Source organism: Phoenix dactylifera, chromosome 9 (genome assembly GCF_009389715.1).
Source record: "Phoenix dactylifera cultivar Barhee BC4 chromosome 9, palm_55x_up_171113_PBpolish2nd_filt_p, whole genome shotgun sequence".
Taxonomy (NCBI): domain Eukaryota; kingdom Viridiplantae; phylum Streptophyta; class Magnoliopsida; order Arecales; family Arecaceae; genus Phoenix; species Phoenix dactylifera.
In genome coordinates, this window is record NC_052400.1 from 21,912,606 (window position 1) to 22,015,947 (window position 103,342).

The 103,342-nt window shown below is 39.2% G+C and overlaps 8 protein-coding genes and 1 non-coding gene across 57 annotated transcripts; 7 read left to right on the top strand and 2 right to left on the bottom strand.

Moving 5' to 3' along the window:
* Positions 1–7,297: 7,297 nt before the first annotated feature.
* LOC103704422 (palmitoyl-acyl carrier protein thioesterase, chloroplastic-like) lies at positions 7,298–13,317 on the top strand. Of its 2 annotated transcripts, none has more exons than XM_008787700.4 (7): positions 7,298–7,531; positions 8,184–8,809; positions 8,889–9,022; positions 10,430–10,543; positions 10,697–10,868; positions 10,985–11,053; positions 12,787–13,243. In XM_008787700.4, the coding sequence occupies exons 2-7, from the start codon at positions 8,297–8,299 to the stop codon at positions 13,054–13,056; spliced, it is 1,272 nt and encodes a 423-aa protein (XP_008785922.1). In that variant the 5' UTR covers positions 7,298–7,531; positions 8,184–8,296; the 3' UTR covers positions 13,057–13,243. The 2 variants fall into 2 exon arrangements, with proteins under 2 accessions (XP_008785922.1, XP_008785915.1); XM_008787693.4 differs by having other exon boundaries at positions 7,303–7,531; positions 8,223–8,809; positions 12,787–13,317.
* A 12,597-nt stretch (positions 13,318–25,914) lies between these two features.
* On the top strand, positions 25,915–30,020 carry LOC103704407 (auxin-responsive protein IAA1-like). Its single transcript, XM_008787678.4, has 5 exons — positions 25,915–26,222; positions 27,197–27,378; positions 27,479–27,578; positions 29,248–29,309; positions 29,735–30,020. The coding sequence occupies exons 1-5, from the start codon at positions 25,969–25,971 to the stop codon at positions 29,752–29,754; spliced, it is 618 nt and encodes a 205-aa protein (XP_008785900.1). The 5' UTR covers positions 25,915–25,968; the 3' UTR covers positions 29,755–30,020.
* Positions 30,021–33,055: 3,035 nt separating this feature from the next.
* Positions 33,056–43,417, top strand: LOC103704385 (serine/threonine protein phosphatase 2A 57 kDa regulatory subunit B' kappa isoform-like). 3 transcript variants are annotated; one of them, XM_008787652.3, is made up of 4 exons: positions 33,056–33,391; positions 33,554–33,622; positions 33,782–34,962; positions 42,303–43,417. In XM_008787652.3, the coding sequence occupies exons 2-4, from the start codon at positions 33,592–33,594 to the stop codon at positions 42,669–42,671; spliced, it is 1,581 nt and encodes a 526-aa protein (XP_008785874.1). In that variant the 5' UTR covers positions 33,056–33,391; positions 33,554–33,591; the 3' UTR covers positions 42,672–43,417. The 3 variants fall into 3 exon arrangements, with proteins under 3 accessions (XP_008785874.1, XP_008785883.1, XP_008785890.1); XM_008787661.3 differs by lacking the exon at positions 33,554–33,622 and having other exon boundaries at positions 33,057–33,391; positions 33,687–34,962; XM_008787668.3 differs by lacking the exon at positions 33,554–33,622 and having other exon boundaries at positions 33,057–33,391.
* Positions 43,418–45,841: 2,424 nt separating this feature from the next.
* On the top strand, positions 45,842–47,854 carry LOC103704363. The gene is made up of 2 exons (XR_003385224.2): positions 45,842–46,161; positions 47,559–47,854. It is a non-coding gene; the product is annotated as an uncharacterized LOC103704363 (transcript).
* Positions 47,747–52,470, bottom strand: LOC103704372 (protein PGR). 3 transcript variants are annotated; one of them, XR_003385223.2, is made up of 7 exons: positions 52,179–52,470; positions 51,967–52,080; positions 50,457–50,679; positions 48,996–49,244; positions 48,694–48,812; positions 48,246–48,435; positions 47,747–48,083 (listed from the first exon to the last, which is right to left on the bottom strand). XR_003385223.2 is itself a non-coding variant. In XM_008787631.4 (6 exons), exons 1-6 carry the CDS (start codon positions 52,322–52,324, stop codon positions 48,029–48,031), a joined length of 906 nt encoding a protein of 301 aa, XP_008785853.1. In that variant the 5' UTR covers positions 52,325–52,470; the 3' UTR covers positions 47,747–48,028. The 3 variants fall into 3 exon arrangements, 2 of the variants coding, with proteins under 2 accessions (XP_008785853.1, XP_008785862.1); XM_008787631.4 differs by lacking the exon at positions 48,246–48,435; XM_008787640.4 differs by lacking the exons at positions 47,747–48,083; positions 48,246–48,435 and having other exon boundaries at positions 48,601–48,812.
* Positions 52,471–58,593: 6,123 nt separating this feature from the next.
* LOC103704356 (protein FAR1-RELATED SEQUENCE 6-like) lies at positions 58,594–65,954 on the top strand. Its single transcript, XM_008787609.4, has 6 exons — positions 58,594–58,729; positions 59,121–61,292; positions 61,376–61,486; positions 61,595–61,711; positions 61,848–61,929; positions 65,639–65,954. Exons 2-5 carry the CDS (start codon positions 59,124–59,126, stop codon positions 61,890–61,892), a joined length of 2,442 nt encoding a protein of 813 aa, XP_008785831.2. The 5' UTR covers positions 58,594–58,729; positions 59,121–59,123; the 3' UTR covers positions 61,893–61,929; positions 65,639–65,954.
* A 4,234-nt stretch (positions 65,955–70,188) lies between these two features.
* Positions 70,189–75,484, bottom strand: LOC103704332 (recQ-mediated genome instability protein 1). Of its 12 annotated transcripts, XM_039130483.1 has the most exons (10): positions 75,091–75,484; positions 73,935–74,105; positions 73,425–73,671; positions 72,316–72,477; positions 71,952–72,223; positions 71,711–71,859; positions 71,557–71,615; positions 71,372–71,479; positions 70,656–70,720; positions 70,189–70,565 (listed from the first exon to the last, which is right to left on the bottom strand). In XM_039130483.1, the coding sequence occupies exons 1-6, from the start codon at positions 75,355–75,357 to the stop codon at positions 71,728–71,730; spliced, it is 1,251 nt and encodes a 416-aa protein (XP_038986411.1). In that variant the 5' UTR covers positions 75,358–75,484; the 3' UTR covers positions 70,189–70,565; positions 70,656–70,720; positions 71,372–71,479; positions 71,557–71,615; positions 71,711–71,727. The 12 variants fall into 12 exon arrangements, with proteins under 12 accessions (XP_038986411.1, XP_038986409.1, XP_038986407.1 ...); XM_039130481.1 differs by having other exon boundaries at positions 70,656–71,460; XM_039130479.1 differs by having other exon boundaries at positions 70,656–71,479.
* A 2,636-nt stretch (positions 75,485–78,120) lies between these two features.
* LOC103704225 lies at positions 78,121–88,312 on the top strand. 27 transcript variants are annotated; one of them, XR_003385167.2, is made up of 11 exons: positions 78,144–78,217; positions 82,629–82,726; positions 82,805–82,940; positions 83,016–83,179; positions 83,262–83,345; positions 83,463–83,597; positions 83,673–83,789; positions 84,248–84,346; positions 84,421–87,024; positions 87,598–87,761; positions 87,865–88,310. XR_003385167.2 is itself a non-coding variant. In XM_026803702.2 (8 exons), exons 3-8 carry the CDS (start codon positions 83,029–83,031, stop codon positions 86,888–86,890), a joined length of 2,124 nt encoding a protein of 707 aa, XP_026659503.1. In that variant the 5' UTR covers positions 78,443–82,726; positions 82,805–82,940; positions 83,016–83,028; the 3' UTR covers positions 86,891–87,151. The 27 variants fall into 27 exon arrangements, 3 of the variants coding, with proteins under 3 accessions (XP_026659503.1, XP_026659494.1, XP_026659487.1); XR_003385147.2 differs by having other exon boundaries at positions 78,121–78,217; positions 82,578–82,726; positions 83,016–83,345; XR_003385152.2 differs by having other exon boundaries at positions 78,143–78,217; positions 83,016–83,345.
* Positions 88,313–89,373: 1,061 nt separating this feature from the next.
* On the top strand, positions 89,374–100,982 carry LOC103704201 (aromatic aminotransferase ISS1). Of its 7 annotated transcripts, none has more exons than XM_039130488.1 (11): positions 89,374–89,835; positions 89,924–90,209; positions 90,292–90,391; positions 90,559–90,606; positions 91,246–91,374; positions 95,798–95,857; positions 97,068–97,224; positions 98,099–98,211; positions 98,301–98,359; positions 99,469–99,577; positions 100,216–100,674. In XM_039130488.1, the coding sequence occupies exons 3-11, from the start codon at positions 90,329–90,331 to the stop codon at positions 100,666–100,668; spliced, it is 1,191 nt and encodes a 396-aa protein (XP_038986416.1). In that variant the 5' UTR covers positions 89,374–89,835; positions 89,924–90,209; positions 90,292–90,328; the 3' UTR covers positions 100,669–100,674. The 7 variants fall into 7 exon arrangements, with proteins under 7 accessions (XP_038986416.1, XP_038986417.1, XP_038986418.1 ...); XM_039130489.1 differs by having other exon boundaries at positions 90,301–90,391; XM_039130490.1 differs by having other exon boundaries at positions 90,305–90,391.
* The last annotated feature ends 2,360 nt before the right edge of the window (positions 100,983–103,342 follow it).

Below are 103,342 nucleotides of genomic sequence, written 5' to 3' on the forward strand. Positions count from 1 at the left end.
CGTTCTTGATATATTTATGATAAATTCTGAGCATTCAAGAAAGACACGTTAGATATAGCTATGCCTATTCCATGTTTGCGGCATCTAATTCATGACAGGTTATATTAATCCTCTAAGTTGCACGGAGTAAAACTTGCTGGCGATATATACTCATTTAGCAAAATTATACATCTTGCATTCATATTTTTAATCATGGTTCGTTGTCTTAATTTTTTGCCCTATGATTTACATTTTCTATCAAAATAGGTTGGACATGAACAAATATTTTTATAACATAGAAACAAATTTTATGTAGAAGCTTGTCAATTCTCGATGGAGTAATATAGGGACAAAAGCAACCAGATGTATTGGAGTGTGAGCACATGCCTATCTAGCGAGCGAGATACAAGTCCAAGCAACTCTCGTAGATTGGGTGAACCAAGAGAAGCACTATTAAAGGAACCACCTGTCCATTGCGTGTGGGCCTGTGGCTGTAATGCATAGTAGTATGCATGATGTTGATGTAACTTTAAGCCTGGTCGTTCTTTTCGGTCCAGCGCTAAGCTTCTCTTTCTACCAAAAAAAACCTCAGATGTCGATTGCAAGTTGGTAAAGGGAGGAGTGAAGTTGCTTGGGTGTTTGGAAACACGTGGATCTCTCTCTATCTATCTACGATTCTACATATCTGTCTAGATTTCTCGTTCAACAACCTCACCTAAATCCCTGACCTACCTGAATAAGAGCTGGGGATAGCTTACTATTCTTTGTTAAAAGGACAGAAAGAAAGGCATCTTGAATCAATTCCACCTCAAACTCGGGATGGAGATTGGTTAAACTGGCAAGCCAAGCTTGCCGATCGAGGGCGAAAGAGATTATTCAGGCGTGTTTCTTGAGACAGCTATATACGTCCTATAAAGCTATCATTTTGATTTGTTATCAGTCTTTTCCACATAAATGCTTGCTCTATTGACGTAAAATCCAACGCAAGTTGCTTGATTTGTACCTGAAACTTCCACGTATAACTGTTCAACCAATGGTCTTATTAATGTACAAAATCAACTGGATGGACATGGGCTTGTTATGGTGAAGACGCAGTATGGTCTGCTTGTTAGCGAGCAACTTTATGAGAAAGAGAAATAAGCAAAAGGAGACATGATCGCACGTCAAACAAGAAGCGCCGTTAAGTACTTACTTTAAACTAGCAGAAAAGGGAACACTAGAAGCACACGATGAAACAAAACCTGCCACGGAGTGCGCTAAACTGCAGGCCACATCCCTATTACTTTTCAAGCGCTCATGTTGGACTTTAAATCGAACTCTACTCCTTCCAGGACCTTTCCAGAACTGATTTCCAGTGATAGCTCGAGAGAAGAATGATGTGACGTTGCGATGCCGGGCGGCGGTCTTCGAAAAGGTCTTTCTTGAGCTGGCTGGGAAGGCTGAATAAGATGGGCGTCTGCGATACGGCAATGACTGAGTAACCATTATAAATAGTATGTTGACTTGGGGCGGCGTTCTTTTTTAATTATTATTAAACAGGTGTCTTATTGCATTTTAGTATAAATACGGTCAGAAGAGTCGGAGTGCAAAATATCTCGGGGTTGAATAGAAACTGTAGATAAATTTCTACGTACGGCATGTCTGGCCACATAAAAAGCCGTCCAACCTGCAACAAAATTTATCTTTCTGAAGATATGAGTCATCCCGATTTTTATCAAATCATCAATCAATTCCTAAATATCCGTCAGAAGTGGATGGGCATGGACCAGACAATACTGCCTTGTTGCCCAACCCACCACCATGTTTAGTCTCCCTCCAAAACTATGCAGCTAGCCCCATACCATATCTGTCTCTATCCCAAACACTGTTATCAAAATTGATCTTCAAGTAATTTTGGGACGGAGGCTCCACAATGAGAAAGAACATCTATGGTAGCGTAGAACCTACGGAATATGAGTCCCGAGTTTCCCCAATAGCCATAGATCCTCCACCAACTAGTGCACATGCTCTCTAAAACTTGCATCAATGCTCTCATAAGAATGAGTCTCGGCCCCAGATTTTCTTTTCTAAAAATATAATCCTTCCGACTCAAATCAAATATGGTAAGCAATATAGACCACCTCAATCACTTTCCCCTTGGAGTGGTTCCTGTTCATGCCGCCTCTCAGCAACTCAAGAAAATCATTAACCGGGGAAGGGAAAGTGAAGAAATAGGAGGGAAATGTTTGACAATCGCCGTATGAAAAAAAGGACATGGCCAATAGTCTCCTCTATATCCGAACAGGTATCACAGAATGGAGCTAAATTCAATCCTCTCCTTGCCAAAATGCTTCCACGAGGGATCCGGTGCCAAGTCAACTTCCAAAAGAATTTAAGGCAACTCTGGAATGAGTCCCCAACTTCCACACCCATGCACCATTCCTCACTTCCACTGGACCTGGACTGTAGAGTTTATAAAGATTTCATGTTCTAGCTCTGAGTGAAAGAGATAGACCCCAAGCAACTTTGTCGAGAGTATCACACCTGGGAATAGGAGTGGAGTGCACTCGATCAGCGTTGTATAGTGCAGGTGTTCAGACTCTTCTCTCCTTCAATCATCAGATCAGACAACAAGGTTCTCTAATAAATCGACATTGAATATGCTATCGATGTGTATCTGAATCTCTATGGAAGGTTCGTCCTCGCCCTCCATCCTATACCTCTTCCAACGCTACCTAGGCCGAAGCTTAGGCTCCCGGACATGCCTAGAGTAAGAGATTTATATATATAGGGGTCGGAGCGAGCACCGGCATTTTTTTTTTCTGAAGCAGATGTATCATATATGTTGAGTATGAATACATTCAAAAAAGTCAAAAGATAACAAGTTCCAAAGTGCACTTGGTAATCCTCGCTCTTCTAGCCACAGAGTCTCTCCAGAATGGTTAGTCACATCTGAGACTATTCAATCTACTGCTTCATTGGCCTCACGATATACGTGATTCGCCTGTACGGCCATCCCATTAGTGATCATAGGCTATATGTCCCTGAGCAGCAGATGGCATACGCCCACCCTCCACACCCTACTGAATCCAACCAATAACTGTAACTGAATCACCCTCGAGCACGATAGCACGGGCTCGCAGCTTGTGCCACGCATAGCACACGCCAGACCATGTTGCTTGCAGTTCCGCCCCGAAAACTGAGATGTCAAAGATTTGGCAGCATTTGGCTGCAATCACCCTGGAGTTCGGACCTTTAATGATGAAGCCGGCCCCTCCCCTACTCCCTCCATCCGATACACATCCGTCGAAATTTACCTTGAGGAAGCTCGAGGGTGAAAGTTCCGAGGTGAAGAACATCATGCGAGATGCTCCACGAGCAACAGAGGGGGCCAGATATCCCAAGCTATCAAAGGTACGTCCGTTAGATGTGCCTGAAGGATCGCCTAGCATTTGGGCTCTCTCCACAACGAACCTTGGGGGGAGGGGGGCTAGCTCCCTCCAAATATCCAAGTGTCCTTAGATAGCTAGATCCGGTACGCTACATAAGTCACCATAGTGACCACCTGCTTGGAACGGAGGGTGATCTCCCACTGTCTGGTCACCTACAAGAAAAGACGCAGAGTCATGCCAGACCCCTAATGGGATATGGCCAGCTCCTAGATCCTCCTCGCACGCTGGCAGTGGAATAAGGCATGGTCCACAGACTCAACCACCTAGCACAAGGGGCACTGGGGATGGATATCTAGGCCTCTATCACTCAGGACGAGCCTCGTTAGGAGCTGTCCCCAGGCGACCTTTTAGAGAAATAAGGCCACCCTCGGATGTAGACCAAAACTCCAGACCCAAGCATACTCAACCTCCGAGCGACACGCACTCTGGAGGTGGCTGTAGAGGTCGCCTACCTTGACCCTAGATGTGCAGGTCGAGCTCCACACCCTCACATCCAGGCTTGCATACCCTGGAACTGGCATAGACCGTATCTTCTTAGCAAGCTGGTCTCCAAACATCTAGGCTAAGCGGGTAGTGTCCCATCCTATCCCTCCCGGCCGAAAAAGGTCACAAACCAGCAGACCTCCCGGGATGTCGACATTGACCATGGTCGTCCAGCACCTCACGAGAGCGAATCCACCTGGAGGTCTTCCACCGCATATACGCTCTGCCCATCGCCGATCAACTACCGCATCCACACCTTTCGAAATTGAATCCCTACTCTTTGCCACTTGGTTGTGCCAATTGAACCAAGGTTCGATGTCCTGTATTCAAATTTTTGACTCTCATCACACTATGCATATTGATTGTTTAGTTCGAGCCTAGTACATCGAATGTGTTTTGTTTTTCAGATAGTAGCATAACTGCTTGCTGCATGGCTGTGAACATATCTAATGACTTTCCTAAATTATGCTTTTTTAAAAAAAAAAAAATTCCTGTAGGAAAAATTGTTCACCAGTTGAGGGAGTATAATTATGTTGTTTTAGGTTTTTTTTTTTAATCTACTCAAGAGCCCTAGCAACCTGAATCTTGTGGTACCATTGTTTGCGAGGGTCTATGAGGTGAAAACCCTCGTCCCGCTACCTTAAGTATACTACTTGCTTGTAAAAGAGCCTTAATTTTAGATTTCGGTATCTAGATTGTCTTGTTATCTTTTCAGTAGATGTGCATTAGCTATAGATATGTTACCCCTTCCATTGTTGTGGGCATGCATCAACTTGACTCTCTCAAAACATAATGCCTTCTCATTCATATGCTTTGGTTACAAATGTAGCTTTATTATTTGTCCCCCCTACTCGGTTTAACCCGCTCTCCTGTTCTTTCCATGTTTATTTTAGTTTTAGGGTGGTTCGCAGTACCATGCTGAAATCCAAGTTAAAGGAATAATGCGAACTGAAATGAAGTAGCACTTTTACAAGGTACAACATATTTTAGAATTATATTAGTTAGCCAGTGTTTTTCCGTAAGTGAGACAGGTGTCTTAACAATCGAGTCGTATACACTATTTTAATATCAATTCAACCAAAAAAGGGACCCGTTACTTTCATAAAAGATAGAGCATAGATTTTCTGCAATCGGCAGTCTGCATCGCACAGATTTAATTGCTGCCATCATTATATATGGACGGTTGTCAAATAAGATGATTTTATCGTGTCCTCCTCGTTGTTTCTTATTCAACGACCATCCATGTTTTATAGCACGGTAACATGCAGCACTATGCTGTATGACCGGCGAACCGTGGCCAAAAGAAAATCGTTCATCGCCCATTCGATTGGTTGCGTGGGCCCAATGATGTGTTGAAATGCTGCTTTTAACTTTCTGAAAACAGAGGGTCTCTACTTAGGAGCTTTTCAAAAAAAATGCTTTTAGCCCCAATCAATAAAAAAATAAAAAATTAATTTACACTAATAATTATAATATTTTATATCTTTTTTATTATATTATACTATATATAATATTATATTATATTATATCATAATACATTAATATATTATATTAAATAATTTGATATAATATTAAATCATTATGCTATAGTATACAATATTAAATTACTATATATAATAATATTATATTACATTACAGTAATATTATACTATATTATATATTTATGTATTTATTGTTGTTCAAATCTGGCTTAAGAGCAACCACGCCTGAGGAGTTGAGGGAGCTGCCGGAGCATGGAAGAAAAGGACAGAAACAACTTTCTGCACGGCAGTGTACCTGCACAAAACCTCACCGGAAACCTCCAATGATCAAGTTAGGGTGGTATTCAATTGGTCCGGCCAAAAGTCCCTTAGATGTTACCTGACAGGGCTATTTATAGTTCATGTGAAGAGGCCCAGATGGCGGAGGTAATGCCCGTCCTCATCATGAGAGGGGATGGCTCTAAGTTGGATAGCGCGCAACTAGAGCTTGCTAGTGGCGTGTGGTACCGTCCGTTCTTGGGAACGGTAAGGTGTTGACAGTCGTTAGCAGGGTATGGCCGGAGTAGCATGGTGTTGTCCTTGGGTGTCGTGGGCCAGCAAGCAAAACATGGCGTGGCGACGTCGCTATGTACGACCACGTAGGAGGGTGTGGGCACGCATATGGGTGCGGCCATTGGCAGGGCCGAACTAGTTGAGAGGTCACATCATGTATTTGGTGAGGACGATCCGACGAGTGCTGAGGTTAGCCTAGCATCTCGGGTTCCGAGGTGTGCTCGTCGGAGCGCTTCAAGCTTAAAGGTCGGGGCGTATTATTGGAGAATGTGCCCCGAGCTCAGTCGGGGCGAGTCAGCGAATATAGGAGGCGAGTCGGCGATCGTAGAAAGCGCCCCAACCTTGGTCAGACGAGTCGGCGAATATAAAAGGCACCCCGAGCTTGGTCGGCCGAGTCGGCGAATACAGAAGGCGCCCCAAGCTGGGCCGGCCGAGTCGGTGAATACAGGAGGCGCCCCAAGCTGGGCCGGCCGAGTCGGTGAATACAGGAGGCGCCCTGAGCTTGGTCGGACAAGTCGGCGAATATTTGAGGTCGAAGGAGTTTTAGAAAGAGTCCGAGATCGGGCTGGTTCTGGGCCGGACCGAAGCTCCGTCTTGCTGGCGTTGGTGTCTATTGGGCCGAAATTAGGTGGCCCTTTTATTGTGGGCAGGACGATCTGTTTTGCCCCAATCAGTATTAATATATATTATATATTATTATGCTCTTTTGTATAATACTATACAATATTTTTATAGTTATTTTATTATACTAAAAATATTTTCTCAATTTATTTAACTAAATATCAATAATTTTTCATAAAATCTCTATTCGAGATGGCTCTATTTTTAAAAGTTCTACTCTCAAATTTAGGAGCAGAGTGCATACACCAGTCTATTTCCGGAATGCCCCCTCTTTCCCGTCCACGTCGCCGGCAATATTTGACGGAACTTGTTTAAAATTTAAATGACTCAACAAATGGGCGTCCGTGTTATATATGCGCCACTTCGGTCAAACTCAAACCGTTGAACGTTGAATAGCGTATCGTATTTCGAGCAAGTTTTTGGGACACACTATAAAACGTACCGTTCGGGTTACAAGAGAGCTCGAAACGATATAATTGTTATTTTACAACTCTTAACGATTTCTTGAACCGGATAATTTGTAAAAGAACACCAAATTTTTTTCAAGAGTTCTAAATGCACTCGGTATTATCGTAACTACGATTCCGGAATTACACTAAAAAAATGAAAAAGGTCAAATACCTTACCGTTAGTTTAGACGACGTTCGAACCGCCCTCCTAATTTGATGCGCACACCAAAGACATCTGTCCTCGGGCTCCATCTGGAACTTTGAAGCATCTCCGAAGCTGTTTAAAAGATGGGCGGAGGAGACGACAGCGGGGCAACGAATGTGTTATAAATACCGCCGGCCCAGGGACTCGCCTTCTTCAAATAACAGCTGTCCTGGGACCTACGCCTTTCCTAATCTTTCAGCTGGCTCGTGCGAAGGAGAACAGAACCCTAACCCTGGAAAGAAGGCCAGAGGAAGGAGAAGGAGAGGACGAGGAAGACTGATCGGGGCGCGCGAGTGAGCTAGCTCTTTCGCTGAGGAGGCTTGTGTAAAGGTTCGGAGGCGATCCATCCTCCTCTCTTTCTCATTCTCTCTCTTTCCCTGCCCGCCTTTTTGCTTTTTATGTGAATGGATCTGGGGTTGATTTGCGGGTGGAGGGACATTTTGGATCTAAAAGGTTTATCCCTTTTTGTGTTCTTGAACTTTTTGAATTAATTATTTTTTTTTATTTTTTATGTAAGAATAGAGGAGCTTGACAGCTGGATTTGGCGATTTTTGATTTTTTAGTATCAGTTTTTAGTCTTACCAACAGGAAAAAAGTTAGATTTTTGTAGTTTTCTCTTTTGGGCGAAAAGCTTGCGGATGGCTTTGTTTTGAGGTCTGTGCTTAATGGTGACGATGATTGGCAAGAATTTCTTCTCTTTGTTTCGTTCCCGTGGATGATGTTGTCCACGATTTTATTTTTTTTACCTGTTAAAACTACGATGAAATGTCGAGCCTTTTTTTTTTTTTTTTACTTTAACCAATTTAACTCAAGGGAATCTGTACCTTATTTTAATTTATGGAAGAAAATTGTAGAAAAAAGAGAGATGAAATTGTTTCATTTTTAAGAAAAAAAAAATTGATGAAGGGGTGGTCTTCTAGATGGATTAATCAATGAGATCTGTTGCGATGTGCTCCAACTTATATTTCCCAAATTTATGCAGTCTAACAAAATTAGGGGTTGCTCGTCTTCAACCCAACAGGTTAAAAGGAAATCGTGATCGACAAATCAGGCTGATCGAGGTAATTCGGCAAAGAGTGTGTCCATATCCCCACCATGGTTGCTTCAGTCGCCGCTTCGGCCTTTTTCCCCACACCATCTTTCTCCTCCGCGACGTCGGCAAAAGCTTCCAAGACCATCGGTGAAGGCGCCGAGAGTTTGGATGTTCGGGGTATCGTAGCCAAACCCACCTCTTCTTCAGCGGCTATGCAGGGTAAGGTGAAGGCCCAAGCCGTCCCCAAGATCAATGGCGCGAAGGTTGGCCTGAAAACTGAATCCCAAAAGGCTGAGGAAGATGCTGCCAGCTCCTCAGCCCCGAGGACATTCTATAATCAATTGCCTGACTGGAGCGTGCTCCTTGCCGCCGTAACAACGATCTTTTTGGCTGCGGAGAGGCAGTGGACCCTTCTTGATTGGAAGCCACGGCGTCCCGACATGCTTACTGATGCATTTGGCCTTGGGAAGATCGTGCAAGATGGACTAACTTTCAGGCAGAACTTTTCCATCAGGTCATATGAGATTGGGGCTGATCGGACGGCTTCTATAGAAACACTAATGAACCATTTACAGGTGAGCTGAAGTATAATCTAGTGTGTTCAATATCTGGCTCCTGTTGCATCTGATTTCTAACGATGCCGCATGTCAGCAGGAAACAGCACTTAATCATGTGAGGAGTGCTGGGCTCCTGGGCGATGGCTTTGGTGCCACACCAGAGATGAGTAAAAGAAATTTGATCTGGGTTGTCACCAAAATGCAGGTCCTGGTTGGGCACTATCCTTCCTGGTATTTTCCTTCTCCAGATGAATAAGCAAAACCGGGGCTAATGATTTTTTATTGCATTTTAGGAGTTCTTTGGGAATGCTTTGTTTTGTTGCCTGGTGCTTATGATAAAATGATTACAATCAATTTATAACAAACAAATGGCGTTTGAAAGCCTGTTGTCTCAACCAGTCTGTCCTGTTTGGCAACTGATGGCTGGAATAGTTTGAATATAGTTGAGATATTCTGTTATGTAAGATGATCGCTAGGATCAAATATATTGCCGTATCCATGAAACTATAAAACCAAGATTAATGATTATTTCAAGTCATTGATTTTCTGATGATAATTTAATATTCCATTGAAGATTGCAAAAGAAATCATTGCAAAATTTCAGATATGTTCATGAATACCAGCCAAAATGACAAGGACTAAGATTTATATGTACCGTGGCAGAGTGAATAATGATTCAAATTGATATCTTGACTGAGATGGAAACTTGGCATCCAACGTAACCCTCTTAAGCATTTTTTGTGCGTTGGATGCTTTGATTCATTGTGGCTTAAGCCTTCTGGGTAAATCAAGAGTAGATATAGGTCTGATGGGTTTTGAAAGTGAAACTTCATTCACAGTATACAACTGCTCAAACAATATGTTATTTCTTGCAGAAACTCTTTGTAGAGGTAGGCATTCATCACAATTTGTTTGAGTTGTTGAATTTCTAGCTCTTGAGTTCTCAATCTATGTATTCCTATTTCAATCTAAGTCTGCTTGTTCTGGTTCATTGCTCTTTTTCTTTTTGTTTATAGCATACACAGTCATTAATGGGATTCTGTGAATTCTTTTTGTCACCTCGGAAAGTCAAAGCAGAGATATGCAACATCGTACCATACAAAATTATGAAAATCCTGTAAATGCTCGTTGAAACTTTTCTTCTGTAGTACTTTGCTTGACTCCGTTTTGTTGAATCAATTGTTTCTTTCTTGCTACCATGGTTTTCTGCTTCATCTTCCTTTTAACTTTTCTAGTATTTCTTGTTCGAAGTATGACATAAATGGTCATGAAGTGGTTTGACTAATTCATCATTTATGGTGAAATTCTGAAAAGATATTTCTGAGGTCGATGCTTCTCGGTCCTCTATTATTTATACTGGACTAAGACCACTTTGACCTTGTTGATTTATCCATCAGTTGAGTCAAAACTTTAATCTTTTTACATGTATTGTTTTTCTTAGATTTCAAAAGACTACTTGATTGTATCTATGTTTTATTACCTGGATAGCCATGCAGGAGGTATGCTTTATATAGTGTTTGCTGTGATGGAGGAAAATGGATTATTCTTTTCTCTGGTTTCTTTGCAAATATAAACCACGAAAATGTCGAATCTTAACATATAATTTTGTTTAATAGTGTTTTTGATTTGATTTTACAGGGGGGATGTTGTTGAAGTAGATACATGGGTTGGTGCATCTGGTAAAAATGGGATGCGTCGTGATTGGCATGTTCGTGACTACCGAACAGGCCAAACTATATTAAGAGCCACCAGGTTGGAATTTGCTTGCTGAGTGTCTTGTGTCATTCTTTGATTTCATTTTTTTTTTTTATACTCAGAATCTATTTCTTGATTCTTTTGTGATTCTTATACCACTTATTTTGGTGCGCTGAGTAATGGTTTTTGGCTTTTCTTCTGGACATCCAGTGTGTGGGTGATGATGAATAAACACACTAGGAAGTTGTCTAAAATGCCCGAAGAAGTTAGAGCAGAGATAGGGCCTTACTTTCTGGAGCATGCTGCTATTGCGGATGAGGACAGCAGAAAGCTTCCAAAGCTTGATGGTGATACTGCAGATTATATTAAAGGGGGCCTGACTGTAAGTATGAGGTTGACATATAAAATGATCTTGATTTTCCTTTCATTTCATCATCTGTTTGTTTACATCTTATGTTACTTATGTATATATATATTTTTTTAACTTATATTATGCAGCCTCGATGGAGTGATCTAGATGTCAATCAGCATGTGAACAATGTCAAATATATTGGCTGGATTCTTGAGGTAATTTTGGAGAGCTGTCAACTATCTTAGCACTTACCTCTGCTTATATATGTTTTGCTATTGCAAGTGTACTCATTGGGCGAACTTTTCTATTTTGCCTACTTTTGGCATTACCCTGTTAGGAAAAGAAATCACTAGGATTGTGATTTACCAGTGGCTTATCCTCTGAAGTCAAGAAAATCCTTTGTGCTTGTAACATAACGGTTTCAACGTTTCTTTTGCACTATGTTTACTTGATATTATTTCATAATGTATGGTAAGGCTCAGTTACATGTACCTTATGGATGCACTTATATGTACAGTCTTGATAAATGGGGGCAAACTGTGATTGTGATTTACCAGTATCTCATCCTCTGAAGTTTAGGGAAGTCTTTATGCTGCTAACATTATGGTTTAAACATTTCTTTTCTACTATATTTAGTTGACATTATTTCATAATGTATGGTAAAACCAAGTTAGATGTATCATGTGGATGAATTTATATGCAGTCTTGAAAAAAAACTATGATTGCGATTCACCAGTATCTAATCCTCTGAAGTTAAGAAAATTCTTTGTGAAGGTAACGTAATGGTCTCAACATTTCTTTGGCACTATGTTTATTTGATATTATCTCATAATCTATAGCGAGTCTTAGTTACACGAAACCATATGAATGCACTTATATGCTAGTCTTGAAAAATTAGAACATGATTGCTTACTAAAATAAAGGACACAATATGATTGGACACAACTACAAGCAATATATAGTTTTGCATGTGTAGTTAGGCATATATGGAAAATAATAGAATATCACAATAACATCTTTTATGTTCCATACAAAGAACACCTACATTTACAAAGTCCATCTTTTAGTCGAAACTCAAATCCATAATACTCTAGTCCCTACTCCATAAATACTAAAATTACGATCCATCAGGTCTATCATCATAAAGGCTGACATTCATGAAGAAAATGATTAAAGATACTATAACCACACGGCAAAACATACCTAGGAAGCGTTTTAAAAGCAGGTTACAGAATAAATCTGACATGTATCCTTAGTGTTGTGCAATTTGAAATCTCTATATGCTGGCTGATGTGTTATTTCTCAAACGTGCAGCTGCCATACTTTTAGTTATAGGTTTGTTGAAGGTAGTCCATGGTTTGAAATATTTCTTTTTTATGGAAATGCTTGCAGCATGAATTTTTAAAATTTGCCCTGCAGCTTATACAAATAATTACATGGAAAAGCCATCCAGATTGAGATAATGTCACAACTCATATTTGCAAATATTTATCTGGTTGCCCATTAAAGTACATCCTGTGCATTCGTTCTCTGGATTTTTGTATTCATGCCCTACAATACCACAGATTTCGAGCCAGTAATCTCTTTATTTGAGCTACCTTTTCCTTGCGACAGTTCCACCTCGGTCACAAGCCATTATCTTATTACCTTTCAAGGAGACTCTTTTGGTGAGCTGTTAGATGCTCTTTGCATTTGCAAAGTGCAACATATCGATGGTGAATTTCACTTGGTTCTAGCTCATGGAATGCACTGAACATGGCTTGCTTTCTTCCTTTGTTTTTTTTGGATCTGAATATTCCTTGCGAGTGCTGCTACAGTTCCAAAGCTGAAGTCTACTTTCTTGTGTTTTCTTTGGTGGAACTTGTGGAACAATTTAATACTTGAATTTTTGTACGGTGCAACATGCGATCCAAGTAAATGCTTCATCTTTGTTATATTATGTGTGCAGAGCGCTCCAATTTCAATCCTGGAGAATCACGAGCTTGCAAGTATGACTCTGGAATATAGGAGGGAGTGTGGGAGGGACAGCGTGCTGCAATCCCTCACTGCTGTCTCTAATGACTGCACCGGTGGCTTTCCGGAAGCTGGCATCGAGTGCCAGCATCTGCTGCAGCTGGACTACGGGGCCGAAATTGTGAGGGGACGGACACAGTGGAGGCCCAAGCGTGCCCCGGGTCTCGGGAACATGGGGCCCACTTCAGCTGCTGGAAGTGCTTGATGCGCTGCTTTCTATTCTCAATTGGAAATTAGGGTCGGAGTGAGCTTAGTGGTGGGTTTAGTCTTTTCTTTTTAATGATTGCTCTTCTTCTGTAAAATTCCAACTTATCCAATGTAGGAATAGAGGCTCCAAGATCTTATTGCTTATTATGTTTGTTTGGGTTTTTTTTTTTTTTCTTTACTCTCACCATGCTGACTTGATTGTCATTGGATTCATATTGTAAGTAATTAAGCAATGCTGCTGCATAATTTTCTGCCAAAATTTGGGAAGTAACTAATTAACTTTTGATTGGTACGATTTGTTTGTTTTTCTAATAAAAAAGTGGTTTACGAAGAGGGACTGTCCTGTATTTTTTTTTCTCATTTAGTTTCTTCATCTATTCTCTTTTTTATTAATATTGTGAGATTTTTTTTTCCTTAGTTTCTCTTTTTCAAATTCTTTTTAAAGATCTCTGGATTAAAAAAATTATGAAATCTAAAAAATGATATGTATATAATTTTTTATATTAGATAAAGCTTAGAAAATATGTATGTGTATTGGATGAATATTATATTTTAAAATTTATATTAATTTATCTAGAGTTGCGTATTAATTTGCGAGATGATCCAAAAAAAAAAAAGGTTGTTTGTATATATTATAATAATCACTAGTATTGTCCACAAAAACATTAGTCAATCTTGATTGAGGTTTCGACCTGCAAATAATAATAATTAAAATCTTTACCTTAATCTATACAACTATTGATATTGAACTTGGGCATTTTGAAATTACAGTTTTCTATGTTTGAGTTAATTGAATGGGTAATGTTGGAGTGGATTATCTAATAGTTGACTGGACTCTTGAATCTAAACTATCAGATTGAATTAGATCCAACTAGGCAGAATTAGGTGTGTCTCTAATTGTAAGCATGTCACTCTTAATGGGAATTTCCGCATCACTTGCTTCAAACCTTTTTGACTAGGATAGAGAAGCATGTGTTTTAGAGGGAGCAAGATTTTAAATAATGCATTACATTGTGTTATAAACAGGCCATATGCAGTCATTATTCACCATTTATCTCAGAAGTCAAGTTCTAATACTAATATAATCATTGTTATAACAGGTATTAAATAATATTATTGTAGAAAACAATTGATAATAATGGAAAAATAATGGCATTACCTTTCTAATGAATATCATCTTTTATCCATACAATCACTTTTAAGAAGAAAAAAATTTGTTGCAAAAGAAATTAGATTTTTTTAAGAAAACAATTTTTCATCTAGAGTAAAAGTACATGTAAGAATAATGGTATTTTCTCCTTTTTTTTCTGTTATTATATATATGATGTATAACAGGCGGGTGTCGAAACTGTTATAAAAGCCATTACAACAGTTCCAAAACCATTGTTTTAATCTCGAGGGGATCAAAAGACAAAAAACAAAAAACTTCATCAGGCTAAACAAAAACTGGTGTGCTGCACTCGTCTTTATATGAAAGAGTCGCCAGCCGGGACAAAACCCCAATCAGAAGCACACAATGCTGCTAAAAAGATAAACGGAAAAAAAAAACTGAAAAAAATAAAATTCATGCAGTGCCTCTTCCTAAAAAGAAGAAAAAAAGAAAAGAAAATCATATGGTACCGGGGTATTCGGGCTCGCACGCACGAACCCAGGCCATGTCGACTCCAAGCCCGGCCAGGTCCTGCGCGTAAGACCGGAAGCATAACGGCGTCGCTCGCCGGAGAAACTCGCAACACGCGCTGAAAGCCTCGAAGACCGACTCGGCGGCGCTGCACGACTCGAAGACGTAGGGTGGCAACGAAGCCGGACGGCATTGCTCTTCTGGCTCCGCCGCATCTTCTCTGGTGATGGTGGCGATGCAGATGACCACTACAACGAGCAGTGCAACAAAAGCGACGAGTCTCGCCGCCATGATCTCAATCGGCTGCTGCTTGCTTGCTTTGAAGGCCTTTCGAGTTTGGATCTCATATTGTCGTGATCCTAAAAGGGCTTGGGTGGTTGCACCCAGCTCAAATAATGAAGACTGGGCACTGGCAGCTGGATTTATTTAGATCGACTTACGAGAGCAAGATTCCTGCGTTTTTGCAGCTACGAGAGGGGGGGTTGTTCGAGGTCAACTAGAATTGTTAATAGGTTGCTTGCGGGATAAGTTCTGTACGTAACGGTATATCTGAACTCTGATGAAGTGGAATTATAAATAAATTGTTGAAACTAAGCTACAAGATTGGTTAACACAAAAAATAAAAACTCCTTGCATCGTCCATCTGTCACTTTGCCATTTGAAATTAACAGACAGTTATGTTGCCAAATTATCTGGTTTTTAAATACATTTAAAAGCATCAACCAGATGAAAGGGTTAAAAATAATTGTAAATACCTATTTAAAGATTTAATCTTTTTTTTTAAAAAAAAATCAGATTCTCTTTTCAAGAGGGGGATCGATGAGTAGATCTGCTCAACGGACGGGCCGGGCATGTAGCCCAAGATACAACATCATTTGATAGGAGGACGGGTACTGAGCGGGGTCTAGGCAAGAGACCAGTGAGGAAGATCACATATTATATTATATTTTTTTATATATTATAGATATTATATAAATTCCAGGCTTTATATTATATATATTGGGATAATGTGTTTGTTTCTTTTAAAAAAAGTTATGAAAGTTCTTTTACTAATCATAAAATTATTCTATTTTATTTTTCTTCATTTATAACAATGACTATACATTGTTTTACCAAAATATAGTTTATAATATCTATTGGGTTGGCAAGGATTGAATTATTTTCTTGTGCTGGGACTGGGCTGAAGCCATCTAGGCAGTCCAGCTCAAATGTCATGTTACAGGGCGGAGGGCAGCTGGGACGGGTAAGGCTGAGTGAATCAAGGGGAATCTGCTTCTGGAATTCGCATCGACCCGGAACCATGATCGAAGTAAAAATAGGTGGATATCCCAGAGCTGCTTGTCCCTACCCTTAATCCATTCTGCATTGGAGATTTGGAGAGATGCATGGCACAAGAAGGAAAACCCCTTACCCTTTAATATATTTTCATTATAATATTAGAAATTTGCGTCCGGTGAACACATAGGCAGTGCCCGAGCATGAGATCTTATCAGGTGAAATAGACTGCAATGGGGCTTGTGACGGTATGTTTCTTGTCATCGAGAATCCACTCTAATTTGCCACCTGCACTTCGGGCTTTGGGTGGTTGATCCGGTTCATAGAGGCTGAAGAAATGGAGTTCATCCTCGGAAAGATCCACCCTCACTCCTGTTGGTTGCGTGATCCGAGCTCTGTAGGCCGAACGAGCCTCGCCAACATTCGTCACGGTTCGTGTGACCGAGATACTTGGCTGCTCGGCGTTCAACTGTTCAAGTACCCTCCGATCGAAGGATAGTTCAGCTCCGACGCTTCTATCATTTCGACTGCGGAACAATTAATTTCCCGGCGGGCAACTATCGTGACACCCTTATCGCTGTATCGAAGGCCGCAGAGATATCCAATGTAGTCACCGGCGTCGAGATCGTAGATGAGGCCCGGATCCATCGCCGCCCATGGCCTCACCTGTCCCGCACCCATGCCGAAGATGTCTGCGGGGGAGCCGGTGTTCTCGTCGACCTGATCGGATTTCCGTCCAGGTCAAGGCTGGTGGCTGATGTTCTTATGGCCGATCGGATGTAAGCTGGCGACCAATCTGGGTGCTTGTTCTTGATCAAAACTGCGATTCCAGATACGTGAGGTGCGGCCATCGACGTGCCGGTTTTGAGGTTGAAAGTGGAGGTGGCGAGTTCTGAAGGATTGGGCCCCACGGCGCGGGGCCACGCGCCCAGAATGTCGACGCTGGGCGCTAGGACGTCGGGCATTTGGATGCCGCCGTTGAGGATGCTCGATCGGGCCTCTCGAGGATACGGCGGCGAGAATGGGCGACGGTCGATACCCAAATTGGGTGCCTTTGAAAACGATTGTTGCGTTAGGAGTAGAATCTTTCGTCGAGCGAATGTAGTCTTTGATCTTCTGGCCATCGACAAAGTTCATGTAGGAGACCGGAAGGACATGGCCTTCCGCATAAGGATCACCCCGGCTATCGTCCATGAGTATCATTCCTGCTGCTCCTTCGCTGTAGACGCGCCCAGGAACATGGCCGCTTCGATGATCTTTCTGTTGCAGCCGAAGTCGGTGAAGTTGCACGTCCCATTCCACCACTCGGGCTTGGGTTTGGTTCGGGTGGATTCCGCTATCCAACACTCCGATAACGACACCCTGTCCAAAGAAGGATTCGTACCAGGTACCGTTCTCCGGCTGGCTCAGCCCCAAGAACCGAGGCGTGTGGGTCGTTCGGGGCCGGAGAGGGAGCTCCCGGTCCGGGTCCGCATCTAGGAACCCGTCCATTGCTTCCATGGCCTTCAGTTCCGTGGGAGTGTGTGAGACCCTGGAACTGGGCCCGGTCCACTTGACCGGCCCAGTCCCCATACCTGGCCGGGATGGATTCTTTCCATCCCGAAGAAGAAGGAAGAGCCCTATTTTAGGGCTTCCTTCTCCTTCTCCTTGGAGTCCACCGAAGGAGAGCCACCGCACGCAAGGAAGAAAGGGGGAGGGGATTCTTCTTCATGTTGCCGCCGAAAGAGAGAGGGAGAGAGAGGGCTTTGGGTCGGTCTTCTTCGGTACGAGGGCCGTCTTCCTCCTTGCGGCCGGAGAGGAAGAGAGGCGCCGGATCTTCGTCGGGGCTAAGATAAGCCTTCTCCTTCTCCTTGCTTGGAGATTAGCCATAGTGTATGGTGGTTCTGAGCCGGCCAATTGCTGGAAATTGGGCCCGGAAGCTCTTGTCGTTGGCCTCGTTCGCCGTTGCCAGCCGCCGGGGGTGGTTGGGCTTGCGCCGCCACCTCCTGCCGCCATCGGAGCCGGCCACCATGGTCGCCCCGGAGCCCGACCGAGAGGGAAGAAGAAGAAGACAGGGGGTCACGGGGTCCCCTGTTTCACCGAAGGAGAAGAGGGAGTCGGGAGAGAAAAGAAGAAAGAAGAAAAAGAAAAGAGAAAAGAAGAAGGAAAAAGAAGAAAAGAAAAAAAAAAGGAAAAGAAAAAAAATAATAATAATAAAGAGAGGGGGTGGTTTACGGGTATGAACCCAAACTCGGAGTGCTAGGCACTCCTGCAGGGCCAACCATGGGAGGATATTAAAAAAAAAAAATTAAGTCTTTGTATATATATATGTTGTGATGAATTTTAAAAGAAGAATATGATTTTTGAATATTATGTTCTGCGAGAAATTTGCGGAATTAATTAGATTTGTCGTGGATCGCGTTTGCAAGATAAGTGATGTAACATCTTTTCTAGATTTATCGGCAAACTATATATCTGTTTTACGAATCGAATTATTCGTGATTTCGAATTTGATGCATGGATTATATGTATAGGACTTGTGCCACCTCTCCAGTTCTTCGTCGCCGAGTAAGTCCGTGCCCTTGGGCTTTTTGACATGAATAATATAGGTTTGAATCCGAGAAGGAGCATTGCCTCCTTGGTCGTCGATGATGGGAAGAACCCGGCCGTGGCTCATGGGAAGAATGATGCCGAGAAACAAGAGTGCGAGGAGAGCCAGGTGAAGGAGGCTATGCTTTTTTAATTGAGAAATCAGTTTGTGTATTCCATATCATAATCTCTTAAATAGAAACTGCGTTCTGTAACATAGATTAAGCACTGCGCCTGAAGAAACGGGATCTCTCCTCACACCAGGCTCGAACCCACAGAGCTGGGCTGTCTAAAATGGGGTCATCGACCCGGACCTCAAATTGTAGGCCCGTATTTCCAGGTCCAGCCCATAGCTACTGGAACCTCCCCGTTCTGCTCGATCATGCATTCCAACTTCAGGTCCGGTTGGGCTGTCTACAATTCGTGCGCGTTCTTCATTTGTTGGGCCAGAAATAGCCTCAACATTGGGCCCGTAATAGCCTCCGAACCGGATTTGGGCAATCTCCAAGTCCCAAGATCCCATTTGCTTTCGCCCATCTGTTACGTCGTTGCTGCATCGGGGGCCGATTGCTGCTGGCCCGCTGGCATTGTCATGGACGCAATTTAATAGAGTCGGTCACGATGTTGGCAACCCGCCCAGCGTGTTCAAGCCCAAAGCCTTTGGGCAGGCTCGGGTGACAAGTTTCAGGACGGGTGGCCTGGGCCAAGCCGAACTTAGAGAATAGGCCTGCTTACTAAACGGGCCAGCCTTGGCCTGGCCCGAATTTTATTTCCTTTTATTATTATTTATGTTGTGACTTAGTTGTAGATTTAATTGATAATTGTTGTTGATATGTACACTTAATGAGATAATAATGTTGTCGATAAATATTTAAGCATTCATACTTGGTACTTTTAAACTTTAAGTATGTTTTAGTATTTAAAAAATTAAAAATATTTCTAAGGTTCAAGACCCGGCTTGAAACTCAAAGTCTGAATAAGAGATGGACTTGGTTTTGGAAGGCAGGCTCGAGACAAGCTGGGTCCAGAGCTTAGTAAATAATGCTGACCTTTGAGTGAAGCCTGACCCAACCTAGCCATGGACAGGTTTATAAGTCGGTTACTTTTCACAATTCGAACCCTAGATTGCATGCTAGGGGATGCCAACCACGTTTTTTAACCTATAGGACGGCTAAGCTGGAGTGGACCCTTTCCAATCATGAGTTATGCAAGAATAATGCATGATTATGACCAATTGGAACGTTTTTAAGAATTTTGCAATGAAAGGAAATGGCAAGAACGCTGCACCAAAGAGATTGCGCTTCGCAGATATATATACTCTCGTCACCCATTAATGGTTTCGAATGATCAAATCCGGTTTCTCAATTGTTTATATTCTTCTTCAAAATCGCATAGCTAATTCATTTAAAATATTGGATAGTGATTAAAGAATTTAATGCTATCATAAAGAGAACTTATATTTCAAGCAAAGCTATCGGAGGCGCAGATTGATGACATCTTCAAACCACTCCACAACTTCAGTCTCGGCGGGGGGTTATGTCAGCACGAGCACCAGCAGATAACCTTTTTTTTTTTATTTTTGGTAAAATAAGGAGGTAGGAGCCCTATTGCGATAAAACCCATACATAAAAGCTTACCCTAAGGGCTTGTTGGTTCGCAGAAAGGAAAAAAGTGTGATCAACGAAAAAGTAATAAAATATCTCTTGTTTAGTTAGAGTTTTCAAAGAAGAAGGATAGAAAAGTTGTATTTCCATGGGAATATGATTCCCACATTTCATGGAAAAATTACTTTCTTATAAGGCGGAAATCACTCCATTTTTATTTTTTTCCCAAAAAAGCCTTTCAACATTAAAGATGCATTAAAGACCTAATTTTTATTAAGGGTATAATAGAAATTACACATAACTTTTCCAGGAAAGTGGATGGTCAATCAAACATAAGCACTCTTAAAATCTGTCACTTTTCCATGTTTAACCAAACATGCCAAAATACATTCACAGGTATTTTCTTCCTAGGAATCTTATTCCCAGAAATCATATTTTTAGGAGGAAAAATGCTTTCCGCAAACCAAACGAGCCCTAATAGAGATCAGCATCAAGTGTACAAGGTAGATCTCTAAATGTTGGTAGATCATTATAACAGCATAGCACAGGTAGAGATGACAGGAACAGATATCCTATCCCAACTTATAACCTCGTCTAAAAAGTCTAGTCAGAAGGTATTATTTGAATTTTCTGATTTTGTATAAGTATTCAAAATCTATCCAACGAATAACTGATATGAAACTAAATATACACCCACATATGTCCTCAAAATATCCAACTATAAAACATGAAGAATAGTACAGTGATATAATAATAGGCCCATAGTAAAGCAACCTCTGCAGCCGGTAAGAAACCAAGACCACATGCAGAGGTCCAAACCTGCCACAAGAGGGAAACAAAAGTGCTGAGAATCCAGATGAATCCAGTTGCGCAGTGGATGAAGCGCCCCCAAAGCTGCAGACTAACATAATCTTGCATTTAGGCCCTGTTTGGGGGAGCTTTTGGAGGGCCAAAAAGCACTTTCTGGCCCTCCAAAAGTACTTTTAGCTAAAAAATGGTGTTTGGTAAATTTTTTGAAAAGCTGTTTCAGCTTTTGCGGGAAGCTGAAAACAGCTTTTGGAAGGAAGCTCCAATTTGGAGCTTTCCGAAAATGATGTTTTCAGCTTTTTCGGGAAGCTGTATTTTTGACCAAAATACCCCCAGGTAAAAAAAAATTCCTCCCCAAAAAAAGGTTCCTCACCGCCTGTTCCTCTCCCAACCGACCCGCCCCCCCTCCCCCCGGCCCTGTTCCTCTCCCAAACCACCTCCCAACCCACCCCCACCCCTCCCCCCCGCATCATCGCCGCCGCTGCCGCTGCTGTGCCTCCCTCTCCCTCGCCGCCGCACCCCGTCCCTCTCCCCGCCGCCGCACCCCCTCCCTCTTCCCCGCCGCTGCCGCGCCCCGCCGCCGCACCCCCTCCCTCTCCCCCGCCGCTGCCGCCGCCGCACCCCCTCCCTCTCCCCCGCCGCTGCAGTGTCTCCCCGCTGCAGTGCCGCACCCCCTCCCTCTCCCCCGCCGCCGCACCCCCTCCCTCTCCCCTGCCGCTGCACCCCGTCCCTCTCCCCCGCCGCCGTAGGGCCGCACCCCCTCCGGCACCGTCGGCCACGGCCCGGCCCCCTCCCGCGGCCGCCGTGGCCTGGCCCCCTTCCGGTGCTGCCGGGTGCGCGGGAGGAGAAGAACGGAGAAGGGGGCAGAGGAAGGAAGGAGAAGAAGAGAAGAAAAAAAGAAAAGGAAAAAAAAGAAGAAAAGAAAAGAAAAGAAAAGAAAAGAAAAAATAAATAAATAAATAAATGCATAAATAAATATTTATATAAATGAATGAATGAATGAATAAATAAATAAGATAATAAATAAATATATTTCAATGGATAAAATAATAAATAAATAAATGCATAAATAAAAATATATATACGAATGAACGTATAAATAAATAAATATAAAGAAAAATAATGAGTGAGTGGCAAATAATCTGATCCTTATGATATTGATAAGTACGGTGAATTTGTCGCCATTGTAAATAGTTAAGTAAAAAGATAATCTATTAAACAGATAAATAGTTATTTATTGTTGTATTATACTATAAATATATTATTATATTACATTATATCATAATACATTAATATGTAATGTTAAATAATTTAATATTATGTTATATTATGAAAAATTAATTTATACTAATAATATATTATTTTATACCTTTATTATTGTATTATACTATACATATTATATTATATTACCTTATATCGTAATACATTAATATGTTATTTTAAATAATTTAATATTATGTTATATTATGAGAAATTAATTAATACTAATAATTATATAACCATTATGCTATGCTATGCAATATCATATTACTATATTATAATAATAATATTTTATATTACAGTAATATTATACTATATCGTATATTATGTATTAATATATGTTATGTTTATCATGCTCTATTGTATAATACTATGCAATGTCCTTTATGGTAATTTTGTCATATAAAAGTACTTTCTCAGTTTGTTTACCAAACATATGTTAAAGTGCCACAGCACTTTAAAAATATAGTTACCAAACAACAAACAGCTTTTTATAACAGCTCTACTTCAGACAGCTCTACTTCCAACAGCTCTACTGCCAACAGCTCCCCCAAACAGGGTCTTAGTGTGCCAATGCAAGGACTGAAATCTAAAAAAAAAGCTGCATAGGGATACTCATTAGCTGCCAAAGATTCTAGATGATAACAATTAAGGCCCACACATCCATATAGCAAAAAAAACAAGGAGCAGTGAACATGTTACATGAGTAGAATAAATCAGCAAAATGATTGTCCATCGTTGTAAGTAAACACCCACGAAAAACCATGAAGCATACACTGTCACCACAGGTAACAACCAAACAGAGATCCACACTGTTTCCATGGCCCAGTATGCATCGTGATGCGAGAAAGTGTGGCTGACCTGATAGTCTCTTAAAGAGTTGACGGCCACTTAGCAGGCGCTCAAGCAAAGTCCCGATAACTTGAAAGAATGAGAACAGTATAGTTGTAGGAACAAATACAAAGTGCATCAGCCTGCCAGAAGTGCTCCAGCCTCCAAGAGAAGACCTCTTTAGGACCTCTCCATGGGCTTTTCGTCGAACTCGTGGTAGGTGGAAAGAAAGGAAGAAGGAAGAGGGAATCATTTGATGGTTGGCCCGGGCAGCTTGACTTCAAGGAGGGCGCTTCCCTGGCTCCATTGCCATTGAGGGTGGCAATAAGGTCGGGTCGAATGGGGTTGGCTAAAAAATTCAACAATCCGAATCCAATATGTTTATTAAACAGATTAAAATTTTAAATCTGAATTCAATCTGTTTGTTAAACAAGTAATCCGATTCGACCCACAGAATCCATTTATTAAACAGGTCGAGACAGGTTTAAACAAGTTAAATAGATTTTTGACGGTAAATAGATTTAAATAGATTAAACAGGTTAAGCGGTCGAGTTAGACTGATCATAAATAGATTAAGCAAATTTTAAACAGGTTAAATGGATTAGGTTATGACCTGACTCAATTATTAAATGGGTTAAATAGGTCAAAGGTCTAAACCTGAATCCAACCTATTTAATAAATAAATCCGAATAGGTTGACCCGACCTAAATTCGTAAATTTTTGAGGTACTGCAAGTTTGATAATATATTTTAAATTAATTTGATTTTTGTTTACGGTCTTTGTATATCATGTTTTTCTTTACTTTTCGATGACAAGTGGCCACTTGAATGACTTGGTAGTTGGATATAGATTTATATAGAACAAATATGTTGGATATAGACACTTTTTTTTTAATTTTTTTTGATAAGCTTGATATATTATATAATTTTAGTATGAGTGCATTAAAAAATTAAAAAAATAAAATACGACGGAAAGGATGCCGTCGAGCCTAACCATTACAGACCTATCACTTCATATTTCTCAATTTGATTACAGATGAGTTAGGACTTAGGAATTGAGGTACCAGACTTTAGGGTTTCATTTAATAACTGTAGATCAATAAAGTTTAAACCAGGCCCCACTGCAACCAAATAAATTTGGTCTAATTGTAGCCCTCCACCAGCCGGACTATGAACTTTGACCGGTTAGGCTTGTTAATGTTGCAAAGTTTAAGGCTTGAAGCCCCTGATAAACGTCACGTTTGCTTGTTTTCCCGACAATGCACGGAAATTGTTATCTATCTTTAGCGTAATTCCAAAATATCCGATATTGTTGATATCCACTTCCCCGACCCACAGTCCCCTGCCGATTTTTCTTGTCTCGTATAAGTTCTAAGGACCAAAACACATCTAAAAGGAGAGCCCCCTAGTTTGGATTTATCATGGTGGGAATTCATTATCAAAAATTAAATCTTACCTAAATCATTATTTTCGAAGAAATTAGGTGCAATAAATAATCATTTTGTTTAATAATTAGCTTTTCGTTGCTCTCTCTCTCTCTCTCTCTCTCTCTCTCTCTCTCTCTCTCTCTCGTTCTGGCAAATTGGCAATGTGCAAGTGGCATGTGGGAGATAGATTTTGAGCAGACATATAGGGGTGTGCAAAAAATAACTAAACCGCAAAACCAATCTGAATGAGATTTTTCGGTTAAGTTCATATTATTTTTTAAAAAAAATTGATTTTGTGGTTGTTGGAGAAAATTTTAAATCAAAAAAATTTGATTTTGGCTTCAGTTTGAGTTTTTAGAAAAAATGATTCAAACCAACCCAACCCGACCTAGCCTATATATATATACATACATATACACATATATTTTAATTTTTTATTTTTTATATGTTTAGACTTAGTCTAGTGCATTAGCCTAGTCTATTGAACATTAATCTTATATAAAATAAAATTTTTAAATTTAGATTTCTTCTTGAATCATCTAGTTAAATGCTATTTCAAACTTCTTCTTTGCATAAGCATATTACAACATACTCTTAATAGCATGCAAGAAAAAAGAGAATATCAATACATTGAATTCAACAACAAATTCTCATGATATGAGGTCCATATGATATCGAAAGTGTCAAAAAAATGCAACAAACATTTTAAATAAAACTTTTATTGTCAATTACGACACTAAATCATTAGATTGATTATTATATAGTATTTTGATCTAAACTATACTTAGCCTATATATTTCTAATTATACATGCAGCTGTGATAATGTTGATCATCACTACTAAATCAACTATCCAATGATTATGCACAATCCAATCAGATTCACAGTCAAATAACAACCACCTATCATTATTTTTTGGACAATAAATGGGAAAATCACTATAATTACTTACAACTATCCTCTGTTATTCTTTTATTTTTTTCATAGTAGAAGAAGAATAAGAATTTTATTTTTATGATTTCAATGTATCAAATTGGTCGGATCTACATTGTTTTAGTTACCAGCTTAGCGAGGCTAGATACCCTGAAATCCTGGTCGCACATGAATCGCGTGGGCGAGCCCACCGAAATGGAGTGGCGTCTTCGATTAATTAATGGAATGCCTCCTCCTCCTCCTCCTCGATAGGAATAAAGAAAGAGGAGACAAGTCGCCGACAGTCCAACAACACCTTCACGTGTCTCCTCGCGGGCCGACAAATCGCTTCCTCCCTCGCACCTTCCCCTCACGCACTTTAATTCGAAGAACGAATCTGCACCCGTCGCTCTTCGGTTCTCAACGGTCGAGATTTTTCTCGCACACAGTAGAAGCTTGCTCGTGCAAGACTCACACGGCCGGCTGATTTCTTGCAACGTGTCGCCATGTGGGTGGCCGGTACCGCTTCCATAAGAGAAAGATGGGGAGGGAGCCAGCCGAGAGACAGAGAGATAGATATAGAGAGAGAGAGAGAGAGAGAGTGGAGATGTCGACGATGTCGGAGATGGAGAGGAGCTCGACGGAGATGGAGGTGGGCTACGAGGAGACAGCGCTGACCCTCGGCCTTCCCGGGGGTTCGAGGGCTGGCGGATCGGACCAGCAAGAGAGGAAGCACGGCTTCTCGGAGACCGCAGATCTGTCGCATGGGAGCTCCGGGATCGAGACACGCCGAGGAGGGGATCTCGGCGATGAGTCGCCGGATTGCGCGGCTTCCGGCGCCGGCAGACCCCCAGCGTCCAAGTAAGTACGGACTGACGGATTTATGTGATTTGCCGATACTTAGTGACTCTGGCGTTTCCCGTGGGTAGCGATTGCTGTTTCATAGAAAACGTTCCCATGATTCCCCCCCTCCCTCTTCTACAAGAAGTATCCAGGAAAGAAACGATGGGTTTCTTTCTTCTGGATGGCCGAGTTTGATGGATAAATTGAATCCAACTAAATGGATTATTTCTTAAACTAAATTGATTCCCCCCCTTCTCTCCTTGTTAAAAAAAATAATCAAATATATTATTTGTTACTAAAAATATGAAAATAAATATTAGGATTCTTATTTTTATATTTTTTTAAAAGAACAAAGTGGCAAAGTTACAATCTTAATTTTTTAAGAGTTTTTTTATGAATACCCTCAAATATTATATGATACTATTTTGAATATTCTTGTAAAACAATTATTTACTATTTTTTATTTTTATTTTTCATATGTATTCATGTTATCTGTTAAAATATTTAGAAAACTATCAAAAAAAAATAAAATTTTATTTTATTTTTAATTAAAATAAATATAGTTTTTATTGATGGTGTTAAAACAAAGAAAGATTGGTGCAAAAAAGAAAAAGCAGTGTTTTATAAAGATACAGGGATAAATATAAAATTTAAGAGAATTTTTATGCAAATTTAAACTTTTAAAAAAATATTTATACAAAAAAAACCTATTTTTAAATACCAATTTAGCCCTCACTTATCGAGGGAACACCCGATCGACACCTCCCGGAGGAATATACAATTTGGAGCCTTGGAGGGATTGTATTTTTTTTTGGTTGTATCCAGGATCTCCTTCTGATCCTCTGCATAAGCATCCAACATATAATTATACATTTCTCTTGTGAAATTGGTTTTGAAGGCTTCAGATGCAATAGAAACTAGATTGCAAATTAAATTAATGATTTTGCTTGAGCACCAAATTAGCTAATTACTACTGCTTGACAATATAATAGGGCACGAGTGGTGGGTTGGCCGCCGGTGAGGTCTTACCGGAAGAACGCGTTGAGGAGCTGCACGTATGTGAAGGTGGCGGTGGACGGCGCACCTTACCTCCGCAAGGTGGACCTGGAGACCTACTCCGGCTACCACCAACTGTTAATTGCCCTCCAAGAGATGTTCTCCTGTTTCACCATCCGTACGTCGGTCCAATTTCCCCATAACTCCCCCTCTCTCTATCTAATTCTCGCCGTCTGATCCATGGGTGATTGAGGGAGTATTCTGCTTATTTGTGGCAGGCGACCGGCGGCTGGTGGATCTCGTTAAGGGGACGGATTACATCCCCACGTATGAGGACAAGGACGGCGACTGGATGCTGGTAGGAGATGTCCCCTGGAAGTAAGTTTCGTGTCTGAACCTCGTACCGTTATCTTCTACGGACATAATTATTTGGACTTTTGAAATGGATTTTATCTTGTTGATTTAGTTTAGAATCTTTCATGAGATATATTTAAATGGATTTTCATGAGATATATTTAGAATCTATATAGATGTAAGCTCTTGTACCCATTCGGATTTGTACTGTTATCACAAATCTATAACAACTGGATGATTGGATCTTTGATATTTGCAATTCAAACGTTGTTAAAAGGAGGACTTTTGACATGAGATAAAAGGAGAAAGACCTACCTGCACTATAATTACCCATACAAAATTTCTGGAGGTGCACTAATTCAAGAATTGAATCTAGGATCTCCTGTTGCTAAGCAAAGGGCTGTGACTGCTAGGACATGTCACCACGAGCAGAGGTGTTTTTAATTTGATATCCCAAATTTTAGAGGGAAAAAATGCTCTTGAAGTCGTGTTTCGGAGGGGCTGCATTTGCTCTTATTGATTTCGTGAGCCCATCCATATATGTGATCTCACCTTCCACCTAAGGTTGATATTGCAAGTCTTTGATGGTGGAGGAGAACAAGAGCCAAGCGGAAATAGGCTCTTCTTCCTTATGGCCTAGGGGAGTTTTTGGATTTGGGTCATGATTAACCATGTATATATACACTCACGTATTTTGTGTATGTATGGAATGAAATCAGATGATACTCTTTTCTCCCTGAAAAATCCTATTCTCTTCTCTTCTCTTCCTCTCATGCACGCAAGCTGTTGATCAATGGCCTCCATCATCCATTCGGTCGTTCTCCTCAACTTAATCAAAGAATATTTTCATGTTATCTTTCCATCTTTGTCTCAGATAGCATCCAAAAAAGGATAATCAGGTGTTTAGCAAATGTTTGAAAATCTAGCTATCACATATGTGAATTATTGTTTATATAAAGGAAGATGTATATTCAATATTATCTTGGAGTGGATACTCTAATTATTGAGTCAGAGCCACCAAATCTCCAATTACACCAACTCACAGGATTCCGTGTCAATTGTCATGGCGATTTGCAGTATGCCAAAGGTTTTGCAGGTGTTATGTTTTGTATGATCTCCCCCTGCTCCATTCCATTTTTTCTCATCAAATAGATCATAAGCTCTTCAACTCAGACTTCCCACCCAAAGACATGATTATATAAGGATACAGAAATTTGGGCATCCGAACCACTCTTGATGAAAAATTAGAAAATTTACGATGCTTCATAGATTTTCAATCTTTTTGCTTGCAATGATGGTCAAATGCGTAAAGAAACATAGAAAAACAAATTCCTCTTCTATTTTGGTTGGATCGATCAGTCTTTTTTCCACCAAATATAAGTCTGAATTTTACATGTATAACAATATTTATTGAAATAGTTGAAATTCAATAATCAAATGATGTTCTTCTAGAAGTAATGGTGCTTTTTGTGAATTACTAAAAGAACACCTTGTATGTCATGAAACTTACGGGCATATCAGGCACCTGAACATAAAGAAATGCTCTCCTATGCACATCTCACATTCCAGAACCTTAACAATGCTAGCATTAATTTTTTAAATTTGTGGAACAGGAATGCATGGAACGGGGATGCCTTTCTCTCGATTATGTAGCATAATTGAGCATAATCTGACATCTGTTTCTTGCTTGCAGAATGTTTGTGGCATCATGCAAGCGGCTTCGGTTGATGAAAAGCTCAGAGGCTGTTAATATAGGTAATGTTGATATTCATTTCATTCTTCTTCTTTTTTTCCAACCTGCAAGAATTTCTTAATGACCTCTAGCATTTTGCTCGAAATCTCTCATACACCATTGGATGATTTCCACTAAATCGACCCTGCAAAGATCTAATAGAGAAACCAAGGAGGTAGGGACATTCGTGCAGGGTCCGAGGCCCTTTCAAACCGGATGATATACTATTGTTATAAGCCAGGCTGTTGATGCAGGCCTAAGTGAAATAAAGATTTTAAAACGGTTGACTTGTGCCCAGATCAAAGGCGCCATAGAAACAAAGTAGCTTATATGTTGCTGCTTATTGCAACAAATTTTTCATTTATTTAATAAACCACAATCTTTTTTTGAGAAAGAATGCCGGCGCTGATGTATGTTTAATGTGATTTTTCATTTGTGGTGAATGCAGCCCCAAGAGCACCACAGTGATGCAAGTTTCATCAGTTGCACAAACAAAAGATGATCTGGGATAGACAGCAGGTTCCCCAGTACAAAATCATGTACAGGGATTGTTCTTCCCCTGAGGTTTGAATGGTCAAGAAGAGACTAGAAATAAGTGATATTGCTGTAACCATTATACCCTTTTCACTTGAGAAGAGGGAAAAAAAAAAATGTATACGGAATAGCTTGTTTTGCGATGATGAGTAAGATCAACATACATATGTCTTGTTAATATATCTCATTTCTATTGCTTATAAGCGGGTGTCATGTTTGTGTTCAGTTTTGATGGGAGAGGCCTCTCAGTCTCCAGTTAAAGTAGATTACTAACATGGATTATGTAAGCGATCCGAAGCAGGGATTGTCTCTGTTAGTCAAAATTCGGAACTTGATTTTCGGGACTTGGCAAAAGGAATGAAAATCAGGTTTCAGATCAGTGAGCTCAAACATGTCATCTCATAATTCTCTGTTTCTATAAACTATAATTATACATATCCAGGAGTGTTATGTTGATGATTTATGCAGACCATGAGCACACAAGCAGTATCCTAATCGCCTTCAGAAACCAAAGCTCCATATCGACGTGTAGGGAGGTGTTGAAACTTGGCACCTGTCCATTGGAAACCCAGTAATTTATGGACTCTCGGAGGTGAGTGGAATGCCTCACCTTCCCTGTGAAAATCCAGGCAATGCACCCCAGCCACATTGCCTTGTGCAAAGCAAAGATGCAAGTATCCTGATCTTTCCTCTTTCCAATTGCAACTCTTCCACATTAAAAAAAAAAAGAAAAAAAAGAAAAAAACGCCACAGGGTCTAGATTGACTTACACTTTGAATTGGAATTTAAGGACATCCTTGGTGTCGGCAAATGAGGAATATATGATCCGCGGCCACCTGAGCATGTCGGCAGAGAACAAATAGCTGTCCTCCCAAACTCATAATTGATGCCTATCTTATCCACGTAGGAACTTGAAATTCCCATCCTTCCTTCGCTTATTTATCACAACTAACATGACCAGCATTCAAGTCAAGTCCTAATTTGCGCTCGGGAAAAGAGAGAAAAAGGTAGAGCGGGCTGGTGTTAGTGCATTCTTTTCCTCCTTCTTTTACGCCTGGTCACAAGTATCCGCGCAACCTTTTCCGCGCTTCATGCCGCAACTAAATGTGTTTCCATGCTTATTGTGAAATTTAGCCCCTATATGTCAAACTATGGAAAGATTGCTTTGATTTAACATGGCTAGAAATGTAGATTTGGATGATTCTTGCAATCTTACCTTCTATTGATACGGTGCCTTGTACTGCTCTCTTACATGTTAGCTGCATTGAAAAGAAAGAGATGAGGAGGAGAAAATAATTAGAGTTTTTTTGCATGTGATGTGTACCATTCAAAATATATGCAATTATATCAATACTCAGTATAAAATTGCTATTTGCATGTATACCATCATAAAATACTTATTTTGCATGTATATCATTTATTTACTTTTTTTATATATGTACTCATACCATCTAACGCCCTAAAAAATAAGCAATTTGAAATTAAAATGACTGAAATATCCTGTAAACATACGAAAAAAAACTTTGTATGGATGTACATTCAAATAGCAACTTTGTGACGGTATTCATGCAATTATGCATATTTAGGAGAGTATACACTTAAAAAAGTATAATAAAAAATGGTCAAAATCCAGTAAAGATAACTCATCAATAAAAAATAAAAAATTAAATTATGTTAATATCAACTTTTATAGAATAAATCATGTTGCTTTTACGAAATTTTTGCTTCAAAAACAAACAACAATTTGGCATTTACAAGTCACTAAAAAATAGTTTACTAATCAAAGCATCTATAATTAATTTAAATTCAATGTGCATTAATCTTCTAAAGATAATGAAGAATATGTAAATGTTATAGATTCAGTTACAATAATTATAACAAAATCAAATAGAGATTAGTATCACCAAAAAAATCATCTAATATTCCAACTCGACTGAGTTGAGAACTTAAAAAAAAAATTGACAATGTGACTCAATTTTTTTTGACTTATCGATCCAACTGAATCATAAAAGATTTGGCAAATTTCAGGCAAATTTCAGCCAAGTTTTAATTTATTTTTAATATATTTTTTTGTATGTATACCATTCTAAATATGAGAAATTACACAAATACCCTTATAAGGTTGTCATTTGCGTGTATACCCTTATAGCTTTTTTTTTTTTTTTGCATATCTACCCATAAGGGTATTTTAGTTATTTTAATTTTAAGCTATTTATTTTTTAAGGACGTTAAATGGTATGGGTGTATATATATATATATAAATGATATCCATATAAATAGTAATTTTACGAGAGTATTCATTCAATTTCGTATATTTAGAAGGATATATATACAAGAAATCCACATGATTATTAGAATCAGTTAAAAGAAGAAACACTTAATATGGCAACAAGATGTAAGAGGTTTGAATTCCGATGGGCCTAAATAGAGTTGAACAAAGTTATACAAGCATCATATAACATATGAATGAATGGGTACAAATTGATATTTGGTTCAGGTCTCAACTTGATATCATTATTCGGAAACCTGGATTTCCTTCATACCCTAAATATTATTCATTAATTATATAGCTTCGACATATAATTATAAATTTTATAAAAAAAAATATGAGAGATATTAGCATATAATATATCAAACTACAAGTTTTAAAATGGATCTGGATTCGAGTTGCATGTTGTTCCATGGAAATTAAGTCTATATACCCTAAAATAGTTAAAATCCTATAACGTCGTGTTTAGATCGGTTAAGTTTTTAATAGATTTAGACTTGGGACCAAAAATTACAAGCAAACTAAATTCGTACCTTGGCATCCGAGCGCGCCGCTAGGCTTGTTCTTGGAGGATTAATTATTTTTCGCAATGATTCCCAGAGTAACAGCTCACCTTTTGCTCCATTGGAACTGGTTATGGTACGATACGCCAGGGCTTTTGGTGGATTTTACGATCACGGCGGACAACCTGTCGCGTTGACACGTCAGTCCGTTGTCGTATCGGGAGGTGTAGGGCCCTGTCTGTCGAGGTTCAACGGCCAGGATCGGTCCATCTCGACATTCCGATGGTACATCGGTAGGCCCGCTTTGACGGTACGTCGCGGCGTTTTGGCGAACGGCCCAAATCGTACGCTTTGGGCCCGGTGCACGTTACAGCCGGCACCGATACGTTCCGGTCCCGGTGCACGTTACAGCGGGCCCTCCGTGCCCGCCATTTTGCTTCGCTTTTCGGTAACTCCAGTTCCGACTTCCGAGAGGCAGGAAAAAAAAAAGGGGGAAGGGCGAAGTCGGGAAAAACATCCCCTCCCTCTTCGCCTTCCTGTCCTCTCGAGAGGGGATCTAATTGGATCTCATGGCCGCGAGAGAAATCGGCAGCGGTGGCACCGCTCCACCCTAAACACTTCGCAAGATCTCTGCTCTATCTGCCCTTCCCTCCTAAATTCTCTACCGTGATCAAGATATCTGAATTCGGAGTGCCGGAGCCTCAGATCCACATCCAAGGACGCCAACTTGGGGGTTTTTTCTTCTGTTCCGGGTCCCTGCTCGGGATCTAGTTGTTGCTTCTGGCAGCTCGACGTGAAGGTACGTAAAACTAGAATTTGCGCTCTTTCTTGTTTCGTCTCATCGATCTCATCCGCATCGCGGAAATCTAGGGTTTCTTGATTGGGTTCCAGTTGGATCTTACCAAGTCTTGAATTTCCAGTTGTTAATATTCTGTTTATTGTTTAAACTTTCCTTTTGTAGCATCTATTTCAGCTATCGTTTCCAAAAACCACGGCCTGATGTTTATTTCCGACAAGAACAAAATCCAGGGTTCTCCTTCTCTCTTCTTTGAATTTGTTTGCAATTATTAAGGGTTCTCCTCCCTGTTTTGTAGGTTAGCAGTACTCTTTATAAAGCTTCTTAGGCAACAAGACGTCTTGTTCCTCAAAACCCTGTCTTACGAATTCTCAAGCCATGTTCTTGCTTTAGGTTCTCACCACCCGAATACTGCAACCATGTGGAAGCAGTTCATCAGTAAACTGCCCCGTAAATCTTCCAAATATGACACTGCCTCGAATTCCCCACCGAGCAATCCCGGCAACAATGCTGCTGCCTGTGGGAATCCAATCGAACGGACTGCTAGTGGGAACGGCCTCCCTGATGGAGCGGCTTCTATGAAACGATTGGCTTCTGCAGAGTTCCCATCAAGTGTGGTTGTTGGTATTGAGCCTCTAATTTCATTTAAAGATGTTCCAAACTTTGAGAAGCAGAATGTTTTCCTCAGCAAGTTGAACCTTTGCTGCATTATTTTTGACTTCTCTGATCCAAACAAGGACTCTGTGGGGAAAGACTTGAAGCGCCAGACCTTAATAGAGCTTGTCGACTATGTGAGCACCGATGCTCCTCGGTTCACCGATCAGATGATTGCTGCAAGCTGTAGAATGTTTGCAATTAATTTGTTCAGAGTTTTCCCTCCAAGTCACCGGGCTAACTCGTCAATTGGCGAGGCAGAAGAAGAACTGGTGTTTGATCCAGCATGGTCTCATTTGCAGATTGTCTATGATTTGCTGCTTAAAGTTATTACGTCATCCTCCCTTGATGCAAAGATTGGGAAGAAATATGTAGATCAATCATTCATCCGGGGTTTGCTCAACCTTTTTGATTCCGAGGATCCAAGAGAAAGGGAGTGCTTGAAAACAATCTTGCACAGGATCTATGGGAAGTTCATGGTTCAGCGGCCCTTCATCCGCAAATCAGTGAGCAATATCTTTTACCGGTTTGTATTTGAAACAGAGCGGCATAATGGGATTGCTGAGTTGCTGGAGGTTTTTGGGAGTGTGATTAGTGGGTTTGCGTTGCCACTGAAGGAGGAACACAAGATCTTTTTATGCAGGGTTCTGATTCCTCTGCATAAACCAAAAAAAGTAGGGGTTTATATTCAGCAGCTGACATACTGCATTAATCAGTTTGTAGAGAAAGAGCCAAAGTTGGCAAGCTCCGTGATCAGGGGTTTGCTGAAATACTGGCCTGTGACGAACAGTCAGAAGGAAGTGATGTTCTTGGGTGAGTTGGAAGAGGTCCTAGAAGCGACGAATATGGTGGAATTTCAGAAATGCATGGTTCCGCTGTTCCGGCGGATTGGGTGTTGCCTCAATAGCTCTCATTTCCAGGTAATCCTATTCTTCTACCTATAATTGCGTCATCTGGTTAATTTCTAATATCTCAATGACCTTGTGAGGAAACATAAGGTGAATCAGTTGTTTCGCTGATTATTTTGTCGTTAAATCTTGCATTCTTGGGCTCTCTTTTTTATTTTTCTTGTCATTCCCTCAATGGTTTTTCTTCTTTCTTGTGTATATAAATAATGTTTGCCTTTTTTGGTTTGTGGAAAGAAAACACTTCTAAAATACAAGTTTCTGTCACTGAAATTTGCTGACATAGAAAACATTGTTTGTGATATGAAACTTATATTTTTGTTGTTTGGCTTTGGCACAGTGATGAGTGTGGTGAGTTGCATGTTAACAAACAGACATTGGGTTTCTAGATACATTATGTTACCTAAAATAACTTCTACTGCGGCTTACAGGCATATGTCTTTTTTCTATGGAGACCATGATTGTCAAAAATATTGTGTTTACTAGCGTGCTTATTTCTTAGAGTAGTTAAAGCACTCAAATACATGTTGCACCATTCAGTTATGTTGTTGTTGAACTCTTGTAGTAGATTTGTATTTCAACATGTAATTTATTTCTCCTTTACTTGTCTTTATTTCTCCAATGCGTGTTATTGGATAGAGAGTAGAGGATTAGAAGGAAATGAACCAGTACACGTAAATATTGGTTTAGCTTCTTATACTTTGTGACGCATGGCTACTTTTGTGATGTTTAAGCACTTCATTTTGGTCGTTAAATGTTCAGCAATTGGGAAGGTAGGAAGAAGTTCACGGAGATTTTTCTTTTTAAACAAAATTGGAATTTGGAATCTGTTGACCAGGACCATGTCAATGAACTTACTAATGATCCAAAACAAGATGAACAACTAATCTGCATCCAGAAATAATTGTCCGCTGCTGCATCACCTAGCCAAAGTCTAGGATTCTTTTTCAGTATTGGATACGTGTCACGAATTCTTGATGGTCTCCATCACACCTCCTGCACAAGCTCTTGCAACAAACATGAATTTGTTGTTATGCATCAATTAGATGGAGGAAAAGATATCTTGGTGTCGAGAAAGTGATGAAATGCAGGTCTCTGAGGAACTTAAAAGAAGTTAATCTTGTTGAAAAACCTTGACAATTCTTGTATCTGTTCATAGATAGTGAATCGACTTGAAAGCCCAAATAATTAAGTCGACCATGAAGTGGTTAAAATGTTTAGTGCCCACAGACTAAAATAAGGTTCAAGTGCTACAACATTCATAACCTTGGACACAATACTGATAATCAATCTCCCCATGATCCACATTGCCAGAGTAGTTGCTTTTTTTTTTTTGCATAGGGAAGAAGACAATTGTTTGTCCCTTTTCCTATAAAAGGCTTATTGGCCCAATTCATTTTCCAATTGAGTACCTGGAGTTGATGATCTCAATTATTCTACAACAAGTTCCTCTGTGTTTCCTCTTGTATGGTTCTTGTATAGCTGGTTGCCCAAAAGAAAGAAAACATGCATTACCAAAAGGATGAAAACATACATATTTTAGAGGTAAAGCCTAAGAAGATTAAGAAATTGCAGGAAATCAAAATTTATCTGACGTTGTCATTACTTGGGAAATTTGAGGCTCCTTACATTGATGAGTTATTACGATGGATTGGTTGGAAGTTATGAATGATATGTGATTACTTCGAACCAAAGAATGATTTTATACTAAATTTCTAGAATATCAAGTTAGCCTATGGGTATTGTTTTAGGCATTATGTGATAAGTAGTTTAATTGGTGGTATGAAATTGCTTTTCTTGAGGCCAATTGATATTATGTTTATGGCTTATGGTCTTCTACATATTTTTGCAGTTCATCTGTTTTTCAAAGAACCTATTGTTGATTGTTAGACCTAGTTAACATTATAGGCAAGACAATTGAGGATGTTGATTGATTTTTGAATGATGGAGGAGGATGCAATTGCTTATCGCTAAAGTTCCCAGTCTGCTCAGAGCTTGATCAGTGATGTGGATGTTATAGTGCTGTTGGATATATGTGATAAGCTTTATATCTGACGACCGTTCTAATCGAAGATAAAAACCTTCAAATCTGAAATAACCTTAGAATTTACAGGCAGTTCTGTTTTAAACAGATTCATTGTTTTTGTTAGGCAATATGGTCAGAATATGAGAAAGAGAGAAGTGAATGTGAGGTTCAACCATTAAAGATCCTCCTTGTGTAACTAAATTGCAAATAGTTGTAGGAGTGGGAAATGAAATTCTGAAAAAAGACCTTCTAAAGACGGAAGTGCATACAAGCGGGTGTAGGTTCAAGATCCTTGGAAAATAAGTGTGGAAGCATAGATAAAAGATTTAGGCTGCTAAGAGTTGATCACTTATAGGCAAACACCCTGCTGTATTGTGTTCTACTTCCTTTTTCTTCTCCTTCTTATGTTTAGCCTACTAAATTACTTGTTTGTTCGGAGGTGGAGGCTTTTTCTCCTCCTCCTTTTGTTTAGCCTACTACATTACTTGTTTGTTCTGAGGTGGGGGAAGAAATTTAATTAGAACTTCTAAAGCAAGAGTTCTTGTAGTATGTGTTATGAAGGAAGTGTTTCTCAAGTATCTGAATATCATAATTTAGGAAACGTTTGGCAACTACCTATCATCTTGTGCCTATATGAGCTGCTATTACTTGTTAAAAATAAAGAGATGTTTTTTTTAATCATTTTTACTTGCGGTCCAAGTGGGATATAACTTGAATTCAACCTAGACCAAGGCCAAATGATAACTAGACCTATCTATGGGTGCGACGAGGGCTGTCACTCCAACCCGCAAACACGATAACCCACTCAGATCCAGCTCAATCTGACCCAAGCCTGACCTCAACCTGCCAATCAATGGGCTGGGAATGGGTCTAAAGTTAGACTCATTGAAAATTTTAGGTCGGGTGTGGGTTTGAGTTTTTAAACCGGACCTGACTCCGTCCTAATTAAATACCTAGTTTATATGTGTGCATGTATGTATATATCTGTATCTCTCTCTCTCTCTCTCTATATATATATATATATGGACATATATGTAGATATATATATATATATATGTGTGTGTTTGTGTATGTCTATGTGTATGTATATGCTTATGTATGTCCATGTGTATGTATGTATTTTTAATGAGGTAGAAAGAATAAAAATAATCACATGTTTGAGTGCTTGTACGCGATGTTAAATTAAGCGTCCCTTTTCAAATGTCTGTCAGTCATCATTACATTGTTAACTATCAAGTACTTTGTTGCTTATAATTAAATTTTTGGAGCATGTAATTGGATGTTTTATCGATAAACTTCTCAAAGTATGAATGGTTTTAGCTTGATTCATTGTTCAACTTTTTTTATTTGCTACCAGATAGGAAACTAGACCCGATTCTTAGCAAGCTGAATATGATGCATGTTAAGTAGAGTATGGGTCTTACCATACCTGAACTTGACCTGAACACTTGATGAATCCTATGATATTTTCACTACCTGAATGTTTTTTGTACCTGACCTAATCCTGAATTGGCCGGGTATGGGACAAAATTTAGACCCTAAAGCCCAATGGATCTGTGTTTACTGAGACCCAAACCCAACCTGACTTCCTAGTTCCCTGGGTGCAAGTCTCAAATCCAACCCTGACTGTGCCCAGTTGCGCTAATAAATTCTTACCTATGTAAACATGCAAGTGCATTTCAGGAGTGCTTTCTTAAAAATTAAAACATGAAAAGAGGCTTGGTTCTCATATAAGTATTACTTCAGGAGTGCCTTCTTAATGATTTTGCAGAAGAAAAAATGATACCCAGCCCACTCCATTGTCTTTGTTTAAGTTGTATTGCCACAACTTCCAATAAGGCACGACATATCACCTAAAATTACCATTATAATCTCAGCCAACCATCAATCAAGCATCCAAAACTAAAAAGGGAAAATTCTAAAATTAGAAATGATTTCCCCTAGTAATCAGACTTATTATGCAGTACCATTTTATACCTATCAGTCCTTGTTTGGGCATCACTGTATGACTTTTCCTTCCAAAGGATGCTTTGCTCTTTGCTTTTCTTGTGGTCTGCACCCAGTTTCTTCAGTTGCTATACATACTTGACTGTTGGTGCTATTATTGGTTGGACTAGAATATCTTGATTACTTTGCTTTTAAGTTTGAAAAAGGCAAAGTCTTTGAGGCGCAGACCCTAATGAAGCTGTTGCAGCCAGATCAGAACATTAAGTTTGAGTTCAGAGTAACTGATCTTAAAGATACAGTTCTGAGTTAACTTAGACCAATTCTATAAGGTTTATGTCTTTGTGAAAAGACACAAGTAATTGAAAAATTGTGTGATGTAGAACTGGAGATGTGCTGAGATAATTAATTGAACCAAAACCAAGAATTCCTTGAGTCTTTGTTAGAAAATTGGCACCCATCTTAGTTAGAATTTTCTTTTGATATAAAAAATGGATTTTATAACTTGAATGTTGAATTTGTTCTGTTGATCAGTAACTTCTTTAGTTGCTCTTGCTAATTCTAGTCTAATCCTATTAAATGTTTTATAGTTTCATATAGCAGATTTTTATCTCTAGTATTTACTCATCTTTGTATTTGATATTCTAAAATGAATAGAGATGGACCTTACATATTAGTTCAATCGTTAGCGATAAGCTTTTGTCATTTGCACAAATCAAAACACACTATGCGATTCCCTTTACGTTGTTCTTTGATTGATGAACTCCTTCATGATGATTTATCTGATTGTCACCGAATTGAACATCAGTTGTTGGTACAGTGTCATAGGGGCTGTTTGGAGTTTTGAAAGTGGAGGTGCATGCAGCTTAAATTGCAGGTGCAGGCCAGCCAGCTTTTTTGGATGCCTGCAACTCAAAATACACGGGAGGTTGAGTTGCTTGTTGGGTTGTAACTCAGAACTATTGTGTGGTAAGTCAACTTGCGGTTAAAATGGCCGTTGGACGAGTTGCAGCCACTCAAGTAGGTATCTTAATGAAAAAAAAAGATTTCCCTCTTCCCTTCTCTCCACTTCACCGCCGCCTCCTTCTCTGCCACTGCCCACCCACTTTGCCTCTATGCTGCTATGGGGCCACCTCTAGCCCCCCACCCCGTCCCTCTCTACCTTATCCGCCTTCCTTAAGGCTTGCACCATTACCTGCTTCCTCTCCCTGGCACCCAGATCCACCCCATGCCCTTGCTGTTGGCGACTTTGATGCCAAAAGTTTTGCCTGAAACGTCCTCATCTTCACGTACATCGAGTACTCCAACTTGATGTCTACTCGCAAGATGTTCGATGGAACATCTGTCAAAGATGCCCCTCCTTTATTCTAAACTCTCATCGAAACATAAGAAGTGAGCTTTCTTGTAATTTAATTGCTGCAACTTAAGTTGCAATGCTACTTCAACTACAGGACTCCAAATAGTCCCTTCATGAGAATTCATGAACTGAACTTCGAGTCAGCTGTTATGTTAGGTATTAGATGGTCTGATCCACCAGCTATGTGGTGTTCTAACCACCTGCACCTGGATAAACCGACCATAATGCCATTCCTCTGTGTTCTTTGTTTGTTTGTTTGGGAGGCTGAACACAAATTTGGATGGCACCAGTTTGCATGGAGCCTGCTGCTCATAAGTTTTTATACTATCCTCAGTCCCTTCAAAATGTTGCACATAAACAACCAATGGCTTGAATGATGGCTTGCACTTGATTTAGCCAGCAAAACCTCCAAGCTGTTCAGTTCATGGCTATTTGGTCATCTGTGTCAATTCTAATGTGCAAGTACCGCATCCTTTGTTCCAAAAGTGCTTATTTGTGCTACTTTATAACTGAAACTTGGAAAAGCGCTCATGAAGTTCTCAGGGTTTTGGTGGTTTCCATAACTCCACCATATTTGCTCTACCAGCTTTTATCACCTGTGTCATATGTACCACACTTTAGTGGGAACATAATCACAAGTTCAGCGCAAGAGAATAATTTGACTAGGCATAAATAATAGGAATTCAGAAAAAAAGACCAAATTTATCAATGGTTTAAAAGAGTTAGGATAGATAAAATCACAGAAAATATGAAGAATGTAAAATTTTGATACATTTGTATACTTATTTGCACAAAAACATGTATGTTAGAGGCAAGAATAGAGCAAAAGAGAGCAAGTACAACAGCGCCAGTGACAACATATATCATCATTAAATTTGTAATGCAACAAAAAGGCTATGTGAGGCTGTTCATATGAATCATGGTTTTAACAATTAGCATTTCCACTTCTTGTCTTTTTGAAGTCACTTCTAACAATCTAACCATACTAATGGTCAGGCAGTGGTCGGGTTCATCCAATCAAGCTTAATCTGTAATAAGGTAATTGCCATACAAGGTTTGCTTGCTTTCTTAGGGCCTATTTGGATCTTTTTATAGGATTGGGCTAAAAATTCTGCAGGATTCGTGGATTGGGCTGCCCATTTAAACATGGCTCTATCAACCAAACACCTTCTAACCCAAATCTTGTGGGAAGGGAAAAAAACCCTCCATGGGTCTTTTTTCGAAAAGCCCAAAAGCTGGGTTTCGGGCTTGGATTTGGGCTGATCGTTATAAGATACGAGTTGGATGGGCCAAGAGGCTTGATTGCTGCAAGATTTTCAACCTAATCCTGTAGGAATATCCAAGCAGGCCCTTAACGTGGTGTTTGCTCCAGCTTAAAGTACTTTCCTTGAATATGCACTTTGATTATGTTACCAATGTAGCACCTTTCCTATAGCATCTATATATTGAGCCATTTGCACCTAAAGCCCTTTTATGATATCTCTGATGATTTGTTTTTCTTCATGAATACATCCGCAGCTATATCTATCCTACGGAATTGTATCTTCCTTCATACCCCTTTCCGGCTGAACTTGATTCTAAAACCGTATCCTTCTGCCTGATTTCATGGCTACTAGTGTTTCTAAGAAAAGTAAACTGTTCCGAGCTTCTGAAAAAACTAGTTGGGTATTACGACAGTTATCTTGAACAGGAGCGTATTCCCGAAAAAACAATCATTTACCCTCAACAATTAGGAAGATCTTCAAGTTTTTTAGCCTCTCCTAAGGTTGGAAGTTGTTGTAACCCATTTTATGTCTGTCATATGGCCATGCTATTAGATGCCTTATTGCCTTAACTCTGCCATGATTCATGATTGTTCCTACAGCATCTATCTCCTAGCAATTTTTCTTATATGCTATATTGTGATGTTACTGTTTTAATTTTGTACTTGACAAGTCTGTGCTCCTGAATACAGCTCTACATCTGTAGCTAAAGAAAGAGGTACGCATTGCCTTTTGCTTATTGCTGTTGAAAAACAAAATGTTTCAGGTTGCCGAGCGGGCCCTGTTCTTGTGGAACAATGATCACTTGATGAATCTGATTGCACAGAATCGGCAAGTAATTCTGCCCCTTATTTACCCAGCTTTAGAAAGGAATGCCCGGTGTCACTGGAGCCAGTCTGTTCTGAATGTAACAATGAACATAAGGAAGATGTTCTCTGATATGGATGGGGATCTGTTTTTGGCTTGCCAAAGGAAGTTCCAAGAGGAGGAAGACAAGCGTGGGGTGATGGAGGAGAGGCGAAGGCTGATCTGGGAGCGTCTTGAAACTGCTGCTACATTCCAACCGGTTACCAGAAACACAGCTGTCCTGGTAACACCTGTTAGGGTTCCTCTTGTAGCTGCTACCCTCACATAATTGGGATTTATCTCCACCTCGTTACCTCTAGTTTGCTTGGTGAGAGACGTGGAAACCGCCAACCCCACATAGCTGGGGTTTATCTCCGCCTCAATACCACTATTTTGGTTGGTAAGAGATGTGGTTTGCTCCACCAGCATGTTATTGAACGCATCTGAATGCCTTGTTAAGCTTCCTGTATTGAATTGCTGCTGTTGTTAGGCCAGGGAAGCTGTGTTTTCTCAAAGTATTTTTCACAGCCATTATCTGTACCACATTTGTATTATTCTGCGAGAATATATTACAAGTGGCAAACTTGTTTCTTGCCCCTCTTGAAGATGAGGTTGATTGACAGAATCTGGTACGGGGCTGATGTATTGTTGGTTATTCTTACTACCATTTTTGTGCTTAGTGCGATCAGTTGCTGGAGTGAGCTTGTCAAATGATCTCATCCAGTTTCTCCTTGCTGGTGGGCATCACTGCAAGAAAGCAGGGGCACATTATTATTTTTGTGCACTAAGGAAAAAGCCTGGCCAAAATCCCGTTGAGAGCAGGGATTGAACTCAACTCATTGGTATCCTACTATTAGTAAGTTCATCAACTCAGCTGGTTGGCACCTGCAGGGATACAGATTCATGTAGTTTATTACGGCCATAATTCAACCCTGTAGACCGTAAACAATTTTCAGTTATGGATGCTATCATACCAACATGACCTTGAGTATACCTTGTTTTTTGAAATAAAAGGAAAAAAAACCCATGAATGCACATATTTATCTTGTAGTTGATCGATCTCTTCTGTGCAGCATCAGGACAACAGAAGGATTTATCTTTCTTCACATGAATCTACCGTTGGACTGTGCAATAGTTGCTTCAAGATCTATACAGATGGATGAATAAGAGTTCGAAATGCTTTAATTTCTGTACAGGATGTGATCCAACAGTCAAATGTCATGAAAAGGGATCAATTATTCTGTCGTGCGAAAGGTGCAATCCAAACCCTACCCCAGCGGCCATGCATCAGGAATGTGATGAATGCTTATTGTCAACACCTACCGGAGGAGAGGAGACCCCAAACCGACGGCTCTGTTTTTGTCAATATGCTTGCAGAGCATTTCTGAGCCAACGTCACTCTGTTTGAAATGAACGGATTGGTCGTTGCCAACTCAAAATCATGTGGTTGTCTGTCAATAAATTAAGACCAATCAACAGTTCTTGTGACTGGATGCGTTCTGCGATTCCACATTACAACAAACTGCATTCGAAGGCAAAGGCTAAATTCTTAAAATTATGTGGAAGAGTTGATTTCAGGAGGAAGTTATTATGCCTTACATTGGTTGCACATAATGAAACAGATAAACCGGCGTTGCTCACTATGAACAAAGTCAAAAATGACAGCAAAGCTAAAATGACCTGCTAAGCTCTATCCGGTTTTGTTCGATGACAGCAACCCAGTGGTGGGTGGGACATCTCTTCTTTATTTGTTAGGTTGCTTTCAACATGTCTTTGTCGTTCAACATATCTATATTTCAACTTGTCTTAATAGAATCTATTATTTTCTTTTGGATTTCATCAGATTTAGGTGGACCAGGTTAGTTGGTCAGCATTGTCTCTTTTTTTGGTATATTTTTCTTTCCAATCATATTATTTTGAGCAGGCCAAACCACTTCTTGGGATGTCTTCTTTTAATGACTGAAGAGTGAAGATGAAACCAAGCCCGTTAAAGATGAAACCACCTGCTCAAATATTTTTTTCTACTCGATCACGTTCTTTGTTTGAAGCTTCTGCCAATCCAATGTAAACTATTTTTATAAATAAATCAAGAGAAATGGCACAAGGTCCAAATCTATTGCCAAAAATCTTCTATCCAGTGGCCAAGCAGAACTTTTGAATCGATGTTCTATACCGCAAACTCAGTTGTTAACCGCACCAATTCTGAAAATTACACCAATGTCCTCTTGCCACATGTAATTAGTCAATTATGCAGGAAAACTTGTTGGTGATGCGTTTGGGCCCCGCAACAGAAATTAGTCAGCTTATGAAGGGAAACACTTTGTTACCCTTAGATCCGATTACATTAGTCAAACTAATAGTAGATCTAGGACCGTGTCCCTCAGTTTAATGAGGAACCGGTGGTCCAGTGGCAACTCTTTTGGGGAAATATCCATTCTCAACTCCTAGATAATCCACTGAACGTTGGAGTCGCAAATCTTGTTTGAGATATGTCAAATAACATCACCTAGGAAACATATTATTGCCCATTCTCAATTTCATGATCATCTCATGGATACTGAAATTTTAAATCTAAATTTTATTTTAAGAGAGAGAGAAAAATTAACACCTACTATAATTATCCATATCCGGATTTTTGGAGATACGCCATGCAAAAATCAAACCCAAACTTTCTCTCTTTTATAGAAAGATGCGACCATAGGAGGAGTAATAATTTTGATATTTAAAATAATACGACGTGCGAAAAAAATTTAAAAATACTTTTAGCATGAATGATGTAATTTGATGGTTGAAATGACCAAATAAGAAAAAATTTAGGCTTGGCAGGAGAAGCTAAGTCCATGACCCTAACTTATAGGAATAGCAAAAATTACATATTTTTATAAGCTCGAGTTGTATTAATTGTGAAAAAGAACAGTTTTCACGGCACATTAGCTACTAGATCATGCATTCTATAGATCTCAACGCAAAAGTGGTGAGACATCATTTTGCATGAAAGATACGGCCAAAGCCCTATTTTCGCTGTGTTCGCTGTCTGAAAATTATTTTTTTGATGGATTTAGGTGTTGTTAAAAATTGTCTTAACTTCTCTTAAATAGGAAAGTGCCAAACAGTACTGCCACCAGTCATCCTTTCATTTGCCACCCTAGTTTATCCACCGGACATGACAGGATGGGCATCTTAGAGGTGGGTGGTCGTGGTGTCGTTCTAGGCCCTACATACTTCGCAACCAAATATAAACTTCTATTATATTACACACACACACACACATATATATATATAAATAAATAATAAATAATTTATTTCTCGGCAATAGTAGGTTTGGAAACAGCGGGGGCCCTGCAGCAATACCTTTTTAATTTTCTGGAGGCGCATCAATCCACGGCATGCGCCCATCGGTTAGGGTAAATCCGTCTTATTTTTCCTCTATTTGTTGGAATCCAGATCGTCTCTATTGGGCCTAATCAAACCGGATACGGGGAATTGGGCCGGGTTGGTGGTAGGAACAAAGATAGGAAAGAGACTGCGAATAAAAAAAGATTCAGATGGAGCCTTCCTTCCTTCCTTCCTTCCTTCCTTCCTTTGGATGCAAAATTCCTATCGCTCTCTCTGTCTCTCTTCGTTTGATTACTTTGGGGATATAAATTATATATCGTGTGGAAGAGAGAAGAAGAGAAGAAACTGAGAGCGAAGATGGACGCGCCGCCGAGCTTGCAGGAGATGTCGTACTTCGAGCACGTCCAGAAGCGCAACGAGGACAAGGGCTGCCTCTACGCCTGGTTCTCTCTCTCTCTCTCTCTCTTGTTCTTTTTTCGAATTTTTTGGCTTGGGTGATGCCTGACGTCCGATGAACATCGGACGGTGCTTTCTCTCTGGCTCGGACTCAATTCGGCACCTCGAGATGGTGTGCCAGCGGGAGGAAGGAAGAAACTCTTTTTCTTACGCTTTCGGGCGGATACGGCGTCAGAGTTGGGATGGGATTGCTTTGGGGTCGTTGATGAATTATGATAGAAAGTATCTTAAACAGAAAAGAAAAGAAGGAAAGCCAACTCCTGTTCCTTCTTTGGTCCGTGGTGTGGGAAACTCTGTATGATCATATCAATTAGTATCTTAAGAATGTGAAATATCTCAATAAATCTAATGATTATTTTAAGGTAAAAATAATATTCTTAATTCGCTGATCAATCCCTCTGGATATTTTCAAAAAAAAAAACTTTCGTTTTGATTGGTTTATACCAAACATAGATTTTTTAAAAAATAGGGTAAAGATTAGCCCCTTCGAATGTTAAAAAAAAAAAAAAAACTGTTGTCTTTTGCATGCAACTACCAGGATTTTTCTTGGACTAACGACATGGTCGCTCCTGACACGAGCTTAAGATGTCAGAACTTGGAGAAGGCTTCGGGTTTGTGTGGAGTGGTACCGTTGTGGTTTTCTAATTTGTAGGCATAAATCAAAGCAGGACAGTGCGCAGAGTCCCCGTGATTTCTGGTACCGCTGTCACTTGTCTGACTTATTGTCCGTGATTTCTGGACCAAAAACATCGAGACCCAAGTATGTAAATGAAAGCGATCTTTTCTTACCGTGCATCATAGAGGCAAACCTGGAAGTCTCTCTTGTGGATATTTATTCATACAAATTACGGACCTCTTGTGGAAATTGATTCTCTCAATATGAGCAATATTCTGCTATAGTCTCTATTGTTTTTCTCAAAATTTATTCAAGAATTTCTGAGAAGTTTGCAAAGATCACCAAATAGAATCGAGAAAAAAAGAACAAATTATAATAGTAAAAAATAATCAAACTTATTATATAATCATCTGGACAAAAAAAGAGGTGCCCGCTCACTGGGGTGAAAGAAAGAAAGAAAACAATACTACACTAAACTAATAAAATGCAAACTATTTCCAAAAAACAAACAGCATACACTAATGCACAAGGGGGGTGTATATACTCGCCTTCAACTGTATCGCTACACTACGTAGGCATAGTCAATTTATAACAGCCTCCATAACTGTAGCAAGATAAGATATGTCATATTTTATTTGGAGATGAATCAGCCTCACCAATTTTTTGTCATGTCTGCAGCTGTATGATTAGCCTTCCTGGTTTTACCTTCCAAATTTTATATATTTCACTTATTGATTTAATCATTCTTCTTGTCTAATTCCTTTGCAGCTTGTTCGCACTGTGCTGCTGCTTCTGCTGCTATGAGACCTGCGAGTGCTGCCTAGACTGCCTCTGCTGCTGCTGCAGTTAACCATGCAGAAAAGAAAGTGGAACAACATAATACCAGAATGCCCTATATCTCTTTTGTATTTGGAGTTTGAAGTATTCTGTCTAAAATAAAATATGTAGCTCTGATGTGGACTACTTGCTTACATTGTTTTTGCGTCTCTAAGAATGCTGTGAACAACTATGTTCCTTTGGAATATATGCTAGAACCCGTAATATATTAGTGTGTACTTTGCATTGCTTTGCTGCATCATTTCTTTCTTTGTAATTCAACTCATGCAGAGAGGTACAAACCTCTATAGGCGAGGATCAAATACAAATTTTGCGCTTGAAGGGTTAACTGGGCTTGAGAATGCAGAATTGATTACGCTGCTTGAGGTACTAGACATCAGGTCTCTCATTTCCATCTTTGTTCATTTTGTGCCAAGAGCCTCACTGTCTATCTTGACCATGCTAAATTCTCCAATCCTGTTCAATTTCATGACATTTAGTTTCGGATTTAAGTGCTTGTATCTATACTAGGGCGTGTTAAATACAGCCACCTTTAGGTAAAAAAGAATGCAACATTGGATGTCAGCACTAGCATAAGAAGAAATGCAAATTAACATGCAAGGCATCCATCTACATTACCTTTTTGATAATGTGATGAAGTCACTAGTCTAACCAAGCTTTCCAAAAGGTGTTAAACTGTTACTATCAGAGGAGGTAAATGAAGATCTTTTAGAAGTTTTTAGAAGTTCTGCTTATCAGACACACAAAGTTGCATTGCAGAGTGAAGTGGACATTCCTTCAGAAAATTCACATAACTGCTGCATTGATACTGCAATACAGATGAGTGTAGTCTTAGGAGTTTAGCAGCCTGACGTTAGTACATCAAACCAATATGCAATAATTGAAACAAAAACAGGACCCAACCACAACCCCCCCCCCCCCCCCCCCCCCCCCAAAAAAAAAAAAAGAGGCACAGTGGCTAACTATTTGCTTATTATGGTACAACTATAGGTACGATCTACCACTTATTGTCAAATGAGTGATAAATAAGGATGAGAGCATCCGGCCAAGTGCTTAGAAGACATACATGCAGGTAATGGAGGTAAGTAGTGTAGTTATCAATACTGATACTGCATTGACCCCATTATTGTCCAGAATGTTCATTCCTGAGATCTTGATCACAGTTGGTCCCTGTTTTCCAACCACCTTCACAAGAAGAATAATATTCCAAGATAATCACAAAATTTGAAAAATTATACATATTAAGGGAGTATGTTAATATGAAATTAAGGAATCTGGACAATGGACTTGAAAAGTATGTGGCATCTTTGACAGCACAAGTTCATTGGCCTAAACAAAAACAGAATGATTTGCAAAGTGTCATGTTACCTTCTTGCGCAATGTGCAATATCCACTGAACTGAAGTGTGGCACCCAGTAACGAATCCATCATGCTTCCGCAAAGCCCTGCTGCTGAAGCTATAGGTATTATCAGGAGCTGCCTCCAAGCCACATCTCCAGCACATTCTGTTGTAAGCAACCCAACAAGGACAAAAGCCAGACCGATAACAAAGCCAGCTGCTGCAGCTGCTAAAGTTCCATCTATAGTGACTCCACCATTTGTGCCCTTTCGGACTGTCTGATCAAAATGAAATCGAAAAATGACTACTAAAACTTCGTCCTCTTTTGAGTACTTAAAAACAATGTATCGGCTATTAGGTGTCATACAATCATTAAAACTAGATATTTAGTAACAAGCATGGTTTCAAATCTTGATGGGACACCTTACAAGATGCCAGGATGGGGTACCTTCCCAGGTGTCGGGAAGGGATCGTCTCACCATCATCCCAACATCTCAATCGGCATGTTCTGGGACATCCAAATCCCAAGTGTCGAGATGGATCAAGATGGTGGCGTCTCCCATCCCATGAGAAAATAGAGATAGCCATCCCACAGGATTTAAAATCTTGATAATAAGAGCATTTTGGTGGCATCTTAAGTAGGAAAAGAAAAGATTTCCTTCTATAAGCTCAAAGCAATAAATTCTAACGATCGTAGTCGTAGAACATGGTAGAATAATAGCTACTTGACATGGATTATATAAAACTAGCTGTAACAAAATAGCCAATCTGGTTGCATGCCAAAGAAACGTCATGGGATTTCTCCTGTTCTCAGATTGATAGTTCAGGAGTGGGTTAGTAAATGCAAAATTACATATTTGGACATAAACATACACTTCAGCTAGATCAATTTAGTTATACACCAAAATCACAGTGCACTACAATGCAAGCTTGAGATTACAAATGCAACATACTTGAATCTTAACAATTAGTTAAAAATCTTGTAGAATTTCTATCCACTTGGATGAAAATAAAATTATCATTACTTCTAACTTCAAAAAAGGATTTAAAATCATGACTTAGGAATTCCAGATAATTAGCCTGTCTAACCAACAGAAATGCAGTCATATGAGGACATGATCTACCTTGGTTAAGAGTTGGAATATCTTCCATATACCTTCTAGATCATTAATCAAGCTCAATTATTGATGAAAACAGATAAGAATGCAAATTCTTATTGATGGCAAAGAGGGAGAACTGTTTGTCTAATTCATTACCATCCAATTCAATTATATACAGAGCCACAGAACAATATAAAGAACAGATGATTGGCTGTGTCATCAAATAGGCACTAGTCAGACGGACAAGAAGAGGTATAACCATAAAGTAAATATGTTGTTTCTTCATCCATTCTTACTTATGCTAAAGCAAATCTTAGGAACATCAATGTAAGGTCAAACTAGTTACCCCAGTACATGGAATGATGTCTCTAGGCACACGAAGATTTTTACCTTAAAGGTTGTAATTAGTCGTGGCTGTGAAGTGCTAAGCATTCCTAATTCTGAAGACCAAGTATCACCACTGCAACAGGCATAATGACCAATGATACCACCAAGAAGGCCAGTCGTGAGACTTGACTGTTTTGTGTCCAAGCACCTATCTTGCCCACCATTTATTGCTGCAAATATGATTACCAAAATTGCCGCAATTGCACTATTTGCCAGAACTTGTGCCCTGCAAAGACAGACATGCCTCCATTAGAAAAGATGTGGTAAGACATTTGCTTTGAAATTCTGTTTTGTTTCAATGTGCTGCAATGATTTATGGATGGTCAGTAACAGTAAGCAAAGTTCCAAGGCTTTCAATATGAACTCGACACAGCTATTTGTGTTTGGGCACAGACCCAAGTCTGCAAGTGCCTTGTTCAAACTTAACTCCTTGAACCATTACAAGAAATACTTTTCTTAAAAAGAAATACCGAATAAAACCCTTATAGGCACCTCATTTTATACATAACAAAGAATACCGGTGTCTTGAATTTTTAGCTATTTTATGATAAAAATAGGAAAAACTCAATAAATCACCTCGAGATTGGTAAAGACATTATTCTTTTCTGGCAAGGCAATAGGTATGTTCACCCTAACATTTGTAAAACCAAACTACCCTACTTATATATAGTTTTGATATGCTTTCAGACACTTATTTTGAAATAATTCTGCCATAAACAAACCAATCAAACTTCATATAATACTATTACAAACTAGATAACTTTGTGATTATCACCCCTATAATTAATTATCACTTAATCACCAACAAAGAGAACAAGCTAACATCTTGATTAAATGTTGATGCTCAAATGGTGAAAAGGAATAAAAGTATAATCAATTCCAAGAAAAATCATTTCTTTCTGTTCATATAATCGGAAACTGTAACAATTCAATTGCTGTTCATTGACATGGTACAGGAAAAAAAGGAACAAATATTTGACAAGTCATACCTCGCCATTCTGGTTAAAAAAAGAAGATTTTTCAAAAAAGAAACTGAGCTAAGCTTTAAAGCAAACATGGAATAGGCTTTACAGCTTAAGCATAAAAATATTACACAACAAACAGATTGTAGTTGTAAAGATCCTCCAACAACATGATAAAACAATGGACTCAATCCAAACATCAAAGGTAGGCTTTAAAAAATAATTATAAAAAAAAAGTCCTATAAAGCTCGAATCCTATCTGATGTTCTTGGTGATACAGTAAACGGTATAACGCTCTTGAACTGACTGAGCCGAACTTTAGAATAAAGACCAAATTAAGGTCCATATTTGGAGTCACGAGTTAAATCTTCTTGGCAGCTCAAGAAGACCTTTTTCTATTTGTGATCAGATAGACCGCCAGAGTTCGAGCTAACTATAATAAATATGCTGTAAAAGACAAAACTTTAAATCAAGAGGAGAAAGAGTTCTTTCAAAGAAGCTTGAGAAAGTCCTGGAATCTATTACGAATACCGAAAGGTGCTAAATCTCACCAATTCCGCTGCCCTCCTTCTTTGAACTCCGCATCAATGTCCCTCTTCCTCTCCTCTCCAAGCCTCGTCAACTTGGATGACGTAAAGAAGAAGACTAGAAGCAGAGCTGCAAACCTTCGAAAAGATTCCCAGAGAACGATCAGAGCAGTGGAGCATATCCCGATACAAAGAGAAGAGGAGAGAGAGAAGAACTGGAAAAAAAAAAATCGAACCTGTAGCCGGCCAGCATGTGGATCACCATCACCGGGATGCCGACAAGAACACCGGAGAGATCGACCGACTTCCGCTTGAGGGCTCTGGCCGCAAGCAAGAAAGAGGTTACCAGCGAAACGGCGAAGCGAATCTGGATACTATCCATCTCTATCCCTCTGCGTCTTCTCCCGCGAAGGCGAGATCGATTAGGCGTTTCGATAGGAGAAATTAATTAGGGTTTTTTTTTCAGAGGAGAGGAGCCTCCGTTGCCGTTTCCTTGGGAAGGAAGTAGAAGGGAATTTGAACCGGAGGGAGACCTTGGCCTTTTAAAAAACAAAGAAAAAACTTTTAAAGAGGTAGGGTAAAAATAGTAAATTACTTTAAAGCGCAAAAAGAAAAAAACTTTTGGGTACGGACGCTCCCGCGATCGACCACGTGTTATCATTTGTAGGGTTTAGATCATTCTCGTTTCCGATTTTCCGAAACAACTGGAAAAAAAAAAAATTAAAATAAATATAAAATAATAGTGATAATAATAAAATAATAATATTAGTAGTAACAGTCATAGTAGTAATAATAATAATAATTTATAATTTAAGGCTTTTTGAAATTTTATGTTTTTAGATACGCTCTAAATTTTGCATCATGATGGATTGGGAATGGGCTCGGTGTTTATAGCTTTCTGCTTACCTTTAGAAAAATATTATTTTTTCCAAATTGTTATGGCTGAGAATGCTATGTTGGTTCGACCAGTAACGGAGAGGAAGATGCGTGAGGCTATCTGGGCATTGGGTGAGGATAGGGCTCCTGGTCCAGATGGCTTCCCACCTTTCTCTTCCGGAGATATTGGGGTATCGTCCGGATTGCAGTGGTAGAAGCGGTTTTGTGTTTTTTCAGTCGGGCAGGGATGCCGGACGACTGGAAGGCCATATTTGTCACGCTTATACCAAAGCGTCAAGACGCGGCCGAGCCGAGCCATTTTAGCCGATCAGTTTGTGCACAACTTTATACAAAGTTGTGGCAAGAATACTGATGGATCGTATGAAGCCCTTCCTCTCTGATATTATCTGTCAGGAGCAGGGTGGTCATGGTGGCCCAAGAGATGATGTAGGATCTTCGACGGGCCTCGAAGCGGCGAAGCCTGATGGTTGTCAAGCTGGATATGGAACGAGCTTATGATAGAATCAGGTAGAGTTTTCTTAGGGTAGCTTTGGAGAGTCTGGGTTCCATGAGACATGGATTGGGTGGGTTCTGGGGTGTGTCCGAGGACCGAGGTTTTCTATCTTGGTCAACGGCTCTCCATCTCCATTTTTCAGATCTACTATGGGGCTTCGGCAGGGATGCCCGTTATCTCCGTACTTGTTTATCATTTCTTCTGATGTCTTGTCTCAGTCGCTGCGGGCTGCGTGCGCCGCCGGAGAGCTGGAGGCTTACGTCCCAGCTCCAGGGGCCCCACCGATATCACATTTACTCTTTGCCGATCACTGCCTCCTCCTGACTCGGGCTCGCGTAGCGGATGCTCAGGCTATTAGGCGGGTTTTGGCCGCCTACTGCACTATATCCAGTCAGAGAGTGAATGCCCAGAAATCCGCCATCTCCTTCAGCCCAAGTACGTCACTCAGGGTTCAACGGGGGATTCGGAGGATTCTGGAGATGCCCGAGCAGGACGGGACCTGGACCTATCTGGGTGTTCCGATCTTGGGTAGGAGACTGCGAGTTTCCGAGTGCACCGGGCTGGTGCAACGGGTCCAGAGTAGACTAGAGGGTTGGCGGGCAGCGTCTCTGTATATGATGGGCAGAGTAACGCTGATTCGATCTGTATTGAGCTCCATGCCCATCTATCTTATGGCAAATACAGTGGTGCTAAGATCAGTTCTACTGAAGATCGAGCGATTTCTTCGGGGCTTCTTATGGGGCTCACATGGAGGGGGCCGTGGGATGCACCTGGTGGAATGGAAGAGTATATGCCTCCCTTTCAGGGAGGGTGGTCTAAGGGTGCTATCTCTCCTGGAGAGACGAGAGCTGCTCATTGTCCGGCATGCTTCCTGTTTCATCCTGGAGCCACAGGGGTTTTGGAGCCGGATCATGACTATCCGTTATGGGGGGGCAGGCCCGGAGGGCTGAGCCTAAGGAGGGCGGAGATGCTCTTTTCTATGGCGTGAGATAGCGAGGTACTTGCCTCTGATGTCGAGTCACACCCGATGGCTGATAGGCGACAGGCGGAGCATCGATGTGGCTGGGGACCCATGGGTCGATGGCCTTCCTCTGCGGCTTTGGCCAACTACGGTTAGTGTCGAGGCTGGGGAGGGTCTACATGTCTGTGATCTCATGACCCCTGCGGTGGCCGGTTAGGATGAGATTCGGTTGGCCCGTTTCTTCGGGGAGCATCTGGCGGAGCGGGTCCGCTCACTCTCTTTACCACAGAGTGGTGGACCAGATGTACGAGTGTGGAGTTCCTCGACCAGATCCAGGGTCAGGATGGGCGATCTCTCCCGCATCCTTAGGCGGGAGTACGAGCCTGGCCCGAATTGTGCCTGGATCTGGCGATTGGGGCTCCACCCAAGGGTCGTGTTGTTCCTCAGGAAGGTGGTCTGGGACCGTCTTCCTACGAGAGCTGTATTTGAAGGTCGAGGTGTGAGGATCCCATTGGAGTGTGGGGTTTGCGGTGTGGCCGAGACGGTAGACCATGCCCTGTTTCGATGCACATGGGATAGGGGTACTTGGCGTCTGGCAGGAGTCCCACAGGTGGTGCAGCGCTGTAGGGACTTATTCTTACAGGCCATGCGTCAGGGCTCGGAGTCCCCAGTGTTTCGTCCGGAGACTGTTCGAGCGAGCTGAGTGGCCTACCAGATCTGGCTGGCCAGGAATGCTCGTACTTTCGGCGAACGACGTATGTCGCCACGATTTGTGGTCGAGAGTGTTCGCATGCAGGCGGCAGAGTTGTGTTACACCATCCTTGTTGGAGGGATCTTGATAGCTCGGGACATCTGGGGTTCTCACTCTGCTTCGGCAATATCTCGTACGGTATTCTTCACCTAAGAGCCCCCCACCTCCAAGTTTCCTCAAGGTCAAATTTAATGGGTCTGTCCTGGATGGTGGCACGAGGGGAGGCGCGGATTTTGTTATTCGAGACCCGTCTGCCAGGGTTGTGGCTGCCGGTGGTAGTCAGTTATTTGACACTTCGATTCTGAGTGCGGAGCTGAGAACAGCTTGGGCGGGCCTTCATCATGCCCGATGCGTCTTACAGGCTAGGTCCATCATCCTGGAGAGTGATTCAGCCACCGTCATCAGTTGGATCCGAGGGGTCCAAGGGGTGGCGGTAGTGACTATCCCTTACTCCGTGACATTTGGGCTATGGCGATGGATGGATGGGCCTTTCAGGCCAAGCATATTTACCGTGAAGGCAATGGTGCTGCGGATTGGGTGGCTGCGTATGTAGCTTGTCACTCCGGAGGCACCTTGTGGACTGGTGATGGAGAGTTGCCTTTGGCACTCCGAGGTATCCTATTTTTTGACTTTATTGGATGTATCCATTCCCGTCAGGTATGATCCATCCGCATTAGCAATATATATATATATATATATATATATATATCGTCAGTAAAAGTTTACGAGCAAATACGTATATAAAAGATCTAATATTTTGCTGTTCCGGTTTTGAAAAACAAATTTCTAACATAAAAATCCAAAATATAATTTAATAAAAATTAAAATTATAAATAGACAGAGAAAATAATATTAATAAAATAGATATTGATATTTATTGAAATTCTTTGGTTAACCATTAATCACAGTAAAAGATAAAAGATTGCAAAAACTTAGCCATACCATCTCCATGTGTTTTTGGCTTTTTGAAAAATAAAAATCATCAAACTTTGGGGGCTTTCTGCTACTCCACTTTATTAGTTCTCCCATCTTAACATGGCTGGGATGTTCCGTGGAACATTGCTTGCTTTTACTTTCATGCTAAGATATTTCAAAAATCAGCGGAAAAAAAACTTGTTACGAATGACGAATCTTGTAAGAATATTCCATAAGTATAATGAAGAATAAGGAAAACTTTACAAAGGCCTGGACCGTGGAATGGTAGGAGGAAGGAAGCTACGAGCCCAAGATCACGCGCAATTTGGAATCTACTGCTTACTGGAACTCGATTTAAACGTGAGTGACGCCCAAAGTTAAAACCCAATAAGAATTGATCCCATATAAAGTCTCAACCTTCAGTCAAGTCAGATATGGGCTTACAAAATTAAACAATGCAAAAAGGCTACCTAAAAAATGTAATTCAGAGCCTCTTATCTCAAGGTGCCCGCGGCCCGTATAGATCTAGAACAGGGCTGTCTTTTCTTGGCCCCAGGCCATCCGATCTACTGATGACCTCCTACACCAGATAAGAGAGGCCATGCGGAGCCCGAGGATGATGGAGTGGAGAATCATTTGTGCCTAATTGGCGAATCACATTTGGTTGGACAAGAACGCTCGAATTTTCAAAAACAGGCAGGTGCCGCTGATAAGTGTAGTGGAGAGAGCCACTCTTCAGGCCACTACGGCGACTTCATCTAGGATGGCTAGGGATATCTGGGACCCTCGCTTTGCTGATAGTGTCCAGGACCGTTTTTGTCTCTTAGGCGCCCCCATCTTCTGACCATCTCAAGATGAATTTCGATGGTAGTGTTGCTGGTGATGGAGATAGAGCATGTGTGGATTTTATGATCAGGAGTCTTGACTCAGTTGATTGCTGCAGAAGGGCAAAGCACTGATGGGTTGACAGTTGCAGGGCGGAGCTCAGGATAGCATGAGAAGGTATTTCCTATGCAAGACGGAAGTTGAGGGCAGAGCGCATCATTCTGGAAGGGGGACTCGGCCACGGTGACCGATTGAATACGAGAGGAGGGATGAGAGGGGATACCAGCCCTCTACTCTAGGACATCCGTCGGATGATGAGAGACTGCAACGCCTTTCAGGCAGTGCATACGTACCGAAAGGCGAACAAGGCCGTGACTAGGTTGCCTCCTATGCGGCTCAGCACTTCGGAGAGGTTCTTTGGATACACCAGAGGATTCCTCCTACACCGTTGTGCCAGGTTCTCGCTCTTGATTCGGTTGGTTGCACCTATACTAGAATAGGGTGAGCAGTCGTTGTACCAAAAAAAAAAAAATGTAATTCAACTAAATGGGTGATCTTTTAGTTTTAAACCGGACCTAATGTGAAATTTAATCGATTCTAACTCAGACCTACCAATTAGCCGATCAAATTTGGACCTAGATTTTAGACCAAAAGTAAATTCAAGTATGCATAAAGGATATATCGAGTTGATCTTGAATCCAATGGGACTCATTTATAATCCTAGATACAGAAGCAATTATCCAACCTAATTTAGCTTTGAAACCAAAGTTACATAAGAAATTCAGAATCACCAATTTTTATATTACATTATATTAATATCACCGAGGGAAGACTTGGAGTGGTGGGCTATAGATTTAATTTCAGTTTACAATAGAAACTCCAATCACAAGTGGAGTGACCAGGGTTGCACATTTTAAACTTTGTTGGATTACGAGAAGAAGGAAAAAACTAATTGGATAGGATAGGTGCAACTTGAACATATCTTATAATAAAGACAACCAATAAGCTCATGCAACACAGGAAATATATAAGATTAAAAATAATGATTTTTCATATGATACCAAGTAAAATATGGTAAGGTTCGAATTGATAAACTAAACCGACGAATAAAGATAGCTGAGTGGCACCAAAAAAAAAAAGCGAGGATCAAAAGATATAGTTGCGAACAATGATATCAATGAAAAAATTCAATCATTCAATATTAAAAATAATTTTTAAACTATACAAAGGATCAACTTTGGAAACCTTTAAAGGCATCTATAATATAAAGAATTTTGTAAAGGCCTAATAAAAGTATTTGATAATCAATAATTTTAATATTGCTGCTATTATTATTATTATTATAGCTATAAGATTATCATTAGCTGATACTGTCATAAATTGTAATGGTTGAGAGGATGTAAACTAAGGGAAAGCAATCTGGAGATTTTAGTGATGGTGTGAACCACCTATGATTGTCTGCATCCTCTCATTCATAGATGTAGTTGGAGTAGACCGAATAAATAGCAATATCATTTTGTTTCAAAAATTTTCTGACAAATCCGTATACAACACGTGCATCTCTCCCTAGTCGAACAGCAAACAGCACTTAGAGCAGGCCTCTCTTCAGAAACGTGTCGAGTTCTTATTCATGAAAAAGTTTGTTGGCTGTTCCACCATTTCGTTGTATCGTTCCGGCTTCGTCCCGTCTTCACCCTTCCTAGAAGCCGTCAGAGTCCGCCACGTGTTAATTCTCTGATGTATTATGTTTAACAGACGTGGCACGTTCGATCGGGTTGGACAGGGAAGGTTCGACCTATAATTTAGGGAATCCCTAATAGCTCTCTCTCCACGCTTTTCCTGGCTTCCCCTCTTCTTACCGGGGGCAACCCTCTCGCTGTCTCTCTCTCTCTCTCAGTTGAAGGGAATTAGGTTGGAAGAATCCAAAAGTGGAACTCTATCTGAGGTACTCTCTAATCCGTTACCCGCTCTCTTCGGTCTCATTTGTTGTCGAGGTTTTAGGGTTTCGATCTAGGGTTAGGGTTTGGACGGAAATCCTGGCTCTCTATGTGTTATTGTTTAAACGCTTTGCCTCCTGACGGGAAAAAGACATTGACTTCAGAACTGTTGATATATTCTTTCGCAGTGCTAAACATGTCGTTTTTGTTTCAATTTTTCTTTGGATTCTTCCCTTTTTGGTTCGATGATCAAAAGTTGAAATCTTTCTGTAGGACTCCGTATTTTTCCTTCGCTAGTCGCATTTTAGTTATGTGAAAATGCTTTCTTGATCAAATATAAAGTAGAATTAAAACGGCTTGGGAGCAGAATTGGATGCCACCCTTCGTTTCTTTTTGCAGAGGATGGCAGATGAGTCTCAAGATCCCACAGAAGTGCCTCCGGAGAAGGATGTGGAAGTAGTCTCTGTGGGGGAGCCAAATGCCGGGAAACAAGCAGGCGAGCCCGAGTATCTGCCGGAGCCAGAGCCTGGTGGCGATCAGAAGACAACTGGAGCAGATGAGGGAGTCCCCCGTGTGGGGATGGTCTTCAAGACCTTTGAAGAAGTGTATGACTTCTATAACCAATATGCTCGTCATACCGGATTCGGTACTAAGATTAGGAGGTCTTGGTACAGCCTCGAAGATGGGCAATGCAACAAGGTCACTTTCACCTGTTGCAAGGAGGGCAAGAGGGTGTACAAGAATTCTGAGCGCTGCAGCTCGTATCGCTTGAGGCTTTCAGCTAGAACAGATTGTCAGGCAAAGATTAAAGTGCAGAAGAGGTATGCTGATGGGTTATTCCATTTGACGGAGGTTGTTCTTGAACACAACCATCCTGTTAACCCAGCGATGTCGAAGTATTTTCGGTCCCATAAAGACATATATGATGGAATGAAAAGGCAACCCGTGATGCGCACAAAGGGACAGAGAGAGCTTGCAACTGGTGAAAACGAGGATGAAAGTTCTGCTGGAAAAGCACGGTCTTCTTCTTTCCTTGGACGGGAAGATGTTGAAGCCCTTCAGCAGTTTTTGATTCAAATGCAGACTATAAATGCAAACTTCTTCCATCTGATGGATTTCGATGCAGAAGGACGTGCTAGAAATGTGTTCTGGGCTGATGGTAGGTCTAGGGCTGCGTATCAGTATTTTGGTGATGTCATTGCATTTGATACAAGCTACTTGACAGGCAATTTTGAAACACCTCTGGCTTCATTCGTAGGAGTGAATCATCATGGTCACTTAGTGTTGCTAGGCTGTGCATTGCTTTCGAATAGAAGTTCTGCCACATACAGGTGGTTATTTAAAGCATGGTTGTCATGCATGTCAGGAGTTCCTCCTAATGCTATAATCACTGACCATTGTAAGGCCATACAAGAAGCAGTTGTTGAGGTCTTCCCAGGTGCTCGCCATCGTTTATGTTTATGGCACATAATGAAAAGGATGCAAGAATATTTGGGAGGGCATGCTGAATATAAGGTGATCAAAGGAATGATGAAAAAAGCAGTGTATGACTCATTAGAAATTGATGAGTTTGAAGAAGTTTGGAAAAATATGATTGAGAAGTACGGGCTTAAAGAACATGAATGGCTTAAGTCGCTATATGAAAACAGATATTGTTGGGTCCCAGCTTTTGTGAAAGACGCGTTTTGGGCAGGGATGTCTACCACACAGCATAAGGAAAGTATGACTTCTTTTTTTGATGGATATATTTACCCAAAGACTTCTATAAAGCAATTTCTTTGCAAGTATGAGACAGCTATACAAAGTAAGTATGAAAAGGAAATCCAAGCTGATCTAGATTCTTTCAGCAAGAGCCCCCAATTGATATCGAAATTCTACATGGAAGATCAGCTGCGCAAGATTTACACAGTTGACATGTTCAAAAAATTCCAAGAAGAAGTAAAGGCAATATTGTATTGCATACCTTCACTAGTTAGGGTAGATGGGCCTGTCTCTACCTTTGAAGTGAAAGAACCTATACAAATGAAAGACGGTAATATGATGGAAAACAGAAATTATGAAGTTATTTATAACTCACAGGAGCAGGATCTGCGATGCATATGTTGTTCTTTCCAATTTAGAGGTATTATATGTAGGCATGCATTATCAGTGCTTAACTTTCTGGAGATGTATGAAATCCCATCCCAATTTATTCTGGAACGGTGGCGAAAGGACTATAAGTACATTCATATCTTGTCTTCTTCTTCTAATGATTCACTAGCCAATGGTCCCATGGAGCGCTACAATAATATATATAAGTTTTGCCTAAAATTTGCTGAGGTAGGGGCAAGTATTGATGATAATTATGAGGTTGTAATGAAAATTCTAAGTGAGGGAATGGAGGAACTGATTGCAAGTGATTGCTTAATTAGTGATCCTGAACTCAGGACCTATACCATGAATGGCAAAAGAAGTTTGATTAATGAAAATGATGAGATCCATGATCAAGTGCAAGTAAGGCGGAAAGGTCAGCCACTGAAAAAAAGGAAAGAATCTCTTGTAGAAAAGATAGTTAAGACGAGCAAGAAAAAGGTAAGAGCTTAGTTAGAGATATTTTAGCAACGTTAGTCTTCATTGATAGATAATCCTCTTTACTTCCAATCTTATATTAATAGGTCTGTCAAAGAAAACCAACAGTGGGTGGTCAAAGCGATATACTTCGTATTGCCCCAGATGCGCCGCAGTTCGACACTCCCATCTGGACACAAGAAACCATCAGTCTAACGGTTTGTTTCATGTTCGCTGGATTATGCCTCTTTGTCCTACATAACTACATCATACACCTTGATTACTGCCTATTCTTTAATCAATTCTCCATACATTTATTTTCATAGGAACAAGTAAACCCAACCAACTTATCAATTGGTAGCCATTTTGGAGTACCAGTGAACCACCAACATGCACTTGACAATCAGTCAGGAATGCGCTGGAGTTTTCAACAAATGTTTCAGGTTTGTATTTTAGATGCTTATTGAGCTCTTATTTTGTTCTGTTATACCAGTATCAGATTATTCAACCAGTCTTGTTTGGTATATTTATTGAGTATTCCTCTTGCATGATCATGCGGTTGATGTGCTTATTATGCAGCAAGCTCATACACAAGAGACACCTCCTGGCCCATGGGCTGGGTAGAATAGGGGGGAATCAAATTGCAGAAAGGCAGCCATAGGTATGAAATAATCCCTGGCGAAAAATTCTGTTTACTTGTTCTTTGATACTTGTGCAATGAAGCATGTTCTTTGATAGAAAATGTTAAAAGGACTATGGTGTGATGTAACATTGATTGCTTACGAAATGAAATGGTTGCAAACATGCATTGATTGTTTTAACATTAGGACTAGTGTTGTCCCTTTCAGGCAACTACATTATTTTCCCATCATCTGCAGATCTCAATAGGTTTAGCATTGTTCTCAGCAGGTTTTTGAACGGCATTGTTCTGTCTACTCCATGACTTTCTGGATAATGTAGTCTGCATCTCAGAAGAGATATTCATGCATTGGGATGGTTTTGCAAATGAAACAAAAACATTTACAGGTCTGTAACTTTGTATCAGTATGCAGCCACACTTTGGAACTAATTTTATGTATGTCATTTTTGATTGAGATTGCTAGGTGATGCCATTGGCACAGGCCCTCCAACTTTGCCCATGCTCCTAGCCAATATCACACTATGAGGGGTTCTTTTTCTTTGATAACTCCATTCCTACAACTGGTCGATCAAGTACACAAGTTTATCAATTATTTAAAATTATAAAAATATTAATACGAAGACAATAAAAAAAAAATTCAAGCCTCTTTTGGCATGATCTTCTCTTATTTTGCAATTTTTGAGTTATTTTTTTAAAGCCCCTCAAAAAAAGAAGGAAGAAGATAGGGAAAAGAAAGCACACCTTAATTAGCCTTGGTTCTTCCTTCTTATAACCTAAATTAATATTATTTGTGAATTTTTTTGGAAAGAAAATAACACTCTCTTCGGCCTGAATCAATTTTTTGGATGGCCTGAATGACTGAATCAATTTTGGGCAGGATTTAGCTAGAAATACGGGGCCGGAACCGTTTTATATGCCCGAACCGGGCGGTACGACCCGGTTCGGCATTTCTTGAATGGTAGTAATAGCTCTATTGCAACTAAAGCTGTATAGATGGCACTTGTAGGATGTAGGTGGAGCATTACTGTCTAGCATAAATTTACAAACTCTCTTTTTTTTTTTAAAATGGTGAATAGTATGTCCAAATAGTGAATGATTATAATGACTAGGAGGTGTATTGAAGGGGATCCCCATGTGGGAAAATCGTAGTAGAGAGTGTTGTAATTTGGTCAGCTAAGTTCTGGAGGTTCTAACTAGTAAGATAAGAGTTTTGGCTCAAGAACCAAATGGAATACCAAGTTCAAGTGGGTTAAACTAGGATAAGATGAGGCCCAAACTGGATATTTACTAAAATATGAATTTGTTTTTTTTTTTTAAGGTGTTGGCTTCTTACCCTATCTGCTAATGAAAGAACAAAGATTGCAAATGAATAGAAGAAAACATAATACTGCCAATCAGCGATAACTAGAGAACAAAGACTGCATAATGAGTTTAGGGACAAAATTGTTTTCATGGCAAGGACATACTCTGTTAAAGAAATTTTTTTATATAAGCAATTTAATGACAATTTAGAGTTAGGAAGATTTTGCAAATCGTTTCTTAATTTCAGAAGAAGCTTGTGACAGTGTTTGGAGTGCTTCATGGGTGGTGAGAAGAAAAGGCATGTTGAATGGGTGATGTGAGGTGCCAAAGACAACAGCAACAACATAAGGGCATTTACCAGGCATAGCGAATACTAGTGCAAAAATCAACATTATGTAGCCAAGTATTTTGTCATTATTTTGCAGAAGTTGTTTGGATGTGTTTTATCTTAAATATGATAGACTGTTGATTCATGAGACAGGGAAATATGGTCGAGATTGGACAATAATTATGACAGGAATTTCCGCACGTAAGACATTAATGAAAGGGAAAGGCATGTTGAATGGGTTATTTTATCAAGTGTAAGGAGTACTTGGGCAAATATAACCAATTATTTTGCTATTATAAATATAGAAGTCATTTTGGTGCGTTTTAGTTTAAATATGATAAGGTGTTAGTCAATGAGACCAGGGAAAGGGTGAATAACTAAAGTTAATGTGCGGATTTCCAAGTATAAGACATTAAACTAGAATTATGTAGGAACTTATTATACTCCATTTTCATCCTGACTTATTTATAGAAACCCTTTTAGTTTTTTGCTATTGCATAAGATTAAATTTAGGGGTGTGAGGACAAGTTATCCCATGATTTTGTTATTCATAAAAAAGGCTTTTGGGAGCTTATTTGAAGAGCTTATCTGGTTGGTTATGAGAAGGCATATCAAATCTATAGATGCTGCAGTAGTAAAGACACCTTTATAAGAGCAATAGCTGGAGTGCAAGTAATATACAGGCATAGCTTCTATAGGCAGTATGCCTTAAACAATGGCAAGTATTTTTCCCTCACCTTTTTGCAGTTCACATTTGTATGTGCCTAAAGTTCTTTTCTACTGAGTTATTTTGAAGATAGAATTCCAGTTAGACTGGGGATGGTAAATGTCAACTAGAAAAAGATAAAACAATAAACAGGGATTACAATATCTACTTGCATTTGTTTTTCTTCGTCAAACCTAGCTGAACCTTGTACAGTTGCTAATTGGTTGCATGAGCTTAAATCTAGGTGTGTAAATTAGTTGAGCTGTCCTGTTGATGCTAAGGGCTGCTTTAGTCTTGGGTGTAAAAATTGGCTTATGGGCCAGCATACTTAAATAGTTGTAGTCCAATATAATCGGAGCTAGATTCAGGTTTAGGCTTTAAAATTTTGATTTAAGGCAAATCACAAGACAGATTTCGGACAAGGCACCTAATCCTGGGCTAGACTCAAGCATAACATGTTTGTGCATATTCTAGGCTACCCACAAGCCTGAGCAATCATTCTAGTTTCACGGCATGCACGAGTAGAACGAATAGGTAGGCCTGATTTTCCTCCAACTTGCTGAAGGTCTAGCATTAATTTAGAGGGTTGTATGTGCATGCTTGTGAGCTAGCCCTAAAGATGTTTTCAAATTCTGTTGGATTATAACTTCATCCATGAATCCAGACCCTTATGGAAGGTATAGAATATCTTGTCTTAAAGTTGGGAATTTTAGACTAGAGTACATGTAAGTGCAAGTTTAGTGGAAGTATAGGTGGGGAATCAACGATGCTACTAGGCTTATAGGAAGATCACCAAAGCAAATATTTCCTCCGTAGCTATCATATAATATGATGAACAAGGAGATAGAATAAAAATATCTCAAGCATGAATTAAGCTGTTTGATTGAGTGGTACTGTGTGTACAAAATGTCATGCCCTAGTTGAATGTCCTTGATGTTGAATCTTAAAAAAAAAAAAAAATCCAACATATCATATAGATTGGAATGTTGGGCAATAAGGAGGGCTCATGAGCTTATGATGAGCGTAACAGATGATGGATGACAGCAAGCCTTCTCACTTGTATTTTGGGGAATGCTTCTTTGTTTTGACACTGTTATCTTAATTTCTCTTTTTAATTCCATAGTGTTGGTTCTTTCCTGTTGTTGCACCATTGCAATCTCCTACTTGTGATTCATGTTACAATTTCGTAGGTTTCGTATTCCTGCGACCTATTTTCCTTGTAGCTGACTAACTTCATCTCTCCAATTTCAAGGGATCGAAGAGCCTTGAGTTTATTGAAATGTGTGCTTCCTTTATCTCACATGTTATTGATTTCTTTTGTTGTACCTTTTCTTTTGCAAGGCTTCTGTTCTATCACTGCATTCCATCTTAATTTGTATTGTCTTTCAATCCAGAGTGCAAGGATTCTTGTGTATTGAATCAAGGGGGTGGTGCGTATCCATATTGGAGCCCTGTGACAAGGCAAGAAATTGCCCCGGAGGGTGGCTAAGGTGTGAGCTTGTGCTGCTAGGAAAAGCGAATGCATAGTTTTGTATAGATGACGACTCCTTTTATGACATTTTTTTTCTTTTTGAACGGCCTAGTCATGTTGGGTTCACGACTGAAATTGTCCAATCTACGGATATGCTTGTGTTGCTTCTTCTTGATGTCAGAGACCATCACTAATGCATGCTCAAATCGAAGATCTCACAAATTGAGAGTTTCAACTGATTGAGATTAGACTGGTTGGCCGATGCTTGTGCTGAATTTTTTTTTAAAAAAAAAGAAGAGCTGATACCATATGCGTTTGGTCGTGGTTATATTGGGCTGGTGTCGATTGGCTTTTGCATTGTGAGCCTAAACTTGGTATTGCATTTCAACATTCAGGGCTACCCAAAAGATTTTAGCAGGTAAAGATAACGAGCTTGGTGAAAGCGAGTAGCATCTTCTTCTTCTTCTTCTTCTTCTTCTTCTTCTTCTTCTTTTTTTTTTTTTTTTTTTTTTTTTTTTTTTTTTTTTTTTTTTTTTTTTTTTTTTTTTTGGTAAATCGGCCGCTCACACATGACGGGCGTGAAGCTGGCCTACAAAATCAGAAAACAAAATGCTACGCAAGGACGCAGGCACAACATCGTGGCCCGTCCAAAGAAAATCTCCCGAATGATGAGCCGCGAAAGAAGCAACCCAGTCAGCCGCACCGTTTGCCTCCCGATATACGTGCGAGGCTTGGTAGGAGACAGTCTCCCCCAGCGCTCTACGGATATCATGAAGCAGTGGCCGGTCCTCGACTGAGTACCCCCCTTTCCGGATCCACCCAACCACCGTGGTCGAGTCTCCCTCGAGAAGGAAGTGATCCTCACCAAGTACCCGCCTCGCATAGGAGACACCCTCCCAGGCCGCCTGAAGCTCTGCGGTCGCCACTGATGAGTCAAAAATCCTGCGTCCACCTGCCGCCACAAGTCTGGCATCATGATCCCTAATGATAAATCCCACACCTCCGCAGCTCCCATCCGCTGATACACTGCCATCGAAGTTCACCTTGAAAAAGCCAGGGGGTGGGGGCACCCAGGATACAAGGATCGTTCCACTCCATCTGAATGACGTATGTTGATGCCCCCCCAAAAAAAAAAGTGTGGGGTGCCTTTGATGTGTCCAATAATCCTTATGGCTGCTCCTGTAAGGCTGACAGGATTAGCTTTCGGTTTGCACGACGGCCATTGCAGGTTTTATACGATAGATTCATTTTAGAGCTGCTTCTTGAGCGTACCTCTTCTCTTCCACTCCAAAGGGCCTCCCAGCTCCGGCCGCTGTCGTTACTCCATTGAGCAAGTGGAGCCTCTGATGATCACCGCACCGCTGCCTGCCTGCCCGCTCCGCTCGCCACGGACGCCGCCAAGACCCGGTGAGGGTTTGGTCCCTTCGGAACCAAGTGAAACCCCGTTAAAGTCTTCATCATTCACAAAGTGAGCAGTGCTTCGATATACAAGAAGGCCTGCTCCAGAGGCCCTTGTATGTGATCTATCGTGGAAGCCTAACCATGTTGTTCGAGACGGGGGTGACCATTTTCTTGGCGGTATATTTGGCAATTGGTGTCATCAGCTTGTTCTTCAACAGCATTCCCTTGTCTCTGCTGGTATCACGGGCTTTTATCGTTTTTTCTTTGGCTGCCACCGAGTTATGCTCTGGAAACTGATCTCGAAGAACCTTGAGAACATTAAAAGGGATTCGGACAAACCTTCCTAGTTCCAAACTTGTGCTTTTACGCTACTGAAAGACGCGGCCGACTTCTATACATCTGGATTGTTTCAATTTGGTCACTGCAACCAGACAAAAGAATCCTAGGAATGGTTGCAGCACATCCCTGAAGCTTGAATCATGAATTTAAGAAAATAGCTTTTGAAACAGCTCTAGCACAGATTTATATGAAAGTCGCAAGTACCTGACTACAACAGTAATCGTTATGATGGCTGTAGTTTGACATGCCAACATTTTAAGAACTTAATATTAGGTTGTATATTCATATATATTTAACATTAGATATCAATCATACCATTTGGATTTAAGCAATTTCATGCAGTCTGAGACTGATTATATAGCTCCATTATTGTGCTCCAGATGTTAATTCAGCCAAACAACGCTTCATTGTAACCTTAATATTGACCCGCGCCCGTGGGCCGTGGCAGTTCAATGCCGCACTCGTTATATAGCCATATCCGCAGTCTGGGTAGCGGGTACCTCCTACTTCCAGATTCAAATGCCCTTTGGGTCTTGAAATCCTTAAACACCCTGCCAAGCGGACAGCATGACTCGAGGTGATCTACAAATGGAGCAACAAGCGAACTTTAATTTAACAAAAAAAAAAAAAAAAAGGCTGCAACACTAGACTTGTTGTGTCTTAGGCCCTGTTTGGGAAAGCTTTTGGAGGGCCAAAAAGCACTTTCTGGCCCTCCAAAAGTACTTTTAAACAAAAAAAGATGTTTGGTAAAATTTCGGAAAAGCTGTTTCAGCTTTTGCGGGAAGCTGAAAACAGCTTTTGGGGGGAAGCTCTAATTTGTAGCTTCCTCCCAAAAGCTGTTTTCAGCTTTGTCGGAAAGATGTTATTTTACCAAAAGTACCCCCATTTAAAAATCTTTTTTTCTTCCCAAAGTGGCCCATCACCCTCCTCTTCCTCTTCCTCTTCCGCCCATCCCCCTCCTCTCCATCTCCCCCGCCGCCGCCCATGACGCCCTCCCCCTCTTCTCCCTCCCTCGCCGCCGTTCCGTCTCCCTCGCCGCCGCCCTCGACGCCCTCCACCTTTTCTCCCTCCTCCTCTGTCGTTCCCTCTCCCCTACTGCTGTCGCCAACGCCCTCCTCCTCTGCCGCTGTCTCTCCCCCGCCGCCGCCTCCGACATCGTCTTCCTCTTCTCCATCCTCCTCTGCTGCTCCCTCTCCCCCGTCGCCGCCCCTGACTCCCTCCGCCTCTTCTCCCTCGCCCAACCACCTCTCCCTCACCGCTCTCCCTCTTCCTCAAAGCTTCTCTCTTCGGCTTCGTCGCCCATCCTCCCGTCATCGCGCCGCCGGGAGCTTGATCGCCCCTTCCATGACCATGCGGGAGAAGTGAGGCAAGGGAGGAAGAAGGGAGGGGAGAAGCTTCGGGAAGGAGAAAAAAGAAAGAAGAGAAGGAAAAGAAAAGAAAAGAAAAAGAAGAAAAGAAAAATAAAAGAAAAGAAAAAAAAAGAAGAAAAGGAAATGAAAAAATAGAGAAAATAAATAAATAAATAAATAAATAAATAAAAATATTAGTAATTGTTTAACCAATTTTATCATCTAGCAAGAAAATTTGTTAGGGAGATAAATGGTCATCAGAAGAGTAAAAATTAATTTACGCTAATAATTAAATTTTTGTATATTTTTATTATTGTATTATACTATAAATATAATATAATATTGTATCATAATACATTAATATGTTATGTTAGATAATTTAATATTATATTATATTATGAGAATTAATTTATGCTAATAATTATAATATTTTATACCTTTATTATGTATTATACTATAAATATAATATTATATTACATTATATCATAATATGTTAATATATTATGTTAAATAATTTAATATTATATTATATTATGGAAAATTAAGTTATGCTCATATTTTTGATGATATTGGAAATCGTGGGGTGCCCTTTTGGGCGGCGGCGTCCGCCCACGGCAACGTGCGTCCGCCTTTGCTCCCTTCTGTCGAGATTGCCGCTGGTTAACTGCAAATGGTCATCAGAAGGATGAAAAATGAATTTACACTAATAATTATAATATTTTATATATTTATTATTGATTATACTATAAATATAATATTATATTACATTATACCATAATATATTGATATGTCATATTAAATAAATTAATATTATATTAAATTATTATTCTATAGTACACAGTATTATAGTACTATATTATAATAATATTATATTATATTATATTAATATTATACTATATCATATTTTTATGTATTAATACATATTATATTTTATTATGCTCTGTTTTATAATACTAGTAATGTCCTTTATGGTCATTTTGTCACACAAAAGTACTTTTTCAGTTTGTTTACCAAACACATGTTAAAGCGCCACAGCACTTTAGAAATGTAGTTACCAAACAGCAAACAGCTTTTTATAACAGCTCTACTTCAGACAGCTCTACTTCCAACAGCTCTATTTCCAACAGCTCTACTGCCAACAGCTCCCCAAACAGGGCCTAGTCATCAAGCAATCCGATTTTTTTAACCAAAAAAAAAAAAAAATCAAGCGGGAAAAGTATTCAAAAAATGGTTTCAGAAACACAATAGTGGTTTTCCGGATAATGTATCTCATGAATCATAAGCTTCCGGTTCTCATGGATGTTACTACAACACTACCTAACATTTGCAATAGATTAGGCACAAACAAGAGTACTAAGGGAACCGTCCCTTGTACAAGCGACTGTACGCAAGAATAAATTTACCATGTATATGTCATCTGTCAAAATTCTTACAACCAACCTTAAATTAGGTTGGTCACAAAACCAATCCACCACAGACATTTTTTGAATGATTCGAATCAGAAATATTGTGTTCCTTTTTCACCTCTTGACAGTACATAGAAAAGTCATTAACATGTAACACAATTAAATATGACACAACTTCACGGTGCAAGAAAAACTGCAAGTTGCCAGCACTTAACACCGGAGAAAAGAAGAGATCTTTTTATTTATGACATTGAGCTGAGTGCTGATAGAATCTATTCATCCTTGTTTCTTCAAAAGGCCTACTCCCTCTGGATGTAATTCACTGTCCTCGCATATGTAGCTTATGAAACTGCTTCTGTTCATAGAAAACGAACAAGGTGTTATTCAAATTTGTAGCCTACATGCAGTTCTCCAGGCATTAACAGAAAACAATACGTGATACCACCTGTATCTGAAACACCAAAGGAACATTCTTTTTTGCTGGCTTCATCAATTTTTCAGACATCCTATCTGTTCAAGAAGATATCAAACAAATAAAATAACCATAATAGAATTCATTGATAAAATTAATAAAAAGGAACTGATCATATTAGTTGTGACGTGATGATAAGAAACAAAATTATATCATCAAGCCTGCAACTAAAAGGCTAACAACTTTATTAAACTACAGAAACTATAATAGTTAAACATAAGTCATCTCTGTTTTTTCTAGGACAGAGAATAATGCTACAGAATCATGGAAACTTAACATGTTTGTTGACACAGAAACAAGCCTGCAGCCCAGGAATGACATGGCAGGTATGTTTATATGTGTCAAGAAACCATGTATAACATTGTTGTCTCTAGCATTAGTGTCATAACAACTGGATGAAAGAATTCAAAGTAGTCAGCTTAATAAAGTGAAGAAGTCGGCTTTCCCATCACGCAATGCACCTTCACTATTATTTGATTCCACCGTAAACAATTTATTGCCACTAATGCCTGACACACCTCAAAAAGAGGTATAAACTTCTTCACTATGATAATAGACTCCCTGAAACATAGCATAGATGGTAAAAGATAATCTTGTCTGTCCCACTCATATGCTAGTTCAACACTGCTCTATTAGTATTTCAGCCCTTTTCTTCTTACACCACTTGACTTGCGGTCACCGGTTATTACCATATAAGCGGTCACATTGGAAACTTCTGGCAGATCTTGAAAACTCTTGTCTGGAAACTCAAGCATTTGTTCAAAACTAGTGCTCCAACCTACCAGGAGGAAGATTAACTGATCTTAAAATGGGTAAGTAACAGGCTTGCACTCAACCCAGAGTGACCAATAAGCAAATCCAAGGCAGGACATACCCCATTCAAGGTTGAGTAACCTATGACTGAAAAGGAGACAACCCCAATTTTAACGAGCCCTGTAACTCACAGATGCGTAGCAGTACTGATGTATCTGAAGTAAAAGGAAACTTAGCAAAACAAAAGGTACCATAACTACCAGCAGAAGAAATACCCATGGAAATGGACAAATTATCTGAATCTTCTTCTCCCCCTTCCCCTTCCTCTGAATTCTCTCCTGCCATCATTCTTCCCCTCTTCTGCCCCACCAAAATTGAACATGCTCATCCGCAACTGTTCTGCCTCTGCCTGTCCAGTCTTTCCCTAAAGACATTGCAAGTACTGGTATCAGTACTACAACAGCAATAGTTTCGAATGATGAGCATAAATATAACAGGTGCCAAAAAGACACTAACGTAGATATCTTCTAGATCCAATTGGCTCTGAAGCTGTCGAGCTAGCGCCTCATCATGGCTAACATCTTGGACTTCCCCTGTCACCATGGGCTTCCAGTTAGTGCCTTTTCTCCTTTCCCATTCATCTAAAGTGAAAACTGGAGTCTCCTCTTGTCTGGCTTTATATCTGTTTTTGTGACCCCGAGGATGCTTGTCTTCATGTGATGGCTGGCTCATTTTCTGCAGAAGCTTCTGTGCAGCGGCTTGGTTTTGAACAGGAACAGCTTCGCTCACTGCCAATGCAGCAACAGAAATATAAGAACCAGATTAACAAAGCAAGGCGGCTACAATTTCACAAAGCTCAAGACAATAGAGAGTGATATACCTTCTTTTGGTCTGGCATCAGAACTACAAGGTTTATCTTCAGCCCTTTCAGTTACAGAGTCCTTTGGATCATTGGTCATATTATTTGCTCCTGGATCATTAGAATGGTGTCCTTTGTCTACCACCAGATGGATTTTACGTCCTACTTGTTTTCCATCAGCTTCTGAAATTTTAGGAAAAGAAACTTCCAGGTTGAATCAGGCAAATCTACTGCATGCCAGATTTATGAAAGATGATCTTAAAAATAACGCTAAACTTTAGTCATGGAATTCAGTGAAACCATGTATGTGCCCATTACAAGCCTTGAGTTTCCATATTCAATGGACACTGGATTTCCAAAGTTTCACATGATTTTGCTTTGTCCAAGGATTTACCCATCCACAAGCACCATAGCAAAAGAATATTATGATATGCATATTGTTTGGTAAGAAATCATGATTTTTTTGAATGTACAATTCAGTGTGAACATGGATATCTTTAAAAATAATAAGCCTCTTAACGTGTTGCCAGACTTTTTAGTACTAGAGAACAATTCTGAAGCATTAACATGATAAAAAGGAGCAGTAGTCACATTCCTGCTGCCAAGCGTGTGATTAGTTGTTGAAAATTTAAAAGTGTGCACTAAAATTCCCAAAGACTTTTCATATAGAATACAAGAGAAGTAACGTATTGAAAAAGGAAAAAAGGATAGCATATAAGGAAGAGAATATATAAATCTTGCAGTGAGAACAGATATCTGAACCAAATACATAAAGTCAACTCCCAGTAAATTCATACACATATATAGGCACAAACATACACACGACATGAACAGCAAATACACAAATATGTATGTATGTATGTTTTTTTGTGTTTTTATGTGTTTGTACACTATCCCAACTGAAACTGAGAAATTCTAGATCCTATTTGGGGTCCTCATCCCACTAGCAATATACTGGATTCTTCTTTTGGGTTGGACTGGACTAGGTTACCGAGCAATCAACTGCCTCCCAATACCAATACTTTCCTTAACAAGAGAACCAAAATATTTTTAATTCCAAATTCTTGGAAAGCAATATTACATATCTGAATTGCTTATATGCATGCAGAACTGCGGAAGAGGTTGAATACCATGAGAACTATGTAGTTGGTCCACCCTATACGGACGCGCTCCAATATGTAACTTCTCGAATGGGGGAGGACCAGCACCATCATCATTCTGAGACAACTTTGGGGCTAAGCGAGAAAAGCCTGAATACTTCTGACTCATTCGCCACTCTTCATGGAGAGATTGTACAGTACCTCCCATTACAGTCACAACTTCAGAATTCAGGCACAATATCCCATTATGTATTGGAATTTTTTTCTCTAAGCGGACCTAATGCCAATTGTCAAGGGGAAGAAAACAAGGTAGATGAGTGAATACATACACCATATATACCATAAACAGTAACATCATATCATGATCCCATGAAAATAAAAAAAATAAAAAAACAAAAATATGTCAGTAGGACACTAAAATGGCTGTAGAAGGAACTAAATAACTACAATAAGTCTACAAAATTTTTACTAGAAGTAACATCCTCAAAATTCTTTACTAGAACTAAATAACTACAATAAGTCTACAGATGATTAGCATACCTTAGTGCCAGGAATTATTACTTCAGTGATCGATGGAATTGGGGCATACTCTATGGCAATTACTTCAGAGTGCCCATCAGTTAGACCTAATCGAAGGAGACGACGAAGATACTGTGAGTTTTTGAAGGAACCATCAATGCTGCTTAGGTATATATCCCGTGAAGAAACTACCTGCACAGAATACAAAGCTATGTATGACCAAACAAATTACTCTGTAAAAAGGGCTGCAATTATGTGAAGTTTGACATTAAACTAGATGAAAAGAAAATTTTTCCTGATCCCCGTCCTAGATTCGCAATGACTAGTTCCTGCATACAATAGATGAAAATTCAAAAAAAAAAAAAGCTGGAAATCATTTTAACATAACTGAAAAAGCAGTTGACGTAGATGCCTAATTAATTCCACCAGTAGCACGCAAGCCCTTGAAATGGCTTGCTTTTTCAGATCTATAAAATATTTCTTAATATATAAGAAAGCTAAGATGTTTATCGAGATATAGAAGACTCGGTGATAACAAATTTCTCCATTAAAAACCCAGTTATATAAAAGTCGAATCTACATAAAATGATGGATGAAATAAGACATAACATAACCCACTTTGTAACATTAACATTATTATCTAAAACAGCTCGACACATGTTAATTTTTTTTACTATAAAAAAGGGGGGAAAAAGAAAAGAACAAGTCCAACGAAGATGATTTCTTCCATTAACGGGAAGGATTCTTCAACTTGGGACTTACGAAGAGATTCCGTTTCCTAATATAGCCCCTAGAGGTTAGAAAAACCATCCATCTTCAAGAAAGAACACCCTAGTTCCCGTTTTCTTGCACCAATGTCGTGTCACAGAGATTTGTTTCTTGCAGCCAAAATAATTTGGTGACTTAGCTTAAGGAGAAGCGATCCAAGACCTGGTGGCTTACATATAACCCTCTCTTTTCCCTGTAATACTCCGCAGATATTCATCTATTTGCAAAAGTGAAAGACCCTAGTTTTTTTTTCTTATCACTACAACGATCCCCCATCACATGGAGATGAAGCACTAAAATATAACAAGAAAAGGAACGATCCAAAGAAAGTAAAATGAAAACAACCGAATCTTGAGGGAAAAGATAGAGAGAGATCGAAAGCAAAGCAAACGGGATTTTTTCTTGATACCTGCAAGACTATGGGGCCTCGGAGATGGGAGAATTTCTTTAAAGAGGAAGCATCGGGGATCGATTTCCCTCCGAACGACCGCAAATCCATGTTCAAGAGCTCCGATTCGACCATTTCCACCGCCAACAAGGAAGAGGAGGAAGACGAAGAGGCCTCGTAGCTCCGGATGAGAGCTCGCACCTCCTCGTCGAGGTCCCTGAAACGCCATCCCCTCGACGTTAGGGCTTCTAAAACACCCTCTACGGCGGCTTCGGTGCTCCTCTCCATCTCCTTTTCCCCCTTGGCTCTCGCTCTCCGGACCGGCTTGCAGCTCTCTCCCCCAGCCCCCCTCTCTCACGTGTCCTCTCGCTGGAAAGAGCAATTTGGGAAGACGGCAAACTCGCGGTGGCTTCAGCTAATGATGACTAATTTGATTAGGGGTGAAAGGTTATAAAATAATATCCGTCCAAATTACTTTTATATTTAAATCAATCCGAATATAGATAAAAATTTAATTTAATTATCAGTATATGAATGTGTGATTTTATTTATAATTTTATTTAATTTTATATAATACTATAAATTTAAAAAAAAATAAATAGTCATATTAACATGCTATTAAATTAATTTATCATCGACTTAGTAATATCTTTAATTCAGTAGTCATAAAATTTAATTATCCAATTTTTATCTATATTGATATACATACTTTTAGTATCTGTTTTGTGTCCGTATTCGTTTAAAATAAATATGAATTTAAATTTTTGCATTCGATTAGCATCTGTATCTATATCTATATTCATTAAATAAAACAATATGGATATAGATATATTAGTATTCGATCCGATTTCAGCCCTAAGTTTGTTCCATTTCGTTATTCATACATCATACCCTAGTTAAAAATTTTATGGATAGATAATTGTATAAATAAAAAAATAGAGAGTGGAACTTATATTTTTGAGAAATTAATAATAGGTGTTTTAATTTCAAGACCTAAATTCTTGGATTTGATATATACCATCAAAATATCTATAAATCAAAATTTCTTGTTTTTGTGTTTTTTAAACCAGTCGTGAAGTGGATAGTTTTGATAGCATAATATGATATTTTACTACGATCTAACAATCAAAATTTAGTAAATTTAAGTATATTTAGTTTTAAAATTTGTATGGCATGATTCATAAAATGGATGTTTGATTTATTCATCCTATTATATAATTTATCATACTAGAATAATTAATATTATTATTTTTGTACCAACTTAATGCATTTATTAGAAACCACTGTAATATTTAAATTTTGATTTTTAGACCAATTTTACAATATAGATCATGTTTAATGATATAGGTATCCAATTTAAATTGTTTATTATCGATTTTAAAATTATTAACTTCTTTTTTATAAGTTAATAGTCCAACTCAAAGATTATATATATATATATATATATATATATATATATATAATAAAAGATAATCTTTAATCCTAAAATAGTTTATTAAAGAGAATATGACATTGTCCTCCAGCACCCTCAGACCCTTTACAAATAGGGACCGGAAAGATTTCTTTATTTTAAAAGAGAGCCTAAGATTTCTTTATTTCAAAGGAGATCCATTCATGGGCAAGCAAAGATCCTGACCTAAAAAAAGTTTGCTTGAAAATATTTGTATTCTATTCTAGAGCAAAGATTTCAATTATTGCTCTCACCTCGTACTACAAATTAAGTCGGTAAAATAGTTGACCAAAAATAGAAAACAATGGCCTCTAAGAAAAAAGTACTTCTGATCTCGGAGACATCTTTAGGAAATGTTGTTGTATTGTTTGCATAAATATCAAAGCATTTCAAACTTTATTATGTATCCACCTGAATATATCTTAAAGCGACCGGGTTGTGTCTTTTGCGCAAAAAAAAGAATTAGCCTTCCTTCATGGGAACCTATCATTGGATCACTCACCGCATAGAGCTCAAAGTAAGTGGTGGAGATCCAACAGTGGATTTGCGCAAAGTATGTTGAACCTGAGCAGTGGACGATCTAACGGTCGAAGGCATATCCTTCTTTCGTGAGAAGGATACAATTATGAACATGTCTTTCTTAAACTTCCTAAAATTTTCTCTTACAATGTAGGCTAGAATTGAAGGCACGGCTCGGTTTGACCACTAAGCTCTCCTTCCTTTGCTCCTACTGCTCCACATGCCAATCCGCGCTTCGCTTCTTCTGCAAGCAGCATCCCCCGTAATTCTTCGGTACTACGTCCTTCTTGTCAATGATCTTTGCCTCTTAAGCTCCATTCAAGAGCTGCTGCTTCTCTTCGGCATCTCAAACAAAAGATCCTTCCACGTCTTCGACCTGGCAACTTCTGGCAAGGCTTCAAGAACATCTCCAGGCGCCGACTAGAGCATCTAGAGTTCCTATTGGTGATTGATTACTCCATTGGTTTCGTGGTAAAGCCTACCTTCCATGCTAGGAAGCCAATATATTGTGCTACTCCGTTGTCAAATTGCCGATGGTGAGGATCGGCCATTATACATGTTTAAGCATATTGAAGGGTTTGCTCCATTTTTAAGAGGTTGTATCTTTATTATTATAATTAAATTAAATTATAATATTTTTTTTATTTATTTCAATTAAATTTAATTTAAAATATTTATAAAAAAATAAATTATTGAACTGATACATGCCCACCTATCCCCTATAAAAATTTTTAGAGTGCTCCGAATTTACATCGTTCGCACTATTAACTGCTACAAGTAGAGTAATGCTACGGGGATCTCATTAATGCTTACATGAACAATTCTCTTGTTGTGGCAATAGAAAATCTTAATTTGTAAGGGTTTTTCGTTAGACACGCATGGTTTTAATCATCGTGTTGCCAAATCGGCCGCTGAGAGGCGACAAGGCTAGGTTCAGTTTCTTGAAACAAGGTTCGCGGCTTCGCCGATATCGGGATAAGGAACGTTTCGGACGGATCACCGAAACGACACGGGTTTGGCTGCATCCCGCGGCGCGTTTGTCGCCCGGTATTGGCATCCATACCCACAGCGGCCAGCCCAAACCCGAAAGCCAGCCCTTTATCATTCGGTCCAGAGAGTGAGGGAGCGCGAGAGGGAGCAGCGGAACGAGGATAGAAAAAGGAGGCGCCGCTCTAAGCGGTAAACATCTCCTCCCCGTACTGTTTTATATCAAGAAAAAAAAAAAATTATCCTTTTCTGGCGAAAACCTAGATTTCCTTTGCTCTGGTTCGATTAATGTTTTCGCGGAAATCCGATCGGTGATGCCCTAATAACATCCGATAAGTGGTCTAAGATTCAAGGATTCTTCTATCTTGTATGCAAGACCGATGACTACTGATTCGTGATTCTTGTTTGATGGTATGCGCCCTGATTTTGTATCCAATCTGAAACAATTTCTCCTTTCTTTGCAATTCTTTTTCGTTGTAGTCTTAATTGCAATCAAGTAGCCCCGTTTAGTTTTTTTCGTGTTCTGTTCATTAAATCCTTTTCTGCTGTAAAGTTCGCAGCTTGGTTCGTTTCAGCGCTCTCTCCAGTATGTCTATGAACGACTGTTTGTACCCAGAAATGCTCGTGAGGTTACTCGCGTTGGTTATTAGTGCTGTTTCGGATCGTTGTATTTACTGATTCTAAGCCACTAGCTAGAGAGAGAAGAGATGTCGTGAGGAAATATGAGGTACAGGGTTTGCTCTATTAGTTCTGCGGGGGAAAAGCTACAGGAGGGAAAATATTAGGGCTTTAATTTCTAGATTTTTGTAGTCGAAGTTTAGGATCTTGTAAAAAAAAAAAGAAGGTATTCCCCTCCTCCTCTATCTGTTCTCCAAAAGATAGGTTGATTTGGCTGTATTTTATAAGGGGTTGCAAAGTAGAGAAATCAGTTCTTAGGTTTTAATTATTATCAACATTTTTATAATTTTAGATTTAACAACATTAGCAGTTCCATTTTTTGGCCTATAATATGAAGTCCTGTTAATTTATGTCCCTGGTGCAACTGTTAAGAATAATGTTTGTTTTATTCAATAACATGTCAATATCTGATTGGAAATTCAAAGAAGTTATTCGGCTTCCCAATTTTCTGCAAAACCCCATGTTCCTAATATGAGTCACTATGCAGTGTTTTAAAGCATTAATCATAATGGTTGTACCATTCATGCATCATTAAAACAAATCGAAACTGCTCATATGGTGAGAAAAGAGGAATTAGCGTGATGCCAGACAAAGCTGCAATTGAGATGGAGAAACTTTCAGAGATTTTATGGGACAAATTGTAGGAATATATTTGATACTCAAAAAAAATATTATCATAGTCAGATTCCCAATGCAAAGGAAACAAGTCATTAGTCATTAAGAAGGGCAATCACATTAGAGGATCCCACTAGGGCATCCATTGATACTTTATTATAAGGTAAGATGTATTATTCTGGGATATGTGGAGCATCTTTGGAATGTTCTAGAAGTGCATATGGTGTTTGCACAGACCAAGTTGTCATTGTCAAAATGTGTTGCAAGTGGTATTATGGATATAAATGTTATCTCATTAAAGGACATCAGTTTACTCAGCTGGTCATATCTATTTTGTTCAAAATTGTTTGAATTCAATTTATCTGATTTTACTTCCATTCTTCACCCACAGAGTGAGAATGTGCAAATTAGGCATGTAAACCAGAAGCCCCACCTACCTTTTTTTTTAATCATGTAATTGAGTGAACAGCATATCCATATCCCTATTATTTTTTGGCCCAAAATCATAATTATATATATTTTTTTATGTTTGATTTTCAGAGTTAGAACTACATTATGTGATATTAGAGCAAATTGATTCAACACCATGGATACTATTTGAAACTCTAAGATTATGCAGGAAAACCACAACTTGCTTGACTATATTGATGACAAGAAGAAGATGTGCTTATTTTTGTGCGGTATTACAGTTACAATGAAGATAGAATAGATTATACCAAGCATCAGAAAAGGGTTGGACAATTGAGGGTTCAAGTATGGATAAATTTGTCACCTGTCATTTGTGGGAAGACAATCCAATTGCTATATTTGACCTAATGGATGGCAGTTTGATTGTGGAAGATTTTAACATGGTAGAAACAAAAAAAGTACCGCTAATCCCTATTTGATTGTGATATGTTGGATCGTAGGGACAATGTTATCTGATGGTGGATGGGATGCTTCGTGATCAAGGATCAAGAGATGCTGAAGTAGCCACGTCAGTGATCCGATTACGAGAAAAGTCAACACTAGCCTTTTTTATCAGATTATGAAGTTGGAGCTGATCACAAAATCTCAAACCAGGATCGATGCAGCGAAAGTGTGTTGGCATGACTAGATTTATAGATGAGGTTTAACTTAGAACTTCCAATCACCAGGGATTTAATCAAATTTTATCTGGAAAACGTTCGAGGTTCATAACTTGAAATGAGCACTTACTCTTGGCTTATTATATATGTTGTTGGATTGCCACAATAAAATCATTTTCGGATGCTTTTAAAGCGCCGAGAGGTTGTCTAGACCAAGTTACTATGAGCCGAGATTGTTATGCTTGGAATTACATCAACTCTACTGGCAACTACTTTACTTAAACTTGAGTATAGCTCTCTTATGCTATCTTTAGGATTTTTTTGGAGCTCAAACTATGTGTGAAATTTGTATTTTTAAAAAAAAATCAGTAACTGGACTTGGAGGTGGTGGATTACATGCAACCTAAAAAACCCATAGCAATTCCCATCATTTACAGAAAGAAGGCCAAACTGAAGCTGTTCAACAGAACTATAGTGTCTGCTTAGAATTGCAGCTTGGTACAGTAATAGAAAGTAAATTCTGATGTACCAAAAGTGAAGTTTGTATCCATAAATCCAACAAGAATTCATGTAAAGCAGTCCTGTTTAAAGTGTTTCATAAAAGGATTCCAGAACTTGCATTGAACCTACTGCTATTATGAATTACTGCAAATGGCATTGTAGAGGACATCAAAGAATCTTTTAGGATGCTGCAATAGAACATCTCTTAAGTGCAAAGCGCCAGCAAACAAACATAGAAGGCAAGTGAAGTTTAAGGATGGTTTTGCATGAATTGATTTCCGAGAAAGATATGAACCATGGAGCTATATCAAGTTTAGATATCTGCTAATGGTTCATTCCAGGTGTTGAATATGTTGAAGCAGATCAGAGGTTCAGATATTTCTGATGTTGATGTGCTATTTTACCATAGATTATCTTGAGAAATAAATGTAGACTCAATCACGGCAGGCCTCCTTTTGAACCTGGGAAACTGATGGGACAATCTGTATGTTAGAAATGCGAAGTATGGGTATAGGTTACGCAGCTTGATCATCCTTCACAGGGTTGTGAGTCCTCTGACCATCCATGGCAACCATCCAGTTCATACAAGGTACAAGGATGCTTCTTTTGCTTGAATGATATTGAAATTTCGTGACTTGTACCTTGTTTTTTGTTTCTCCACATAGTTATCATGTGGAGAAGGTTTGCATTATTTTTGTTAAGGCCATATAGTCATGGACTTCGATACATAACTTGATATGGGCATATCCTATCAAAATTGAGGAAAAGGGTAAAACATGTTTGTCTTTGTTCTGTTACAAATTGTAATCGAAGAGGAACTATCTATAATATTGTTAGCGATGAAGGCATGACTATGATAAGAATGTTATGATGTATAAACCATGATTCAACGATCGTCCTAGGAGGAGGAGTTTAATCATGTTGTTTAATAAGCCAGGACATATTCTTAGAGTGTTACACTTGAAGTATAGTACCTATAGATTAGAAGTTCTTACTCTACAAGATCACCAGTGGCTCCAAGCAAACAAACAATTTCGTTAGCTATCAACGGAGCAGAATTGTTCTATCACAGAAGAAAGCCCACTTTTGATGATTGTCATGAAGATTTCCAACCATATTTTTGATTTAGTTAAGTATACACCCTTACATTTTCCCTCCATATACTCATGACAGAAATCTGAGCCAAACATCAGCTTTTTGTAAGCTGTGGAAAGAAAAGGTCGTGGATTCAATACCTGTCAGTTAAAGCATCTGAAATCAACATAAAACTTGATAATTCTATGTCTTGACTGTTTTAAAGATAAAACGAAGTCTTACTTTCAACAAAGGCAGTAGTTGTGAATTCATGAGCATGTCCATTGGTTCATACCTCACCTTAATCGCATGTCACTGGTCACAATCATTCCTTATTAATATGATATGCCATTAGTCACAGGTCTTCACTGTCTTATTCTTGCCTTTCCCCCTACCAGATTTATGATATGTCTCTCCATGGCAGAATCCTGGTGTAAAATCCACCTTGAGTTTGGACTTGAAAAGCGAGGCAATTTATTCATGCATTCTCTTGTTCTATGTATGACTTATATGGATTCTAATGCTGAACCCAAGGCATAAGTCATTTCTAAATGTTTGCATCTTGCTTTTTTGGTAATTATAACTTCAGAGTTCATCACTGCTCCTTTATGATTCAGATTTTTAGTGAAAGTGTTTGCATAATTGAGAATTAGAATATCCTGTCCTAGCATGGACCAGCATTCATGAACAAGCTACTGCACTTGAGAGACATTTTAGCTTATCCTACCATACTTTCAAGCGACAAGCGTTATCCTATCTATATGAGGTCAGTTTATCGCTTCTACCTTATCCTAGCTAAATATTATTAGTTAGCTAACTGTGATTTGCTGATTACTTCTCACAGTCGGAACTTTGAAGGTGCCCTTAAACTGCCAAGAATTTTGTGGTTAGGATACCATAAATCGACACTGATCAGGAAGTAGATGCAATTCTCTCCAGTATGTAAATATATGAATTGAATAATAAGATACTATTTACAGGTACATCTTCTTTGGTGTGTTATTTGTTTATTGATTTTTCAGGTAGTTTCTATCTGATATTTTAAACACATGCAGTTGACCACAAACCATGATAGAGGGGACCATTATAGCTGTTTGCCAATTTGGTGGCGAGTTTGTCTCAAATGACGATGGAACTATGTCCTACTGTGGTGGAGAAGCTCATGCAATAAATATCAGCTGTGACATGAAGTTTGATGATCTCAAGTCAGAATTAGCAAGTATGTTTAACATTGACAGTAGTAACTTGTCTATCAAGTACTTTCTTCCAGGCAACCAACGAACTCTTATTGCAATATCTAGTGACAAAGATCTAAGGCGCATGGTTGATTTTAATATGAGTTCTATAACAACAGATCTATATGTCTCAAGTAAGGTTGACAGCAGGTAACTTGGAAACAATTACCTTGATTTCATCACCCTTCAAAAGATAAATGAGTTTCCAAATACAATCCTTTTTATCATTTGCATGAGTTGCACTTGTTGTTTTCTTTTTCTTGTAAGTTACGAGGACTGTATGCTTCCTAGGGCATGTAGGAATATTGCTGCTGACTCAGGTACCTCTATAGTTGACAAAGTTGGTGCTCGCCGTAATGTCAGATCACAGAAGCTTACAGCTATCAGCAGAAGTAGCAAAAGGTATACACATTACAGCTGTCACTAAGTTTTTAATATTTACACAGTGTTTAGTTAATCAACCTTGTGCTTTTTTAGGGTGCCTAGGGGTAGGATTTCTGTGGTGGTTGCAAATACGCCTAAAGTTGTGACTGGTTCCACCAGTGAAAATATTAGACGGACAAAAGCAAACACTGCAGGAAAAAGTAATGGGAGGTATATTTTACCAAACACTTTGCTTTATATGTCTGATTCATATTTTCTGCATCAACATGAAATATATGCCCTTGTTGAGTTCTGGGGGACTAGGGTTTGTCAAGAACTGTATCCCAAAAATATTTGAATCTATCTTGACCTTTTACTTCACAGAATGGTTTTTAGATCTGTTGTTTAATGTTTCACTTTGTAATTATTTCGGCTACAGATACATGGCCACTGCTGAATTTATCTAGGTTCTATCCTCCTGTCATTTTGTCCTTCAGCTAGCAAAATGGTTTGAGAAGTTTTAGGATCAGACCTGAAATTGGATAAAAATGAGTGCTTGCTCTATATTTGTCAAATGCTTTTCTTTGCCTGCTTCACTATTTGTCTGTTGTCTTTAACTACTCCCAAGTTTGCTAATCTTAAGGCTATTTCCTTGCAAGGATAGTTTTTAATTCTTGTATTGCAACTAGGATTGTTGCAGCTGATTCAGTTACACCTGCTGCCTCTGCCCTGACTATGGACATTGTTAGACAGCAGAGATTGGTCTCTGCTGACAAGACTGAAGGCGGGTATGCCATAAGATCTACTCATCTTATTTTCTTGATCCCATGCACAAAATCACAAGGGATGCATGCTTTTGTAGGGCAACTAGGAGAACTCTAGCTGACTCAAACGCACCTATCATTGTAGCTGTAGACACTGCTGAGAATGTTGGACCACAGACTGCTCCTTGGGATTGTGTCATTACTGAAGTTGGGCAAGAATTTGATAACGTGAAAGCCTTTCGTGATGCACTGTGTAAATATGCTTTTGTCAAAGGTTTCACATACAAATATATAAAGAATGACAATGTTCGTGTGACTGTTAAATGCACTGTAGAGACTTGTCCATGGCGGATACATGCATCAGGGTCAGCTCGTAAGCAGAAATTTATGATCAAGAAATTCAACAATGTACACACATGTGGAGCAGGAACTGGTGATGATGGACACCAGCGAGCAACGAGACATTGGTTAGCAAGTATTATTAAGGAAAAGTTACTTGACAATCCACTGTCAAAACCCAAAGAGATTGCAAGAGATATTTATCGAGATTATGGAATTAATTTGAACTACACTCAAGCTTGGCATGCAAGAGAGGCTGCCCAGAAAGAGCTTCATTTCTTGCAGGAAGAGGTATGCAATCGGTTGCCTCAGTTATGTAAAAAAATAATGGAGGCTAATCCTGGCAGTATAACCACATTAGCTGCATCAGTTGATTCAAAGGTTCGTCGCATATTTGTCTCTTTTCATGCCTGTCTTCATGGTTTTGAGCATGGCTGCCGTCCTCTTCTTTTTCTTGATAGAATTCCTCTAAAAGCAAATAATCAATGGAAGTTACTAGGTGCAGCTGCCATCGATGGAGATGATTGTATCTTTCCGGTTGCCTTTGCAGCAGTGGAAGCTGAGACTCATAATAGTTGGCATTGGTTTTTAGTACAGTTAAAACATGCAGTATCAACATCTTGTAGCATAACGATTGTGTCTAGTAGACAGAAGGGCCTAGATGAGTCCGTGCCTAGAGTTTTTGAGGATAGTTGCCATGCATATTCTCTGTTTCATCTAATCGAAGAATTGAAAGCAGAGTTGAAGAAGGGTTCTTATTCAGATCAAGTTAAGGATGCAATTGTTGATGATTTCAGAAGTTGTGCCCAAGCTTATGTAGTTGATGACTTCAATACATGCATTGGTAGAATAAAGAATATTTCAAGAGATGTTGCTGAATGGGTAATGTCCACTAAGCCTGAACATTGGTCAAATGCCCTGTTTAGAGGTTCACGGTATGATCATCTCTCATCGAACATTGTAGAATCATTAAGCAGATGGATTGCAGTGAAAGATGAGTCAACAATAGTGAAGTTGATTGATGCATTGCATGTTAAGATAAAGGATGTTATGGATTCTCGTAGGCAAACTTCTAGCACATGGGATGGAACACTGACGCCATCAATGGAGCAAAAATTGCAGAAGGAGATCCCCAAGGCCAGCACACTTCTTGTTTTATGTTCTTCTGATTCTGTGTTTGAGGTTCGTGGTAGTACAATAAACGTTGTTAATATTGCTAGTTGGGAATGCACATGTCAGAGGTGGCAGGTTACGGGATTACCTTGCATGCATGCTATTGCAGTTTTCAATCGTGTTGGTAAATCTTCTTATGACTATTGCTCGAGATATTTCAGATGTGAAAGCTATCGCTTGGCCTATTCACAATCAATTAACCCAGTACCAGATGTTGAGAGCATTAGTTCTGTTTCAAATTCATATCCCCCTCGTTCTCAGCACCCACTGGGACGGCGAAAGAGAAGGCGAATTAATCCTCATAAGACAAATATTAGGCCACTCCACTGTAGTAGGTGCAAAGAAGCTGGGCATAACAAGGCAACCTGTGAAGCATAGTTGTAGATTCATGTTATAGCTGTTTAAGTTCTATAATGGTATCTTCGTTTGACCCTTTAAAAATCATCTGGCATGCATGGCATGTGTTTTTCTCCTGATATTGAAGAGGTTTTTGCTTATCTAAGGCTTATAGATGTATCATTTACTTTATTATTGATCCTTGTTATAAGTAGATGTTGTGTAACATAAAATGACTACCCCTCTCTTTTCATAACATCTGCTTTTTGATGATTTGGAGGATCGACACACATTTTCTGTAAATCAAGCAGCAGCTATCTCTACTAGTTCATAGGAAATGCTAATCAGTCACTTCTCTAAATGTGCAGGCAAACTTGAATTATTTAAGTATTTATCCATTGGAGTTTTCAAAATAGTTTCGCAACTTGATGACAAAGAAAAGCAACATTTTAACTCATTAAATTAGTTTTTGCTAGCTTATATATAACCCAGACATGGAGAAATTTAAATTAATATGTCAACAGGGTTCAGGTCCTGTTAAAATCGCTATCCTGGCTAGCTGGCGACGATATTGTCAACTGTCCGTATATTTTTCTGCTTTGGCCCCTAGAAACTGTCTATTTTTCTGCTTCACATATTCCTCTTCCTTCTATATTTGATGCTTTCCGTTTTATTTCTGAACTGTAGGCTTGGTTGATCTCTCTTGGGCTTTTACTGTGAGCGAGCAAATTGGACGTGCCGTATATCAGTCAAACACAGAGGAGTCTAACTGAACATATCACCATAAAGCAGGGTACTAAGTCATGATAACAAAATGCTGACTCAATCAGCATCATTTCTCAAAGAAAAATTAGGTAATTCCTAGTCTGGTTTCTTCTCTGTAATTCTAGATGTGGACTTGTTTTTATATTTCTGAACCGGTCACATGTTCCCAAAACAATGGCCTATTAACAAGAGAATCTTGTTGATATGATGGTCTTATGCAGGTATTTGCTTTTTGTTTGCTCATGGCTAGCTGATTCTTTTGAGCTTTTCACTCCAAAATTAGTGGCTTTTTGAAGAATCTTTATGAAATGTCCCTTTTTTGCACCAAAATAATGTTAGAAGCCTCTCATTTGTAGCTCTCTTTCCAACCAATGATTTGATTAAAGTGATTTATTCCTCTCCAACCACCCCCCCCCCTCCCCCCCAACCCTCTTTTTTTCTGGGAGTCTCCAATTATTTGCATCAGAAGTATATCACAAGCATGAGATTTCAAATTCTATTAGCAGTTCAAGCAGTCCGAGAACTTCCATGATTAAATTCATAATCTGATGCTTGGAAGAAAACTAGGAATCAATGTTCTAGTCTGTTAGCTATCCTCTCCAGAAGGGATTCCAAGGTGCTCTGGTACTTTTCAGATGACTTGGCATTATATTAATGTGCAGGGTCTCCACGGTTGCTTTTGTTTGAGATCTTTGCTGATTCTTGTTTGTGCGCTAGAATAGTCAGCTAAGTTGCTCCTCAGAACTTCTTTAGGAACCATCCTTTTGGCTAGTAGAGCGTTTCTGTTGTTGAAGCCACATTTGCCCAACTTCCTGAAGACACCCTGGTAGGTGGTGTCCGATACTCAAGAACTAAAGAGTTATTTCATTTATTCAAGCACGTATCAGAGACTCGTCAGTCAGCATAATATATCCTCTTTGTTTACATAGATAGCTTTGTCGATCAATATTGGGGAAGGTACTGCTTTCATCTTAGGAGTCACTGAACGAGACTGACCGGCTGATACTGACTGCTCGATGAAATCTAGAAGCTGTGTATGGATGATCCAGCTGCAAGTCTAGTATCTCAAGGGAGCTGTTATTACCAATCCATTTTGCCTGTGGCAATTGGCTCTCGTCGTGGATGGCTCTTTCTCTTATTTGTGAATCGATAAATTTTCTCTTTCGTGGGCCCTCTCTCTCCATGTATGGATGTTTGTATGTATATAAGCCTGTCTATGTTTGTGTTATGTCTGTCATGGATGGGTGTAGTAGGGTTGCAAAGGAACCAAGTGGCTGATGCGCATTTTGGGCTCAGCTTGCTAAGAGCTTGACTTAGAGCCCGGTGCGAACGCTTACATTATATGAAAATATCTGGCTATAAAGCTCGGCTCATACATACCTGGCAAATTATATTCACGTTAGTGTTTATATGAAATGAAAAGCTGTTTTTTGACCAAAAAAAAAAAAAAAAAAGCTCAGCTCATAGCTTAGCTGATCAATTGTTTGCATTCCCTTCATGTGTTTGAATAACGAATCAGGTCAATTACTGCAATTTAATCTAATTAATTTGAGTAGACTGGCTTCATTCTCCATGGCCACATTTGTTCCTAGGTAGGGGCGGTTACCACGGTTCTGAAGCTTTAATGGAATTTTTTCGGGTGACAAGGTTTAGCTTCACGCCTTCACTTCAACGATTGCTTCCTTGCTATCTCTGTTCTTTATGGTCTTGTCATTTCATGCTTGTCGTGAGTGTCCTACATGGTTTTGCCCTTTATCATCACTTTATATGTAGCACAGTCTATTCATTGTTATATTGGACCTTAAAATAAAAAGAGGAGTTGCTGGCCTTTTTCGCTTATGTATCCTGATCATTCCGGCGCATAGGCGCACAATCTTCAGGCGTATGATAGGTGATGCATAAGTGCGTATGAATTATTATATATTATAAGAAAAATTATAAATCAAGGATCAAGTACATCCAAAATCTTGAGCAGATCGAAATTGATAAATGTAGATATTTGTTTACTCAGAGAATTGAACTGTATATTTTATGTTAATTTCTTGAGAATTAAGCTAAAGATTTTAACATTAACAATAGATAATCTAAATTAAAAATCCAATTATAGAACATAATCTATACTATAAAAATCTATAAATCAAAATTTATACATTTTTGTAGTTTTGAACTTATGTCTCCAGTTGAATTGCATAGTATAGTAAAATACATGGTCGGTATATAAATCAAAAATCTACATTATAGAATATGATATACAAATTTTAAGATATAATTAAATTTAAATTTATTAAAATTCGATTATTAAATTATAGTAAAGTATAGTATCATGTTATTAAAATTATTTATTTTAATATATATTAGAATATATATTTAACGATTTAACCCATCATTAATTTTAAATTAGTAATGCTTCTTCTCTATATATATCTATATTGTCGAACGCCGGCAAAAGTTGGGCCGCTGCTATTTCAGGTGACGACCTCAGGGACCTCCACGTCGCCGGTCGCAGACAAACCTGTCCGACGGCGCTCCAGGCGAACTGCCGGTCGCAAAGAAACCCGCGGTGCTCTAGCTTTTTTTGTCCGTTAGCGAGCGATTTGAGAGAAAGGACCTAACAAGCCTCCATCTTAAGAAAAAGCCTCTTTTAGACATCCGATCGCCGAAAAGAAGAGAGAGAAAAAATCAAGAACTCGGAGCGTCTTCCTTTCTTTTTTGAATTCTTTTTCCTGCGAAGATTCGAACCCCATTTTTTATCACCTCTTCGTCCAAGAGAATCTTTCTGGCGATTTCCCCGCTCCGTTGCCGGATCTACGAGGATTCGTTGTTTTTGATTATATAATAGAACATCTCTTTACATATTTAAGTCGATAATACAGCGAAAGCGAGCGGAGGAATCTGGTAAAGTAAGTAGAATACATGCGCCTTCCCTCTCTTCTCTTCACTTCGCCGACGACGAGATTTTTTTTAAAATTAATGCTTGGTTTATTACAGAGAGAGAGAGAGAGAGAGAGAGAGAGAGAGAGAGAGAGGGTACTTGTAAGTAATTTAGGATTTATTATTAAATTTCATAATTTTTCTGGGTTTCCTATCTGCTGTTTTTGTTCCAAGAAGACTTTTTTTTTTGGATTCTAGCGTCTATTTTTATGCGAGGAAAAGGAAGAAAAATACGTGGGGTTTGTTGAGGCGGCTGGTATTCCATATTCCGTGGTTGGTACGATAGGCTGGAGTTGGTAGGTGGACTGGCCGCCATCTCCAATTATTTTCCCCGTTTTTTAAGGTAGATGACCGCTTTGGTTTCCAGGTTCTTTCTCCATCTCCTTTTCTTTTGGTTTTGACCTCGCATTCTGCCCATCTTATAGTAGAAGCAGCCAGTGTTGCAGGAGAGCAGGCGGCGGGATGGGGAGTTACGCCAAGCTCGCAAGGAGGGCGCTGGAGACCGATACCCCTGTCATGGTTCACGTAAGTTGTATGATTTCTCTTTTCCGCAAGTTCACATGTCCTCCGACTTTTTCTTCTCGTAAGATGAAAAAACATTTGGGTTTTTCTCAACGTTGCAGTTTCTTGAGTCGGGTTTACTTGCTCTTTAATGGTTATATTGGTAAAAATCTCTTTTTTTCCGTATTCAGATACAAGAATTGATCCGGAAGGCTAAAGATCCGATATCGCTTGCGCAGGTCTGATTACTTGATGCTTCTTTCTTTCTTTATGCTTAGCTGATCATCTGTGTTTTGTTTTCTTTTCCTATATATACCTGTTGTCTGCCCATTTGTGCTGTTTTGGAAATGGAAGCATGCTGGCTCATAATTGTAGTTTCAATCTTTAGTTCTCTTAGTTTTCTGATGATTTTGAAGGGTGAGTATTGGATTTGGATCATTATTGTAGCAAGTTAAAGAGGAACAAGTGTCAGAAAAAGCTTGACCAAAGATAAACTCTATGATAGTTTAGCCAGGCTGGAAATGATCTTGATGCTTATAACATTGTTTGTTTCTTTTTCCAATTATTGCAGTATGTATGCTGTATGAGGTATAATTGGTGGAGATATTTGCTTAAAATAGAATTATAGAAATTCATAAGTAACATTTTCTGCTGTGCCCATGTAATTGTGGAACCCTTTAGATTGCAGTTTGCTGTCAATTTCTTGTGTGGCTCCATCTGGGATGGAAATGCTTGCTTTTTTAATCACCAAAGGATCATGTTTCCTGAAATAAGATTACGAGAGACACAACAAGAAATCTTCTTCTGTGATACCTTCTTTTGGATCTTGTATAGTCAATGCTGGACATCATTTCATCCTTCAACTCAATTTGGTGCAGGGAGTTGTTTATTGGCAACCACCTGCACAGGCTCTAGACAGGGTAAAAGACATTGTATGGGAACCTTCAACCAGTCGTTATGGTGCTGACGAAGGTCTTCCTGAACTAAGGCATGCTTTAATTGAGAAGGTATGTCAATGTTCCCTACAACTCAAGAACCCACTGTTCCCTGCAAACTCAAGAATTAGACTTTTTGATAGCTTAACTATATTTACGTTTTATGCTTATTATTATGTCATGTCTTAATGGACTTAATTTTGGAAGACAATAGAAATTGTTGGCTGTTGAATCCTAAATTTCAAGTTTCTGGAGAATGCAATTATCATACTGTTATCTGCGTGATATGGTTTCTAGCTAGTTCTAGGATCTAGATGACTTCGGTAAGTTTAAGTGCTTTATTTTGCGAATTGCCTTGAAAGCATTTTGTTTACGATGAGGATGATGCCACTATTTGGATAGGCCAGTTTCTTTCTTACATCATAAATATCTCATTTTGATGTGACAGGCGATGCTTTTGTTACTTTTAAGACCGATCTTCTAGTTCGTGTTTAGGTTATACAGTCATAAACAAATCTGTACCGTGTATTCTATACATGAAAATCTCAACTCAAGTAAGAAACCTCAAACTAGTTGGGGCTGTCTACTTTACATGAAAACGTGTCAGCTAAAATTATTTTGCTTTCTGTATTATGTGCTTAGCCATGCATTGGTAAGTAAAACCTCAAATTCTAACAGGATAAGTTTGTCTGATTGAAAAAGCGAGCTTCTTCTTCCAATTGTGTTCTCCTTGTTGATCTCATTCACTATGCATACATGCAATTCTTTGTTGAGTTGACAAGTAGATTCTAATAAGGTTCATTTGATATTCTTTCTTTCATAGACAGTTGATCTTTTTGAACGCTATGAAGTTAGAAACTACTGTAATTTCAGCATAGGCATTTATAAAATATATATGTACCTTGTACTGATTTGGTTTTGCTTTTGCTTTTGGATTCATTAAATATGAATGTTTATTTTCAAAAGTTCTTGATATGAAATTATTTCAGCTAGGTACTTCTGTGCTGTATTATGATAACTCTTGGAATAATGACAGATAAAAAAAAAAGAATAAGCATATTATTCTCAGAAAAATGGAAAGTATGTTTTCTAGATGAATAGAACTTGAGAAGAGCTCTCATTAGGTAGTTGTTTGGGGAAACTAGGAAGAGCTTATTGGATGTCATATTGGAAGTGGAGAGGAGATTTGCCTCTCCAAAGAGACCTCATAGGTTGGTGGATGGTTAATTCTATATCATTGACAATGTCATAGCAACGCAACTTGGGTGATTAGGGTGGGTTCCTTTCACATCTTCACATAACATTTAAGAAATTCTAGCATCACGTATGGAGATTTGGTATGGGAATGTCTATCAAATTATGGTGAAGAATGCATATACGGGCGATGTTGGACTCATGTCACTTGATGGCATGGACATGGTTGTAGGACACATCAAATTCCAAAATCTCTGTACAGCAGCATAAATGATGAATATCTACATATAGAAATATGTGCATTTGTTTATAGTCAATATTTCTAAATGTACAAGTGTCCTAGTGTCTCTTAAAGCATAATTACATATTAGGCATGTGGGTCAAAAACTGCGACACCTACATGCGTCCGTCAGTTTATAGAAGGATGCACACACACACACACACATGTCGGAACAACTTTTTGGAAGAATTCTGATCCTTAGAACAGGGGGCGGTCACTTAATATTCAAATTTGGTTAGGATAAGTTGTGTATTCTTAACAAGTCTTTGAGTGGGGGTTTAGAAGGGCTGCTTGGTTGATATTGCTAAGCTGTGAATTGCGGCTTCATCATATATGCTTGTCAAAGATTATTTCATAGATGATGTTTATGTAACAGGGGAGAAATATTTAGGTTGCTGAGAAGCTAGGGTAGTTCTATTGTAACGTCTGAAGTTTACCATGATCATCTAATCTTGCTTCCTGCTAGCTAATAGCTAGAAGCACCATAGTTGTTACGAGCACCTGCGCCTAGGAACCTGACAAAATCTATCTGGCCTAGGTGAGTCTTTGGTTGGACGGTTGCCACAAGTGCTTGTCCCATGTTTGGGATGCTCATTTGGGCTATCGGGGATCGCCTAAATGGACCAATTCGATCGGATGGTCACCTAACTAGATCCAGTTGATGCTCGAATCGGACCCAACGCCCAATGGTCCGTGGAGTTGGGTTGGATCAAACCAATATAAGAAAAAAAGAGAGATGGGGAAAGAAAAAGGGATCGATGAGCTTCCATATCAGCTTCCTACCTCAAGCACCTATGATCGATGGCGACCTGTGAGACTTGATCCATGGCCGTTGGTTCTCCACTCTCCTCCTTTCTTGGCAATAAGGCTTCTTTGTCCCCTCGAGAACCGCATGCCTTATTGGGATAACTTTGCTTCTCCCTCTCTCCACTCTTTGGCAGTCCGACTTCTCCATCTCCATACCCTATATCTGGCTGTTGACCCCACTGACCACTATCCATCCCCGTATCTCCTCTCTTTCTCCTTCATCCCACACACACCCTCTCTCTTTTGCTCAATAGTGGCTGTATAATAGAGCTTCTATTCCTTATATTATTTTTTTCCATGTTGTGTTGTTCTTACTTTTAATTATTTGTAAGCATCTCATTTATATTGTTTAAATTGATTATATTTGCATGTTTAGTTTATATTTATTGCTTGTTGATCTTGTACGGTTGCCTGTAGGATCCTAGCCAACATCTACATCCAACAGAGACATTTGAGCTAAGACAACAATGGTGTTATATGCTTTTATTTTATAAATTTAGATCATATGTGATAGATTTGAATGTATTATGTTTAAGTCATTCATGCATTAATTTTACTGGTATATCTTTGGATCACATCATATAGACAATTTATGAAGAGTGATGCCAGTTTTAATCAATAATGGAAATGAATGAAGATATTAATTGTTATATAAATTTTGTAGAAATTTTATTGCCTGGGAAGTCGCCTAATTACTTAGGCTATTGGCTATGCTATAGGAGGGCTTGTCGTCTAGGATCACCTAATGTCACAGACCGGTCATTTCATCAAACACTTGGTAAGCATTTTTCCTCTGCTGAGTAAATGAAAGGGATCCTAAAGAGCTTAAGTTCTGAAGGTTTATGGAATTCTTCAGAAGCTAGTGCATTAGGCTAGAAAACCAGATTTTTTCTAGAATGTTTCTAGGCTTTTCATGGAAAGGGTGAGAAAGTTCTAGGAGGTATCTAGAATGATTCTACATGTTAGATTTGTGACACTTGCTCATAATCCTGACCATTCATTGTGCAGGGTAGAGCCTCATTTTTCCAAACTACGAAACAAAAAGCATGTAAGAGTTCTTTAGTGGAATACTACTCTCCATTCTCTTAAACTCTCTCTGGTGTGCTCTTGCTCTCTTCCTAAGAATTCTAGCTTGTGATGCTAGATTGGTAGGTCGACTTTGAGACAATTGTGGGGAAGCAAAGCTTTTAAGTGCCGCATGGTTGCTTGAGGAATAGCAAGCCCGTGACACTAGGCTATGTGACAACTATGAGAAGCACTTGAGTCAATCAAAGGCAATAATTGAGAAAAGGAATTAGACAGTCAGTTTTTTTTTTTTAGTGAGAAAATAGATCATTTGCTCTTGAGGCAATTAATTTTTTGCTTTTTTCTTTTTTGGCTATTCATCTTATTCAAATTTCCTAAGTCCACTACGATCAATTTAAACACTAGTGGAATGATTCATTTTTCAGTGGTATGTTGTTGTTTTTAGTATCTTGTCTTCCCTTAGTTACCGGAAGCATGTGCAAGTACATAGAAGTGAGTGATAAAAAGCTTAGAAATCAGGTGCAAGAACAAGTTTCCAAGGAGATCGGGGGGCAGGTGTCCCGCCCTAAATGTAAATTCCCACTGCTAAGGGTCTTTCTTTTAATGGCACATGCAAAAGAATTATAGTAATTTCATATAAGAATAAGAGGTAGATTGTATTGGGTGTTTACTCTTTTTTTTTTCTAAGGAAAAAGAGAAAGCAAAAACTCAATGAGCTCTAGGTTTAATTACTTCCAGCGCAACTGGGAAGAGATTGAAGGTATAATAGTAATAGGGTGACTGCTATTAATTTAGTATAAACTTTAAACTAAAGGAGCTATAGCAGATTATTCAGCTTATTGCCTGATATATTTCTCCTAAAGATCCTTATTTGATGAGTAAATAAAAGTTATTTGCAGGAGGAGCCTTCTTGAGCCATGTCACTTTTACTAGAAATTGATGCCATTTATTAGTGTATGGTGTAATTTACCTGTTGTATCTTATTTCAATCTTATTGGCAATCTATGATTCTTTCGGAACTTTTTCACAACATGGCTCCATATGAAGATCTCAAATGTGGTGCTAATATTTGTCTCATGATATTATTTTCTTTCTTTTATATTTCTTATATAACTGGTCAGATATGAATTTATAAACATGCCTCCCCTTTTTTGAAAACATCAGTGATCATTTGTATTTGCATTGCAGTTGCGTCGGGAGAATAAATTGAACAAGTCTTCAGTTATGGTCACAGCTGGTGCAAATCAGGTGATTAAAATTTGTGACATATTATTTTTTGCAAGTGCAGTTTTCAGAAGTAACTTACTGACCATAAGAAAATAGTCATGATCTTTTTTTTTGATGTCTCTATTCTCTCTGTTTCGGATTAGAAGTGTTGTTTTCATTCTGTACTGGACCTAAATTTGATTCCTGCCACTTTAACCGCTCTCACTTTCCTGGATTAGAAGTGTTGGTTTCATTCTGTTAATCTTTTGTAGTACAATTAGAAGCCATTGTTGGTCCACATGCAGCAATACTCAAGTGCGAGATGTATAAGTTTGGAATACAAGTCCTAGTCAGTATGCTTGAGCTTAAACCTATTTTCAAGTCTATTGAGGCTTCAATTAGGAAAACTGCATCTGCTTGCAGAGGCCTCTATTCGATGAATGAAATTACTGAAAATATAAATTTTCCTTATCTGTAAACAATATGATAGCCAAATTCTGAAACAGACTTGAATGATCAAATGGAATCTTAGACCTTTTTCTAATAGTTAGAATTTGATATTGGTCACCAATCTTCCACATATGAAAGTTGGCATTATTGTATCTGACTTTCAATATTATCAGGGGCGCGCTCTACCACTGAGCTAATAGCCCGTCGTGTGGGCCTCCCACTGGGAGGCCTGCTATGCCAAAAGCGAGAAAAACCCCATCCCTCTCTTTCCTTTTTGTTTTGTGCCCCCATGTCCCTCCCGTGTGACGGCATGGGGACGTAAAAAAGGGGATCCTATCAACTAACTTGTTCCGACCTAGGATAATAAGCTCATGAGCATGGCTTTTCTTGCTTTCTGCCCCATTTCATTTGAAGCAGGAAAATTACTGAGTACTATTGCATTTAAATTAAGTGTATAATTTCTTCTTTGATGCATAAACTACCAGCAAAACTTTGAAAACGGATCCTAATTCTTCTTCCGAAACTTTAATGATTCAACCTTTTTTTCATTTTAAATTGTAAATTGTAGCAAATTTTCCCCATGTAATATGCTATGCTTGGGATTAGTCAAAGTAGCTCCTGTTCTTTTGAAAAATTAATTTAGTTTATAATATGGTCTTGGATGTACTTTTAATCAATTTGAATATCCTTGAGGGCAATTGCAAGATATTTTTTTTAATAAATATTGTCCTTTTGTTCAATACATCCAATTATTTTGGTACTCCTGGTGCTTAAATCTTAACTATTGTTATGTTCTTCACAGGCATTTGTAAATATTGTGCTTACCCTATGTGATCCTGGGGACTCGGTTGTTATGTTTGCACCATATTACTTCAATGCATACATGTCCTTCCAGATGACGGGCATCACTAACATACTGGTTGGTCCTTCCAATCCCAAGACTCTTCAACCAGAAGTAGGTAAGATGTCTGGTTTTATCTCTAATACAAATGTTGATTGCTCACTAATCCAAATGGTCTATGCATGATATGTACTATTATATGCAAACTTCATGTGGCATTTGTGAGGCTCCATTTGGGAGACTGTACGCCTCTGGTCACATGCATAGCAGCTTTTTCTTTTTAAAAAATGTTGTTTGTAATTAGAATTGCTTCTCTTTGATAGGGATCTCAACTTGATCTGGGCTTTTCTTTAGTGATCATCTGACATATAGCTGAAAGTGACATGAATTTTCACACCTATAGCTTTGTTCTAAATTTTTTGTTTTGCCTCTACCATTAGAAGTTTCAGATTTCTTTTTTAGAATCCATCTCATTGTCATATGTTTTTAATTTTAAAATGATTTCCCATCTGGTAGCACTTATTTGTCTGACGGCAACTTATCCCCTCTTTTTGCCCTTTTTTTTTTTTCCAGTTTTGAGTTTATATTTTGTTGGTCATGGGGCCCTTAATTTTTTAAGGAGAAGACATTAGGAAAAACCTGTTAGAGTTTTCTGCAATATTGAAAGTATCTGCTGAAAGTATTTGACTTCTGTTAAGGTACATATATACAAATCTGTATTTGGGAGAGTATGTAGGGATTTTAAGGTTAGGTACAGTTGCTTCCATTCTCACGATTGATTGTTTGTTATTTGCTTTTCTTTTTTTGGGTAAAAGTAGAATTTACCTATCAAAAGATTTAATGGATAAAATTCAGTGTTTTATATCAAAAATAAATTCCTTTATATCGATATTTTGACTACATTTTGAAGTGGTGATGGCAGAGGTTGCTCTCTGGTTTAGCCTGTCTCTACTCAGTAATCCTGTATTTTTACTAATATCTATTTAATGCAGACTGGTTAGAGAAGACTCTATCAGGAGAGGGCAACAAACAAATACCCAAGCTTGTTACTGTTGTAAATCCAGGAAATCCATCTGGGGTGTATATTCCAGAGCCGCTACTGAAGGTCTCTCTCTCTCTCTCTCTCTCTCTCTCACACACACACACATTCAACAATGCATCCACCTATGTACTAATATTTTTTGCTCTTTGCAGAGAATTTCAGATCTTTGTAAAAGTGCTGGTGCATGGCTTGTTGTAGATAATACCTATGAGTAAGTTTATAACCTCTATTTCAGTTTTGATGATACATGATCACATCTAGTTAATACTGTATTTTGTTGTACAAAAAGACATGCCTTATATCTATTGCTCCATTCCAGCAAAGTACCATGAAAAATTGGACAGAACTATTGCTATATGCATTGCAACTGGCACATACTAGTAAATATTGAAAAAAAAGATTTCTCAACATATAAATAACAAATTATGCTTGTACGAATATTTAGTTTGGATAAGATGGTATGGTACCATGTCAACAGTGCAGCAGCCAACATTATATTATGTTGGCTAAATGGTGCATGTTGGGCATTACTTTAGGTGAAATTTAGGACTGTGAGCTATACCTTTTATTTTCTTGGCCATTGCTCATGATAGTAGATGCTATCCTGACACCAAGAAAATTATGTTGCTGTTATTGTGTTTTCTGGTAACCCATGCTTTCACAATGTTTAAGGAGTAGGAATCTGGTACGTTTGCACCATGGTTTGGATGGACGAAGCAGTTACCATGTTGAGTCAGGGCATCAATATGGTTTCATGATGTTGAAGCTTTCGAAAAAAGGAAAGAAAAATTTTAGATATTGGATGATTAATTCTTCCGGCAATAGCCATTTGCTGTTTTAGGATAAATCATAGAGATCGAAAGTGTTTTCCGTATTCCACAGGTACAATTAATTGAAACAAATTTCAGAAATTAGTATGCTTTAAAAAGATGGAACATGCAGCACTATTGGCCAAAATCCTTCAACAGAGGAATAAGACTCTGATTTTTTTCCATTATGAAAAGCTCTGCTGACATTATATCTCCAATTGAATCTTCACTGAGGATGAGAACAAACTAATTAGAAGCAATCGAGATATGGAAACATCACTTCAGAAGTACCAATTTTCCTTTGGAAACAAAAGCCTTGCTTTATGTTGGCTTTCTTCTATATAAAAACGGTTTGGTATCCAGAGGGATAAATACCGTCTCCGAGAATGGCCATCAATATCAAGTATCAACTGATTTTTGTTTAATATTTTAAAGAATATCTGTCACGGTCCAATATCGCTGATTGCTCCTTTCTTCTCTCTCTTAGTTATTTTCAATATTTCATTTGCAGGTATTTTATGTATGATGGATTGAAGCATTCATGTATAGAGGGTAACCACATAGTTAACCTCTTCTCCTTTTCTAAGGCATATGGAATGATGGGATGGCGTGTGGGATATGTAAGTCATTTTTAGTTGATTCTTTTGTTGTTTAAATTGTTATCGGATTATGCAATCAAGTTTTTAAAGTTTCCAGCACTCATTTGCGTAATTTCTGGTAAAGTCTCCATGTCATGTTAGATGAGCATTACTTTTTAGGTGCATTTGAATTTGGATGGAGAGCCCATGTTTTTCATGGTAGTCTGCATACTTCCCTAATTTAATCCCGATACTTTTGGCGATTTACTTGGACCAGATAAAAAGAGTTCTCTTTAAAATTTGAAATACCATGCTTTTTTTTTGTTCCTTAATACTGTTTCATATATAGCGAAACACTAGTTGCAACTATGATTGAGTCTGCCTCTTCTTATCTGGGTCCCCCATTGGTGCATATTTTTTCATGAAATGAATAGTGAAAGCATCTATCTGTTATAACATGCCAAGTTGTACTACAATTTGTGGAAGCCAGTTTAAGAGTGAGAACGTTGTTGGTTCTTCAGTCCACCTTAAATTTAGGTCAGTATGCTATATTGGATACGTACTTTATATTGTTGACCTGTGCCATTTGTGTATTTATATCTGGATATAGATATCAGATTGATATTAGCTATTGGAATTTCCAATCTGTATATGATTCTCACATGTGCTAACAATTGCAGATAGCATACCCAACTGAGGTGGAGGGTTTTGGAGCACAACTCCTCAAAGTCCAAGACAATATACCGATTTGTGCTTCCATCATAGGGCAGCATTTGGCTCGCCATTCCTTGGAAGTAGGACCCGAATGGATTAGAGAACGGGTGCAGAAGCTCGTGAAGAACAGGGAGGTGCTTGTGAAGGCTTTGGCTCCACTAGGGAAAGATGCTGTTAAGGGTGGGGAGGGGGCCATCTACCTCTGGGTGAAGCTTCCGGATAAATTTTCTGATGATTATGAGGTTGTCAGGTGGCTGGTGAACAGGCATGGGGTGGTGGTGATTCCTGGAAGCTCCAGTGGTGGGCCTGGGAACATCCGGATATCTTTTGGGGGGTTGAATGAGGCTGACTGTGAGGTTGCTGCTGAGAGACTGAGAAGAGGATTAGAAGAGTTGGTGAGGGATGGGATGGTACGGTAGCAACTGCTAAAGTTTCTAATCATCGATGCATTTCAAATTTAGATTTACAGCTGGTATTTTTCAGAATAATTCAGTTCACTGGTTTCGAGCTATCTGATCAACTTCTCATTGGAGGAGAGAATGGATATCGTCCAAAAATCATATACATCATAGTTTGCCCATGTTTCATCGTACAAGCTTGTATCATTTTATATTTTGCCTACCAAGGCGGATGAATGTTTTGATCTCTGTCAAAGTAATAACAATGCACCTAAAAAATAGCAAAAATATAGTCAGCAGAGATGTGTTGTTCCATGTATTCGTAAGGTTTCCCACCCTTATTTTTTATCAATGGTTACACTTGGTTTCCTGCAGAATGATTGAGAAGGTTTTCTTCAAACAACGGTCGAATATCTTCTTTCGGAGAACAGAGTTCGACTGCCACCTCGATTCATTTAGGCTACGAAACGGGCCCTTTACCGGTCGAATCTGGATCTACCCAGCCAATGTACCCAAACTATTGGCACTAATGAGATTTTTTAACATTTTTTTTGGACTTTTCATAGATTTCAGGTAAATATAGTGTGCTTGCTCGGGTAAATCTAAACTGAAAACTAAAACTTAATGTTATGTCAGGCACAAATTTAAACGCTCGTTGAGTCTGTCGCGTTGTAATGTACCCAAAGTGACATCAGCAAATGCTGTTGTTTTCGAGCGGGTCTTTCGTCATGTGCGTGCGCATGCTGGTATAATGGCCTGTGGGGCAAAAATATATTTTGTAGCATTCAAATATAAATTTTTTTTGTTAGGGTACAAATGAATTGGATTGACTCATGGTCCGATCTATTTAGATATGGTCCGATCTGATTTAACCAATATGTGGGGCGAAGCTGGGTTCTAAAATTGTACCAGTTCTATTTTGCAAGTTTGATTTGGATTTACTGTATTTCGATCCAACCTAATCCGATTCGTCATTTTTTGTGTTAATTTTTAATCATTTATTTTATGATGACTTGAATGCAGATGCATGTCGGATTGCTTATTCTACTGCTCAAACTCGTTGAATTCTATTTCTGAAGAAATACTACCTGTTAATTTTAAAATATCTCTAACTGTTTACTGGTTCGTTGTCATTTTCATCTTCTCAGCGACTCAGCATTGCTGAACACGGGATGATTAAATGCTTGCTCTGCACTACTGTTGGTGGTCCATGGTTGGTGCCTTAGTGGACATCTTGTATAAACATTAACTATTTCTTATCAAAAATAAGATTTATTACTTGCTCGACCAATTCCATTACATAGGCTTTATTCTACTATGCTCTATGATGCTCTCGTGAAATGATCACCGTTACTGATGGATCAAAGAACCTGCTGCCTGCTATCAATATTCCCAAGATCAAAGATCCGTTAATGCTCGGTGCATTGTCATTCCACATCAAAGCATACAATTGGGTGGATACGAATAAGATCAATGAGATATATTGTTACAAGACCGCGAAGACTATTCCCAACGTGTTAAGCCTAAATTTGATCCGGTGTGACTCATGATTTGGGCTGATCCGACTCAATTACACTTCTAATTTTTGCTTCCAATCCCTAAATTTCTAAATTTGTTGCATAATTAGAAACAAAAAAGTAGACACTGGAAAACATTTTTTTTTGTCCCCACCAATGAAAAGAGTCGGGGTGCTGTGCGCCCCAGTTCATGTTTTACTATACCCAAACTCATACCTATTGAGGTTGGGTCTAATTTTGTTCCACACCAGGTCCATTGAAGTATCGGCTTTGGTTCGAGTTCAGGTAACAAAAATATACATCAAGTATGGACTGAGTACAGATTGAGTTTGAGTATTGTTTACGCCACATTCTAATACATGAGGATCACTGTACATGTAGTAGTTTTGAAGCAAGATCACATGAGGCTCCTATGTCTTGAGGTAAGACCTAAAGTTAGCATGGTCGGTCAGGCTGCCGGTACAAGTATTATCTGATGGACCAAAGTAAACAAGCATTCTACGAGATATTAACCAAATAATTAATCCTAGAAATACTTTCAAGTGCAAAAGATCATATCATAAGCTGATTGAAGAGAGATAGCCAATATAAGCTATTTAATGATAGGTCGAATAGAGATCGATTGGGATGATTATTGGTGTAACAATTGGTACTGAGCGGTCCTTATAACGAATGTGGGTAGGGGAGGAAAACTAATATCATGGATCAAAACCATCAGAGATAGAGGCCAGACATAGACTGTTACTAAGAGTAGGTAATTATCATGTTTCCTAGTATAAATAAATGGAATTGTCCTCTAAAAAAGAATATTCAATTCATCAATTGATCATATTTTATCTTTACTTATCTTTGCATTAGCTTTACTTTGTTTTAAACTTCATTTATCAGTAGGATTCTATTTTAGAAGTAATGTTAACTTAAATTTCTTTAACCATAGCCTAAGGTACATCTTATCCCAATCAATTTTTTTTCCGAACAACAATATGATGGTGGCTAGAGTCCTTCCTTAGATTAGCCCTTTACCGACTGCTCGAACTCCGATGGCATGCTCGTACATGTAGCCACGAGATCTATTATCCCTCTCCATCAACCAGCAAGTCCTTCGGCACGCTCGGAGAGCAAGCAAGAGAAATAAGCATCCGTTGGTATTAAAAATTTTAATGCAGACGATCATACGG

Coding starts and splice junctions, on each gene's coding strand:
- LOC103704356 (XM_008787609.4), top strand. CDS start 59,124: ATGGCAGATGAGTCTCAAGATCCCACAGAAGTGCCTCCGGAGAAGGAT. Junction 61,293..61,375: donor TTAAGACGAGCAAGAAAAAG/GTAAGAGCTTAG, acceptor TTATATTAATAG/GTCTGTCAAAGAAAACCAAC. Junction 61,487..61,594: donor AAGAAACCATCAGTCTAACG/GTTTGTTTCATG, acceptor TTATTTTCATAG/GAACAAGTAAACCCAACCAA.
- LOC103704372 (XM_008787631.4), bottom strand. CDS start 52,324: ATGGATAGTATCCAGATTCGCTTCGCCGTTTCGCTGGTAACCTCTTTC. Junction 48,813..48,995: donor ATTGCACATTGCGCAAGAAG/GTAACATGACAC, acceptor CTTCTTGTGAAG/GTGGTTGGAAAACAGGGACC. Junction 48,084..48,693: donor CTTACCTCCATTACCTGCAT/GTATGTCTTCTA, acceptor GAAATTGAACAG/GATTGGAGAATTTAGCATGG.
- LOC103704225 (XM_026803693.2), top strand. CDS start 83,029: ATGATAGAGGGGACCATTATAGCTGTTTGCCAATTTGGTGGCGAGTTT. Junction 83,790..84,247: donor GCAGGAAAAAGTAATGGGAG/GTATATTTTACC, acceptor TATTGCAACTAG/GATTGTTGCAGCTGATTCAG. Junction 84,347..84,420: donor GCTGACAAGACTGAAGGCGG/GTATGCCATAAG, acceptor ATGCTTTTGTAG/GGCAACTAGGAGAACTCTAG.
- LOC103704385 (XM_008787652.3), top strand. CDS start 33,592: ATGTTTATTTCCGACAAGAACAAAATCCAGG. Junction 33,623..33,781: donor CGACAAGAACAAAATCCAGG/GTTCTCCTTCTC, acceptor TTCTTGCTTTAG/GTTCTCACCACCCGAATACT. Junction 34,963..42,302: donor TCAATAGCTCTCATTTCCAG/GTAATCCTATTC, acceptor AAAATGTTTCAG/GTTGCCGAGCGGGCCCTGTT.
- LOC103704201 (XM_039130488.1), top strand. CDS start 90,329: ATGGGGAGTTACGCCAAGCTCGCAAGGAGGGCGCTGGAGACCGATACC. Junction 90,607..91,245: donor ATCCGATATCGCTTGCGCAG/GTCTGATTACTT, acceptor AATTTGGTGCAG/GGAGTTGTTTATTGGCAACC. Junction 97,225..98,098: donor GACTCTTCAACCAGAAGTAG/GTAAGATGTCTG, acceptor TATTTAATGCAG/ACTGGTTAGAGAAGACTCTA.
- LOC103704407 (XM_008787678.4), top strand. CDS start 25,969: ATGTCGACGATGTCGGAGATGGAGAGGAGCTCGACGGAGATGGAGGTG. Junction 27,379..27,478: donor GTTCTCCTGTTTCACCATCC/GTACGTCGGTCC, acceptor TATTTGTGGCAG/GCGACCGGCGGCTGGTGGAT. Junction 27,579..29,247: donor GTAGGAGATGTCCCCTGGAA/GTAAGTTTCGTG, acceptor TCTTGCTTGCAG/AATGTTTGTGGCATCATGCA.
- LOC103704422 (XM_008787700.4), top strand. CDS start 8,297: ATGGTTGCTTCAGTCGCCGCTTCGGCCTTTTTCCCCACACCATCTTTC. Junction 9,023..10,429: donor GTTGGGCACTATCCTTCCTG/GTATTTTCCTTC, acceptor TTGATTTTACAG/GGGGGATGTTGTTGAAGTAG. Junction 11,054..12,786: donor ATATTGGCTGGATTCTTGAG/GTAATTTTGGAG, acceptor TTATGTGTGCAG/AGCGCTCCAATTTCAATCCT.
- LOC103704332 (XM_039130481.1), bottom strand. CDS start 75,357: ATGGAGAGGAGCACCGAAGCCGCCGTAGAGGGTGTTTTAGAAGCCCTA. Junction 72,224..72,315: donor TGATGCCAGACCAAAAGAAG/GTATATCACTCT, acceptor CTGCATTGGCAG/TGAGCGAAGCTGTTCCTGTT. Junction 71,860..71,951: donor TGGATCTAGAAGATATCTAC/GTTAGTGTCTTT, acceptor CAATGTCTTTAG/GGAAAGACTGGACAGGCAGA.